We start from the raw sequence: 114919 nt of genomic DNA on the forward strand, positions 1-114919 counted from the left end.
ATATCATATTACCCCTGTACAAATCATTAGTAAGACCTCATCTGGAATATGCAGTTCAGTTTTGGGCATCAATTCACAAAAAGAACATTGGGGAACTGGAGAAAGTACAGAGAAGGGCAACCAAACTGATAAGAGGCATGGAGGAGATCAGCTATGAGGAAACATTAGAGGAACTGAATTTATTCTCTCTTGAGAAGAGGAGATTAAGGGGGGATATGATCAACATGTATAAATATATCAGTGGCTCATAAAGTGTATTCAGTGTAGAGTTATTCACCCCGAGGTCATCACAGAGGACAAGGGGGCACTCTTTACATCTGGAGGAAAAGAAATTGAATCTCCAAATACGGAAAGGTTTCTTCACAGTAAGAGCCGTGAAAATGTGGAATAGACTCCCTCAAGAGTCGGTTCTGGCCAGCTCAGTGAATTGCTTTAAAAAAGGCCTGGATTATTTCTTGGATACACAGAATATAACTGGATACTAACATTTATAGGTAAAGTTGATCCGGGAAATATCCGATTGCCTCTCGGAAGGAATTTTTCCCCTGTGGGAGCAAATTGGATCATGCTTTGCTGGGTTTTATTGCCATCCTCTAGATCAACTGTGGATGAAGGATTATAACTTTTTTTTTTTTTATGGTTGAACTTTTGTCTTTTTTTTTTCAGCCAGACTAACTATGTAGTTAATTTTAGGTGTATAAGGGTGGCCATACACTATACAATCTAATTGTACAAACTCAAGTTATCTGAGCGTTCATCTCCTGCACACTGCCAAATGAACAATCTATGCAATATGAAATTAAGATATAAAAAAAGAAAACAATGCCTGTGTATTTAGTGAGAACAGTGATCACTGATTAATTGCATTGGAAATCCGTGTACCTGTGGAAGTGGGTGGTAGTGATCTGCTGGAAGGCAGCCACAGCTGTGTGCTAATGAGGTCAGCTGATGAAATCCTTCCTGTGTCTTAGGCTGGCCATACACTATACAATTTTCTGTCCAATTTCCTTTAGATTTACCATCAACTGTGTAGTGCAAGGGCCTGCCTAACTGGATAAAATTGAAAGTGTTAGGTTTGACCTCATATTATATGTTTTTTGGTAAATCTAAAGCAAAAATCTCAAGAAAATTGTATAATGTATGGCCAGCCTTATTTACAATGTTCTTGAGAATTATGCTTTAGATTTACCAAAAATCATATAATAGGTCAAACCTAACAACACTTTCAGTTGTATCCAGTTAGGCAGGCCCTTGCACTACATAGTTGAAGGTAAATCTAAAAGGAAATTGGGCAGAAATTGAACAGAAAATTCTATAATGCATGACCAGCCTTACTGGCTTTTCTTTCCTAAATCTACATGCCAGCAAGCGAAGAAGCTTTCTAAGAAATACAGCAAGGGATAAGGCAAGTACAAAAATGGCCACTGCCCCAGTCTATAACTGGCCTTCAAAGCAAGGAGCACATAGAAGGGCGACACATGTCACGCAATAAAAGAGAAAAATTCCCAGTTCTAACTTGCCAGCCAGCTTGTAAACAAACCAAATTAGCCTGTCTAACAGTATGCGTAAAAAAACGGGGTTTAGTTAGCACTTTAGTAGTTTGCAAATACATGCATAAGCCACAGAGCCTCATCACGGCACCCAGCTCTACAATTTTAAGAGCCCCCATAGCAGAGGCACATTTAATGGATAGTCTGAGGGCAGGTCGACCTGAGGGAGCCCACCCCTCCTTAAAAGATATAGAAGCACACTGGGCACCCAGCATGTAGCACAATCGCAGCTAGGGTGTCCAGAGCGCCCCCTCACCAACAAGTCAACAGTACAAGAAATGGCCACTGCCCCAGTTCACTACCATGCCAGTTGTATGATGACGCTGTACTGCACTGGTGACAGTATGTAAAAAAAAAAAAAAAATAGTGAAAATAATTTTTTTCATTTTTTCATTTTCCGAAAAATTATGACAAAAAAAATACAACTTCAAAAAACTCGCCATGCCTCTTATGAAGTACGTCGGACTGTCTACTCTGCAAGAAGGGGTCATTTGGGGGATATCTGTACTATTCTGACATTCTTATACCTCAAGAAATTAGATTGGCTGTCAGTACTTCAGGATTGATCAATATTCAGATCTATACCATAGTTTGTGAACTCTATAACTTTCCTACAAACTAAATAATACATCCTAATTTGGGTTATTTTCACCAAAGACATGTAGCAGAATACATCTCGGCCTAAATTTATGAAGAACAATTATTTATTTGCAAACGTTTATAACAGAAACAAAGAAAAACGTGTTTATTTTTCAAAATTTTTGGTCTTTTTATGTTAATTTAGCAAAAAATAAAAACCCCAGCGGTGATTAAATACCACCAAAAGAAATCTCTAGTTGTGTGAAGAAAATGCTAACATTTTAGTTTGGGTACAATGTTGTATGACCGCGCAATTGTCATTCAAAGTGTGAGAGCGCTGAAACGCGAAAAATGGCCTGGGCAGGAAGGTGTAAAATTGCCCGGTATTGAAATGCTTAAAACCGAATATTAATGACACGGGTTCTGAGGCTAATTGCATTCAGATAAGACACTAAGTGAGTTTAATTACCGTAAAAAGGAAGAAATAAAACCAAAACGGGATCTCCTGCTACAAAAATCAAATTGGACATAAATAATATAATATGCCGACTCACCCAAACTCAAGGGCGATGTCCTCAGGACCAAGATACTCAGTAGAAGAAGGACCCTGTGAGTGGAGAACTCATTGGAAAAGAAGTTCTCAAGAGGAAAAATCTGAGGCTTGAAAACACTGTATTTATTGAGAATAATATACCGAATACAAAAACCAACAATTCTCTCCACCCTGCACAATAAAAATCATGACAACGTTGCCTTATAGTAAAACACCCGCCCGGGCACATAGGCAAACACTAAACACACGCAGGGCACACTCAGAAAACCATAGAATAAATGATTGAATGAAGGGCCATAAGGCCAATGATGACACCTGGATAGGATTGATGAGGAATGAGGACTGAAAGATAAATAGATAGTATGGACGTTGGAATCAATCAATGATGGTCAAGGGGCAGACAGAAGCAGGCCACTAAATGGTAGAAGCAATCCCAATCAGTCCTCATAGGGGTCACATGCATGTGTTATAGACACTTGTGATTGCATAGAGGGCAATACTCAAGTAAAGCGGCACACTGCTATCCCAGTCAACAAAAGGGCAGCCAGTAGATGAATATAAGTAGATGACCAGGACGGTACACTTATATAATGAGAGGAAGCAGCAATTGCGATTCACTATATTTACAAGAGAGTCCCTCAATCCTCAGTAAGGTCATGTACATTCATAGCAGACTCATATAGATACCATAGGGGATAGTCCACATAAATATCATGGGTGATTATAATGATATCAATATTGCAAGATTTAGATAACGGGTTGTGGTGACACAGTCGATAGTACGGTAGACGGTGGGTGAGCATGAATGTTGGTTTTTGTATTCGGTATATTCTGAATAAATACAGTGTTTTCAAACTGCAGATTTGTTCTTTTGAGGACTTCTTTTCTAATGAGTTCTCCACTCACAGGGTTCTTCTACTGAGTTTAATTACCACCTTAACCAGCCACAGTACCTTTGTAATTCATATGTGTTCGGTTTTAAAGGGGTGAGGTGTCAACCCTAAACGCATGTTTAAGGCATAAGTGTCTACATTGGCACTGGGAATTCCAGTCCCAGGTTGAACTAGGGTTGCCACCTCATCCCTTCAAAACTGAACACATATCAGTTACACAGGTTCTGGGGCTAATTTAATGCAGATAAGGCACGAAGTGGGTTTAATTACCACATTAATCAGCCACAGAACCTGTGCAATTCATATGTGTTTGTTTTAAAAGGGATGAGTTGGCAACCCTAAACACGTTCCATGTCTACAGTGTATGTATCTACATTGGCACTGGGGATTCCAGTCCCAGGTTGAGCTAGGGTTGCCACCTCATCCTTTCAAAACTGAACACATATCAATTACACAGGTTCTGGGGCTAATTTAATGCTGATAAGGCATGAAGTGCATTTAATGACCACCTTAATCAGTCGCAGAGCCTGTGCAATTATTATGTGTTCAATTTAAAAGGGATGAGGTGGCAACCCTAGGTTGAACACTGATTGCAGTTGCAACAACTTCAGCACACTTCATCCCCAGTTGGTGGCCAAGGCTGGTGGATCTCTGGCTGCCCTTCCATCATTTCTGGTTCCCCAGTCACCATTATGTCCTACACTTAAGGACATTTCTACTTTTTCAATAATTTGTAATTTATTTTTCAATGCTACACTATGGGGTTGTGCCGTTGGTTGTTTCTTTCGTTCTCTATAATAAATGGGCCCCTATGCCCCACAGGGACCCTGTGCACCCCCATAATGGTATGTACACCCCAGATTTAGTGTCCCAATATCACAAGAGAAAAATAAAATCAGTGGCCACCATGCACTGCCAGTCACCTGATGCTGAGTGTATTGCCAAGACTTTACTCTTTGCTGAGAACAGAAAGTCCTCCTGAATGACAGGTCCCATGAATCATCAGGTCAGGAGAGTGACGAGCTGTCATCACACCTGACCCTCCATCCCCGGAGCTGGGCGGTGGAGGGCTCTGAGTCAGGGCTGGGGAATGGAGTGGGAGGGAGAGGAGAGTGATGTCAGCCTGGGAGGAGGAGGAGAAGGAGAGCCGGAGGAGGAGATCGCTCCGAGTGAAGACAGAAGGAAAAAAAGGGGTCGGGCAGGGATCATGAGGACTCCTGTAAACACCCAGCCAGGACACAGCACACACCGCGACACCCGACACAGGATCGCCTCCCCGACTGCATCCCGACACAGGAGCGGCTCTGTCAGGTGAGGGCGACCTGCCATCTCTGCGGCCCCGGGCATGGCCAAACTTTCTACGGGGCTGATGTACTGTCCTAGGGGGTTTGCATCGGATGGGACTGCCGATGTGTGTGTGGCCACTGTGATTCGGATGGGACTGCCGATGTGTGTGGCCACTGTGATTCGGATGGGACTGCCGATGTGTCTTCTGAGTCCATCACAGGGCACTGCTGATGTGTGTGCCCACTGTGCATCGGATGGGACTGGCATTGTGTGTTCTAGGTACACCAGAGGGCATTGCCAATGTGTGTTAAAGTGCATAAGATGGCACTGCCAATATGTTAAGTGAATCAGATGACACTGAGAATGTGTCTCCTAAAGTGCATCAGATGTCAGTATTAATGAGTGTGCACTAAGTGCATCTGATGGAACTGCCAGTGTGTCTTCTAAGTACATCAGAGGGCATTGCCAATGTGTGTTCAAAGTGCATCAGATGGCAGTATTGCTGTGTGTGCACCAGGTGCATCAGCTGGCAGTATTGCTGTGTGTGCACCAAGTGCATCAGATGGCAGTATTGCTGTGTGTGCACCAGTTGCATCAGCTGGCAGTATTGCTGTGTGTGCACCAAGTGCATCAGATGGCAGTATTACTGTGTGTGCACCAGGTGCATCAGATGGCAGTACTGCTGTGTGTGCACTAAGTACATTAGATGGCACTGCCAATGTGTGTTCAAAGTGCATCAGATGGCAGTATTGCTTTGTATGCGCTAAGTGCATCAGATGGCAGTATTGCTGTGTGTGCACCAAGTGCATCAGATGGCCATATTACTGTGTGAGCACTAAGTACATTAGATGGCACTGCCAATGTGTCTTCTAAGTGCATCAGATGGCAGTATTACTGTGTGTGCACTAATTACATCAGATGACATTGCCAATGTGTCTTCTAAGTGCATCAGATGTCAGTATTAATGTGTGTGCACTAATTACATCAGATGACATTGCCAATGTGTCTTCTAAGTGCATTAGATGGCAGTATTAATGTAAGTTCCACAAGCAGAGCCCTCCTATTCCTTCTGTATTGAAATGCATTGTAATTGTACTGTCTCCCTTATATTGTAAAGTGCTCTGCAAACTGTTGGCGCTATATAAATCCTGTATAATAATAATAATTGCACTAAGTGCATTAGATGGCAGTAATACTATATGTGCACTAAGTGCATCAGATGGCAGTATTACTGTATGTGTACTAAGGGCATCAGATGGCACTGCCAATGTGTCTTATAAGTGCATCAGATGGCAGTATTACTGTGTGTGCACTGAGTGCATCAGATGGCAGTATTAATGTATGTGTACTAAGTGTATTAGATGGCAATGCCATTGTGTATTCTAAGTCCATCAGAGGGCATTGCCAATGTGTGTACCATGAGTACATCAGATGACACTGCCAACTTGTTTGTATCGAGTGCATTAGATTTCAATATCAATGCACGTGACCTGAGTGCATTAGATAGGAATACAAACGTGTGTGCCTTTAATTCATCAGAGGGCATTATAAATGTGTGTTCTCCGTGCATTCGATGGCAATGCCAATGTGTGTTCTCTAAGTGCATCAGAGGGCAGTAGTAATGTGTATGCTCTGAGCGCATTCGATGGCACTGCCAATGTGTGTTCTCTGAGTGCATCAGAGGGCAGTAGTAATGTGTGTGTGCTCTGAGGGCATTAGATGGCACTGCCAATGTGTGTCAATGCAATGCGTACCTTCAATGACTGGGTTAGCATAGTGGGCTCACAGTGTGCGCATGCTTTCCAGCTAGAAATACACACAAATGGCGTTACGTCTGTGGATTCTCCTCAGCCTGTTATGTACGCTGGGACTCCTCTACATGAAATGAATTACATTCTTATATTTTATGTGAGCTGTCAGATGAAAATTCCCATTGATACCTATCTGCCTATACTGTTCTTTGCTCAACTGCAACATTTCTTCTACACCAGGGGTCTCCAAACTTTCTGAACAAAGGGCCGGTTTACTGACCTTCAAACTTTAGGGGGGCCAGACTGTAACCAGTGGGAGAAGAAAATGTCCTGGCATCAGTGGAAGTAAACAATGCCCCATCATTGGTATTAGAGAATGGAATAATGCCCAATTATTGGTATTAGGGGGGTAATAGTGCCTCATTGTTAGCATCAATGGGAGGAAAAGTGCCCCATCATTGGTATTAATAGGAGAAATAGTGCCCCATCGTTCATATTAATGGGAGAAATAGTGCCGCATCATTGGTATCAACGGGACAAGTAGCGCCCCATCGTTAATATTAACGGGAGGAATAGTGCCTCCTCCTTAGGATCAATGATAGGAATATTGCCCCATCGTTGGTATCGATGGGGAAATAGTGCCCCAGCACTGGTTTCAATAGGACGAATAGTGCTCCATCATTGGTATCAATGGGAGAAATGGTACTCCATCATTGGTATCAATGGGGGAAATAGTGCCACATCATTGGTGTCAATTGGAGGAAAAGTGCCCCATCATTGGTATCAATGGGAGAAGTAGTGCCCCATCGTTAATATTAACGGGAGGAATAGTGCTTCCTCTTTAGTATCAATGATAGGAATATTGCCCCATCGTTGGTATCAATGGGGAAATAGTGCCCCATCCTTGGTATCAATGGGAGAAATGGTGCCCTATCCTTGGTATCAATGGGAGAAATGGTGCCCCAGCCTTGGTATCAATGGGAGAAATGGTGCCCCATCCTTGGTATCAATGGGAGAAATGGTGCCCCATCCTTGGTATCAATGGGAGAAATGGTGCCCCATCCTTGGTATCAATGGGAGAAATGGTGCCCCATCCTTGGTATCAATGGGAGAAATGGTGCCCCATCCTTGGTATCAATGGGAGAAATGGTGCCCCATCCTTGGTATCAATGGGAGAAATGGTGCCCCATCCTTGGTATCAATGGGAGAAATGGTGCCTCATCCTTGGTATCAATGGGAGAAATGGTGCCCCATCCTTGGTATAGATGGGAGAAATGATGCTCCATCATTGGTATCGATGGGAGAAATAGTACCCCATCGTTGGTATCAATGGGGGAATAGTGCCCCATCATTGATGTCCATGGGAGGCATAGTGCCCCATCACTGGTTTCAATAAGACTGAATAGTACCCCATCATTTATATTGTAAAGCGCTGAGCAAACTGTTGGCGCTATATAAATCCTGTGTAATAACAATAATAATCATTGGTATCAATGGGAGGAATAGTGCCCCATCCTTGGTATCAATGGGAGGAATAGTGCCCCATCCTTGGTATCAATGGGAGGAATAGTGCCCCATCCTTGGTATCAATGGGAGGAATAGTGCCCCATCCTTGGTATCAATGGGAGGAATAGTGCCCCATCCTTGGTATCAATGGGAGGAATAGTGCCCCATCCTTGGTATCAATGGGAGGAATAGTGCCCCATCCTTGGTATCAATGGGAGGAATAGTGCCCCATCCTTGGTATCAATGGGAGGAATAGTGCCCCATCCTTGGTATCAATGGGAGGAATAGTGCCCCATCCTTGGTATCAATGGGAGGAATAGTGCCCCATCCTTGGTATCAATGGGAGGAATAGTGCCCCATCCTTGGTATCAATGGGAGGAATAGTGCCCCATCCTTGGTATCAATGGGAGGAATAGTGCCCCATCCTTGGTATCAATGGGAGGAATAGTGCCCCATCCTTGGTATCAATGGGAGGAATAGTGCCCCATCCTTGGTATCAATGGGAGGAATAGTGCCCCATCCTTGGTATCAATGGGAGAATAGTGCCCCATCATTTTTGTCAATAGGAGGAATAGTGCCCCATCATTTTTGTCAATAGGAGGAATAGTGCCCCATCATTGTTGTCAATAGGAGGAATAGTGCCCCATTGTCGATGTCAGTGGGAAAAACCATGCCAGACAGTTGCTTGAAGTGGGAGGAATAATGCCTCGAGGGCCGGATAAAAGCAAGCAAAGGGCCGCAGTTTGGAGACCACTGTTCTGTTCTTGACTGAGGAGGGTGAGGTATGACCTGCAATCATTCCTGAACACAATCCAGAGAGGAGAAGTTAATACGTATCATAATATAGATAAGTAAATGGTAAACGTTTTCTATCGCTCTCTTGTAGATGTATACTTCCAGGTATGTTTGTTTCTAAGTATTTCTGGAGAACTATGTAGAATCATATCACATACTGTGACTTTGATGAGACTGGATGTCTCCAGCATGACTTGTAAACTGCAAACATGCTGCATGTTGTCTATAGCTAATGCCTGCAATACATTTATTGGAAAGCTGTCATTTGTCTTGGAGTGACAGCAGATACACAACTAATGCTAGTCTTTCTGTGCACCTTGTCACACCTGTTATACCTGAATTTCCCACACCTTGTCCCCTTCACTGCTCCACTGGCCTGCTATGGAGCACAATTCTGGATTGGAGTTTTAAACAATGGCAATCAAAATTTGGGTTTAGCTGAATTCCTGGATCAAACACTTTCCTTTACCCTAGGTTCACACCTAAGTGTTTTGCAGAAACACACTACAGTCCATTTAACATGATTTCCTATGGGACACATTCACATCTCCGCGTTTTCACCCCGTTCGTTTTTTGGAAAGGGTCAGGGACTTTTTTGAATGCAAAAAGTTGCATTTTCGGTTCTATAGACTTCAATGGAAATGCTGCAGAAAAGCATGTAGTGCGGGTTGCTGCATTTCTGATGCATTTTGCGTTTTAAAACTGCCTAGCAACAAGAAAAAGAAAATGCATCAAAAACGCTAAATGCACTGCAGAAACGGATCAAACGCAAACTGCATAGGTGTGAACCTACCCTCAAAGCAGTATTCAAACCAAAACTAAAAATATGATTTACTGCAGTTTACCAATCATTAGTTTTCTTTGTTTAGACTTTTTCCCCCCTCTGTTTTCATCTGGTGAACTGATGCGTTTTGGTGCGTTCTAGTGCATTTTTTCCCCTTCTCTTTTTCTTCAACTTAAATAAGGGCATGTGTATTATGGTGTTTTTGGTGTGTTCCTGTGAATTTTTGGTGCATTGTTTGTGTTTTACTTCATTCCAATACAGTTCTGTGCAGAAAAAATGCAGCATGTTCTGCTTTTTTTCTCTGCAACCAGAACACACTCCATAATGCAAGCACTGATGTGAACTATGACATTGACAACCATATAACCTACTTTCTGTGCATTTTGGATGCAGAAAAAAAGCACACTGAAATGCATGTAGTGTGAACTGGACCTAAGACAGTGGCAGAGAAATACATTAGATACAGCTTCAGGTGGGATTTGTAAATTTCATGTCGCACCTGAAGTCGCACAGGTGTGAACCAGGACTTAAGGTAAAAAATGTTTTACAGCTTGCTTTGCTGCCCTACCTCCCTAAAAACTTACCAGTGCCCTCAATGAATCCAGCACTGTGCGCTGCTACATCTCCTTTCCCGGCTTTCTCTATTTACAGGGACTGATGCAGCAGCAGGAGCCATTAGTTCCAGCTGCTGTCAATTAAATACTGTGAGGGGGGGGGTTGGGGCCGGACACACACAGTCAGGATTGAACCCACACGTCTGCCCCCATCGCAAGCAGCTTGTTATGGGGACAGATGGAGAAAAGGAGGAACAAAGAGCACCAGTGGGGGACCCCAGAGCAGGTAAGTTTAATATGTTTATTGTTTTAATTTGGGAAAGTTACTTTAGAAAAACTTTAAATATATTTTAAAAGCCACAAAGGATATCATTTTATTTTGTGTGCACCAAATGGCTTTGCAAACCAAGATATCACCTTGTAAAAGTAATGTTGATATCCCTGTACTGTAACTAGTCTGTGCAGAGAGCAGAGCTAGGGGCGTGGCCCATTAAGTCCACCAACTACAGGCTACCTGCAGAAAACTACAGGAAGGGGGTGGAGATAAGACCAGTCACCCTGCACAAGTACAGAGAGCAGCAGTGACCGGTCTTTATCACAGGAAGCTCCTGCACAGAGGTAAAGTTTCACACTGGATTACTGCACAGATCTGGAAGAAATCCACAAAGCACACCAAGATTCAACATTGAAAACACGTCTCTTTTATTTAGGCAATACATGTTTATCCTGGAGTTTAGCTTTACCTATTAGGAGGAACAATAAATCTTCATGTATATTTTCAATGTTGAACTGCTTATTGGAAAAAAAGGGTGCAAAGTACAGTTATACGCAGAAAACTACAGGAACCAACCAGATTTCACCTTTCATCAGTTAATTAAAGTCACGATAATAATAAGCGATTTCTGATTGGTTGCTGCACATTACTACTCTTTGCACATTACTCTCTTCCTTCATAAATATATCACTATAATTCCATAGTGAGACAGATAATTCCTGTGTCATGTTTTATTTAATGAATATATTTCAGGTACTTATATAGCGCCGTCAATTTACGCAGCGCTTTACATATATATTGTACATTCACATCAGTCCCTAACCCTCAAGGGGCGTACAATCTAAAGTCTCTAATTCACATTCATACATACACATATTAGGGCCAATTTAGACAGGAGCCAATTAACCTACCAGCATGTCTTTTGAATGTGGAAGGAAACCGGATTATCCGGAGGAAACCCACACAGGCAGAACATGCAAACTCCAGGCAGGTGGTGCCGTGGTTGGGATTCGAACCAATGACTCTGGTACTGCCAGGCAGAAGTGCAAACCATTTAACCACTGTGCTGCCCTGTTTTCATTAATTTTATTATTAGGTATGTAGCATTTTTTGCTGATACCTGCTTACAGTAATCACCTGAGGAATAAGTAGATTTGGCTGCACAAATGCTCAACCCCCCATTTCCAAGGCATACTAGACTGTTTCTTCTCTCCTATACATCTTACTTCCTGGCAGGGACATTTTGGCAGAGAAAATGCTTGACGTTTGTAAAAGTGTGTAACACGTTTAGGCGTGTTTAAACGTTTTTAGTGTTTGGGTGTTAATTAACCACTTCAAGTCCGGACACTTTTTCCCCCTTCCAGTCCAGGCCAATTTTCAGCTTTCAGTGCTATCACACTTTGAATGACAATTGAGCGGTCATGCAACACAGTACCCATATGATATTTTTTTTTTTTAGCATTTTTTTGAGACAGATAAAACTGTATTTTGGTGGTATCTATTCACCACTGGAATTTTTATTTTTTTGCTATATTATGAAAAAGTCCAAAAATTTTGAAATAAGTGTTTTTCCTATAAAATCTTGCAAATAAATAATCTTTCTTCATAAATCTTGGCCAAAATGTATTCATCTATCTTTTTAGTAGAAAAAAATAACCTAAATTAGTATACAACTAAAAATTATAACTTTTCAAAAAAAAAATTATATTATTTGTTTTTTTTTAACATGCTGTCACCCAAACAGCACTGTACTACTTGTGGGGGATGATGAGTTTTTTTTTTCCTTTTTTTTACACTGATTGCTTTTACACCCATAATAGTTCCTTTCTTTTCTATGCACATTGAGCCTGGGTTCACACTGATGCGGTGCAAAATTCATAGTGTTTTCTGTGCGAATTCCGCACCGCATCAGAATCGTACCCCATTCATGCGAACTGCTGCGGGAGTGTATGTTACCTTAACAACACCCCGAAATCTGTTCGCAAAACGAGGTGTAATGTGCAGAATTGGATCACATAGGTGTGAATACTCATGCGATCTGATTTTAGTGGGGACCAAAAAAAGGGTCCTGCATCTTTTTGGTGCGGATGCAGTGGGATTTGAGCCATACAAAATGTATGGCTGAAATCACACCGCACAGAATTCACATGTGATTTGCACAGGAATGCAGTGCGGTTCTGTGCAAATCACATGCGATATACTGCACCGCATATATGTGAACCCAGGCTTAAAGTATAACTAAAGGCAAACTTTTTTTTTTTGTTAATTTTGGGTAGCGTGGAGAGGGATTACAACACCTGTCAGTTTTTATTGCTGTCTGTGTCCCCTGTAGGGAGATTCTCCCTCTCTATTTGTCCTGTCTACCATTATCACTGAAAAGTGAAAGTAAAAGAAAATCCAAAATTTTGGGTTGTCCCCAGAACAGTAATAAGGGGAAAAATCTTGGGGGACACTAGTTCTAGTGACCTAGGGGTCCCCAAGGAATTCACTTATATTGCACTTCCTGTTTGACTATGGGACAGAAAGTGAAGGAAAGTCTCCCCAATGGGACACAGATGGAGAGAAAAAAATCTGACTCTATACAAAATTTAAAAAAAAACATTTTGCCTATAGTTCTACTTCAAGCTGGCCATACACTAGTAGATTTTCTAAAGAATGCTCATAGAAATATTTGCACAAAAATGTGTACGAATGTTCTCAGTACATTTTATGACTTGACGAATGTCAGTCAAAAGTACTTCCAAATTTTGTTTCCTTTTTAAAATTCAATTTTGAAATGAATGGGCTTTACAAAAAAAGAAAAACCTATTCACCGTTAGAACCTCATTCGTTCGAGAAAAAAGGTAACACCCTGCTCCTTTGAATTTTCCCACCACTGTGGTCAAAAACCAACCTCGATTTGACCCCACTAACTATTAGAAAATCAATAAACATTCCTAAAATAAAAATTGTCAAACAAAATTATACTAGTAAATACCAAACCTTAAAGCGATACAAAAGACTAAAACTGTTTTTTCTAAAAATAAGAAACATGTCTATACTTCCCTGCTCTCTCTAGTGGTTTTGCACAGAGCAGCTTAGATCCTCCTCTTCTTGGGTCCCCCCGCAGGCTCTTCTGGCCCCTCCCTCCTGTCGGGTGCCCCCACAGCAAGCAGTTTGCTATGGGGGCCACCGCTGCTCTGTGTGTCCATTGAGCCCTGCCCCCTCTTTCTTTTCTTTGGCTCACTGGCTGTGATTGACAGCAGCAGGAGCCAATGGCTCGCGCTGCTGTCTCAGCCAATGAGGAGAGGGACTCCCAGAATAGTCAAGACTCCAGGGCACATTGCTGGATCAAGAGGGGCTTAGGTGAGTATTGGGGGGGCTGCACAGAGAAGGTTTTTTACATGCATGCATAGAATTCAAGAAGGTAAAACACCTTGAGCCTTTACAACCACTTTAAAGAATATGTAAAGCCAACATTTCATATTCCTGATATGTGCCTGCTGTACCATGTACTTGTATAAAAAAGGATCCTATTTTCTTTGTATTGCTCCCTTTATATGAAACCCTTGGTGTTCCTGCTAAACCCTCTGCTTTCCTATTAAAAACTGACTACATACTGACATATAAAGCCAGGAGATGTCCCCACAACTTTGATAAGATCTGGGGCCCATGGGTTGGGTTGAACTTTTTCATACTTGTGAGATACCAGACACCTAAACATGCCACTAATTTGTGAGGGTCTATGGCATACCATACCTAATTACTTGATCCCTGTTTGTACACAGAGGCATATGCTTTCTATTGCGGAGATAGATTTATCTGCCCTTTTTTTTTAAATTTTTTTTGTAACTATGAGACATGCTTTTACTTTTTTTTTTTTTTGCATGGAAGAAGATAAGATTTTATTTTTGTCGGCAGAGCAACAGAAATGTACACAATGTCAAAATAATTATTCCTGGGAGCTCTTCAAAGATTTTCTTTCTTCTTTTTTTTTCCATTATATCTTTTCTTAAATTTTTCTTTTTAAGAAAAAAATACCTAACAAAACCATCATAAATCTTTTTACATCATACATATAAACTTTATCCCCATACCCACCCCAACACACCCCTGTGCAACCTCATCTTATCCTCTCTTTCCCCTCCTATTAATCTAGTCATACATATAGATCTCTTTACCATTTAAATTCTCTGGTACCACTATCTGGGGACCTTTCATTTTTAAGTATTTTTCTGAAGTTCTAAACTCATACCATTTAGCCCAAATCTTTCTAAACTTTTCCATTTCATCTTTCTCCATTTAACAAAGTTCCTCCATCCTACTTGTTATTTACCCAGATACTTGTTATTGCTTTACTTGTTATTTACCCAGTTAATGGAAATTGTTTTGTTTTGTTCCATTTTTATTTTGTTTTGGAATTGTACTGCAGCACACTATTCTTTTCTTAGCTATATAATACCATCTGATAACAAAGAAAGAAAAATGCATTGTGTGAAGTTTGTTGACAAAAAAACCCTGTTTTGCCGCGATTGCAGCGTGATTTATCGTGCAAAAATCATGGTAGAATCGCACCACGTTTTTAGGTGCCATTAAAATGATTGCCATCCGAGATTTGAGTTGTGCAATTTGTCATTTTAGCAGAGTGTTTAAAGTGTTACTAAACCCAGGACCCTGCATTCACTATATCTGGTCTCCCATAATACACAGAACATAGAAATGCAATAATTTTAGTAAATATAAACTGCTAAATACCTTTTCTCATCAGCAGTTGGAGCAGTGCTGTGACTTCTATCAGTGTCCAGCTGAGCACTGGTTAAAGCTTGTAGAAGTTTTCTTTGTGCTCTAGGAGGATGTGCAAGTCCTGACCCTCTGTCTGGACAGTGCTGATTGGCCCTGTGCTGATCACATGCACTCTCCCAAGAAAAGAAAAAAAAACCTCTAGCAATACACACTAAACTGAGCATGTGCATGTGACTACGGATTCAGTCTGTATCAGGTGGTCATTTCAGCAAGAGGAGGGGCAGAGAAGTCAGGATCAAACAGCCTTTATTACACAATGCAGAGGATTAACCCCTTCGGTTCCACAGTGAGTATAACAAGCATGCTGTACTGCATATACAGACTGATTTTACTGTTGTGAGTTTAGTAATACTTTCGTATAAAACTCCCAGATGTGAATGGAGCCTAATTCTTTTGTATATCTCACCTCCATGGTGGTGATGGATTGTCCATCTGATTACTGTTTGGAAGTATACTCTGCACTGCTGATATACTGTCTATCTGCATTTACTCTTTTCCCAAAAATGTTCAGTAAAATACAGCATACAAAAAACTGGCTACATGAAAGCACAGCATGGTACGTGTTCTACCTGTGCTCTCCCAAGAAAAAAAAAACTAGCAATACACACTAAACTGTGCATGTGACTACAGGTTCAGTCTGTATCAGGTGGTCATTTGAACAAGAGTAGGGGCAGAGAAGAAAGGATCAAACAGCCTTTTTACACAATGCAGAGGATTAACCCCTTAGGTTCCACAGTGAGTATAACAAGCATTATTTTCTGCATATACAGACTGATTTTACTGTTGTGGGTTTAGTAACACTTTAATACAAAATGCCCAGATGTGAGTGGAGCCTAATTCTTTTGTATATCTCACCTCCATGGTGGTGATGGATTGTCCATCTGATTACTGTTTGGAAGAATACTCTGCACTGCTGATATACTGTCTATCTGCATTTACTCTTTTGCCAAAAATGTTAAGTAAAATACAGTATAAAAAAAACTGGCTACATGAAAGCATAGCATGGTACGTGTTCTACCTGTGCTGAGAAATCCTGAAGGGCCCTCTGCACACTGGTATTTACCCTTTCCAGAAGACTTTGCAATAAAAAATAGGAACTTTTAGTTCACACATATTGCAATACATGTTTAATCTGGCCAACTGCGCCAAAGTAATCCCTCTCTGGCCAGTCCTACTCTGCTCTGCCTACGCAAATGCTACTATGGACACAATGCCAATATAGGGGAAAAGACAAAGTGGGGGAGAGCTACCAGGTCTAGGTCTGGCTACTGACCCACAATACAACAAAAAAGATATACCTGTGCTCAAATCCCAATAGCTTGTACATGCATTTATCCATCATCAGGTACTAAAGGGGTTCAACCACATATTAACACTAGAAATTCTGAAGGGCCCTCTGCACACTGGTATATACCCTTTCAAGCAGACTATGCAATAAATAGGGATATTTAGTTCACACATATTGCAATACATGCTTAAGCTGGCCAACTGCGTCAAAGTAATCCCTCTCTGGCCAGTCCTACTCTGCTCTGCCTATGCAAATGCTACTGTGGACACAATGCCAATATAGGGGAAAAGACAAAGTGGGGGAGAGCTACCAGGTCTAGGTCTGGCTACTGACCAACATTACAACAAACAAGATATACCTGTGCTCAAATCCCAACAGCTAGTACATGCATTTATCTATCAGGTGCTAAAGGGGTTCAACCACATATTAACACTAGAAATTCTGAAGGACCCTCTGCACACTGGTATATACCCTTTCACGCAGACTATGCAATAAATAGGGATATTTAGTTCACACATATTGCAATACATGTTTAATCTGGCCAACTGCGTCAAAGTAATCCCTCTCTGGCCAGTCCTACTCTGCTCTGCCTACGCAAATGCTACTGTGGACACAATGCCAATATAGGGGAAAAGACAAAATGGGGGGAGCTACTAGGTCTGGCTACTGACCCACAATACAACAAACAAGATCGCAGTAGCTAGTACATGCATTTATCTATCAGGTGCTAAAAGGGTGTAACCACATATTAACACTAGAAATTCTGCAGGACCCTCTACACACTGGTATATACCTGTGCTGAGAACCCAACTTGCTCTCCTCCAATGACCGGACTTGTGCTGACACCTCCGTCCCCCCCTGCACTACCATTCACTGGGAAGACCATTGTTCTGCTGTTTTTTTCCTCCCCTAGCTCTCTGAGCTCCTTATGCAGAGGTTATGTTATACCTTATAAAAAAAAGGGGTAAAAATGTGTTTTTAAAAAGTTTTAATATCTATACACAAATGTTTTGCATTTCATTACTATTTTAAACTGAAAGGTGTGTTTTACAAGGTAAGGGTTTACATTTTCTTTCAATACAGTGGATTCTTATCATTGGTGAGGCTGTCTGTGCAGATTCCTAATACAAACCTGTTACATAATGCTAAACACACCCTTCACCTCGTGTCTTTATAAGGTATGTATTTAAATGTGTAGATCAGTGTCACATAATAACCTGCTGTAGTGCAGGTTATTGAATCGATCGATTCATAGAGATGTTGTTTGTCATTGACCATTTGAACGTGATATGACAGATAAAAGAAGGTAACAATGTGCGAAGCTTTCACTAAGTTGGATACCCTAGCATGTTAAACAATGGTTATTGTGTAAGTGCAGGATCTCGCCTGCTGAGTAAACTATGCTGTGTGTATATCAGTTCTGGTATGTATCAGTGCTTTGCAGGGAGTGTCACTGTACAAGTCAAGATAGCACACTGCTGTGTAATATTTTCCTGTAAGGCCTTATGCATGGAGCATAGACTTTCTTCTTCAAAGCCCTCCATCAAAGGGGCGTAAATGAATAAATGGCATGTGTCACGTCCACGCAACAACATGTACTGTATTTAGACAAATTCCTTTAATAGCTTGGAACCACTGTGTGATTTTTCCTGTTTTATATGAATATTCATGAGCATTAATGGCAGGCGGAACAGACCTTATCACTAAATACAATATAGAGTTCAAGAGACATTAAACCTAAATTAAACATTGCTTTATATAAAAGAGCTGAAGGTAATAAATTGCTTTGCTCTTATGAAAATGTTTCAGATGTTTCTCAGGACTGGGCTTCAAAGTGGTTGGCCATTGCAATCAGAGTTGTCCATTCACTTTGCAATACTGCATATTGAATACAGTTCAGTTTTGGGTACCAATTCACAAAAAGAACATTGGGGAACTGGAGAAAGTACAGAGAAGGGCAACCAAACTGATAAGAGGCATGGAGGAGATCAGCTATGAGGAAAGATTAGAGGAACTGAATTTATTCTCTCTTGAGAAGAGGATATTAAGGGGGGATATGATCAACATGTATAAATACATCAGTGGTTCATATAGTGAACTCGGTGTAGAGTTATTCACCCTGAGGTCATCACAGAGGACAAGGGGGCACTCTTTACATCTGGAGGAAAAGAAATTTAATCTCCAAACACGGAAAGGTGTCTTCACAGTAAGAGCTGTGAAAATGTGGAATAGACTCCCTCAAGAGTTGGTTCTGGCCAGCTCAGTGGATTGCTTTAAAAAAGGCCTGGATTCTTTCTTAGATACACAGAATATAACTGGATATAACATTTTTTGGTAAAGTTGATCCAGGAAACATCCGATTGCTTCTCGGGGGATCAAGAAGGAATTTTTTCTCCTGTAGGAGCAAATTGGATCATGCTTTGCTGGGGGTTTTTTTGTCTTCCTCTGGATCAACTGTAGGTGTAGGATTATAACTTTTTTATTTAATGGTTGAACTGGATGGACTTTTGTCTTTTTTTTTTTCAGCCAGACTAACTTTGTAAAAGAGAGAAGCTAACTGGTTGCTGTTGGCATCACAAAGGCAGCCCATGTACAAGGGCAGTTTGACCCAAATGAGCCTTCAGATTTCACTCAGGTACTAAGACGGAGTGTCAGGTCTATAAACAGTCAAATGTTCCTGATCATGTAAATTGGGAGGAAAGAAGGAGGGGATTGCAGAACAGGAAGACCTGTCTGATCGATTTTCCCATAGACAGCCTACAGGTAGGACTTCCTAGACATGAGAGTCTAGTGGCAGTTATTTTTATGAATACCTTAAGGATACTTTCACACTGATCCGCCGCTCTTTTGCTGAGCATTTTGTAAAGGACGCCTGACTTAAAAACTGCACCAAAAATGCTTCTTGGAGGCATTTTCAAGGCACTTTCCATTGCTTTCAATGGGAAGAAGTGTTTGTGGGGCATTGTTTTTTTTTAACTGAACAAACAGGCTCCAAAGATGCTGCAAGCAGGAGTTTAGTGTTATAGGTTTGTGATAGCATTTCTATAACCTTTGATTTCTATTATAGATAAAAGAATTGTACAGAATCTTTGGTCCATTGGGACTTGTGACACCTTCACCATAAAACAAGGAACATCTCAGTTTATTGTGTTTATTGGCTATGCCCTATATACGGTTAGCTTTTCTCTATATATTAACTAGAATACCAGTTTTTAGGTCTTTTGAATAAGCTCTGTACCTAATTTGCACAATTTTTTCTATGACGATTATAGAGGGATATAGAGGGTGATTTGGTGTTCTCCTGTTGCTGCCAGCATTATGAAATGGACATTTGACCACCCTTGCCCTTCCGATGGTTCACACCATTAAATCTCAGACCATACAGCCTCATTTTGGATATCAGTATTTTATGATTGCTCTGATTAATATTGATTGCTCAATTCTCTTGTAAGTACCAAAATGGTAATTATATGAATGCTATTGATAAAAATCTTTATATGCAAATGACCACTTTATTTATAATATGTTTTAGAAATCCTCCTTGTATTTATGCCCCCTGAAGAAGATAAAAAAAAAGTGGAATGATCGAAACGCGTCAGATTAATTTTTTGGGTATTTTGTTGTAATGTGAAGGAAAATATCATTGCAATAGCTATCAGAGCCATTGTTTTTAAAGATAATGTATCTCTTACTAATACTTCTATGTAATAAAGTATATGATTTAAAAAGTTCCCTACATATATACATATGATATGTTTGCTGCATTAAAGTCCTATAGGGGGATTCTTTATTTATATTCATGTGGGGGCCGAGCAGCTTAATACTTGATTTCCTGTTATGGAAGCAGGAGTTTTTACACGGCAACGGAAGCTCTATGCCCCAGTGTGAAAACATACATAGACAAACATAGGGAAGCGGTTTTCTTGAGCTTTTCATGTGCTTTTTCTTTACTGCAAAAACTCTTCAGTGTGAAAGTAGCTTAAAGTAGAACTATGGGGAAAAAAATTTCAAAACTGTCATCACTAGTAGATACTGGTAGAACCAGTCTATGTTTTAAATCAGTTCTATTAGTATTCTGGTTATATTCATGGTTTCGTAGCATTTCTCAAAGAATGGTCTCCATGATGAGGACCCTGGGGTGAAGATTTGAGCCCATAAAGTTCTGATGATCTCCTTGATGTTTTCCTATTATTAGATCAGATGTTTGCCCACATCAAAACTCAGTCTATACCAATTTTGAGTAAAAATAATTTTTGATTCTATCATAGTCATTTACAGTTGTTTTATTTGTGCTTGGCTAAGGCAAGAAGAAAACTAATACTCGTACCTACATTTTGTAGAGCAACTCAACCACACTTGCACTTTTCAAATTGTTGCCTAATATAGACTTTATAGCCAACTCTTCTGATGGTAAGGATCAATAAAGAGACGTGTGTTTATTGAAAGGATTGTGCTTTTACTGTTCTGCAGCAGGATGATAGCAGGAGATAAAAAAAATCTCCTTAGAAAAGAAGTACATTCTGTGCTAGCCATACTCATCTGTGGTCAAGGAATATGCAATGTTTATCTAAGGACATGGCTTCTTGAAACTATGAAAATATATGGGGCAGAAGATGCCAATCACAAAAAAAATCAGTTCAGAATTCCATATAAATGTATTCTTAACAATGAAGTCACAACAAGCAGAGAAATTATATCCAATGCGTTTTAGGGAGCAAGAAATCTCCCTTCATCAGGTCTGAGGTTTTGGTGGCTAAGGATCATGCTATGGACTGTTGTGAAATCTCCCAAACAAATATCATAAACTGGAAAAGTGCAGAGCTCAATGTCGTGACATTACCAACAATGCTTGCTTGGCACTGATCTTGCACATATCTCTAACAGGTCACAACAATGTGGGAATAGGATGAAATGAGCTCTCTGCAAATAATGGAGCATCTTATATTTGAATTTTCTACATTTTTCAAAATAGAAATAGGAAAATTAATAAGTGACCCTGAAACAATGTAATATACATTAGATGAGAAATTGGAGGTCTCCTTGGGCTTTTTTCCTTTCATGCTTCTTAAAATGGAGCTAATGGATGTGTCCAGTGGCATTGGGGGGATTAACTACAAATTATTGGACCCCATGGCATAATTGTGGCAGTTTATCTTTGTGGCACCTGACAGTGTGAACAAGGACCTTACTGCAATTGACCTTACCCTCTTGTCGACCGTGTAACACAAATATTTGGCTGCAAGGATGGTAAGCCGAAGTGCCTACACACCGCACATATGTGTCCATGACAGCAGAGGTTTCTGTGCTGATAGCTCACTCACTGCACAGGTACACCGGCATCTACAGAAATATGGCCATGTACAGGCATTCACTTGCATGACCGGTTGTGTTTGCTAGCTCCCTAGGTGTAAGAAAGCACCTGGAATTTTTGCACTTAGTTATTTTGACCTCACTCTGACTATAAATATATATAGTATGGAGAGAGAGAGAGAGAGAGAGAGTAAATATAAAAGTATACACCAAGGTCGTCCTGGCTTGTGCAGATATGTCAAGGATCCTTCCTTCTCTTCTGTGCCCATGGCCAACCCTAACTGCTGCACTGAATGGCCCTCATGAGGACTGGTTCACACCAGAACATGGTGCAGGAAAGGTGCATCATACAGTTCTTGGTCCCCGAACTTCATTCAGAGCGTACTACCTTTGCAACCTGCTGCGGGTGCGTTCCTGTGCAATTTTGGTATGAACTGGCCCTGAGACCAGGCTGTTCTGATTACGCACTCTCAGAACATCCATGACAGCCTGGGCTCAGAGGAAGTGGGGTGAATGATGCTGGCCATTATTCATCCAGCAAAACTAGTGGCATCTGGTGGTGAAATGTAATTGCATGGAACAGCCCTGGATTGAAGTTGAATATTGCATCAAAATCTGCTATTTTTGTTTTTTTTTTTTAAAGGGTTATTCATTTTTTAGCAATAATTCTGAGTTCGGCAGACAATTGAACAATTGACAATCGACAGACAACCAGACAATTGCCATTTCCAAAAGGAGATAAGTAAGAGCAACCTCCATATTTTGCTTGGCACATTTTTACTTTACGGTTTTGGTTTTTGTGAGAAAATAACTTCAGTGCATTTAACTGCAAATATCAAAATCGACAGAATTAAACTGCATCCAATGACAAACAAAGCACATTTGTAAAGAGAAGTAGTTGAAAAAGAACATTTCTTTAAAGCGTGGTTTTGTTCAGTGTAAGCCTGTTGACCCTTTGTTGACCACATATCCTAGTTGTAGATACTTAGCGACACCATTAGCAGTATCCTTTTAAACTGTTGGTTAGTGTACTATTGGTTGTTTGTTTGCCCATTTATACAGTATATTTCAAACCAAAGAATGGAGGCTGTACTGTGCTGTGTATATTCATTTGTAGGGTTTTTTGATTCCTTGGCCATACAGATATAGCTTTAAAGCTAACAGATTCCTTTATCAAAATACCTTGTGCTTGCATCTGATTGGATGCAGGTGCTATTTAATTAACAATTTTAAGCTCGGCTCCTGTGATTTTTCAGAAAATGGATTTTGGGTGGGAGGTGGCCGACAGGGCCACTCACTGAAGAAATTTCAGCCAGTCCATCAGAAATTGGCCAAAATGTGCTCCCTGTATGGCCAACTCTAGTCTCATCATAACCTAGTGAGTTATACTGTGTCCTTTGGGTCCCAAGCCCTATGCTATAGAAGCCATGGTTTCCATACACTGCACTGATGATGGCCAAATAGCCTGAAACATCTGGCCAAAGTTTGAAATAAATGATTATAATATTAGGCTATATTTGCAGTATACACCAGCATCTGGATGTTTATTTGGCCAATGAGGTGTAAAGCAATGATTTGCCTGGCTCTGCTCACTGTCCCAAAATGAGGAATAATCCTCTTTCTTTGGAATATGTGTTAAAATAAGACATGAATACCGTCTGTTCTAAGAAGGCTTAACTGTGCTAAAACTAGAGAAGTAACACAAACATTCCCATTTGCAGATGGCCAACAAAGAATTATTTTTATTGAAGAAATAATATAGTCAATACAGCTGAAGAGTCTTCTAAAATTTAAGATTTTTAAACAAACTTCTAAACAGTATTTTAGTTTTATATGAGGAATGTTATTCATAGATCTCTATCACATTCCCTTGATGTTTCTACAAAGAAAATATTGGTCCCAAGATACTTAAAACCCCAAAGTGAGGTCACAGAGTGTCTTTTGAACAAAACCTGAACTATTTTTTGTTATTTATGAGAGTGAACCCAAACTGAAAGGACGTTTATTTTAAAGTGTGTGCCGATCCAAGTGAGGAAGGATTACAACTCATCAGTTTTTCACTGCTCTTCAAGCCTCCATTAGAGAGATTTTACCCTCACTGTCAACAGTTTCTTAAACTTCCTGTCTGGCGAAGCAGGGAGTGTAGTTGAGAAAAGATCTCCCTATTGGAACCCTGGATGGAAATAAAACTGAATGGGGAATTTTAAAGCCTTCAGTAAAAAAATAATACAACATCAGCACAAGGGACATTACTTACAATCAGTGTGATGTGTCCCTTGTGTTGCTGGCTGGTGCTTTAGTTGAAATCTTCCATCTTCTGATTCCTCCCTACCCCCACTGCACTGCTATAATATTCTGTTTCAGTGAGGGTTAATAGAGCCAAGGGACCTGTCATAAAAGTTCAGGCTATGCCAACCCTTTCTGCCTTCCTTCACCATTCATAGAAGCTGTACAAAAGCTTGCTTGAATAAAACACGATATATATAAATCCACACGATCTCCATTCAAAGATTGCCTGCCATTCAAGAAAGCTATAGTAGAGGGTCTATGAATGGTGGAGAGGGGTGGGCATAGTGGGGGACTTTTGACATGTGCATATGACACTCTTTTTTTTTTTAATAAAGTTTATATTAAGGTTTTAAAACATACAAATATACATGTCACCTAATAAAGGTCATATATAGCAAACAGCGGGAAGAAACAAGGAAACAGTGTACACATAATGAACCCAGTATAAATGAATTAGGGGGAGGGAAAAATTTGGATAGAGTGAAACAGTTCAGTAGCATTATATGCAATATTCCATAATAGAAGGTTTATATAGGTTCTGCTCTGGGGCTTTTTCTGGCACATATTCCAACTATTACCAATAGAGGCTCACCAGAATGATATAAACATATGCTCATGGATAACTGTTAAGCTGAGTCAGGCTGCCTATAATCGATGTTAAATATGACCAACAGCTCAGCCAATAGTCCCTATGAGCCTTAAAAAAAGGAGGTGGAGGTGTGAATTGGAAAGAGGATTGAGAAAGAAAAGGAAGAGGGAAGTTAAGTCCCATGCAGGGGTCTGATGCATGCTCATTCAAAAGATAACTCTACTTCAGTGCCTTGATCAAGCAACTCTAGTAAAGTTAGGGGCACTGATTGTCATTTCAAATTCCAGACTAAGACTGATCAAATCCCATTATCCTTCCTAATTAGGTACTCTTATATTTTATGTAGGTAGCATGATCTGTTGCCCATAGCAGCACTGCAAAACTTCCCCCTGCAGTCCAAAGCACAGGTCGGGTTCCAAAGTTCAAACAAGCTCATCCATGGTAGCTGAAACAGATCGGAAAACAGGGTGGATGGATCAAATCCTAATATCCTTCTTAATTAGGTACTCTTCTATTTTATGTAGGGTACACATTTCTGTTGTTTTATACTGAATCAAGCATGTCCATGGTTTAGTACATTTCCCCATTCTGTCCTGTGCAGTATGGCTTAGTTCTTCTATCTCTTCAATGCTATTCAGTTTTATTCAATTTTATTCCGCTGCATCGGAAGTTTATGGTGGCAGGGATGGGGCATCAGAGGATGGAAGATTCCAACTAAAGCACCTGCCAGATCGCATTGATTGTAAGGAATGTCCCTTATGCTGATTTTTTTTTTAGATTTTAACTAAATGTAGTCATTAATGCTTACTCACTTTGTCCAAAACTGTAGAAAATAGTTTCAGGTTGACATACAGTGTAATATGTTCCTTTCATAATGGCAGGCCAGAAGAGTTTCAGATTTGGCCTGTTACCAGTCACCAGAGGGATACTCAATTTTTCTTATTACAGTAAAAAAAAAATCAACTTTCAGTCCGCCATTGGCAGTTAATTCCAATATGGCGGGTAAATATTTTCATAAATGTCTTTTCACTTTTGAGTGCTGATCCTCTTTAACTTGCATAACACAAGTGGTTCTATGTAAGAAAGAGTCAGTAGAGAATGAGGCATCCAAGAAATCACCGATTATAAAGGGCTGTGCAGTAGCAGAAAACCCTTCTGGGGATTTGATATAAAGACCTTCCTGTTTCTATGCAGAAAAGATGGATTTGACATTGGGATATTTCTGGTTTGAAGTATATTAGTTCATGAACCATGAATACATTAGAATTTGACATGAGGCTAACAACCTGCAACCCAAGAAATGCGTAGTCTTTTCATTGATTTTCAGATATACAAGTAATTTAGATCAGCTTGGTGTAAATCTCAGTGTGTGTATTGTTGCTTTCATTTGATTCTATGTATAGTTCTTAGGAACTTATATATATAGGCTCTTCTTTTTACTTTTCAGGGCTACACAATGATAGCGTTTTACTGTTCCTTCTCCAAGGCAAGTCTATAGGGTTGATTTAAAAACTGTTCATTTTGCACCGGAATTTTCCCCAGGGCTTAGCGAATGTAGTGAAGTTTTTCTTTGTAAAGAATACCCAATCATGGGTAAGGAAAATAAAAAAAAAAAGGCATTTTTGCTTGCGCATGATTGCATGATGGAAGTCAGCAGAGCTATGAGGCATATTCCATTGCAAAGGGAACAGTCTATTTGCCTTTAGTAAATTAACCTGTATGGGTTTGCTGTCTCATGCACTCCCTGTGTTTCTGATACTTTATATAAACTAAAGCTGGTCATAGATGATTTTTTTTCTTTAAATCAGCCAAAATAAAAACCCAAAAGGAAAAAATAAAAAAGAAATCCCTCATCTACACATTTGAGGTGAATAAAGGAATCCCCCCTGCTTTGCTATTGTATTCTAACAGCGGGACTCCTGCGCTCTCAGAATACATTGATCAGCACTGCAGTCAACTGGCTTCAGCACTGGTTGAACACAAATTTTCCAACATTCCTGTTTAGGAGGAGTTGATAACTAAGTTGACTCTTCTCAAATGGAAATGACCATAGAACAGATGGATCGAAAATGCACATAGTTAAAGTAGGATTATAGGGCAAAACATTTTTTTCATTGTGGATTTGAGTTAGAGAGATTTATGTCCCCTGTCGGTTTATTTCTTGCCATCTGTGTCCCATTGGGGAGATCTCCCTTTACTTTCTCTCCCATAGTCCAAACAGGAAATGAGAGGAAATCCCTTCAAATTAAGAGAATCCCTTGGGGACCCCCAAGTCACCAGAACTAGTGTCCCTGTTGGAAGATCCCTAACAGGGGTACAAACAGCAATAAAACAACTAATGGGTGTTCTAGTCCATCTCCACACTATCCAAAACAAAAAAAGTTTTGATTTTAGCTGTACTTTAAAGCACTTATACGTTCATCCTGCCAGAAATCCAGCAAGCTCAAAAGTTTCTATGCACTCTTCAGTGTTATTTCAAGCAGTTTTATCAGCCTTGACCTGTTCACCGCTGTGAACTACAGAACATTTCTTCCTTTGTACGGTTGTTAGGTTTTAGATACATTATAAATTATTTTATTACAAATGGGCTAAAGGAATGAGATATAATTAGAGATAAATGAAATTATCAAAATTCAGAAGAAATCTCATCTTAGACATTCATCATTGGAAAAAGTGTCCCTATTTGAAGATTTACCTAAATTTGACAACCGTAAGCCGACGTTGTGCTCCAGTGACAACGGTTACCAGGACAAAAAGTGTAAATGTCCCGTCCCCAGAAGTGTGTCTGTGAAACTTCTCATTTATCCAGGTCATAATATATTTGGAAGTAGTTCACATTCAGCCAGACCTGTTCTGTAATTTTGAAGACTTTTCTTTACCACTTATCTAAGTAGGCTCCCAAGTTCTAAAAAGTGTCAGGAACACACCTCTGAATTTATAGCCACGCTGCTAAAGCTAGCTATACACTAGAACAGGGGTAGGCAACCTTAAAGCGGTGGAAATCTACCTGAACAACATGGGAGACGTCAAAGATCACCGAGCACACTGTCGGCCAGTGTCACCTACTCACACCTGATTTATACCTCTAATTGCCATACTACCATGCTACAATCACGTGCATTGCACAGCAATCGGGTTTAAATCAGGTGTCAAGGAGGAAACATATCGAAGACTCACCACCTGTCTGTTGGATTGGTTTTCAGAGGAGCAGCAGTGTCTGCTACACTTGTGAATGAGCCCTTAGTTGCATTTGGCAGCAACACTCTTAGGGCTCGTTCACATGTAAAGTTAGGGGGTGGTAAAACCCTGCGGTTGAGTCATGGTTTTACTACCCCCGTTAGCTGCCGAGGCAGCAGCCAAAGGTATACACATGCCACAGCAGGAATTACACCCCTGCTTTTGTTGGGTGCTACTGCCTGTCAGTCGAGACCCTTTCAAGTAAATGGGGCCACTCTGCAAGTGCCCCACAACTGCATGCTGCTTTGGGGTCTTGGGGGTAAAAGCAGGTGGAGAAAAAGCAACACAATGTTGCATGCTTTAACCCCTTGTTTGCTGTACTGCACAAGGTTGCAGAGCTCTTGCAGAGTGACCTTATTCACTTGAGTGGGTCATGCTTGGCAGGTGCTACACCCACCATCCTTGACAGGGCATAGCAGCCATCACTACAGAGGAGACATCAACTTATGCGTCTCTTGCTCCCTATTACAGCTCCAAGTAGTCCCTCTGCATTGCACTCTGTTTAATGCTCTGGGATGGTGTGTTAACAAGCCTTGGCCGTGATCTAGCAGTCACCTGGCCGAGATCTATTGGTTGATGACCCCTGCACTAGAAGATATTTGAGTGAATGTTAGTTTTTACAAACATTTGTCAAATATATGTTTAAAAATTCTCAATATGTTCTAGGACTTGTCAAAAAAATTACAAAATTATTATATACTAAAGCTGGTGTTCTCAGAATCTGGTGCACCTGTGCATGGTAGCCAATCAGCTTCTAACATCAGCTTGTTCAATTAAGCTTTAACACTTACCCCTGGTTCACATATCTGCAACCGTGCGGGCCGCGTTTTGCGTGGGCACAAGATCCCATTCATTTGAATGGACTCCCGTGCCCTGGGACACACAGGAAAGAAGTCCCTGCACTTTTTCGGAATACGCAGCCCGCACGCTAACCTCGGTTCTCAGTACGGTTGCGATTTCCAGTGCTGGTGACATGCATTCCCCTGTGCGGGTGCACATATTTTTGTGTGGATCCACAGCGGCACCACCCGCACAGATGTGAACCAAGCCTAAAACCTATAAGCTAATTGGTTTCTATGAAGAAGTGCACAAGATTCTGAGTAAACCAGCCCCACAGTGTTAGAAATTAGTCTGGGAAAAATCTTCCATCCCGCTCCTTTGACTGTTTGTCATCACTACAGTCAAAAAAGGACATAGGTTTAACCCTAGTAATAATTCGAAAATTGAGAAAACATTCTTAAAACGAAACATTTTTGAGCTTAAATCGGTTACCTTAATGGCTTAATCCAATCAGTTTACCCATCCTTAGATATGTGGCTGCATTATGTTTTCTAATTAGCAGCAGTACATGTTCTACTAAAACAGACCCACAAACAATTTTACAGAAACCAAATGCCAGTAAGACACAAACCTCTTCAGTTTGTGTATTAAGGGCCAGTTCACATCAGTGTGTTTTTTTTCTACATCAAAAATGATTTGATCGTAGGTTACATGGTTTCCAATGGCATAGTTCACACCAGTGCAGTCCATTCCTCTGCGTTCCAGTTGCAGAAAAAAAAGTAGAACATGCTGCATTTTTTCTGTACTGAATGGTACTGGAACGCAGTAAAACGCACCCAAAATGCACTGGAATGCACCCGAAATGCACTGGAATGCACCCGAAATGCACCAGTACGCACATGACCTTATTTAAATTGAAGAAAAAGAGAAGAGGAAAAAATGAACTGGAACGCATCAATAATGCACCAGAATCCGTCAAACTGCTGTTCTATGGTGTGAACTGGTACTTAAACTGATTTTTTTTTTATTTATATCTTTTTTTCAACTCATGTATTTCAGTATATATATTTCCCCCTGTTGGGTTAGAACCAGTGTGTGTTCCAGCTATATTATAGGGTTTTATACCAAATGACATGTTTTGGTGGCAGTTGTAGATCTCTTGAAGTTCATTACACTCTTGACGGAGCACACTTTGTTTTGTACATAAGTGATAAGTTGGTCAGGATATATACAGTACATGTATTTACCATTATAATTTGTACCTTACACCATCTGTCTTGTATTATAGACAACATCAGCAAACCTGTATTTTCCAAGGAGCCTGTAATTGTGGGTTGCTGTGAAGTGGCTATACACACTGAGCTACAGTCATGCCTCTGTGATCATTACAATGGTTGAATTTACCAATAAATGCCAGGAGACCATTTTTGTCTGTAATTTGTTCCCATGATAAATAGGGACACCAAATGTTTGTATAGGAAATGACAGTTGCTTATTTTTGGAGATCAAAGCTGGAATGGTCGGCCACACAGTGCAAGCTTGGCAAGTCTTGTGTGGGTTTGGCAGTAAGTCACCAGGGCTAACATTAGGTAAAATAGACATGTGGCTGTCAAGGGAGTCTGGGTTCTCCTGGGCTATGGAGATAGCAAAGGCTTTCTGAAGTCATTGTAACTACTGCCATTATGACCTCCCGCATTTTTGCAAATACTTTTTTTTCCAGGTGGAAAAATATTAGCAGAAATGTGTATGCTACTCCACCTAAATATTTCTTATCAGCAAGGATAAGAAACTACAGTAAATGTCTCAACATATGATCAACATATGTGCAATTTTTATTAGGTTTCAGAAGTACTAAAGGTTAGAAATCTGTTTCCTGCAGGTGTGTGCATATAAGTAGATTATGTAGTATGAGCAGGATATGTAGTAAGTGTTCTCTACTAAATCAAATTAGATTTGAACCAGATTAGATTAGAACCAGCTTAAAAAGAAGTGTAAAGAAATGATTTTTACAAGGTATAAGAATGAAGGTGCTTGAATTATTATTGTGTGTTTTACTGTTTGCTTATTAAAATTGTTATTGATTTATTTTTTGTATTCAGTTTTGTCTGGGTGTGTGTGTGCATGTATGCATACCGTGTTTCCCTGAAAATAAGACACTGGCTTATATTTTTTTTTTGGTTCAAAAAACCACACTAGGTCTTATTTTCGGGGTAGGTCTTATTTTTTTAATGTCCAGGTGTGGACAGGGGGTGCAGAGGTGAGCTGCAGGCAGTTGTGGATGAGGGCTACTATAGAGAGCCGGCTGCTGACAGTTGTGAGCTGCAGTCAGGTGGATTGACAGGTGAGTTTCAGACAGGGTACAGAGATGAGCCACAGACAGGGTGAAGGGGTGAGTCACAGATAGGGGATGCAGAGGTGAGCTGTGGCTGGGGGGTGCAGAGGTGAGCTGTGGCTGGGGGGTGCAGAGGTGAGCTGTGGCGGGGGGGTGCAGAGGTGAGCTGTGGCGGGGGGGTGCAGAGGCGAGCTGTGGCTGGGGGAGTGCAGAGCTGAGCTGTGGCTGGGGGAGTGCAGAGCTGAGCTGTGGCTGGGGGAGTGCAGAGCTGAGCTGTGGCTTGGGGGGGTACAGTGCTGAGCTGTGGCCGGAGGGTGCAGAGGTGGGTTGCAACTCGGCTCACCTCTGCACCCAACCCCCCCCAGCTGCAGCTCACCTATGCACACTCTCTAACTTTAGCTCACCTTTGCACATTCCCCCCCCCCCCCACTGTCCTCATATGGTTAGCTAGCTTTGCAAAACACAGCTGTCAGTGGCCGGCCCCTCTCTATAGTAACTCCCATTTCGGGTCCTATCTTCCCAGACAGTGCACCAGGCGCACTCACCGCTCCGCCTCTTCCCCACTGGCCAGCGATCACCCCTGGGGCATCAGCTTCCATGCATTAGGCTACAGGACAAGATGGCCCATACCTAAACACACTGCACACTGATCCCGCAGATATCTGTTCCTTCCCTGTCCCATAGTGAGTACAGAGGTAGGGAGGTTCTGTGGGTGCGGATGGTGATGTCACTTACAAGAGGAACTGTCACTTGCAAACACAAAAGCCACGCTTCTTTCTTTATAAGAGACAGTAAATATTGATGTGCACAAGGCCAGTGCTGGAGGTGGCGGAACACGTTCCTGCTGAAAAAAAGCCCTGATTACAACTAGGTCCTATTTTTGAGGTAGGTCTTATGCAGGCCATAGACTTGGGGAAAATCTGCCATTTTTTTTTTTTTTTTTGAATCGTAAATCGGTCGTTCAGACGGCTGACGTTGCCACTAATTAAAAAAAAAAAAGTCGGCGGGTTTTAGTCCCGTCTACAGCCATCAATTAATATAATAGTGGTGTCTCTGCATAGAGACCCGCTATTATATTTGACAGAAGAAATAGATTATGCAGAAGAAGACGAGAAACAACATTGTATCTATTTGTACTTGAATAGAAACATCTGTATCCGAAATGCATACAAATAGATACAATGTTGCAACTTTTTTTCTTCTCAGTCTTCTTCTGCAAAATCTATTTCATCTTCTCCTCTTTTCTTCTATTCTTCTTGATATTCTATTTCTTCTTCTCCTGCAAAATCTATTTCTGCTATTACTTCTTTTTCTTCATAGTCAATTTATTGTCAAATCTGCCAGAAGAACAGCCACAAGACCATAAATTACAGCAAAACTCGGCCAATCTAACAAATCATCCCAGGATTTTCCAGTTTGGCTGATTTTCAAAATCTCTTAAAATTAAGAAAAACGGCCAACATTTTTTCCCACTAACGGTACAAATATCGGCTGATTTTCTTATCGGCAAGAAAATTGGAAATCTATGGCCTGCATTATACTTTAGCAATTCCCAAAAATAGTACTCGGTCTTATTTTCAGGGTAGGTCTTATTTTCGGGGAAACAGGGTGTATGTGTGTACATGTGTCTATCTGTATGTATGATTGTAAAGCAATATTATTGGCAATTAGTATATTATATTTGAATTATTATTGTATAACTTTATAGTGATGGGACTTTGAATAATCTCTTATTAATTATGAAGAAGGGGTGGGATTAAAAAAGTTTGTACTTCTTTCTTCTCCTTTTCGGATATGTAAACTAAACAATGTGCTTTAGCCGTTCGTCTTCTCTTGTAACTAGTTGTTTTGTGACACTGTACACTGATTATTTCTTACATTTTTTTTTTATTTTTACATGTTTAAAATTAACTAAACTAAACATCAGATTGTATGCCATGGAAAGTTGGGTCGTACAGGTAGGCCTCTGTTTCTGCTGTAGATCCGAAACTTTGTTGTTTTTCACTTTATCCAAAGACAAATATCAGATACAGCTAAAAAACATATTCACAAAATATATTGTTGGTGAATTATGTGTCCTCTTTCAATTACCTAAACACATCTCCTTATTTTTAAGTGAATTAAACAATTGATTCTCTGGTATTTAGCGGTCATTGTTTCAAGAACTCTTGCCAAATATTGCCATGCATGAAACTATTTTACTCTAGACCTGTATAGCATCAGATTAGATTGCTATGTAAATAATTTTTACTTTTTTACTGCATAGTTTTTTGGAAATGGACTTTGAATTTTATTTTTTTTTTTAAGTAGGTTACATTTAAAATAATGCTTAAAACAGTCTCTTAGGCTACATTCACATGGAAGTTTGTATCTGACAGCAGCTAAACGCAAATGATTTGAAAAAGTTTAAATATTTCCTGCAGATAACTGCGGTTTGTACATAAATTTAGCTGTTTAGGTGCCTTAGTGTTTTCACACTTCTGTTTCTCAATACCCAGTTCCTGGATGTTATTCCCCAGGCACCTCCTCTTCCTCTTTGGGTTCATGTACACGGGGCATTTGGAAAGCTCTTCTGAATGATGGAAACTGCTGGAAAATGTAGGTTAAAAAACATCAGTTTAGCCATGTTTGCATACCGTGTTTATGCGCGTTTGCGTTTAGAAGCGTTTTTAAAAGATAACCTCAGGAGACCTTCCCAAATGCCCAGAATGCAGTGAAAAACAGTAAAAAATTAACTATTTCAGACATTTTAGGAGAAATTGAGAGAGCAGTATGTGTTGAGATGACCTGTCTTTTCTGGTTGTATCCACTATGGATCCCATCGTGAGCGGCACGTTCTACCATTTTTTCCTTCATGTGAAACCTTCAACTGACTGCGCTGGTGTACTGGGTCCATTTGAATACATGGAAAATGCTTTGCATGCATTTCTGAAGATGAAAAAAGGCGATGGACAGCATTTGGATATGGGACAGTTAAAAAAACGCTTTTAAACGCAAGCGCTTATAAACACGGTTAATCGCATTTACAAGCATTTGGCGTTTGAAAATCTACTTCTGAACGCAAGTTTGGTGCATTAAAAAAAAAACTGTAAACTAAACTGCCTGTAAACATCTGTGTGCATGGACATATAGGAAAACATTAGGGAGAGTTCAGGGGCTGCTGAAAAAACGCAGAAAAGCTCCTGTACATCAGGTGCAGTGTACATGAGCCCTTTGTGGGTAGTTTTCTGAGCTGCATTCAGGTGTGTTTAGGTGCATTAGCATTTTCAGGCATTTGTTTTCTTAGTGTCCCATTCTTGGGGGGATAATATACCCCAGGAACCTCCTGTTCTACATTGTTGGTAGTTTTCTGAGCAGGGAGATGGAGATTTGCAGTTGAAATGTAGTGCAGGGCAAAGCTGATGTTTACAATTGTGTTCCTACTCAAGATTGAGGGCCGGTTCACACACACAGGAACATGGCACATGCTCCTTCGACTTCCTGTGCTTTGACAGCCCATCCATGTGAATGTAGCCAGCTATATTCACACAGACGTCGCCATTTTACCCTAGGTTCACATATATGCGGTGTGGGATGCGGTATGATTTTGATGGCCGATGCGTTGTGATTTTGTTCAAGTGGTGCAGGTGAGATTCCAATTTTCAAAATGTGCATATTTGTGAACCAGGGCTCAGAGTTAAGCTGCATTTTAGAAGACTTTTCTAAAAGCAGCTGGACTCAGACAATACAAAGTAATCATGTTCATTGTTGCAGTTGCAGACAGTTTAGCTATGTTTAGGAAAAGAGGGAAGTACTGAGTCCAGGGTCAACTATCTGCAGCTATCACTGTGTTTACACCGTGTGTAAGGCTTACCGGCGCCACTCTGAAACCAGATTGAAAGAGAGGAATCGCCCCACCGGCAGAGGAGTTAAGGGAGCCGCGTCCTAGCTTTGTTCCATTATCTTCAGTGGGGAGAGGGGGAGCGGACACTGCTCAGAACCAATCCCTAGAGTCAAGCGTGTTGAGTATATTTGAAGTGGCCTCAGCACCATACTAAACACCCCCATCTGATGCGTTTCACCAGGGGGCTTGTTCACAGAGGCCATCAATGCATATCATTGCGTTTTAACTTCAATCTGAAGAATATATTTAAATAAAACACACTTCAACATACAGTGTGTGTGTATGTATGCGTGTGTGTGTATATGTATATATATATATATATATATATATATATATATACACAGTGGGGATCGAAAGTTTGGGCACCCCAGCTAAACATTTGTATTAATGTGCATAAAGAAGCCAAGGAAAGATGGAAAAATCTCATCAAATTACAGATTAGACATTCTTATAATATGTCAACAAAAGTTAGATTTTATTTCCATCATTTACACTTTCAAAATAACAGAAAACAAAAAAAATGGCGTCTGCAAAAGTTTGGGCACCCTGCAGAATTTATAGCATGCACTGCCCCCTTTTGCAAAGCTGAGACCTGCCAGTGTCATGGGTTGTTCTCAATCATCGTCTGGGAAGACCAGGTGATGTCAATCTCAAAGGTTTTAAATGCCCAGACTCATCTGACCTTGCCCCAACAATCAGCACCATGGGTTCTTCTAAGCAGTTGTCTAGAAAACTGAAACTGAAAATAGTTGACGCTCACAAAGCTGGAGAAGGCTATAAGAAGATAGCAAAGCGTTTTCAGATGTCAATATCCTCTGTTCGGAATGTAATTAAGAAATGGCAGTCATCAGGAACAATGGAAGTTAAAGCAAGATCTGGAAGACCAAGAAAAATATTGGACAAAACAGCTCGCAGGATTGTGAGAAAAACAATTCAAAACCCACGTTTGACTGCACGATCCCTCCAGAAAGATCTGGCAGACACTGGAGTTGTGGTATACTATTCCACTATAAAGAGATACTTGTACAAATATGGTCTTCATGGAAGAGTCATCAGAAGAAAACCTCTTCTATGTCCTCACTACAAAAATCATCGTTTGAACTTTGCAAATGAACATATAGACAAGCCTGATGCATTTTGGAAACAAGTTCTGTGGACCGATGAGGTTAAAATTGAACTTTTTGGCCGGAATGAGCAAAGGTACGTTTGGAGAAGAAGGGGTACAGAATTTAATGAAAAGAACCTCTGTCCAACTGTTAAGCATGGGGTTGGATCAATCATGCTTTGGGGTTGTGTTGCAGCCAGTGGCACAGGGAACATCTCACGAGTAGAAGGAAAAATGGATTCAATAAAATTTCAGCAAATTTTGGATGGTAACTTGATGCCATCTGTGAAAAAGCTGAAGTTAAAGAGAAGATGGCTTCTACAAATGGATAATGATCCTAAACACACCTCGAAATCCACGGGGGATTACATCAAGAGGCGTAAACTGAAGGTTTTGCCATGGCCTTCACAATCTCCTGACCTCAACATAATTGAAAATCTATGGATAGACCTTAAAAGAGCAGTGCGTGACAGACAGCCCAGAAATCTCAAAGAACTGGAAGACTTTTGTAAGGAAGAATGGGCAAAGATACCTCAAACAAGAATTGAAAGACTCTTGGCTGGCTACAAAAAGCGTTTACAAGCTGTGATAGTTGCCAAAGGGGGCAGTACAAGATATTAACCTCCCTGGCGGTATGATTCTTTCCGATTTTTGGTGCTGAAAGTGGTACCATTATTTTGCATGGAAATAAGTAGTTTTTTTATTGTAGGCTGTAATTTTTAGGAATAACTCACTGAAATCTGTCCGAACAAGAGTCTAGTAAACATCCCGGGTATGATAAAATTTGAAACACGAAATCATAAATTATAATTTAATAAATAATCATAAAAAATAATAATATAATAATAATACATTTAATTCAATAATATAATCAAACCGAAAACACTGAAATTTGAAATATAGTGCCAAGTTCGCACATTGCTGAGCAAAGTCGCAAAATCGTTTTCAGTGTCTGATGATGAATTTCCCCACAAATCACTTAATTCTGCAAGTGGTTCTAATTTACTATCGCTGTTCTCTAGCTGGTTTAAACCCGCTTTTGACCTAAAGGGACGCTTTTTGGACACCATGGACATTTCTCAGTTTCCAGGCAGAAAGACCAGACAAAACGCAGGCAGGGCACAGGACAAAGCACTAGGGACAATATGTATGTGAAATGGGTTGAAACAGCAATGTTTTACTATGGAAAAATGTGTTTTGAAAAAAATGACATTTTTTTAAATTTTCAAATTTCCCGCCGCTGGCGACGGCGGCGCCCGTAAGTCCCGACGTCACAGGGACCGGAACACAGAAGCCGGATGCTGGCATCGGCCAGAGGAGATGGCTGGGGATGCTGCAGGGGACACATCGCGGGAGCGAAGGACAAGGTAAGTGCTGCAGGGACTCCCTATGCAGCGCTGCATGGTAAGCCCGAGTGTAGCTCTGGGTTACTGCTTTTGGCACTGACATTTTACCCCGAGCTACACTCAGGAATACCGTTAGGGAAGTTAACTCTGCAGGGTGCCCAAACTTTTGCAGATGCCATTTTTTTGTTTTCTGTTATTTTGAAAGTGTAAATGATGGAAATAAAATCTAACTTTTGTTGACATATTATAAGAATGTCTAATCTGTAATTTGATGCCTTTTGGAGATTTTTCCATCTTTCCTTGGCTTCTTTATGCACATTAATACAAATTTTTAGCTGGGGTGCCAAAGCTTTCAATCCCCACTGTATATACATTTTTTTTTTTTTAATATATTGAATATGGCCAAATTTGTAGCATTTCAAATATATGTCAATATATTTGGGAAGAATATTTTTAAAATATATTTCAAATATATTTTTCTTCAATATGGGTAGGTTTTGATTTCCTCATACATTAGGACAAAATATCCCCATGTTAAAAGCTGGAATTTTAGAATTAGGCAATGTACCCATCTTCATTTCCTTTGTCTCTCTCTCTTCCTCTCTATCTACTTTAGGGCCGGTACACACCAAACCTCAGTGTGGGAAAGGCACGCTTCTTGCACTGCCATGCAGGTGCCAATCAATTGTTAACAGCACCCAAAATGCAGATCACAACGCAGTGTGTTTGCAGGCACTAAATTGCATGGTAAAACAGCAACATGCAGTTTTGTGCGGTATGTTTTTTAAAATTAGTGCCGTGCTTGTGAACCGGCCCGCAATCTTCTTCTCCTCTCAAGCAGGCACACAATGGTAAGCACCAGTTTTTCCCTGCAATCCATTTCAGTTACACAGCTCTATCTCCTTGCTGAGAAAATTACCAACAAAGTGAAACAGGAGGTGCTTGGGGTATACTATCCCCCCAAGATGGGACATTAAGAAAAAAAGTACCTAAAAATGCTGATGCACCTAAACGCAAATCCATCCTTTGAGTAGCTCCACAATAGACACAAATACACAAAAATCATGAGTCAAGGTCTGATGAGTCCAACACAAACCTTTTTATATAGGCCAGAAAAAGTGATCCTATGTATACTGTAAATGATCTAAGCTCGGACTGAGCTCACACCTACAGTGTACTGACCAAATATATAACAATTTGTATTCACTTTTAATGAGACTTTGAGCACAATGACGATTAAATAGTAAACACATTCCAAATCTGACAAAGTTTAACCAGTTTAATTGGCTAATTGTACTTTACTTATGAACTGTCAGTTGAATATGTGCATTATATTTTCCTGTTAATGTTCAAGGTAATCCATTACTATGTGAGAAACATCTCTTTTTATGTGTGTTGTTTAAAAGAGAAGTCAGCAAGACCATTAATAATGTTCCATAATGACCTAGGTAAAGGAAACCCATGGAAAGAATGAAGGCTGCAATTGCAGAACTTAGGCTGTCAGGCTGATCCGTTGGCTTCCTTACTTTCTAAGTCACTGAATTTAAATAATTATGCATATCAGGAGTTCTGATTTCACTTTGACTTTCCTAATCTCTAGGTCAGTGTCTCAAAATAGTAAAGCTAGAAACAGATAATTTAAATTTTTTTAGAAGGAAGTCATTATTGGTCTATTTTCTCTCAGTGCAGGTTTCTTTTAAAGAGAACTTTTGTCATATCCATGATCATCTCCTACAATTGCCTACACTTTCCTTCCCTTTTCCCCTGCACTGCTCTATTTGCCTGCAGAAGCATGGAGAAGAAATCAGTGTAAGCTCTAAATCAAGACTTGGAGCTTACATAGGGTTGAGGACTCTAACTGCCATTATGTGACAGCACTGATCACCAGTCACCAAGTACCAACTCTGTTGTGGGAGAAGGGAGAATGAATCATCCCATACTTGGAAGTACTTAGCATATCATCCACGATGAAAGATGTGATGGGGGAAAGGGAGGGTAAGTATAACCAGCTTCTGGGGCTGGCATTAAGTAAAAATGTTGCTTTACAATATGCAGTCATAAGGGGAAGAATGGGGATTGTGATGACACAGTGTGGCCTCCTGGGAACTCACCATGGACTGGTTAGGTATGAGGAAGGCCTTTAAGTGCAGAGTTCAATAGTAATGCAGAGTTCAGAGAAGCTAAGTAGTAAGTAACTGAGATTACAGGGGTTAGCAGTAATGCAGAGTTCAAGGATCAGTGGAAAATAATGCAGAGTACTGGGATCAGTTGTAACACATAGTGCAAGGGTCTGTAGTATATAATACAAAGTTCAGTGATCAGTAGTAACTAACGCAGAGTTCAGGGATTGGTAGCAAGTAACACAGAGTTCAAGGGTAAGGGCCATGTAACACAGAGTGCAGAGATCAGTAGTATTTAGCACAGAGTGCTTAGGTTAGTAGTAAGTAATGCAGAGTGCAGAGGTCATTATGTAGTAACATGGAGGTAAGTTGAAAGTAGGACAGAGTGCAGATGTCAGTAGTAATGCAGAGGTCAGTAAAAAGTAAGAAAGAAGGCAGAGGTCAATAGTAAAGCATAGTGCAGAAACCAGTACAAATTTAGAGGGCAGCAGTTTTGTAGTAAGGAAGGCAAAGTTCTGAGATCAGGAGAATTCAGAGTGCAGAGGTCAGCTGTAACACAGTGGTCAGTTGTAGGTAATGCAGTGGCAAAGGACAGGAGTATGTAACGCAGAGTGCAACGGTCAGTAGTAAGTAACACAGAGTAGTAAGTAATGCAGAGTGCAGGGGTCGTTATGTACTAACATGGAGGTCAGTTGTAAGTAGGGCAGAGTGTAGAAGTCAGTAGTAATGCACAGGCTAAAGGTCAGTAGAGAGTAAGAAAGATGGCAGAGGTCAGTAGTGAGTAAGGCAGAGTGCAGAAACCAGTAGCAAGTTAGAGGACAGAGGTACGTAGTTTAGTAAGACATAGTTCTGGGGTCAGGAGAATTCAGAGTGGCCAGCAGTACCACAGTAGTCAGCTGTAGGTAATGCAAAGGGCAGAGGACAGGAGTATGTAATGCAGAGTGCAAAGGTCAGTAAGTAATGCGGATGTCAGTAGTAAGTATTGCACAGTTCAGAGATTAGTAGTAAGAGTTCAGGGGTCTGTAGTAATAAGGCAGAGTTTAGAGTTCAGTAGTAGTAAGGCAGAGTTTAGGGGTCAGGAGTAACGTAGAGTGCAGAGGTCAGTACTAAATAATGCAGAGGGCAGAAGACAGGAGTATGTAATGCAGAGTGCAAGTATCAGTAGTGAGTAACACAAAGAGTAGAGCTCATTAGTATGGTAAGTAGTGCACAGTTCAGGGGTCTAGAGTAAGTAAGACACAGCTCAGCAATCAATAGTAAGTAATGCAAAGTTCATGAGTCAATAGTAAATAACGCAAAGGTCACTAGTAAGTAATTCTCAGTCCGTGGGTCAGTAATAAGTAACAAAGAGGGCAGAAGTCATTAGTAAATAAGACTGAGTTCAGAGATCAGTAGTAAGTAACTCAGAAGTCAGTATTAAGTAACACACAGTTCTGGGTAGAGTAGTAAGTAGTGCAGAGGACAGTAGTAAGTAATGTACAGATCAGGAGTCAGTAATACGTAGTGCACAGTTGATAGGTCAGTAGTAAGTAACAATGAGGGCAAAGATCATTAGTAAGGCTGAGTTTAGAAGTCAGCAGTACATAACACAGAGGTCATTATTAAGTAATATACAGTTCAGGGTAGAGTAGTAAGCAGTACAGAAGGCAGAGGTCATGTAATGCACAGTTCATGGGTCAGTAGTAAACAACAAAGAGGGCAGAGATCAGTAGTAAGCAAGACTGAGTTCAGAGGTCATTGGTAAATTATGCAGTGTAGTAAGTAAGGTAGAGGTCAGTAGTATGTAATGCAGAGAACAGAGGTCAGGAGTAAGTAAGGCAGAGATCACTGGGATGCACACAGACAGGCCCTGGGTGAAGCTCTTTTGTCTGTTCTGCACCCCCTCCCAACTCATCCTGTCCCTGCTTACTTGCCGGCCCACAGACCAGCAAGATGGAACAAGCCGGGAGACTGCACCTGCAGACCAATTATAAGTGGGCGCAGACCTCTTAAAGGTGGGGGGCAATGCACGTTCCCTTCCTTCCTTCTGGCAGCCAATATAAACAAAGTGGATTTCCAGACAGATTAATTTGCTGTGGATGGTATGAGTAAAGCGGGAATGCCAAACAAAGCAGGACTGAACCGAAGACACTTTGCAGGTGGGGCCAGTCTCCTTGAATTGGGGACTGTCCCCAGAAACGACTGTCTGGTCACTGTACTTTGCACTTTGTGCAATCAGTTTGGGAGTGTTTATTAGTAAAGATATCAACACATAACAGACTGTTACCTCTTAGCTTGGTGATTCATCCCCGTCGTTATTTAAAGCTTTTATCTATTGCAGCCCTTTCCCCTACATGCTGAGCATGCCTCAGGGATATTAAAAGCACTTATGAGTTGCTGCAGTATTAGCACACCTTAAAAAATCTTCCTGCTCATCAGTCTTAAAATAATATTACTTGGGGTTTCTGCTTTGCTGTGTCAGAATGAGTAATGAAGGTAGGGTTGTCTATTATTTCCCTAACATTAGAAAATCTCTTTAGCTGTGAAGAACTGCATGTCTTCAGCCACGTGTGAAGAATCATAGAAGCTGACATTGCTGGTCTCTCCTTTGAAAATGATATTTGCTTGGTGAGGGTGAACCTTTTTCTTTAATACTTTCAGTCACTGACCTATAACTTGTATGCGGTCTTTTCTGATCTACACATTTGTTTTGGGTCAGTGATTTAGATATTGAAGTCAAAGTATTAGTATAATGATCAGGAAACTAGCATTTTCAAAATGAGATAATCATTGGCAACCCTAGATCTTTTATATCAAGGCAGGATTACCTTACAGCAGATCTGCAGTTATTTTAAAAGAAAGCTATGGGATTTTGAAAAAAAAAAACTCATTGTACTCCCCTAGGTGGATACAGCATCTCTCTATGTCTGCACAGAGAACTGAGTGATCAAACACCGTGATCTCCCCTGCACTCCATAACTGTCAGTCTCTGGCTCTCTACTCTGTACCTCCAGCACTCAATGGAGCTGTAGAGGAGGCAGGAGGGGCTGGCTCAGGTTCTCAGTGGATTGCCGGGAGGCCGAGCCAGGTGGCGGTCCAGGGTTGAGAGCCTGGACCTGCCCTGTAACGGGAGCCATCAGCGGGCTTCAGTCCACTGAAAACGGGTCACAGGAGGGCAGAACGAACTGCACTCCTGTGATCCATAGGAGAAATATAGTCAAAAACGCTTTGGCTATACTTCTTTAAAATAGTCAAACTTAAAAACTGGAGACCTGCTTTAATAAAATGTGCATTGCTCTGTTGTTGTAAACGTTGGCTGTGAATCACAGATCATCTTTCTGTCTGTAATCTAATAGAGATCATCTGTAACTGATCACCTTGGGTTGGTGCCCAGCATTGCTCTTTGCTTCATGTTTTCATGTAATTTAAAACTTTTTTCCCATATCAGATGAATTCCAGGTAATGACAGGTTATAACTAGAGATGAGCGAAGAAATGAAAAATTCGATTCGACTGATTCGGCGAATTCGTGGACAATATTCGATTCGAGTCGAATAAATTCGCTGTGAATTTAACTTAAAAAAGGGTGTTTCTAGGCTTCAGAGAGACTTAATATTAGTGCAGAACACTGTACCTTTAATTTAAATGCCCTTGGAGTCTGCTGGGGAAGAGAAATAATACTGTCAGTCAGTATGACATGCAGATGAGTGCCGTCGATCTTAGAATCACCGCACACTTCACTCATTTGGGCAGTCACGGGGCCAAAACCAGAGTGTGGAGCCACAGTGTGGCGGTGGAGGCAGCAGCAATGGGAGGCCATACAGCACCCTATGACAAAAATGGAAACCACCAGCAGTGTGAGGAGACCTGAAAGTGGCACATGGCAGAGTGTGGCGATAGAGACAGCAGCAATGGGAGGCCGTACAGGGACCCATGACACACTCTGGACCTGGCAGCAGCATGAGGAGGCGGTACAGGGGCCCATGACAGATTACGGGCCTGGCAGCAGCATGAGGAGTCGGTACAGGGGCCCATGGCAGATTACGGGCCTGGCAGCAGCAATGGGAGGCCGTACAGGGACCCATGACACACTCTGGACCTGGCAGCAGCATGGGGAGGCGGTACAGGGGCCCATGACAGATTACGGGCCTGGCAGCAGCATGAGGAGTCGGTACGGGGGCCCATGACACACTCTGGACCTGGCAGCAGCATGAGGAGGCGGTACAGGGGCGCATGACAGATTACGAGCCTGGCAGCAGCAACTTGGACAGGAGGACGTTCAGCTTCTGCACCGTCGGGTGCGTGCTCGCAAACTGTTGTCTCTTGGAAACGGATTCCAAGAAAGACTGCTGACGGAATCCGTGAAGAGGAGTAGCAGGAGAAGGAGCATCTGAACGAGCGGAATATGCCAACAAGCGACAACAGTGGCCCATGACAGATTACGGGCCTGGCAGCAGCATGAGGAGTCGGTACGGGGGCCCATGGCAGATTACGGGCCTGGCAGCAGCTATGGGAGGCCCGTAATCTGCCAGCACCCTATGACAAAAAATGGAACCCACCAGCAGTGTGAGGAGACCTGAAAGTGGCACATGGCAGAGTGTGGCGATGGAGACAGCAGCAATGGGAGGCCGTACAGGGACCCATGAGAGACTCTGGACCTGGCAGCAGCATGAGGAGGCGGTATAGGGGCCCATGGCAGATTAGGGGCCTGGCAGCAGCTATGGGAGGCCCGTAATCTGCCAGCACCCTATGACAAAAAATGGAACACACCAGCAGTGTGAGGAGACCTGAAAGTGGCACATGGCAGAGTGTGGCGATGGAGGCAGCAGCAATGGGAGGCCGTACAGGGACCCATGAGAGACTCTGGACTTGGCAGCAGCATGAGGAGGCGGTATAGGGGCCCATGGCAGATTAGGGGCCTGGCAGCAGCTATGGGAGGCCCGTAATCTGCCAGCACCCTATGACAAAAAATGGAACACACCAGCAGTGTGAGGAGACCTGAAAGTGGCACATGTTTGGGGCATGATTCATGGCGGATTTAGTCAGTTGTGTCAGGAACTGGTGGTTTGAAATCCAGACTAATCCACGCCTGATTCATTTTCACAAACGTGAGTCTCTCCACACTTTGGGTGGACAGTCGTGTCCTCCGCGGAGTTGCAATACCTCCTGCCGCACTAAACACGCGCTCCGATGCCACGCTACTGGCCGGGCATGACAGCCTTTCAAGGGCAAATTCAGCTAGTTGGGGCCAAAGGTCAAGTTTCGTTGCCCAGTAGTCAAGGGGATTGTCTACCTCGGTTGGCAGGGTGCTGTCCAAGTAGGCCTAAGCCTGTTGTTTGAGGTCCTGCTCCAGGTCCACCTGATGCTGCTGCTGCTGCTGCGGCTGGTTAGTAGTTTCCTCACTGCGCTGGTGAAGAAAGCTACTCATCATCGACTGCAGACTGAGGCAGCCGCTGCTGGTGGAGCTGCCACTGCTCCTACCACCCCACCCCTCCCCTGCTGCCATGGCAGCGGAACACGAGCGCACAGGGCCCACAGTGTCTGAGGATGGACGTTGGCGCAGACAGGCAGAGACCAGCTGACTACATAGGTGTTTTTTATAGTACGTTATTTTGGCCTCCCTCTCAGCAGGTGTGAAAAAGGCCACCATTTTTGAACGGTAGCGAGGGTCCAACAAGGTGGACAGCCAAAAGTCATCCCTCTGTCTGATGGTTATTATTCGGCTGTCGCTACGCAAGCAACCGAGCATGCTATGGGCCATTTGTGCCAAGGAATGCGAGGGACTCCCTGCCTCCATCTCCACAGCATACTGCCACGGTGCGTCTAGGTCCTCTGTCTCCTCTTCCTCCTCCTCTACCAGATGCTCCTGCTCCTCCACTCCTGTCCGCTGAGTGGAAAAACCACCCATTTCACTCAATAATTCCTGAGCACCAATGTCCTCCTCTACCTCCTCCTCTTCTTCCAGTCCTGCCCCCACAGGGGCCATGTGGCGTTGAGATCTGTGCGCCACGTCTACCGCACCCTGACCAGCCATTGTTAACAGCATTTGTTCCAGGACGTGCAACAGAGGAATGACGTCGTTCATCCCATAGTCCTGCCGACTCACGAATAGCGTGGCCTCCTCAAAGGGCCTGAGCAAGCGCAGGTGTCACGCATGAGCTGCCAATGGCTGACATCTAAGTTACACAGGGAGTACCTTTATCTGCTTTTAACATCAGGAAATCTGTGATGGCCTTTTGCTGTTCGTAAAGGCGGTCTAACATATGTAGGGTTGAATTCCACCTTGTTGCAACGTCACAGCATGAGGAGTCGGTATAGGGGCCCATGGCAGATTAGGGGCCTGGCAGCAGTTATGGGAGGCCCATAATCTGCCAGCACCCTATGACAAAAAATGGAACACACCAGCAGTGTGAGGAGACCTGAAAGTGGCACATGGCAGAGTGTGGCGATGGAGACAGCAGCAATGGGAGGCCGTACAGGGACCCATGACAGACTCTGGACCTGGCAGCAGCATGAGGAGGCGGTATATAGGGGCCTACGGCAGATTAGGGGCCTGGCAGCAGCTATAGGAGGCCCGTAATCTGCCAGCACCCTATGTCAAAAAATTCAACACACCAGCAGTGTGTGAGGAGACCTGAAAGTGGCACATGGCAGAGTGTGGCGATGGAGACAGCAGCAATGGGAGGCCGTACAGGGACCCATGACAGACTCTGGACTTGGCAGCAGCATGAGGAGGCGGTATATAGGGGCTTATGGCAGATTAGGGGCCTGGCAGCAGCTATAGGAGGCCCGTAATCTGCCAGCACCCTATGTCAAAAAATTCAACACACCAGCAGTGTGAGGAGACCTGAAAGTGGCACATGGCAGAGTGTGGCGATGGAGACAGCAGCAATGGGAGGCCGTACAGGGACCCATGACAGACTCTGAACTTGGCAGCAGCATGAGGAGGCGGTATATAGGGGCCCATGGCAGATTAGGGGCCTGGCAGCAGCTATAGGAGGCCCGTAATCTGCCAGCACCCTATGTCAAAAAATTCAACACACCAGCAGTGTGAGGAGACCTGAAAGTGGCACATGGCAGAGTGTGGCGATGGAGACAGCAGCAATGGGAGGCCGTACAGGGACCCATGACAGACTCTGGACTTGGCAGCAGCATGAGGAGGCGGTATATAGGGGCTTATGGCAGATTAGGGGCCTGGCAGCAGCTATAGGAGGCCCGTAATCTGCCAGCACCCTATGTCAAAAAATTCAACACACCAGCAGTGTGAGGAGACCTGAAAGTGGCACATGGCAGAGTGTGGCGATGGAGACAGCAGCAATGGGAGGCCGTACAGGGACCCATGACAGACTCTGAACTTGGCAGCAGCATGAGGAGGCGGTATATAGGGGCCCATGGCAGATTAGGGGCCTGGCAGCAGCTATAGGAGGCCCGTAATCTGCCAGCACCCTATGTCAAAAAATTCAACACACCAGCAGTGTGAGGAGACCTGAAAGTGGCACATGGCAGAGTGTGGCGATGGAGACAGCAGCAATGGGAGGCCGTACAGGGACCCATGACAGACTCTGGACTTGGCAGCAGCATGAGGAGGCGGTATATAGGGGCCCATGGCAGATTAGGGGCCTGGCAGCAGCTATGGGAGGCCCGTAATCTGCCAGCACCCTATGTCAAAAAATTCTACACACCAGCAGTGTGTGAGGAGACCTGAAAGTGGCACATGGCAGAGTGTGGCGATGGAGACAGCAGCAATGGGAGGCCGTACAGGGACCCATGACAGACTCTGGACTTGGCAGCAGCATGAGGAGGCGGTATATAGGGGCCCATGGCAGATTAGGGGCCTGGCAGCAGCTATGGGAGGCCCGTAATCTGCCAGCACCCTATGTCAAAAAATTCAACACACCAGCAGTGTGTGAGGAGACCTGAAAGTGGCACATGGCAGAGTGTGGCGATGGAGAAAGCAGCAATGGGAGGCCGTACAGGGACCCATGAGAGACTCTGGACCTGGCAGCAGCATGAGGAGGCGGTATATAGGGGCCTATGGCAGATTAGGGGCCTGGCAGCAGCTATGTGAGGCCCGTAATCTGCCTGCACCCTATGTCAAAAAATTAAACACACCAGCAGTGTGAAGAGACCTGAAAGTGGCACATGGCAGAGTGTGGCGATGGAGACAGCAGCAATGGGAGGCCGTACAGGGACCATGACAGACTCTGGACTTGGCAGCAGCATGAGGAGGCGGTATATAGGGGCCCATGGCAGATTAGGGGCCTGGCAGCAGCTATGTGAGGCCCGTAATCTGCCTGCACCCTATGTCAAAAAATTTAACACACCAGCAGTGTGAAGAGACCTGAAAGTGGCACATGGCAGCAGAGTGTGGCGATGGAGACAGCAGCAATGGGAGGCCGTACAGGGACCATGACAGACTCTGGACTTGGCAGCAGCATGAGGAGGCGGTATATAGGGGCCCATGGCAGATTAGGGGCCTGGCAGCAGCTATGTGAGGCCCGTAATCTGCCTGCACCCTATGTCAAAAAATTAAACACACCAGCAGTGTGAAGAGACCTGAAAGTGGCACATGGCATGAGAGACTCTGGACCTGGCAGCAGCAGGAGGAGGCGGTATAGGGGCCCATGGCTGATTAGGGGCCTGGCAGCAGCTATGTGAGGCCCGTTATCTTGCAGCACCCTATGTCAAAAAATTTAACACACCAGCAGTGTGAAGAGACCTGAAAGTGGCACATGGCAGCAGAGTGTGGCGATGGAGACAGCAGCAATGGGAGGCCGTACAGGGACCCATGAGAGACTCTGGACCTGGCAGCAGCAGGAGGAGGTGGTATATAGGGGCCCATGGCAGATTAGGGGCCTGGCAGCAGCTATGTGAGGCCCGTAATCTGCCTGCACCCTATGTCAAAAAATTTAACACACCAGCAGTGTGAAGAGACCTGAAAGTGGCACATGGCAGCAGAGTGTGGCGATGGAGACAGCAGCAATGGGAGGCCGTACAGGGACCATGACAGACTCTGGACTTGGCAGCAGCATGAGGAGGCGGTATATAGGGGCCTATGGCAGATTAGGGGCCTGGCAGCAGCTATGTGAGGCCCGTAATCTGCCTGCACCCTATGTCAAAAAATTTAACACACCAGCAGTGTGAAGAGACCTGAAAGTGGCACATGGCAGCAGAGTGTGGCGATGGAGACAGCAGCAATGGGAGGCCGTACAGGGACCATGACAGACTCTGGACTTGGCAGCAGCATGAGGAGGCGGTATATAGGGGCCCATGGCAGATTAGGGGCCTGGCAGCAGCTATGTGAGGCCCGTAATCTGCCTGCACCCTATGTCAAAAAATTTAACACACCAGCAGTGTGAAGAGACCTGAAAGTGGCACATGGCAGCAGAGTGTGGCGATGGAGACAGCAGCAATGGGAGGCCGTACAGGGACCATGACAGACTCTGGACTTGGCAGCAGCATGAGGAGGCGGTATATAGGGGCCCATGGCAGATTAGGGGCCTGGCAGCAGCTATGTGAGGCCCGTAATCTGCCTGCACCCTATGTCAAAAAATTAAACACACCAGCAGTGTGAAGAGACCTGAAAGTGGCACATGGCATGAGAGACTCTGGACCTGGCAGCAGCAGGAGGAGGCGGTATAGGGGCCCATGGCTGATTAGGGGCCTGGCAGCAGCTATGTGAGGCCCGTTATCTTGCAGCACCCTATGTCAAAAAATTTAACACACCAGCAGTGTGAAGAGACCTGAAAGTGGCACATGGCAGCAGAGTGTGGCGATGGAGACAGCAGCAATGGGAGGCCGTACAGGGACCATGACAGACTCTGGACTTGGCAGCAGCATGAGGAGGCGGTATATAGGGGCCTATGGCAGATTAGGGGCCTGGCAGCAGCTATGTGAGGCCCGTAATCTGCCTGCACCCTATGTCAAAAAATTTAACACACCAGCAGTGTGAAGAGACCTGAAAGTGGCACATGGCAGCAGAGTGTGGCGATGGAGACAGCAGCAATGGGAGGCCGTACAGGGACCATGACAGACTCTGGACTTGGCAGCAGCATGAGGAGGCGGTATATAGGGGCCCATGGCAGATTAGGGGCCTGGCAGCAGCTATGTGAGGCCCGTAATCTGCCTGCACCCTATGTCAAAAAATTTAACACACCAGCAGTGTGAAGAGACCTGAAAGTGGCACATGGCAGCAGAGTGTGGCGATGGAGACAGCAGCAATGGGAGGCCGTACAGGGACCATGACAGACTCTGGACTTGGCAGCAGCATGAGGAGGCGGTATATAGGGGCCCATGGCAGATTAGGGGCCTGGCAGCAGCTATGTGAGGCCCGTAATCTGCCTGCACCCTATGTCAAAAAATTTAACACACCAGCAGTGTGAAGAGACCTGAAAGTGGCACATGGCAGCAGAGTGTGGCGATGGAGAAAGCAGCAATGGGAGGCCGTACAGGGACCCATGAGAGACTCTGGACCTGGCAGCAGCATGAGGAGGCGGTATATAGGGGCCTATGGCAGATTAGGGGCCTGGCAGCAGCTATGTGAGGCCCGTAATCTGCCTGCACCCTATGTCAAAAAATTTAACACACCAGCAGTGTGAAGAGACCTGAAAGTGGCACATGGCATGAGAGACTCTGGACCTGGCAGCAGCAGGAGGAGGCGGTATAGGGGCCCATGGCTGATTAGGGGCCTGGCAGCAGCTATGTGAGGCCCGTTATCTTGCAGCACCCTATGTCAAAAAATTTAACACACCAGCAGTGTGAAGAGACCTGAAAGTGGCACATGGCAGCAGAGTGTGGCGATGGAGACAGCAGCAATGGGAGGCCGTACAGGGACCCATGAGAGACTCTGGACCTGGCAGCAGCAGGAGGAGGTGGTATATAGGGGCCCATGGCAGATTAGGGGCCTGGCAGCAGCTATGTGAGGCCCGTAATCTGCCTGCACCCTATGTCAAAAAATTTAACACACCAGCAGTGTGAAGAGACCTGAAAGTGGCACATGGCAGCAGAGTGTGGCGATGGAGACAGCAGCAATGGGAGGCCGTACAGGGACCCATGAGAGACTCTGGACCTGGCAGCAGCAGGAGGAGGTGGTATATAGGGGCCTATGGCAGATTAGGGGCCTGGCAGCAGCTATAGGAGGCCCGTAATCTGCCAGCACCCTATGTCAAAAAATTCAACACACCAGCAGTGTGAGGAGACCTGAAAGTGGCACATGTTTGAGGCATGATTCATGGCGGATTTAGTCAGTTGTGTCAGGAACTGGTGGTTTGAAATCCAGACTAATCCACGCCTGATTCATTTTCACAAACGTGAGTCTCTCCACACTTTGGGTGGACAGTCGTGTCCTCCGCGGAGTTACAATACCTCCTGCCGCACTAAACACGCGCTCCGATGCCACGCTACTGGCCGGGCATGACAGCCTTTCAAGGGCAAATTCAGCTAGTTGGGGCCAAAGGTCAAGTTTCGTTGCCCAGTAGTCAAGGGGATTGTCTACCTCGGTTGGCAGGGTGCTGTCCAAGTAGGCCCAAGCCTGTTGTTTGAGCTCCTGCTCCAGGTCCACCTGATGCTGCTGCTGCTGCTGCGGCTGGTTAGTAGTTTCCTCACTGCGCTGGTGAAGAAAGCTACTCATCATCGACTGCAGACTGAGGCAGCCGCTGCTGGTGGAGCTGCCACTGCTCCTACCACCCCACCCCTCCCCTGCTGCCATGCCAGCGGAACGCGAGCGCACAGGGCCCACAGTGTCTGAGGATGGACGATGGCGCACAAAGGCAGAGACCAACTGACTACATAGGTGGTTTTTATAGTACGTAATTTTGGCCTCCCTCTCAGCAGGTGTGAAAAAGGCCACCATTTTGGACCGGTAGCGAGGGTCCAACAAGGTGGACAGCCAAAAGTCATCCCTCTGTCTGATGGTTATTATTCGGCTGTCGCTACGCAAGCAACCGAGCATGCTATGGGCCATTTGTGCCAAGGAATGCGAGGGACTCCCTGCCTCCATCTCCACAGCATACTGCCACGGTGCGTCTGGGTCCTCTGTCTCCTCCTCCTCCTCCTCTACCAGATGCTCCTGCTCCTCCACTCCTGTCCGCTGAGTGGAAAAACCACCCATTTCACTCAATAATTCCTGAGCACAAATGTCCTCCTCTACCTCCTCCTCTTCTTCCTGTCCTGCCCCCACAGGGGTCATGTGGCGTTGAGATCTGTGCGCCACGTCTACCGCACCCTGACCAGCCATTGTTAACAGCATTTGTTCCAGGACGTGCAACAGAGGAATGACGTCGTTCATCCCATAGTCCTGCCGACTCACGAATAGCGTGGCCTCCTCAAAGGGCCTGAGCAAGCGGCAGGTGTCACGCATGAGCTGCCAATGGCTGACATCTAAGTTACACAGGGGAGTACCTTTATCCGCTTGTAACATCAGGAAATCGGTGATGGCCTTTCGCTGCTCGTAAAGGCGGTCTAACATGTGTAGGGTTGAATTCCACCTTGTTGCAACGTCGCAGATCAGGCGATGCTGTGGAATTCCGTTCTGCCGCTGCAGCTCAATGAGGGTGTTCTTTGCGGTGTAGGAATGGCTGAAATGCATGCACAGTTTACGTGACATTTTAAGGATGTCTTGCAGTGGGATGGTGGATTTTAGGAACCGCTTGACAACCAGATTGAACACGTGAGCCATGCATGGCGCATGGCACAACCTTCCTTGACGCAGAGCAGACACCATGTTCTTTCCGTTGTCAGTCAACATGGTTCCGATTTTTAGTTTGCGCGGAGACAGCCATCTGTCGATTTCTCTGTTCATTACACTCAGCAGTTCCTCCCCTGTGTGACTACGTTCGCCAAGGCATACCAGGTGCAGCACAGCGTGACACCGTTGCGCCCTGCACATGTGATATGCCGGTCGGGTAATGGGACTTGGCACGGGGGTGGCGGCTGAGGACACGGCGGAAAAAGAGGTGGTAGAGGCGGACATGCTTGCTGGACCAAGGACGTGCAAACGTGGAGGCAAAAGCGTCGTGACCTGTCCAAGTTGCTGGTGCGGCTGTGCCGGCACCACGTTCACCCAGTGGGCCGTAAATGACATGTACTGTCCCTGACCGTAGTTACAGCTCCACACGTCGGCGCTGCCGTGCACTTTGGCAGAGACCGACATGCTCAAAGACTGGCCCACCATCTCTTCTACATGTGAATGCAGGGCTGGCACTGCCTTTTGGGCAAAGAAATGACGGCTTGGCACTCTCCACCGCGGCGCGGCACAAGCCATCATTTCTCGGAAAGGTGCTGAGTCCACCAGTTGGAAAGGGAGGGACTGCAGCACCAGCAACTTGGACAGGAGGACGTTCAGCTTTTGCACCGTCGGGTGCGTGCTCGCAAACTGTTGTCTCTTGGATACGGATTCCAAGAAAGACTGTTGACGGAATCCGAGAAGAGGAGTAGCAGGAGAAGGAGCATCTGAACGAGCGGAAGATGCCAATGAGCGACAACTCCCCTCAGCAGAGGTGTTGGAGCCTTGACTGGCTGATAGAGGGCGATTGACGACGTCGGGTGACGGAGCAAGTAACGGAGCGGGTGATGGAGCGGGGGCTGGGGCAGGCAGAACCGCCGTATGTTTATCACGGTTTTCCCAGGCCACCGAATGGTGACGCTGCATATGCTGACGCAACGCTGTAGTCCCAACATGGGCCCCCTGGCCACGCTTGCATTTCTGGCCACATAGTCGACATACGGCTACATTTACTTCCTCGGGCGGCTTGAGGAAAAATTGCCACACCACCGAGTAGGAAACTTTGCCCCCGCTACTCTTCACTGGCTGACTGCTACTTCCTCCGTGCGCACCGGCACCACTACTGGCCGTGGTGGTAGGCTGCAGTGGAGCTGGTGCTCTACTCCGTGGACGTTTGGCTCCACTGACACTGATGCGACCCTGCTGCTGTCTCCTGGGCAACCCACCGACTGTTTTGCTCGCTGCCAAGCTGCCACCCTCTTCTCCTGATGATGCGGAAGAAATTGCCTGATGACGACGAGGCTGCCAAGTGCGATCAACCTCCTCATCATCAAGTAGGGTCTCCGCCTCACTACTAGCCCCCTCGGCTGCGTCTGGGTCAGGAGACAGACCTGTCTCTAGACCGGCTACCGAGCCACTCTCCTCGCCAGTACTTGTTCGCTTGGCTGCTGAAAAGGCCGATGTCTCCCCCCGTTCCTGACCGCCCTCTGTTAGCTCTTCCTCACTGTACAGTGGGGCTGAGCCCACAGCATGCGATACTTCGCTTGGTGAGGGAACAGCAAAGGACAGGGGCAGGTAGAGGACACGTGATTTCAGTGGGCTTGGTCCCGGGCCATGCCAACTAACGGTTGTGTCTGACGTACCCACCGACCGTTGGCTGTAGGTGTCAGAGGTGACCTGGGAAGAGGAAGACGACCGAGCCAACCAATCAATGACGGCAGGGTTGTCGGTGGAGACACGACCGCTGGATGACACCGGGAGCACTGGCCTCTGGCTGCGAATACTGCTGCCTCGACCCCTTCCTCTGCTGCCACGTCTGCTCGCTCCTAAAACATTGCCTCCTCTGCCACTCCTCTGCATGTTGTCTGACATACTATTTAATTCAACGATTAGGTGTCCCTGAGTAACAATTCTCTGGCACTCAGTAACAATTCTGTCTGTCCCTGAGTATGAATTCTGTGGCCCTGAGTAACAATTCTGTGTCTGTGCGAGTAACAATTCTGTGTCTGTGCGAGTAACAATTCTGTGTCTGTGCAAGTAACAATTTTGTGTCTGTGCGAGTAACAATTCTCTGGCACTCAGTAACAATTCTGTCTGTCCCTGAGTAACAATTCTCTGGCACTCAGTAACAATTCTGTCTGTCCCTGAGTAACAATTCTCTGGCACTCAGTAACAATTCTGTCTGTCCCTGAGTAACAATTCTCTGGCACTCAGTAACAATTCTGTCTGTCCCTGAGTATGAATTCTGTGGCCCTGAGTAACAATTCTGTGTCTGCGCGAGTAACAATTCTGTGTCTGTGCAAGTAACAATTTTGTGTCTGTGCAAGTAACAATTTTGTGTCTGTGCGAGTAACAATTCTCTGGCACTCAGTAACAATTCTGTCTGTCCCTGAGTAACAATTCTCTGGCACTCAGTAACAATTCTGTCTGTCCCTGAGTAACAATTCTCTGGCACTCAGTAACAATTCTGTCTGTCCCTGAGTAACAATTCTCTGGCACTCAGTAACAATTGTGTGTCTGTGCAAGTAACAATTCTGTGTCTGTGCAAGTAACAATTTTGTGTCTGTGAGAGTAACAATTCTCTGGCACTCAGTAACAATTCTGTCTGTCCCTGAGTAACAATTCTCTGGCACTCAGTAACAATTCTGTCTGTCCCTGAGTATGAATTCTGTGGCCCTGAGTAACAATTCTGTCTCTGTGCGAGTAACAATTCTGTGTCTGTGCAAGTAACAATTTTGTGTCTGTGAGAGTAACAATTCTCTGGCACTCAGTAACAATTCTGTCTGTCCCTGAGTAACAATTCTCTGGCACTCAGTAACAATTCTGTCTTCCCTGAGTAACAATTCTCTGGCACTCAGTAACAATTCTGTCTGTCCCTGAGTATGAATTCTGTGGCCCTGAGTAACAATTCTGTCTCTGTGCGAGTAACAATTCTGTGTCTGTGCAAGTAACAATTTTGTGTCTGTGAGAGTAACAATTCTCTGGCACTCAGTAACAATTCTGTCTGTCCCTGAGTAACAATTCTCTGGCACTCAGTAACAATTCTGTCTGTCCCTGAGTATGAATTCTGTGGCCCTGAGTAACAATTGTGTGTCTGTGCAAGTAACAATTCTGTGTCTGTGCAAGTAACAATTTTGTGTCTGTGAGAGTAACAATTCTCTGGCACTCAGTAACAATTCTGTCTGTCCCTGAGTAACAATTCTCTGGCACTCAGTAACAATTCTGTCTGTCCCTGAGTAACAATTCTGTCTGTCCCTGAGTATGAATTCTGTGGCCCTGAGTAAGAATTCTCTGGCACTCAGTAACAATTCTGTCTGTCCCTGAGTATGAATTCTGTGGCCCTGAGTAACAATTGTGTGTCTGTGCAAGTAACAATTCTGTGTCTGTGCAAGTAACAATTTTGTGTCTGTGAGAGTAACAATTCTCTGGCACTCAGTAACAATTCTGTCTGTCCCTGAGTAACAATTCTCTGGCACTCAGTAACAATTCTGTCTGTCCCTGAGTATGAATTCTGTGGCCCTGAGTAACAATTCTGTCTCTGTGCGAGTAACAATTCTGTGTCTGTGCAAGTAACAATTTTGTGTCTGTGAGAGTAACAATTCTCTGGCACTCAGTAACAATTCTGTCTGTCCCTGAGTAAGAATTCTCTGGCACTCAGTAACAATTCTGTCTGTCCCTGAGTAACAATTCTCTGGCACTCAGTAACAATTCTGTCTGTCCCTGAGTAACAATTCTGTCTGTCCCTGAGTATGAATTCTGTGGCCCTGAGTAAGAATTCTCTGGCACTCAGTAACAATTCTGTCTGTCCCTGAGTATGAATTCTGTGGCCCTGAGTAACAATTGTGTGTCTGTGCAAGTAACAATTCTGTGTCTGTGCAAGTAACAATTTTGTGTCTGTGAGAGTAACAATTCTCTGGCACTCAGTAACAATTCTGTCTGTCCCTGAGTAACAATTCTCTGGCACTCAGTAACAATTCTGTCTGTCCCTGAGTAACAATTCTCTGGCACTCAGTAACAATTCTGTCTGTCCCTGAGTAACAATTCTCTGGCACTCAGTAACAATTCTGTCTGTCCCTGAGTAACAATTCTGTCTGTCCCTGAGAATGAATTCTGTGGCCCTGAGTAAGAATTCTCTGGCACTCAGTAACAATTCTGTCTGTCCCTGAGTAACAATTCTCTGGCACTCAGTAACAATTCTGTCTGTCCCTGAGTATGAATTCTGTGGCCCTGAGTAACAATTGTGTGTCTGTGCAAGTAACAATTCTGTGTCTGTGCAAGTAACAATTTTGTGTCTGTGAGAGTAACAATTCTCTGGCACTCAGTAACAATTCTGTCTGTCCCTGAGTAACAATTCTCTGGCACTCAGTAACAATTCTGTCTGTCCCTGAGTAACAATTCTGTCTGTCCCTGAGTATGAATTCTGTGGCCCTGAGTAAGAATTCTCTGGCACTCAGTAACAATTCTGTCTGTCCCTGAGTATGAATTCTGTGGCCCTGAGTAACAATTGTGTGTCTGTGCAAGTAACAATTCTGTGTCTGTGCAAGTAACAATTTTGTGTCTGTGAGAGTAACAATTCTCTGGCACTCAGTAACAATTCTGTCTGTCCCTGAGTAACAATTCTCTGGCACTCAGTAACAATTCTGTCTGTCCCTGAGTATGAATTCTGTGGCCCTGAGTAACAATTCTGTCTCTGTGCGAGTAACAATTCTGTGTCTGTGCAAGTAACAATTTTGTGTCTGTGAGAGTAACAATTCTCTGGCACTCAGTAACAATTCTGTCTGTCCCTGAGTAAGAATTCTCTGGCACTCAGTAACAATTCTGTCTGTCCCTGAGTAACAATTCTCTGGCACTCAGTAACAATTCTGTCTGTCCCTGAGTAACAATTCTGTCTGTCCCTGAGTATGAATTCTGTGGCCCTGAGTAAGAATTCTCTGGCACTCAGTAACAATTCTGTCTGTCCCTGAGTATGAATTCTGTGGCCCTGAGTAACAATTGTGTGTCTGTGCAAGTAACAATTCTGTGTCTGTGCAAGTAACAATTTTGTGTCTGTGAGAGTAACAATTCTCTGGCACTCAGTAACAATTCTGTCTGTCCCTGAGTAACAATTCTCTGGCACTCAGTAACAATTCTGTCTGTCCCTGAGTAACAATTCTCTGGCACTCAGTAACAATTCTGTCTGTCCCTGAGTAACAATTCTCTGGCACTCAGTAACAATTCTGTCTGTCCCTGAGTAACAATTCTGTCTGTCCCTGAGAATGAATTCTGTGGCCCTGAGTAAGAATTCTCTGGCACTCAGTAACAATTCTGTCTGTCCCTGAGTAACAATTCTCTGGCACTCAGTAACAATTCTGTCTGTCCCTGAGTAAAAATTCTGTGGCCCTAATAACGTTTCTGTGGCCCTAAGTAACAATTCTCTGGCACTGAGTAACAATTCTGTCTGTCCCTGAGTATGAATTCTGTGGCCCTAACTAGCGTTTCTTTGTCCCTAAATAACGATTCTGTGGCCCTCATTAACAAGTCTGTGTCCCTGAGTAATGGTTCTCTGTCCCTAAGTAACTTCTCTCTGTCCCCAATTCTCGTTTCTGTGGCCCTAACTCTGTCCCTGTCCCTAGTACAGAGCGGTCTGCCTCTGTTCAATGACTGCAGGCAAATGAAGATTTCCAAAATGGCCGCTATATATACCTCGACCATTACACAGTGCTGGCTGGCTGGCTGCTGATTGGCTGATGCGATCACATGTCGTTGAGGAATGCATTATGGGGCAGCGCGCCTTGTCTGCGCGCCTTCCCCGACATCCCCGCTCCGTCGCCGCACATGTCAGCCGCCATTTTCGGAAAAATTTCGATTCGCGCGTCCGAATTAGGCTGTTTTTCGGATTCGGCACGAATCGAAATTTTTCCGATATTCGACTCGAATTCCACTTCGGATACTTCGATTCGCTCATCTCTAGTTATAACCCTTCTTAGTTTATTTTTGCAATTTGTGAACCATTGGGAATATTTCTCTTCACTTCCTGTCCCATAGCCAAAACAGGAAGTAAGAAGAAATTCCTCCAAAGTGAGGGAAATTGCTGGTTGTCAACAGGGTCACCAGAACTAGTATCCCCATTGGAGGCTTTCCCCTCTATTACTGTTCTGAAGACAACTCAAAATTTGGAGTTTTCTTTCACTTCTACTCTTGGTGATCACGATCACCAGGCCAAATAGAGAGGGTGAATCTCTGTAGTGGGGAGACATTAAACAATAAAAAACAGAGAGTGCTTCTAATCCAGGGTTTTTCAACTAGGGTTCCTGTAGAGGTTGCTAGGGGATCCTTGAGCAATCAGTAATTTTTGCCTCTCAGGTAGGTTCCCACTGACACCATTGATCTTTTTAACAATGTGCAAGGGGGTAATTCTTCCCAATGACCACAAGTGTAAGAAGCTTTCTTACCTCTGACTATCACACTAATGTATCATGGGTTGTAGATGTAGTCCTTTTTAGCAGGGGTTCCCTGAGATCGGAAAGTTATGTCAAGGGTTCCTCTGCATTGCAAAGGTTGACAAAGTCTGTACTAATCTCTCTACATTCTATTTAAAATTTTAAAAAATGCCTTTAGTTATACTTTAAACGAAAGGTCTTACATCCAGAAAAAAGACCAATAATAAAATATTTTTTAAACCTAACCAATCCCCACTATATCTAAACCATAAAAAAAAAGTTTGTATGCTGTTCTACTTTAAGTACTCCAGAAAATGGCTTTACCTAAAGCAGACACATAATAAAAACCCATTTGTTATAAGTAGCCTCCTGATTCATTATCCTAGGATTTGCTGTATTGCATACTGTATTCTTGGCTCCAGATTCAGCCCTTTGAGTGGAAGTGTATCATATCAGCAGATCTGCTTGTGTATAGTGCAGGTTTTGATAATGGGGTTACCTAAGAGTCCAGCTAGGGAGCCAAGGTATTCTAGAATGATTTTATTACAGGACCCTACTGGTGAAAATGCAAATAGACACATGGCAAATCGATTGCAGCTAAGAGGTACTTTCTAAATGTTCAGTTACACATATGCCATTATGAGTAGAAAATGATTTCTGTTGTACACATGTTAATGTAATGCTATTCCATTACTCTTACAGCTTTGTACTAATTTCACAATGCTGGTTCATAGGTGAGGTGGTTTATGAAGTCTGAAGGTAGCAGAATTTAAACCAGTCTCTGAATTTTAGTGAACATAATTAAGGATCTAATTTGGTTACCATAATCTTTCTGTATGTGTTGACAACACCGGAACATTGGCTGACATTGAATGGTCTCTTTCATGTACTCGGATTAAATTAGTCACATCTCTAGCAATCAAAACTGCTGAACCTGAGTACTGATAAGGATCCAGGGAAGGTTTGCTCATATGTCCTATGCTTGAAGGAAGTGTAATATTTGCTTTGTGCGTGACTATTTGCACCAATAACCTAAGCAATCAGTAGCTATGAATGTGGTTTGACATATGTCGGAGTCTATTACCAATAACATACAGAATGTGGCCAGTTATTTTTGTTCTTGGCAGTTTAAAACATGTACCTGCTTGTATTTGTTCTACTCTGCACTGGCCAGAACTAGAAAAATATGACTTGTACCTTCAGCTTTTACATGAATATTCTAATGTACGTCTGAATTTTGCTTACATGTTATTAAAGTTGAGCTCCAGGCTCCCCCCAAACAATTAAAAGCAGCTACAAACACTGTAGCTGCTGACTTTTAATATAAGGATACTTACCTGTGCAGGGATCCAGCGATGTCCTTACCCGAGCCAATTCTTCACTCTGCTTTGGGCGCAGGTGCCTACATCTTCAGTTAGGGAAACCTTCACAGTCAGTTTCATACTTCACATGCGTGAAGCACGCTGCGCTTTGTGAATGGTCTCACAGTCTTCTGGGACCTGTGAAGCATCCCAGAAGACTGTGGAGAAAGGAGGGGGGCTGAACTTCTGGCTCAGATCATTACGGCGCATCTGACCAGAAGTGGGAACAGGTACCTGTCAAAACTCATCCCAAATGTGGCAGTGGAGAGGGAGAATGTAAACAAGAGAAACTTCCCCTTTTGTGTGATGTTCTGCTTTAAAATATTATTTAGAAAGACTTTACTAGAGCGTCCCTTCCTAGAAAGTAGTCTTCTGCTGTCATCCTGTATTCTTAATATATTTGTATAGAGAGGATGGTTCTCAGATGAAAATGCTGGCTTTCATTGCTTTCATTTATTTAATTTTTAGAGCAAATCCTTAAACTGTCATTACAGGTTCGGCTTCTTTTTTTAATTTTAAATAACAAACATTTTATACTTCCCTGCTCTGTGCAGTGGTTTTGCACAGAGAAGCTGCAATTCTTCTCTTCTCTGCCCCCCACCAGTGCTCCTCCCCCTTGACCAGTGCCCCCAAAAGCACTGGCACTGGTGTGTGCTAGCTCCTGGACCCGAGAATTCATGAAGGTAAAAAAACCTTCAGCCTTTACAACCACTTTAAAGCTGGATTCCAGGGATGATATCTTTTGTACTTTTTGTACTTACATTGGACCAGCTTGACACAATGTAAATATACACGTGATACATGATCGGCTTCTGTGGAAGGTGTAAATCTCTGTAGTAGCCCGATCTACTACAGCAGGGGTCTCCAAACTTTTTAAACAAAGGGCCAGTTTTTTGTCCTCAGACTTTAGGGGGGCCAAACTGTGGCCAGCGAGAGTAGAAATTTTCCTGACATCAGTGGGAACAAACATCAACACATTTGATATAAGGTGGAGGAATAGTGCCCCATCGTTGGTATCACTGGGAGAATAGTGCTCCATTGTTGGCATCACTGGGAAATTAGTGCCATATTGTTGGTATCTGTGGGTGGAATAGTGCCCCATCGTTGGTATCTTTGGGACAATAGTGCCCCATTGTTGGTATCTTTGGGATAATAGTGCCCCATCGTTGGTATCTTTGGGAGAATAGTGCCCCATTGTTGGTGTCAGTTGGCAGAATATCAGTGTCTTGTATCAGTGGGAAAAATAATGCCACAAGGGCTGGATAAAGGCAATCAAAGAGCCGCATCTGACCCCCCAGGTTGCAGTTTGGAGAGCACTGTACTACAGTGATGGCAGAAATCTCCTGGGTACTGTGCTGAGAAACTACCCTTCCGCATTGTAACCACAGGGGATTGCTCTCTCGGCATGGCCACCATGCAACAAACCTTTTAAATTTTTTTTCCTCAATGAATGTAAAGCATGTTTCTATAAATGAGATGGAGAGGAGGGTAAGTGACATCACGATCTCCACCTCTCCCAATCAGAGGATGTTTTGCATTTAAAAAAAAAAATGCAAAGCCATTCCCTGAATGGTGATTGTGCCACATGAGAGACTCCGTGGTTACTTTGCAGAAGGGCAATCACATGGGATGGCACCAGGAAAATCACAGCCATCACTGTAGTAGGTTGGGCAACTACAGTGATTTACCGCTTCTACAGAGGCTGATCAAGTATCACATACAGTATGTATACTTACATTGGGCCAAGCTCGCTTAATATAAATATGTAAAAAATCATCCCTGGAGTTCAGTGTGAAAGCATAAAATAATAATGCTGCACAAATATAATGCTGCAATAATCACCTTACATCCAGAGCTGTTTCCCACAGTATGCTTTTATGCTAGATGTCCTCACCTGATTACCAGCATTAGCCTCAAATTCAGGGTGGGGGAAATAGTATGAGCTCAGCTTTAGAAAGATTTAGAAAAGCATATGTAAGAACTCTTCTTGTGTGTATTGTTTTTATATAATATGTATGATCTTTTGAATAAAAAAAAAACAAACTAAAGTCTTAAAAACAATATACATCATATACTGCCTACTAATCTCCACCACCCCAGCTCTCTGTTTTCTTATGTCATTCTGTTACCTATCTACCTACCCACATCCACACTAGCTTCCAAGTATGGCAGACCACTTCAGGGATTCTTGCTGCGGCTCTGAGTGGCTAGGTGCAGCTGCTGGCCCTTTTCACTATGATAGGTAGGTGGTGGCTGCAGCTATTTGCAGCTCTCTGTGCAGCCAGCAATTACCTGCGGTGATCGCTGCTGGATGCACACAAAGCCTAAATCGCTGGAGTGATAGCAGCCCAGTAAAGTGGCTCATGTTCCCTAGAAGGAGTGATTAGAAGTCTGAAGATGCCTATCAACCTACCCCAGGGGCAGACTGACAAGTCATGGGGCCCCCGGGCAATAGGGGATCATGGGGCCCCTGTGTCCTTGCCCAAACTCAAAAAAGCCTACGAAAAAGGTACCAGAGGCATCTCATGGGGCCCCCTACTGACCCTGGCCCTCGGACAGTGCCCGAGTTTCCAAATGGTCAGTCCACCCCTGACCTACCCACATTCACACTAGCTTCCAAGTACGGCAGACCACTTCTGTGATTCTTGCTGCAGCTCTGAGCGGCTAGGTGCAGCTGCTGGCCCTATTCACTATAATGACAGGTCGGTGGTGGCTCCAGCTATTTGTAGCTTTCTTTGCAGCCAGCAATCACCTGCGGTGATCGCTGCTGGGTGCACGCAAAGCCTAATGCAGGCCATAGACGGCCATCCGTTTTTTCGAAGGATAAACGAAAAATCGATCATTCGTTAAACCGACGTAACCACCAACGATTACAAAAATCGGCTGACCAAGTTATAAAGTTCACCCCATATAACAGCCAAAACTTCTCTTCCTTCCAGATCACGGCTCACGCGCATATTTTTTTTCGTAAAAACGATCGTACGATTTGGCCATCATTGACACGAAAATCGGTTGTTTTCCACAAATTTTTCAACATGACCGATAATCCAAAAGTGGAAAAAACGTGAAAACCAGCCGACCAATTAACCCACCAACAGTGCGAAAATCGGCTGATTAATCTTTCGGACGAAAAATCGGCCGATTTTCAAACCGTCTATGGCCGGCATAACTCGCCGGAGTGATTGTAACCCAATAAAGTGGCTCATGTTCCCTGGAAGGAGTGATTAGAAATCTGAAGATAGAAGTAAAGCAACTAATATAAATAATTCTTATTAAATGGCAACATAAAGTATTATTACTACATTTTTTGAAAAAAAATTTTTTCGTAAGGCGACACAATATATTAGCCCTCTGCCAAACCCTAGTACTAGTAATCCCTGTAGGTAGATTATTAAAACATTGAAAAAAAACAACCATATAAGGGTAAAAAAACCTAAATAAGCCATAATGTAATAAATGATACAATATAAAAAGTGCAACAGGGCAGACTTTCCATCCTGCAGTTGTGCGCTATGTGAGGAAAGGGAAATAATGGCATTGTCATTCCTGGGAGACTGACCTCCGTTTTCAGTAAACATTGGGGATTTTCATTTTACTCTTGATTTAGTTGTTATGGTTATAAGAAAACCCTACCCAGTTAAACTAAAATGTATCTAATAGATTTGTGGAAAACAAATGTTTTGCTTTTAAAGGATTATACCCCTGAAAGCAGAAGTAACGTCAAGATTAAAATTTGTCCTCATCTTCAACCATAATATGCATACTATGCAGTGAAATGCTGTAGAGATGTTCCCTTCCTGAGATATAGTTGTTATTGTTTTTAATGACGTCACATGCGAGTGGTAAGTCGCTCTCACAGTCATGGCATCCTGGCCATGCCAAGATGTTCAGAGCGCCTTGCCATGATGACATCCCTATCGGTCTACGCAGTGGTGTATTTAGATTTCGTGCTGCCCTAGGCAACACAAAAATTGCCCCCCACAGACATTGACCAACAACACCCCAGCTTCCCCCCATCCGAAAGAGCCTTCCACTACCACCAGGCAACCCCCCACCCCAGCTAGAGAAAAGACACTCACCTTCACAGCTCTGGACATCTCCAGGAACAAGAGTCAGGCTCTGCATACACCATCAAGCAGCCTGCAACCTCTCTCAGATCCCACCTGGCCCCCGTGCTGCATGCGTCCCTTCTTCCATCCCTTCTTTCAGGGGACAGTGCTTCCCCCCTGAAAATTTCTGCTGCCCTCTGAAAAATGCCACCCTAGGCAAATGCCTTGTTTGTCTTGTGGTAAATACACCCCTGGGTCTACGGCATAAATTTATGCCAAAATGTATTCTGGTACATGTCTTTGCTAAAAAGAAAAACCCCAAATCATGTAAATTAATTGTAAGCTCCAAGGATCAGGCCCTCCTATCCCTCTTGTATTGAACTGTATTGTTACTGTATTGTCTCCCATTATATTGCAAAGCGCTGAGAAAACTGCTGGCGCTATAGAAATCCTGTATAATAATAATAATTAATTGATTTACGTGTAAGTTATAGCGTTTGCAAATGGTGGTATATATACTGGGATTATTTTTTTATTTTTACTAGTAATAGTGGCGATCAGTGACTTATAGTGGGACTGTGGGACTGCGGCGGGCATTCTGACACTGGGGGAACTGACTTGGTGTCACTGACATCCCCAGTGACATCAATACAGTGATCAGTGCTAAAAAAAAGCACTGACACTGTACTAATCGCACTGGAAAGGAAGGGGTTAACATGAGGGTGATCAAATGGTTAACTGTGTGCTGTCTTACTATAAGCTGTGTCCGTGTGCTTCACTGTAAGCACACTGGTTTGGATGGCTGTGCTGTGCACAGCCATTCAAAGCAGTGTGCACAAGCTGACAGGGAGGAGAACTGTTCTGTATACAAACAGTTCTGCTGCCTGTCAGAGATGCTCCGGTGAAAAATCACAAGCAACGCGCGCGCCCCCTACCCAAAAATGCAAAATCACGTATATATACCCAAAAATGCAAAATCACGTATATATTCGTGATTTTGCACACCCGTGCCACCCTGTAGCGGTATTTCTGCTATAGGGCGGTCGGGAACTGGTAAAACGAAACTAAACCCTCCTATCCTTTACAGCCAAGGAAGCTGCCATGGTAGCCTCTGTTTGATCTGCAGTGGCCATGGTGCTGCACATGTGATCACTTATGACACCAGCCATTTGATGGTTTGATAGTTCAGTTGAGAGCAGAAAGAACTATGACAGTTATTCACAGCATACCTCAAATGTAACTGTTTTGGTGGAAAGTGAGACATGGCCGCCTGTGGTCACGAATTCTTGATGACATCCTTGGAGGGCAGAAAAAGCGATAGATGAAGTAAATGCTAAGACGCAGAGGAGATGGTGCCGGCTTCTGTAAGAGTGGGGGGAGAGCGACCTACCACAGAACATTAAGTAAGGGCACAAATACAGGTCTTTAGAACGAACACAAAGCCTGATTTGTTTAAATTGGGTTCTGAGTTTTTGGGGCAATGGATGGCAGAGCATCTGCTTTAAATTGGTATTAAACTCAAAAAGGTAATATTCTACAGCGTCCCAATAATTGGATGTGGTGGCTGGATTAGTTTTCCTTTTTTTAGGCTTTTTCCCCTGTGTTTTCACTAGGTGATCTGGCCAGCAACATGCTTATTACAGTGCCTTCACTCTGGATGAATGAGCACAGAGGCACCTTTGGACATCAGCATAGTCAGTCTGGGGGGAGGGGAGTGTTAGATGTAGTAGCAGATTTAGATACACTAACAAACTGAAACCAAACTCCTACTTAACTGCAGTTGCACAAGCAGTTACAGCAAACAGTTTTTTCTTTTGAGATAAAGGTGTTACATGAATAAATAAAATCTGGTTATTGTAAGCACCCCTGTTAGTGTTAAATGGTTTGTCTAGGCCCTGCTACATCTGCAGGACAGCTGGTTCTGTTGCAAAACAACAGACTTACTGGCTTGATCACCAGATGAAAATAAAGGAAAGAAGGCCTAAAAATGAAAACGAATGCAGCCATCACATCTAAGAATTGGTAAGCTGCAATATAATAAATGTTTACTTTTGGGTTTAATACTGTTTTAATGCAGATACCCTCTGCGTGCAGCCCATCTGGTGTAATAGTCCTCTTCACCTTCAACCCAGCACCTTCAACCCAGCAATTTTCTCTGTGCAGCCCTAACAGGCACCACATGGAGAGAGGGGGGAGAGCGGCCTACCACAGAACACTAAGCAAGGCTTCCTTGCTTCCAAAAAATATTTTGCTGGTTGTGCGGAATGCCTGTAGCTTTCAGATGGCCATCCCCAAATTCTTGCAATGTTGTAGCTGTTATATGAACAGAGAGATATAGACTGCTGTACTCTGTGCAATGTATATTATATTTGTAAAATAAATACACTAACTAAAAGGAAACCTTTTACAAAAGAAAATGAGAGGCTGCCATTGCTCCTCTTTAATATGATGGGTGTCTGGTTGCCATGCTGACCCCCAAGCTTCTCAATCTAGAAGAAGCGTGCAGATAAGGAGAATTTACCTTTCTTTGATTTTCCTGAACTGAGCATTTATTGCAAGTCAGTGCCTTGGAAAGTAAATGAGCCATCAGGTTAGCAAAACAGTGAGGCAGCTATTATTTTCTAAAGAAAGCCACCAATGGTAGCCCCCAATGTTCTCTAATGAAAGTTTGACCTTAAACACAGTTAGGCCCCTTTCAGATGGTGCAGACTCTGTCCTGGAAACCAATCACAGACCCCCCCCCCCGCTAATCAGAGCGGGCGAATGACACATCCGTGTCCACTCAGTTTATGCAGATCGGTAACGGACAGAGCCCGCCCTGCTTTATGGACGGCCAGATGTAAACACAACCTGTTTATACCCAACTTCCCTCCAATCCAATCCACCTAAACAGAAGAAGATCCCCATCCATTTTCTTTTAGGGGACAGGATTGGATCTGGAGGTAGGTGGGAGTAAACGAATGCTAGTTCATTTACACCCACCTGTCCATAGTGGTGAATGATCTGATCAGGTCTGAATGAAAAAGTGATATGTGGAACTGACTGGCCCTGTCGTGTGAAAGGGGCCTTAGAATTCCTCCATCCACAAAAGTCTTTAACCTGCCTAGCGGTAATCCCGAGCGTAGCTTGGGGTTAACTTTCAGTACTAGAAGCGGTAACCCCAAGCTACACTCGGGATTACACTGCAGCGCTTCTCCAGCGATCCCTCGAGCACTTACCTTGTCCTGCAGTCCCGCGATGTCCCCCCTGCAGCATCCCTGGCCATGTCCAACGGCCGATGCCGGCACCTGTCTTCCGGGTTCCGTTCCCTGTGAGCGTCGGTACGTACGGTGGGCGGAACCAGCAGGAATTTTAAAATTTAAAAAATTTGACATTCACTCAATATACTAAAATCTCATAATATAACATTACTGTATCAAACCATTTCACATACATTATGTCCCTAGTGCTTTGTCCTGTGCCCTGCCTGCATTTTTACTGTTCTTTCTGCCTTGAAACTGAGAAATGTCCATGGTGTCCAAAAAGAATCCCTTTAGGTCAAAAGCGGTTTGAGAACAGCTAGAGAACAGCGATAGTAAATCAGAACCACTTGCAGAATTGAGTGATAATGATTTGTGGGGAAATTCATCATCAGACACTGAAAATGATTTTGCGACTTTGCTCAGTGATGTGCGAACTTGGCGCTATATTTCAAATTTCAGTGTTTTTGGTTTGATTACATTATTGAATTAAATTTATTATTATTATTATATTATTATTTTTTATGATTATTTACTATATTATAATTTATGATTTCGTGTGTCAAATTTTATCATACCCAGGATGTTTACTAGACTCTTGTTTGGGCAGATTTCAGTGAGTTATTCCTAAAAATTACAGGCCTACAATAAAAAAACAACATATTTCCATTGAAAACAATGTACCGCTGTGAGCACAGACATACTGACATAATCAGACTGCTAGGGAGGTTAAAGGCTAAGTTCACCTTTTCCAGAAAACAGCCTATGCAATCAAGGGTCATAGTAGATATAAAAAGCTGTGCAGCTTTATAAAATGTTCTTTTATTTTCATTTTATATCTGTAGGACCTTTGCGGCCCCCAGAAGCCTGGCTTAAAAACTTCCAGTTAGCAACCCCCAAGCCCTGGCTTGTTGCTAGGACAACTGTTGGTCTTTGCTTCTGTTATGCTGGGAGTGAACATCCAACAGTTTCCCCATCCTAGCAACACTAAGGCACATTGGGTTGCTAACTGCGAGTATGTCTGGGGAAGCCCAAATGGCCTACAGGTATGGCAATTATTGAACTTGAACCTTTTACCTACTGGGGCCACTTGACTGCATGGGCTGTTTTTTTTAAAAGGGTGAAGTTAATCGTTAAGGTGTTAAAACATCATCTTGGTAACTTGGCTCTATGTTTCCTATTGACACTGCAATGTCATCTGCTAAACACAATGCAGAAAGTCTCAGATGGCCCACACGCTATAACAGAGTTGAATTACATAATGACATTTACCAAACCGTATTAGAAAACAATATAACACATCTATATTTGACCACAAAGCACTGATTCCTTTCACTGCATTAGTCAGCAGGAGAGGACTCTCACAGAGTGATTCATTTATCAAATGTTTTATCATCAAAGAGGGTTTAATTTCCTCTTTAGTGCTGAGACTCAGTAAGGAGATATTAAAACATTTTATTGTATCTCTGCTCTCACATATATTGGCAGCTGAGGATGATCCTGGATATTTAACTTTTTCAGAGGGTTGGGATATGTAGATGGAAGGAACAGATGACTAGTCTTTGTTTTTGTACCTTTAAAAGCTACATAAAACATTAAATAAAGCCTTAGATATTTGCATCAGCAGTTGGAGCAGTTTTATTGACTTACTTTTATCTTGACCAGTGAATTATATTTTATTTTTAGGCCCATTATAAAAAAATATTTTTCATAGTTTTCGATACGAAAGTCAAACCGGGACTTTTGAGTTTATATAATAAAAGAACAGATTTCAAGGATTGGAAAATGCATTTATTTTTCAACATACTCTCCTGATATATTTATACACTTATCCCAACGTTTAACCACTTCAAGTCCGGACACTTTCACCCCTTTCCTGTCCAGGCCAATTTTCAACTTTCATTGCAATCACACTTTGAATGACAATTGCGCAGTCATGTAACACTGTATCCATATGAATTTTTTAGCATTTTTTTTGAGACAGATAAAACTTTATTTTGGTGGTATTTATTCACCACTGGGATTTTAATTTTTTTGCTATATAAATGAAAAAGTCCAAAAAATTTTTTTAAGTTTTTTTCTTATAACATTTTGCAAATAATCTTTCTTCATAAATCTTGGCCAAAATGTATTCATCTATCTTTTTAGTAAAACTAACCCAAATTAGTTTATAACCAAAATTATAATTTTTCAAAAACATTTTTTTAAACTTTTTTTTATATTATTATTTATGGGTTTTTTTTTAACATACTATCACCCAAGCAGTACAGTGTCACCATAGTGACACTGTACTACTTGTGGGAGGTGATGAAGATTTTTTTTCTTTTTTTACACTGATTGCTTTTACACCCATAAAGGCTGTAAAATCAATCATGTCTCCTTCTCTCTGGCTGCATTCCTACAGTCATTGAGAAATACTGTGCGAGTTGTGATTGGTCACAGCTTGTCACATGGTACAAGGCTTTTGTGAATAGCCTTGTACCATGTGACCTCTGTGATCATTCACAGATTTCACAAGTAGTAAGCAATGATATCAGGAAGTGACATTTTGTTTACTACTGTTCATGTGATCACTGATTGGCCAATCAGTGATCACATGAATCGGGATCTCACACAGAGGTCCTGTACAGTGAACTGTGTTCCGATCACGGTGCGGCGCGCTCCCTGTGAGCGCGCACAGGCAATGGATGTGGAGGGACTTTTAGAAATGTCCACCCGCATCAACGTTTATTGATATGGGCCAGACAGGAAGAGGTTAACTAATGCCTGGAAAGCTTTGGCAAAGAAAGATTTGTCAGTACATCTGAACCATCCTAGGACATTTGTGAATGATTGTGTTCACTGTTCCCACAGATAGATTTTTCTCTTGTGCAATTCCATGATGGGTTATCCCTTGATTATCCAGGATCAGGCATTCTACACGCTAAATGTTCACAGGAATGACTGCTAAGGGTTGGGAACCACCACAGCTGGGATCATCACTGACAGACGTACGGCCATCTTTGAAATGTTTACACCATTCAAATGTCTTACTGCGGCTGGGCGTCTCATCACTGTACTGTGCTTGATGTCTTCTGTAGATATCTGTGGGTTTTGCACCTTCGTTCTCAAGAAACTTCATCACCACACACTGTTCCATGCACGCACTAACACTGTTGTCTGCCATCTTGATTAACGGTTCCTGGACTGGCTCGCGACATGTGTGCTGCCTATCAGTAATAGGACACATTTGCCACTTACTACTGGTGTGTAGTGCCGCCACATTAGCATTATTTTTTATACCTGCAAAATTAAAAGTCTCAGTTTTACTTGAACGCCCCTCGTATTTGGGTCAGCAATTGAAGCAGTTGTTGATTTTGTCTTGGTCAGTGAAATATAATGTATTTTAGGCCCAAATGTTACACTTCTTATTTTCCTTATAAGCCTGTGTGTTTAAGGGCAACATCCCAGGTCCGTGTACAAAAAAAGGGGGTGTTCACAAAGATTGTGCATGGACCTGGAATGCTGATCATAGATGCATAATCTACTTGAACGGAATATTTGTTTACTACATAGTTGACCTATCATTTTGTTCATCTTTGATGCATTTGGCAGTCGTATGTGTGGTTAGGTAATTTTAAATGGTTTTAAACTTGTGGGTGTATATATATATATATATATATATATATATATATATATATATATATACACAGTGGGGATCGAAAGTTTGGGCACCCCAGCTAAAAATTTGTATTAATGTGCATAAAGAAGCCAAGGAAAGATGGAAAAATTTCCAAAAGGCATCAAATTACAGATTAGACATTCTTATAATATGTCAACAAAAGTTAGATTTTATTTCCATCATTTACACTTTCAAAATACCAGAAAACAAAAAAATGGCGTCTGCAAAAGTTTGGGCACCCTGCAGAGTTAATATCTTGTACTGCCCCCTTTGGAAAGTATCACAGCTTGTAAATGCTTTTTGTAGCCAGCCAAGAGTCTTTCAATTCTTGTTTGAGGTATCTTTGCCCATTCTTCCTTACAAAAGTCTTCCAGTTCTTTGAGATTTCTGGGCTGTCTGTCACGCACTGCTCTTTTAAGGTCTATCCATAGATTTTCAATTATGTTGAGGTCAGGAGATTGTGAAGGCCATGGCAAAACCTTCAGTTTACGCCTCTTGATGTAATCCCCCGTGGATTTCGAGGTGTGTTTAGGATCATTATCCATTTGTAGAAGCCATCCTCTCTTTAACTTCAGCTTTTTCACAGATAGCATCAAGTTACCATCCAAAATTTGCTGAAATTTTATTGAATTCATTTTTCCTTCTACTCGTGAGATGTTCCCTGTGCCACTGGCTGCAACACAACCCCAAAGCATGATTGATCCAACCCCATGCTTAACAGTTGGACAGAGGTTCTTTTCATTAAATTCTGTGCCCCTTCTTCTCCAAACGTACCTTTGCTCATTCCGGCCAAAAAGTTCAATTTTAACCTCATCGGTCCACAGAACTTGTTTCCAAAATGCATCAGGCTTGTCTATATGTTCATTTGCAAAGTTCAAACGATGATTTTTGTGGTGAGGACGTAGAAGAGGTTTTCTTCTGATGACTCTTCCATGAAGACCATATTTGTACAAGTATCTCTTTATAGTGGAATAGTGTACCACAACTCCAGTGTCTGCCAGATCTTTCTGGAGGGATCGTGCAGTCAAACGTGGGTTTTGAATTGTTTTTCTTCCAATCCTGCGAGCTGTTCTGTCTGATATTTTTCTTGGTCTTCCAGATCTTGCTTTAACTTCCACTGTTCCTGATGACTGCCATTTCTTAATTACATTCCGAACAGAGGATATTGACATCTGAAAAAGCTTTGCTATCTTCTTATAGCCTTATCCAGCTTTGTGAGCGTCAACTATTTTCAGTTTCAGTTTTCTAGACAACTGCTTAGAAGAACCCATGGTGCTGATTGTTGGGACAAGGTCAGATGAGTCTGGGCATTTAAAACCTTTGAGATTGACATCACCTGGTCTTCCCAGACGATGATTGAGAACAATCCATGACACTGGCAGGTCTCCGCTTGGCAAAGGGGGCAGTGCATGCTATAAATTCTGCAGGGTGCCCAAACTTTTGCAGATGCCATTTTTTTGTTTTCTGTTATTTTGAAAGTGTAAATGATGGAAATAAAATCTAACTTTTGTTGACATATTATAAGAATGTCTAATCTGTAATTTGATGCTTTTTGGAGATTTTTCCATCTTTCCTTGGCTTCTTTATGCACATTAATACAAATTTTTAGCTGGGGTGCCCAAACTTTCGATCCCCACTGTATACTTTACACTTTTTTTATTTGTTTCTACATAAAGTCTCAATCAACATATTTGTGATCCTTATACAGCTAGCATTAGTAGATAGATACAAAGGTATATTATATTTACTTGTTTTAAAGTTTTTTTTTTTGTTTTATGTTTCTACTGTTACTTCCTGGTTTTTAGGCCTAGGCAAATGAAGTCATACATCCCATGAGTCCTCAGCAAGGGAGGAATGGGGATTTCTCAGCTAAGCACACCCTCCTGTTTGCATGCCTGAGCTAAGAGTAGATGGATTCCAGGAAGTAAATGTTAAGGAATTATCTGTCCTTACTCAAGATGGCCACGACCAGAAAGGCTAGGTGCTTTTCTAAGAGTTTTATCAGCAAAGGAAAGCTTGAAGACATGGATGCATGGGGGCTTTGCTTTGAATATTTAAGATAAATGAAATAGCATTTTTAGTTTTTGATGCTCAGATGCAGTGTAGTTCTGCTTTAATAACATTTGTTTGTATTTTTCTTTTTTGAATTTTGAGCGTATTTATTTTTGCTTTTTTTGGATTGTATACTGTTTCTATAAACTTTTATACTGGTGTTTCCATATTCAGTATTATATATTGTATATAGTGAAAAGTCCATATACACAAAAGTTAGCTATTTGCTAGCTATGCACTGTTTTGGATGAACAGTGAATGGTTACTCCCATTTTTTTTGGTCTTTCTGTAACTGGAAATGCCTGAACTTGCACAGAAGGTATTACTTCAATGAAAACTGTAAATTTAAAAATATAAAAAATGACGTTAGAAATAAAAATGAACATGTAAATCTTATAGGAGATTTTAGTGATTGGGTAAACATGTACTTTACAAATCATTTCAAAATAGGTATGCGAAAATTGTGGAATTCTTCAAAATGGGTGCGATCACATGCCTTTCATAGTTTTATGTACATGACTGCATATAAGCAGGAATTTAGTGTTCATTCTCCAACCTGCCCTGGATTAATTACAAATGTTGAAAAACTGGCTTACTTTCCAGCAGTATTTTCTGCTCGGTATATTCATTTGTATTCATATATAAGTAAAATTGACGCAACATTAAGAAATAAGATACATCACTACAATGTTTCAAACGTTTCCTTTATTTGAAGATGAAAGTGTGGTGGTTAATTGCTGGGAAGCTGAAAAAACCCCACGATTTTATTTCTGAACATTGCACTAGAGTAATGTTCCATTAGCATCATTTGCTGTTTACGTTAAAACTCTGGTGGGAAAAGATGGAGCCAGACAAACAATTTGGCCTTAGCTCGTGTGAAGAAGAGAACGATCAGGGCAGTAGTGTCCTTTTTTTCATTGTAATTTATCTATTACCCTTCAGTGAACACCAGAGAGTTTGTTCTTAGGGCGGGATCCTGTGTACTGATATACCAGTGGCGGTTTTATTCATTATCTAGGCTTTTATTGCAGCAATTTGTATACCTGGTTAACAAGTGAAGTGCTGTATAGTCTCTTTGAAAGTAAGGCGCTGAAAGTGTTTTTTTTTTTCTGCAATAAATAGCACAATAATGGGAATTTTATAGGGGTTTTTTGTTTGTTTTATTACTATGGGGACTAAAATGGAGTAAGTATGGACTTGTACACATGAATTTTTATATTGATTTTAATCCAGGCAGTGGGTGGAGCTCAAAGCTTCTTTTAATGTGTTTACCAGGATAACCTTAACTGCTTGCCTGAAAATTGCTTGTTGTGGACAGTGGAAAAGTATCAATATGCACACAGCTGAGTGACTCATAACCCATGCCTCCCGCCTGCTTGTTTTGTTATGTATATGGATTCAGTAAAGACATAACATCAGGCCTTTTTTTTCTCTGACAATAGGTGACGGTACCCCCCCCCCCCCCTAAGTCACCCCTTGTCTCCGCCCCCTAGCCACCTCCGATCTCCATCCCTTGGTTCTGCCCCCCTACCCACCTCCCAATATTTTCACTTTTAGAGAATACGGAACCATTCATTATGTGGTGCTAAGTAGTTTGTAAGGGTTTTGTTAAAAGAAAAATAGATCCCCCGCAGCCAGCAACAATAGACCCTCCCCAGTAGCAATAGATCCACCCAAAAACAATATTCCCCTGCCAGCAACAATAGATACCTCACAGCCAGCAACAATAGTGCCAGTGCCCTGATTATCAGTGTAGATGTCCCCTGTGTGGATTGCCGCTTACGTTGAGTGAGGAGAAGACTGGCAAATCCTATTTACAATGTAATCAGCTGTGACTGGACACAGGAGACCACATGGTGCCGCTATGATTGTCCTTTTTACCTCGATCACAGAGCGTGCCACAAGGGTGCGCAGGAGGGCGGGGTTCTGGGAAGACGTCAGTAGAGCCCTCCCAGAACTGGATGATCGCGGCGTAGCCATCATTCAGCTATAGCATGGTCGGCAAGAGGTTAAATACTTAGTACACTCCCTGCTTGTTCCACAAGTATAGTATCTTTTATTCGACCAGCAATCCCTCTTGTGCTCAAATGGACATACATTTGCTAGTAAATTGAAATGTGAATTGCATATCTGTTCCTGCAGGCCTAGACTGATGTAGCAGAGGTATGACTCATCTAAATGCACTAATGTTTCCAATCAGCTAGTACATACAGCTGCTTTATTACCCTCATCTAACTCTCTAAGAATAACGTTTAAGACCTTGTTTACATTTGCGTTTGAAGCTGTAAGAACACATGGCTGAGCCACGTTTTTACCCCCTCAAACTGCCCTCCACCCACTCCTTAAACTGCAAAGTCAGTGGAAAGGAGTATACACATGCTGTACCCTCAATGTTCTCCTTACTGACGAACACATCCCATAAAGCGGAACTTCCCCTTTTGTGTGTTCAGGTCTTCTGCACAAGCTTTGCCCCGCAACCAGCAGATACACAGGCTCACTCACATGTTTCTTCAGTGACCAGTCAAGGGGCGTTGTTTTTATTTTTGGACTTGGATAGGGTTGAGGGAATTAGGTGAGATACTCCAAAAACAAGAACGATGTACAACTTGATGGCTTAGGTATTCTTCAAGACAAGCTATATTAAAGTATTTGCTTGTAGCAAACAGTAGACAGCTTTAAGGTGGCGGCGGCGGTGGTGGCGGCGGCAGCAGCAGCAGCAGCAGCAGCAGCATTTTGTAAATTATTCTTAGAGCCACAACAGCAAAGTTCCTTTAAGTGGAAGATTAGATGGACAAACCTCTTCAGGACACCAGCCGGAGTCCCTGTTAACTAGACCCATAGCTGACTCCCTAGCACCAGAGGGGTGGCAAAGCACAAAGGTCCCCAAAATCTCTTAGAAGTGCCTGTATTCACACCATGTGCAAGGACAGCTGGTTACCTCCTTTCAACTTCCAAGCGTCCAGATACCAGACCAGAGCTTTAGCAGACAACCCCCCTCCGTCAGCTCTTTTTAGTTCCACAATCTCAGAATCCAAGTCCTCAGGTCTCCCACCTGAGGTCTCATGACAGCAGACATAGCAGCACTGCCTGGAAGGGCAGTATGCCCCCTCCAGGTTGGACTAATCATCTCCAGGAAAAGACCCCAAGCTTAGTGTGCTAAGTGAATATATAAAGTCTCCTAGCATCTTATCAGAGCCTGCCTTTATGGGATAGTCCAGGGCTGTATCTATATTCATGCTACCACCTGCATAGCTCCATGTCTATCATCCAGAAACTTCTCAAGCTCCCTGGATGTGGAGGGAGCTATCCGATTGGCAGTAACTGACCACACTAAGCAGACCTTGCTAGCAGAATTCAGTTTAACTGAATACAGTGAACAAACTTTGCCTTTACCTAACAATCACAGCCACACTGACTACAGTGTGGCAACTAAATTTTCCACATATACTAAATCTATATCTAGCACCTAACTAGGAGGGTGCTACATGGAAAAGTGGATTTGTGTGTATTATAACTCTGTGCTACTTTTTTCCTTCGTCCCAGGAGTGGTTCTCCTGTGCTTTCCTTGCACTGCTATAAGATTCCAGCATGCATGACAGAAGCCTGGATAGCTCACCTGTACTTTAGAGTACCACACATTCTTCCCATACCAGCTGCTAATTTGGATAATGACAAGAGTTGGAAGGAAAGGAAATATGTACTATTTTATAGAGGATATTTTAGAATTTTAAACTGTTAATTCATTAGTAGATAATCTGACATTGCTTGTTTATATTACTAAGTACTAGAATAAGTGACAGTGAGTGGACATCAGTTGTGGTCAACTTTCTTCATATAGGGAGCCTCAAATGTGGCCTCTGATATTATCAAAGTACTGCATGTAATATTCATTGAATGTAATGCCGAAGAAACTAGGTACCTACTCTAATCCCTGTGAGCCAGCCCTTAGAGGTGAAATGTGTTTAGGGAGTGAGGTATGTTGGCTGGAGACAGAATGTATGCATTCACTTTGGCTTCCATGAAATAAAACAATATGAAAACTTTAAGACGGAGTGTGACTCAACTTTTTCTATGCTTCTTTGGAAGCAGAGATGGGCTACAGGAGTCAGCACCCTAACAGAACTTGATGATGAGTGTAGGTGGTTTGGAACATTGTTGCAGATGAAGGGATGAGTGTTGTTTCAAACATGACTATGTCTTGTAAATCAAGTCTTCAAGTACCCTCATCGGGTTTGACATTGTAACAATAGCTGAGATTGGTGGCACTGATTAGGCAATCTGTGTAAGAGTAATGAAGGTTCTGAAACATGCCAAAATTGGGGTACTTGAGAAGTGCAACACCTGGTAAGTGAACCCTATGCATCCTTTTACTTCTACATTGTAACATTTTCCCTGGGAAGGTTTGATGCATTTTTCCATTTTTATTGTTTCAATTCTTTATTTGTATTGTAGCCAAGAGTAGTTATTCATCAAGCTGTGAAGGTCTGTATGGGTTCAGGTCAAAGAACAATAACAAAGGAAAGGGATTAGTAAACTAGCATTTTCTAAATCAGGTTAAAGGAGACCCGTTGTGCTGCTCTAGAAAGACGAATCTGTGATTAATACTTTAATGTGGCCAAAATGCTGATCTGCAATATATAGTTAATGTAAATTCTTTAACTATCCTGATCAACAATATCCCCAGGAATGAAAGTAAAGGTAAATCCAACATTTTGAGATGCCACGAGAGCAGGTAAAGAGGGGGAATCTTAATAGTGGGGTAGTTGCTCCTGCCTAAGACTAGGTCCACACCTATGCAGTTTGCATTTGATCTGTTTCTGCATTGCGTTTTTGCACCTGCATATTTTGCTGCATTTTTTATGTGCTTTGCGTTCTTTTGGTTTTTTTTTCTTGTTGCTAGGCAGATTCAAAATGCAACAAAAATGCCACAAAACCACTGTACATGCTTTTCTGCAGTATGGGGTATGTACTAGAGACAACTGTGGGAATAACACTATAAAGAATTTAAATGCTAAACAAAGTGTTTCTATTTCTTTTACAGATGATGCCATACAAAGCCTGAAATCTAAGAGCATCTCTAAATCCTTGTGCTGTTTATCTACCTTAAACTGCTACAAATTTGTTCTTGGATATTTTATATCACTAAAAAGGAAACTCTTGTCACATATTACTGTTGCCCCGATGGATGCTATTGAGACTACAAACATTGAAGTACACACAGAAGTTCCGCACAGTGAAACACAAAATGGATTTCCAAGATCCGTTTCTTCAAACAGTGAAGATGACAAAACGGTTAGGACAAAAGCCAAAGGCCTTCCCAACGGTTTGAGGAAGGGAACAAAGAAATATCCAGACTATATTCAAATAGCAATACCAGCAGACTCTAAAAACAAATTTCCTCTAGAATGGTGGAAAACAGGAATTGCCTTTGTCTATGCTCTTTTTAATATGGTTCTAACCACAGTCATGATAACAGTAGTTCATGAAAGAGTCCCGCCTAAGGAGGTAAACCCACCATTGCCAGACAAGTTCTTTGACTATATTGATCGAGTGACATGGGCCTTTACTGTATCAGAGATAAGTGGGATGATTCTGGTTGGAATCTGGCTACTTCAATGGCTTTTCCTCAGATACAAGTAGGTACCCAAGTGCAAAATATTTCCTGAAATGTTCTGAAAAATTAAAATTTTTGTAGAATTAACAAACTAGTGGTGTAATTTGACTGAGCTATAATGCTGACAGTGGCTACAACAGATGTCAAAATAGAGTTCTCAGTAGCAGTGAGTACAACAACTCCCAACCTGTACACTACAGTATATGACCAAATGTATATGGACACCCAACCGTCACACCTTTATGAGCTTTTTGGAGATCCCATTCAAAAATAATTTGGAATTACTAAAAGGTTGCTTTAACAGTCTCCATTCCTTCTGGGTAGGCTTTCCACATGATTTCTGAGTGTGTCTGTGTGATTTTACACCCATTCAGCCAAAGGAACATTTGTAAAGTTAGGTCCTGATGTTGGACAGGAAGACCTAGCTCACAATGTGTTAATTCCTAATAGGTGTTTGGTAGGGTTTGTGACAGGGCTCCTTGCAGACCACTCAAGTTCCTTCACACCAAGTTAATCAAATCATTTCTTTATAAACATGGTTTCATGCATTTGAACTCAGACAAGGCCCTGACAGAGTGGGGGACATCTGGGACCAGGGACAAAGATGCCCTGACTGTGCCTCAGGTGATGGAGGGAACACATCCTGTGGTGCAAGATGAGGAGCCCAGCTGCAGGGAGGAGTGGAAGGAAGAGGAAATCCTCCTTGATTGTACAAATCCCTGATCTACCATCCCCGATCACTGGCCGGACATAGAGTACATGGAGATGAAGGGTCCAGGGTTCTGTCCGTCCTGCCCGGTGATTGCTGTTAGACCCAGCCCTCACACACCTGTCACATCTGTATAGTGATCACTCTACTAGATCTGGATGTCTCAGTGATGATAGGAGATTGCACTGCATGATGAGAAATCTAAACTATCTTTGCTGTGGTAACTAGGTGACTTCACATTGGTTTGATAATTATAACAAATGTCCTGGCAGCTGGGAGTGTGCCTAAAAAGCTTTTGATACCAGCTACTAATTATAAATGATGCTAGTAGACAAATGGTTAAAGAAGACATTGGAGATTTGCAAATACCTGACAAGGGGTAGGGTCAAAGAATGTATGGTACTTACCTACACAAAACAGCAAAAGGTATGTGGATACCCACACAAAACAGCAAAAGGTATGTGGATACCCTGCAAATTATTAAGGCTAATTTACTAAAGGAGTTGAGATTCTTTATTTGATAAAGTATAGCTCTGTTTACTTTGAATACACAATCATGCACAGATGAAATAAATAGGTGTTTGCTTTTCACATGACTGTATAATTGAAGTGAATCTTCACTTAATTTATTAGGTGAAGAGTCTCAATTGTAGATCCCCAGCCACCCCAGTTTACCTACTTGATGTTGTAGAGCTGGGTGAGCATGCCGACCCCCTCGGTCATTGAGGATGGTGAGTTTGTTGGCCAGCTTCTCTTGACTGGGTTGCAGCACAGAGCGCAACATTCTGCCTGTCCTCCTCTACAGGAGCTGGCAGCAACCTCACCCGAAGGAGAATAGAGCTGAGGAGATCGGCAGAGACAGCCCGGGGAAGGGGGAAGGGGTTTACTGTTATAGGAGGATGATCTCTAATACAGCTCCCATGCTCCACAGTTGAACACGATCACACACAGGCCAAGCACCGCCAGCCAGCCTTTCCCTTCTGCTGAAATGCGGGATCGATCACCGCCACTCTACCTTTTCCCAGGGTCTGGAGATTTGGATTTTACTGCTCCGTCCCCATCCTGGCACCCTAATACAACTGGCTAAGCAGCCTACATGCTGGCACCGACCCTGATTAGAATTCTGATACCTCCTTAAAGAGAACCAGACATTTCTATTGTGCTATCACATGGTGGTTATTACATCCTGTGTAATAGCAATATTTTGTGTACGTGTAAAAAAAAATTAAAGCAACATATAATAAAAGAGATTTTAAAGCTATCTGCCCCCCTGTACATGCATACAAACATAATGGTGCACCTACGTGTGAAAGCGATGACTGTGCCACACATGGGTATCACTGCAAATGTCAGAGTGAGAACAATAATTAACTCCAAACCGATAACCTGTAAAGTCTTTTATACATCACCAATGGATCATTTTGCTGCTGTTTCATGGTCTTGAACAATTTTAGGGTTTAACATGTTTGGTATCTATTTACCTCCTCTATTTTACCAACATTTGGATAATATGTTGTGTTTGTTTGCACTAAGCTTAACTTTATTTTTTACTGAAATATGGGTTTGATAAGTGTACACAGTTATCATGTCACTTTAAAAAAAATTGCAACTACCACCATTTTAGGCCTTGTGCACACAGACACCATTAGGGATAAAATATGCCTAGCCTAAAAAAAAAACGCATTACGTCTTTTCCCATTGCTGGAGAGCCACAGGTGGGGCATATAGCCAGCCATAAACAGGAATGCATGTACCTGCGTAAGCACTATGATGTTATTCCTGAACGCACCACCTCCAAGTTCGGTAAACTATGCCATGTGCATTCGCAGGTAAATGTTGATGCAGAGCAGCATTGGTGTTCTCACCAGAACAGGGTCATACGGTAATTCACTTCTGTGGTCGACTACACAGCTATTGATCCAAATATGCCTAGTTTTTTACACTAGACATATTTTATGCCTAAATATATCCATGTGAATTTAGACTTATTCTCCAGGGTTTCTGCTTCCCGAAAATATGTTATTCTTAGGGTTTTAAAACCATATCAGGCCTAAAATGTGCATTTCATCATGTGTGCAGAAAATTAAAAAATCAGATCTGGCAGACAAAATTCTAAAGATTTGCATAGATAGGAGTTTCCAAAGACTATAGAAAAACAGAGTGACACATTTATATATCTAATTGTAATCTCTGCTTTTTAGCTTTCCAATTTTGACAGTGCAGTGCAAAATATTTTAAAGTGGAGAGTTTAACGTCTTCTATTACATGAACATACATAGTTTACATTTGGCAAAAAAAGCAGGGATTAAATTCCAAAGCACTTTACTTAGGAGCTGGCATCAGTAGTATTGAGCCCTCCAGATAGCCACACACTTTTTCCTACTACTGCTTATTGTAGTCAAGCTCGATTGGACATAAGCTGGCACTTAACGTTTTTAAAGAAATAGGTGTTCTGTGGAATGCCTTATTAGTACATAAACATATTGCTGGAGCTTGCCAGAAACACTGAGTATCATTTTTCAAACTAAAGCTTTGATCCAAGCACAAAAAAATCCACAAGCTTAACTGGTTCATTTAATCATCAGTATGCCATAATAAAATTAAATGTCTCAATAACAGGTCCTATGATTTTTTTTATTTTTGCTTATACCTACATTTTGTGAAGGTTTTGAGTAGAAGAATAAGTACCGTAAATGTGTCTGCTGGCTCCTAACTCAGGCTGGCTGGCTCCTGAATTTCTTTGCTCATATTAGGACTTTGGTATTTTAGTAGTTCGTAGATTACAAGCAGTCTTTTTAACAGAGAAGGGATAAAGAGATGTTCTCAAATTTTAAACCCCACCTTTTCAGGAGATACAAAATAATGCTATGCGTTTTGGTGAGGTAGGCCAAAAGTAAACTGAAAAGCCCTCCACTTCACCAGTAGCAAAGCATGGTAGAATCTTCTTGGAAAATAACATGTCTCATTCCATTGCATATTCTGCATTTTTGGATAGTGGTATGCTGAATGCTTCTTGGCCAGCTGTGCATCCAGACTCACTGATTAATATAATCCTAAAATAGTATGGTATAAAATAACCCCTTTATTTTTGGGATTAGCGATGGAATAGGATATTAAGACAACGATTATGCTAAGAAGGCCCTGCTGTTTTGCACTGGTTCACTGGAGGTTCTTTGTGGCCCACCCAACTTCACAGAAGCTATTGTTTCCATGCTCTGTGCTAATAGTGGTCAACATAGCTGAAACAGCTGTATGCAGTTTGTAATAAATGGCTCTATAATACAGGTGTACCTCGGTTTCCGAATTTAATGCGTTCTGCGGGACTTTGCGTAATGCGGAAAATTCGGAAACACGGTTTCCCATAGGAATGCATTGAAAACCAATTAATCTGTTCCGGAGGTCAGAAAAAAAGTAAAAAAAAAAGTATTTTTTATCTGTACAAAACTCTTCATAAAGTGCACTTTAAAGGCATAAAGGGACATGATTAAAAAAAAATTCATAAATGCATTGAAAGGCAATTAAATCCATTCCGGAGGTCAGAAAAAAGTAAAAAAAAAGTCTTATCTGTTCAAAACTGTTTATAAAGTGCACTTTAAAGGCATAATACTGTACAGGGACATGATTGAAAAAACAAAACGTAAATGCATTGAAAACCAATTAATCCATTCGTATTGCGAAAAAAAATTTGTAAACCAAGGCATTATTTTCAATGGATTTTTATTCGTAAACCAAAAATTACGTTAACCGAGGCCTTTGTAATCCGAGGTATGCCTGTATTAGGTTTCATACCTCCCAGCCTTTTTAAAATGGGAACACCTATTAGTAAAAGTATGTACATACCCCCTGCCATGCCCCCTTAAAGGAGAATTATACAAAAAAAAAAATAATTTAAACCCACAAGTGCTTTTTTTTATACCATTACTATTCCTTTATACTGGCTTTTTAAATTTACAGATGCAAATTTAGAATTTGGATGAAAGGTTTAGCGTTGTGAAACAATTTAGATAAATAGATCATTTTATATACAACTATATAGATCAGACCAAAATAAGGTGCAGATGAGCAGGAAAGAGCAACAGAGGGACTTTGTTCCAAATCAGGGACAGTCCTTCGAGATCGGGGACAGTTGGGAGCAATGGGTTTTATCTGTGCGATAAACCAGAGGTACTGGATGTCCAGTAGCTCATGGGGAATCGAGGAATGATTTTTGTTTTATCCTAAAGTGAGTAACAACACCATTATATTGAGGATATGTGATGGAATGAGACCTGTAAATACCTACTGTTCTAAGGTGGCTCTACAGTGCTTTAACAGCACATTATCAGTGCAAAAATGTAAACTACCATAGAGTTATAATATTGTGTTTATTTTGAATGGGCTGTACATTCCCCTAAACATAAGGAAAATGCCCACTATTTTTGTCAACAAAGTGCACTGTAATGCACGGAGGAGCATTGCTTTATGTGCATTGTTCCCCTTTAAAAGCAGGAATGTTTTGAATTACTATATAAATTGGGATTTTTATTGGCAGTATATCAGATGTTCTGGGTGCAGATCCACCCATGCATTGCCAAAATGCATATACTGCATGTGCATGCAGCTTTAAGCCTGAAGGAGAAAACCTCCACATGTTTGGTCCAAATGTTTTAGTGGGTTTCAGAACCTGGGCTGCATCTTTCAGCAAAAAAGCACCTCTAAGTGGTGCAGGCTGTGGAAATGCTCAGTCATTAAGAGTTGAAAGAATTTATTGGTTGAGGCACGAGTAGCAGGTCACCTCGATGGCTCTGTACTTCCACCTGATTACCCTCACTTTGATATCCAGAGTAGTACAGGGAAAAGGGAAGACATTTTAGTTGAGAACTCCGAGATCAGCAAAGTTCTAAATGCTTGTTTTTCTTCTGTTTCTATTTACAGATCAATCGTGGGGAGAAGGTATTTTTTCATCATCGGGACTTTGTACCTATATAGATGTATAACAATGTATGTCACAACCCTACCTGTGCCTGGTTTGCACTTTCAATGTGCTCCAAAAGTAAGTTTTTTTTTGTCCGATTTTTAAAAGGAAAAGCTACACATTACATTTTGTATATATAATATTAGAATGCTTCTGACTGGTAAAATAGAAATGTCGGCTCTCATACCTTCAGTGAGTCAAGATATAGTTCAAATGAACAACAAATGAAGACACGGGTCTCTAATCCAATCCAAGCTAAAAAGCATTTAAGGTGTTACTAAACCCAGGACCCTGCATTCCCTATATCTGCTCTCCCACAGTACACAGAACATGGAAGCGCAATTATTTTTGGAAATATAAACTGCTAAATACCTTTTCTCATCAGCAGTTAGAGCAGTCTTATGCCTTCTATCCGTGTCCAGCCGAGCACTGATTAAAGCTTGTAGGAGGAGTTGAAATGTTGCTCTAGGAGGTTGCAGAACCCCTGACCGCTGTCTGAACAGTGCTGATTGGCCCTGTGCCGATCACATGCACTCTCCCAAGAAAAGAAAAAAACCTCTCTAGCAATACACACCAAACCGAGCATGTGCAGAGTGACTCCACACGATATGTCTTATCAGGAGCAAAGAGGGAGACACCAGAAGAAGGGAAGGATCAGAGAAGTCAGGATCAAATGGCGTTTTTACACAATGCAGAAGATTAACCCCTTAGGTTCAACAGAGAGTGTAACAAGCATGCTTTACTGCATATACAGACTGATTTTACAGTTGTAGGTTTAGTAACACTTTAATCATACAGTAAATGATTTTTAGTATGAAATGTGTTAGTCCCTTTTGCTGGCTATATGTTGCCTATTAAATGAGTTTGCATCAAAAGCTACATTGTTCAGCCATCCATTGTTGGATTGACATACAATACTCAGTGGTGAGCTGGACCTGCACCTAGTTGTGGATTGCAGGTAAGGGTAGATCAACCTGGAGCAGTATTACTGTTTTGAGATTGATAAAATAGTTGTTTGAACACTCACCTGCCCCTCCCTGTGCTTTTCAACAGAACTTAGCAGACTGGTTTAACTGTGTCTTCTTTTTCCATAAGACTCATATTGGGCATTAAATAATTGCAAAAACAACAAATGCTTATTGTAAGTATATAAGCATTATGACTTTTATGGAGCCTGTATAAAATGTAAATATACCTAAACAAAGCAGAAATCAAGGTCAATGTTCAAATTACCTGCACCAACCACCATTGTGGAGGCAATCAGACCCAGCAAAAAACCTATGCAGACCATGGTGATAAGCAATCTCTCTGGAGGATCTGCTAATAATTTAGTGGCTTCAGACAGTCAACCTATAATTTTGTTCTATTGTTAGTGGCTATGGTTGTCCAGTCCTTGCTACTGCTGTAGTCTCAAAGTTTAAGATTCTAGCATACTGTATTGATCATTAGAACCAATTGTATGAAAAAAGTTCCACCAGGAAATAGTAGAACAGTCAATAGCTGTTGCAAAATATATATTCTGCCAAAAGCTTTAAAACTAGAGGCTCTTTCTGCCTTTCGGTGGGCTACTTATGCAGGTAGTTCGAGGTAAATGTGTCTTGAAGCTTAGTTAACAGTAGTCAGATGAAATGACTAAGGATATACCCGTTCACATTATAGCTAAAGGAAGCTGTGAAAATAGCTGTTTAAAAATTCAGCTTAGTAAGAACTGCTATTTTTTGTCAGATTTCAGCTTTTGCTATCAATTTGCATTCCTTTTTTTAGGTACAAAGATTGGAAAGCATGTTCAACTTCAACTAACAGCAAATCAGTTTATCCACAGAGATATAAAAGATAGCAGGGCAGGTTCTACATGCTGCTACTGCCTTGACAAACCTGTTTGCTGCCAACATTCCAAACTAGAGAATTCCAAATACATATCAGGTGTCTGGATGTAAAGCGTGTTGCCCGCAGGATTCAGTCAGATTTCACTTGACATTTTTTCAGGGCAGTTTAAAAGATAAAAAAGTACTATTTCTATAGGATATACAGACAAATTGATTATTGGGGCTTACAGTATGTGTATATCAATGTTTATACTGTATACAACAGAAGAGTCTGTACACTGACTGTTTAGTCTGACCTTTCTAAAACTTTTGTACCCCAGAGAGACCCTTGATATAATTTCCAGGTCTCAGGGAACCCCTGTAATAACCAATTCATTGGTGACCCATGAGAAAATGCCCCTTGTATTGATAGTGATAAAAATATCTCCCTTACAGCAGTGGTCCCAATGCCACCTTCCCAGACAGCTAAAAAGATCTCTGGGGTCATGCACCTAGCTCTGCCAAGTGGAATTGACCCCTGGACACTGAAGGCACCATCAAATTGGAGGTTAGCAAGTCACAGCAAAAAGAATCCTTAGCAACCTCTGGTGGAACCCTGGTTGAAGCCCAAGGCTTCAAAAATTTCATACAGCATCAACCAAGTCTTGGTGGTCCTGGTTGTATATTGTTGGTTTTGTGATAGACTATTGTCCAAGAATGGTCTAGCATTTTGCAGAATTTAGGTGGACTATGGGTTAATAAAGTCTTCTTGTTAAACAGTCCATGCAACTAGACCTTGCCTTATTGGCAAATAATTGTGATGCTGTGGGCTATGTTGCATAAAATACACCTAAATGGCCATAGCTTGTATACGGAAGTTTAAAAAAAAATATTAAATCAAGTTTATTCATTTTAAAATATTAGGGTTCAGATTTTGTCTTTTTTTACATATGCCTAATCTGATATAGTGATTAATTTATACTTTTAATATCTTTCAGCTCAATGGAGATTCTTACGGTAAAGCACAAAGAATCCTGCGACTGTTAACTGGGGGTGGCCTGACTATCACTGGATCTCATATCTTATGTGGAGACTTTCTTTACAGCGGACACACAGTCATGCTGACCCTCACCTATTTATTTATCAAAGAATGTAAGTTTATATATTGTATTTGTTGTCAAGTGTAACATTTTAATGTGGTTTATGTTTACTTCTTTTTTTAAAGTGTATATATTGCTGAAACCTTTTTTATTTTTATTGTCACTGTTTGTTTTGAGGACTATTTCCTCCACTTGTACCAGAGACACAATAGAAGTGAAAGGATCTCTACAAAGTAAAGAGAATACCCGTTAGATAGCTGTCACCACAACAGGTATCCCCACTTAAAGATCTAGCATTAGCTCTTGTTCTGATAGCAGCTGAGAAAATTTGGATTTCCATCACTATCTTCCTTGGGGACAATGGACTCCAAGGACAGATTATTATTATTATTATACAGTATTTATATAGCGCCAAAAGGTTTGCTCAGCGCTGTACATTATAGTGGGGGACAGTACATGAGACAATACAGTAACAAAACAATACACGAGGGGTTTGAGGGCCCTACTCTTTCGAGCTTACAATCTGGGAGATAGAGGATAGATCTTCCCAGCAGGGCACAGACCGCAATAAAAACTTAACAGGGGTTCTAATTTTTCCCTACTCCATCAAAAACAATAAAGAGAAGCTTTTAGTACATAAACACATTAGGATCTATAAATGGCTGTCAATAGATGTTTTTATCTGCACTTGCTCAAGAAAGCCATTTTGGGATACTTTGTTGACCCCTTCCTAAAATGGGGTATGTAGGATATTCCTGCTAGAGGGATCTCTTAATCCGTCTTCACCATACCCATGGTTATTTGACCTTTTTTTTGGTTTTGAACAGTGCATTAATAAAGGGAAACTTTAGTCTTTTTACAGTGTTTTTAGATATGTATGTGTTGGGGATTGGTTTAATATCAATAACTATTATTATTATTATTATTATTATTACTACGAGTTTATATAGCGCCAAAGGGTTTGCTCAGCGCTGTACAATAGGGGGGGACAATACATGGCACAGTACAACAAAGACAGACAGCGTACGAGGGGTAAGAGGGCCCTACTCTTACGAGCTTACAATCTAGGAACTATCATTGGCTAATATGTTTAAAAAAAGAACAATGATTCTGAATATAATTTATAGTATAGATTATATAGACTGTGGTTGCAGTCAAATTTACTGATCACATATGCAGGCTTTTTTTCTGTTCATTAGTTTTTATTGAAGGTTTTTATCTCATCAGAGTTGTTCCATGGTACAAGTACAAAATTTGGTTAGAAAATAAACAGTATACCAGGATAGTACTTTATATCTTTGAGTCACCCGGCAGTGACATACAGACTTTTTAAGTTTATACTCAGGGGTTGATTTACTAAAACTTAAGAGTGCAATATCTGGTGCAGCTCTGCATAGAAACCAATCAGCTTCTAGTTTTTATTGTTAAAGCTTAACTGAACAAGCTGAAGTTAGAAGCTGATTGGCAACCATGCACAGCTGCACCAGATTTTGTTCTCTCCAGTTTTAGTAAATCTACCCCTAAGTGTGCTTCACTGGTCTTCTCTTACTGCAAGTCTAAGAACCGGGTCTAACGTGACTGTAACCTGCACTAAAAGGCAATCAAATTGCTACATTAACCGGGTCAGTTCTTTGGACGTCCAAAGAGTGAACCTTTAATCAAAAGCTGATGGCTATTGATCACTGTCACAGAGCCCCCTCTGCCGGCAGACCCCCCTCCTCCCGTGGTTCCCAGGCTATCCCACTGTTACTGGAGCCCAGGAACACTACCGCCGGCTAGGGGAGGGAGAGTATTGTGAGACCAGGGCAAATTCATGCCTCAATCTCAAATGCAAAAATGAAACCGGAAATTATGTCACTTCCAGTTTCAGATGTACCATTTCCATGGCCAGTACAGCCAGGGAACACATTTGTGCAGGGGAGACATTGGGGTCTATTAGACACCTAATGTCTCCATAAAGAGCACTTGTCACCTGCCCAGTGCTATCACACAGACGTTTATTAACCCCTTGTGATAGCAATCAAGTAAAAATAAAGAAAAAAATACATTTATAATAAAATATATTAAAATTTAAAAAAATAACATTGCTATAACCCCCGTTGCCCTGCACACCTGAGCAAACACAATCCCAGACTGTGCTCATGTATGTAATCTGTAGTCGCACCACACGTGTGACAAATCGCCCTGAATGTCAGAGTGAGAATAATAATTCTAGCACAAAAGCTCCTTGTTAACGCTAGACTGATGAGCTGCACAGGCTTTTAAAGCGTTACCTATGGTAATATTTGGGCACTATAGTTTTTGGCAATATCACGGGCATGCACAGTTTCAAGACATGGAATGTTTGGTATCTATTTACTCAATACAACCTCAACTTTTATATTTAAAAAAAAAAATGGGTATTCTATTGTGTGTTTTTGCACTAAAATTAATTTTTTTTAGATTTTTTGATGAAACTTTTCATTTAATAAACAACTGTACAAACATCATGTGACACGAAAATTTGCAGCTATCACCTTTTTATTCTACAGGGCCTCTGTGTTCAGAAAATATATAATGTTCTACATTAAATATTAAAAATACTGGGAGATTGATTTAATGTACACAAAGAAAGGCACAGATAATGCTAATCATATATGGCTTTCCATATATGGATAGATAGATAGATAGATAGATAGATAGATAGATAGATAGATAGATAGATAGATAGATAGATAGATAGACAGACCGATAACTGCAATGTTCATATGACCGTTTTACATCAGACTCCTTCAATTTTTTAAACAAAATACATCAAGCCAGGCAGTGCCAACAGGGCCATCCACGACTCGAATTTCTACTGATTATGCAGAAATCATAAAAAAATTTGAGCTGTGTATGGTCAACTTAAGTAGCATTAAAACCCTCAGCGTGTCTTGGGCTACAGGGTTATGTACTTCTATTCATGCACACAGTGTAGGGAGGCACAATTTTACACAGGGAGGCAGCACAGGTTAACCCTTCACACAGAAGCAATGCAGTATACTGTATACAATGAGAGGGACTAATTTTGGCTTTCATCATATGTATACAAACAGGAGCAGCTGCATTGTACAGTGCTGTATATTCAGATATCAGATGATGCCAGGACATCCCAGCTATGGACTGCAAATTGCCCCACTAGTGTCTTTGATGTATTATTTATGCTGTCTAGAGTGTTTCTCCTGCTTGTGAAGTTCGGTTACTTGTAGACTGCTGGCAAGTATGTGCTAGCGTTGCTTCTCTTTCATTATCTACACACCCAACCACAGCACCTACTCCTACCTAGAGCCAGCCTGGAACTGTGTATAGGCAGAAGGACTTTTTATATGTAGTACTGCAGGGTGGACTATGTCACTTTGGAAATAGGGTGCCCAGCAGATGCCTCCTCCTGACTGTCCCTTTTGCACAGATTTTTTTGGATCCCTGTGATGAAGTCAAAGAGTTGAAGAAGATTATCTCTTTGAACACAACATGTAAGTTAAAGAATAAGTTCACCTTTTGGTAAAAAATAATAAATGCACATTTTTGTGCAGGTAAAAAATAATAAATGCACATTTTTGTGCAGGTAAAAAATGTGCATTTATTATTTTTTGCTGCGGGAGCCTGTAAAGCATTGCACCAGCAATCAGTAGATTGCTGGTGCCATGCAGGTCTCCTGCAGATCTGTCAATATATGTTCTTGTCTCTACGGGATGCACGGGCAAGCAGTTATACTGACAGATTCAATGAACTACCACAGCACCGTGGTGATTCATTAAGAACTACAAGCCTACAGCCGCTAAGGATGTAGGGACTTATAGATTCTCATCACAGATGAGTGATCAGTTGGGAGCCCAAAATGGACATATTTTTACGTTTGACAGCTAGCAAGGGGGGGATCCCCCGCTTTCAAGACCGGTGCTTTCAACACATGTTACATGTTACACCCTGAATATGGGTGTAACATGTTATGAAAGGTGAACTTAACCTTTAAAAATTACTGCTGTGCCATTCATTTCACAATCAACAGCTCTTGTGCCATTATGAGTTACTAGACTTTATCAAGCTTTAACACAGGTCCCCTAGTGCATTCCATTATGATTCTGATAAAGTGTTAAAATCAGTCTGTACATGCAATAAACCAAGCTTGTTATACTCACTGTGGAACCTAAGGGGTTAATCCTCTGCATTGTGTAAAAAGGCTGTGTGATCCTTTCTTCTCTGTTCCTCCCCTTTTGCAAGCGACCACCTCTTATCTCCTGATAAGACAGACTGATTCGTAGGCATTTGCACATGCTCAATTAGTTGTGCATCGATAGAGTGTTTTTTTCTTTCTTAGGAGAGTGCATGTGATCAGCACAGGGCCAATCAGCATTAGTCAGACAGAGATCAGGGGTTCTGCATCCTCCTAGAGCAGAAAGAAAACTCCTCCTACAAGCTTTAGCTAGTGCTGGACTCGACACTGATAGAAGTCACAAGACTGCTCTAATGTCTGATGAGAAAAGGCATTTAGCAGTTTATATTTACTAAAATAATTGCATTTCCATGTTTTTGTACTGTAGGAGAGCAGATATAGTGAATGCAGGCTCCTGGGTTTAGCTTAATATTGACTGCTCAAGAGTAGTTTTTTCCCCAAAACATGTTGGGAGTATTTGGTACGCTTAACCATCAAATATTTAAAAAGACCTTTAAGTGAATTGAACATTTGTGGCAGACCTTCCCCAGTACACATTCAAAAATTGATTTGAGCAATATTTAGAATGTACGGTAACTGGAGTTCAGCTTTAGAGATGTAAAAAAACCCTATTAAATAAATTAGAAAATTTACAGAGGACCCCAAATTTTACACAAAGACACTCCAGTACAGGAAGATTTTATATTCTCAGGTTTCCCAGAATCTCCCCAGAAAGACTGTGACATCACCCTCGCCTAAGTGCTGTGGAAAGCCTAGAGTGTATTAATATATTTTCTTACTGGTGTTTTTTCTTACAACTTTGATGTGGCGATTTGTAAAGGGTAGAGAGGAAGGACCTTGCATTATATTGTAAGATCTGCTTTGAAGTAGTGCATTCATTGTAAACACACATAACAATATCTTCTGTGATCTAGTACAAATCTGTGTTGTAACATTTCCAGCTTTAAATGTTTTTTTTTTTATTAACTAAATAGCAAATAGTATATACCATTGAAAAAAATAATTTGAGCATTGACCCGATTTCTTCCAAAACGTTGCTTCTAAAAACCAAAACACCATTAACTCTGTATCCTGTACCATTACAAGAATATTACTTTGTGGGTCAAGCCACTTATCTCTGCTGTAAGGCGGAAGATATAAAATGATGTAATGATTTCTTTTTATAGATTCATTTTTTCTAGAACAAAGAGCTGTGTCTGTGAAGTAATCATTTTCACAACACTTTTAGAAGATATCAAGAAGGCTTTTTTTATCTATCCACTGGAATTAGTTGAGCATGCTGAAAATTCCATTTGGCCTCATACATTTTCATTTTAGCATGTCCTCCTTTCTTCTGTTCTATAACTTGTTTTCGTTATTCTGTGTCTTGAGGTGTTTATACTGCTCCTCCTGCTGTGTCCATGACATGAAAAATTAAAGTTAATAAATATCCGATGGGAAGAGTTGGACTCATTGTAGCTATTGCTTTGGCAGGTGTGTAGGCTGCTTGGGAACTCAAGTACAGGGATCTAACCACTGGAGTCTTTGAAATAGATGTTTGTAGCAAAAGCTTTCATAGGAAATGTGGGCTTTCCAGTGATTGTGAGATTAATTTGCATGTGGAACTTTTCATGTTTTCTCTTGCAGATTCCCCTCGTCACTTTTGGTGGTATCACTTATTCTGCTGGCTGCTGAGTGCTGCGGGGGTCATTTGTATTTTAGTAGCTCACGAACACTATACCGTGGATGTTATTATAGCTTACTACATCACTACTAGACTCTTCTGGTGGTATCATGCAATGGCTAATGAAAAGGTAGGTAAAATTTGAGTTCATCTTCAAGCACTTTTACTTATGTTCCTTTGCAGACCATTTAAAAAAATAAATAGAATGCATGTCAAACTAGAAGAACTCATCTTGAATACAATTTGAGTCCTGGAAAATGTTTGACTTCTTAACAGCCAGTCCTGTTTGACAAAGTATTCTATGAAACTGGTGGGATCATAATTAATTGATTATTAACCCCCTGAATGATAGCTATGGTCTGCTTCTATTACTTGTAAATTGTCTTCTCTACAAAGAGGTCTAAATGCTAGCAGAATATATACTTAATATACCCCTTTCTGCTCACTACACTCACCGGCCACTTTATTAGGTACACCTGTTCAATTGCTTGGTAACACAAATTGCTAATCAGCCAATCACATAGCAACAACTCAATGCAATTAGGGATCTAGAACATGACTTGCTGAATTTCAAACCGAGCATCAGAATGGGGAAGAAAGGGGATGTACGTGACTTTGAACATGGCATTGTTGTTGGTGCCAGAGGGGCTGGTCTGAATATTTAAAAAACTGCTGATCTATTGGGATATTCATTCAAAACTATCTCTAGGGTTTACGGAGAATGATTTGAAGAAAAGAAAATATTCAGTGAACGGCAGTTGTGTGGACAAAAATAGCTTGTTGAGGTCAGAGGAGAATGGGCAGACCTGTTCAGCTGCAACATTCAGATGGTAGTGTCAGAATTTGGCATAAACAACATGAAAGCATAGATCTATCCTGCCTTGTATCAATGGTTCAGGCTGGTGCTGGTGTAATAAATCCATCCTGCCTTGTATCAATGGTTCAGGCTGCTGCTGGTGGTGTAATGGAGCCATCCTGCCTTGTATCAGGGGTTCAGGCTAGTGGTGGTGTAATGGATCTATCCTGCCTTGTATCAATGGTTCAGGCTGGTGCTGGTGTAATGGATCCATCCTGCCTTGTATCAATGGTTCAGGCTGGTGCTGGTGTAATGGATCCATCCTGCTTTGTATCAATGGTTCAGGCTGGTGCTGATGTAATGGATCCATCCTGCCTTGTATCAACGGTTCAGGCTGCTGCTGGTGGTGTAATGGATCCATCCTGCCTTGTATCAATGGTTCAGGCTGGTGCTGGTGTAATGGATCCATCCTGCCTTGTATCAACGGTTCAGACTGCTGCTGGTGGTGTAATGGTGTGGGGGATATTTTCTTGGCACTAGCCAGGTGTACCTAATAAAGTGGCCAGTGAGTGTATACTTAATGTACCCTCTTTCCAATGGAGTTGGCTGTTCACTATTTTATCTCATAATCATAATGACCACCTAAGGGCTGTATAAGCTCTGGATCTGCTCTGTAGCTCTCTGCGTGCATGGGGACTGTTTAAAGGTATGTTCCGTTATCAGAAACAAATTCTAGGGGTTTCATGGTATATAAACATCACTGGAATCTATCAGGTCTCAGAGCAGATGGGTCTCGACTTAAGCTGGTCTTGACTTTTCCAACAATTTAAGTAGCTGAGAGCTGTATGAAGCACTGAATTACCATTCTACAAGGGGTTATTTAATGAATTATAACACTTTTTAAGAAATGAAACCCTGTCTATGATGTGCTTACTTCATTGCACCTTTAATTATTGAACAGTCATTGGACATTTGATGGGTGCAGATGATTGCCATGATAGCTTATGTTCCAATCATGTGAGAGTACTTTTTTCTTGGCTAAATGAAAGATTGCTTAGAGTACTTCCTAATGAGCTCTGTTAAGCTATATCTTTGTTAAGTCCATGTGGTGTACCCTGCAAAGATATGAATATTATCTGTCATATCCAACCATCCTTTATTATTAGATTAGACATGCAGTCTGTCAAATCAGGGTCAGCATATTTAAAGATTCTGCTGTATTTTGAAAGATGAAACAATGTATGTCATAAATCTTGATGTATTGACTAGATTTCAAAGTTCCCTGTAAAATGTAATAAAATTGGCTTAACCTTTGTTTTAGGCATTGAAGACTTCATCTCCAACTAATTTCCTTTCCCGGTCCTGGTGGTTTCCTGTGTTTTTCTTTTTTGAGAAGAATGTCCAGGCTTCTATTCCATGCTCCTTCTCCTGGCCCATCTCATGGCCTCCCAGCTGCTTTAAGTCTTCATGTAAAACATATGCAAGGGTTCAGAAGACTGGAGAAGACAATGAGAAATGCACATGAATCATCAAGGAGATAAATTATGACTCTTCAAAAGAGACTAACCAAAGGAATATTATTTTTATGAAAGAAGATGCACCTGTATATAAAGAAGTGGACCAAATTTTCAGATGTTGATTGCAACAATTGTTATAAACAGGATACGTCTGTATCCATGCACATAGTACTAACAACATATTCTTTTTTATGGGTGTGTTTGTTAAATCTTAATTGGATCACAAAAGCTGTTCCCTCTGGAACATGTGTTTTGTGCCTTCTTTGGGGTAGCTTATGTAATGTATTGTTCATTAACTCCCTTATACAGCATATTGGTAATATCCCACATATGTCCCTTACTTGTGTTATTTGCCTTTGGTTCAGGAACCATTGTAGATAACAGCATACATAACTGTAAGAAGATAATCTGGTAAATCACAACTTTTCACCACTGCTTTTCAGGTTTATTAAAACATTTTCCTTGGGTTCAAACTCTGGATTTCACCGATCCATCTAGGTAAAGGTCAAACTTTGAAGATGTATACTGTCACTGCAGCCAGCAATAATCAGATGCTGTACTGTGCTTATTACCAAAGACAAGAAGTGCTTCAAATACAAATGCAGAGAACCAATATGTCATCGCAGTTGCAGACTGTGCAGACATCAATGATGGCTGACCTGATCTGCAAGTGAGATACAGAGAGCTCAGCCCTCTAATGAAGATGAAAAGAGTGGTTTAGTTTATTTATTATAGCAAAGCAAAATGTGCAGCATTTTTGTTTTATTTTGAGTTCTGTATATTATGGAGTAGAGCCTACAAACATACATTTTATCTACTAGTGGCTACTGTGCACATAGATGTTATTTGTTATTCTGTTGGCAATCAAAAGGGCTGCAGCTGCACAGAAAAGGTTGGATCTGTAAATGGGCAACCCTACAATTGTAACAATTTGTAGTCTCACGTTAATCCATTTAGAAGGTTTACATTTTTGGTATTATTAAAAAAAAACATTGATGACAATCTATTACTGTATTATTTAAAGTACACCTATTAGCTATACATACATTCTAAACTGGTTATAAGTACCACCTATCTTCAATTGTCTTCTTGGACACAACACAAGAAGCCTCAAATACTAGGAAGCACTAATATTCAAACTTCACTTGTTCCCTGCAGTGAGTATTGTTGGCTCCCATTGCACCCCAACCCCAATGGTAAAGAGCTTTTTCCATTATAATTATTTGTCAGTACCAAAGTGCAGGATCGTGTAGACCAGCAAATAGCATTTTAGGGACTTTTCATAATTTGTTTAACAGCGTATGCTAGGATTTAGGGTGTTTGAAAAAAGATATGAAGGTCTCTGAAGGCACTGCTAGCCAGTTTAGAAATTTGAATAACTGACAAGTGTACATTTTTGTAGACTGACCAAAAACATAGAACAGCTAATTGCTATCTGGCTGTTTTTTAGCTGTAAATACATTTTGCCATATTTTGTAGTCAAAATGAAAAGTGCAATACGATGTAAAGGTCTCCTGTCAATTATTGAGAAATTCAAGAGTCTTCTTGTTATACAAGAAGATAGATAGGAAATTGTGTACGTAAGAAAACCTTTATGTCAACTTACTATTTATGTAACTGTATGATGTCATTTTATTTGGCATTTTGCCAAATTGGATTTATATGCTTAATACTACAATATTACACAAAAATGCTTTGTTTTCTTAGTAAAAACATCAGAACATGGCTATTATACTCAGAGATGCATACCCATGGCTCAGGGAATCTGGGAACAAATACAGTCAGTGTTAAAAATAGATATTTTTCTTTCTTGCCTTCTGTGTCACTAGTTGATTTGGCAGCCAATGCTAGTGCTAATCTGCCCCAAATGGTAAGGTTTTCACCTTCTGAAATTAAAAATCCCATCCATGGGAGTCATGTCAAATGTCTCTTTGATTATGGCTTTACCCCTACGAATGGTGGGGTCATTTGTCCTATCTCGTGGACAAATGACATTTGTGTGATTTGAATCCTTTGATTGCGTTATGTGTGGCTTTTCCCTCCGAGTTTTAGCTTAAATGTTGTCCTCATAAACTGCACATAATCTAGGCTGACAGATTACTATGGTATCCCTTGTGTGCAACACTTACCATTGTTAGACATGTGCCGAGTCCATTGAGATCCTAGCAACTTCTCTAATGTATACATTGTTTCCTAGGTTTGTGCATTTCCCTCAAAGGAGGTTATCTCTTTAAGGTACACCTATCAACCCATGTGTGATGGCAAAGGATGCAGGTTAAAACTAGTTTGATGGCTTGCCCCTTCATATCTAACACCGCTCATAGACAGATTTGTTATGCAGTTAAATTGTAAACAGCTCTAAGATGAGCGTATAGCTGTTGCTGCAAGTCTTCAGTAAACTGAAGGTGGGGCACAATTTTAAATTAACGTGTAAAAACATTTTAACCTTTTTTTCAGCAGTTAGACATTTTTTAAGCAATAATTTAAACTTTTTAGGCACACATCCTCTATAGCTTGAAATATTTTACCATACCTAATTGTGCTGTTCTAAGTCTTGTGTTATGTTATGTTGCACCTACAAAATAATTAATGTGAGATGTTGTTTCTAGTTTCTGAAATGTTCTAAATAATCATTGTGTATAACTGAGTTCAGACACAAACATTTGGGTTTTATGTTAATTCATGGTCTTTGTTTCTTGATACCAAAAAGTGACTTAAAGAAGAATATATATTGAAAAAAAAAACAAATAACTAATTCAAAAACCTATTTTTGTAAGCAAAGATCTGAAGTTTTTTTTCCCAAGAATGTATACACAGAAACATATTTTGATAAAATTAATATTGCAGAATAAACCAAAATGGTGCTGTTGTATATTTGCCATGGTGTATTCAATGTTTATCTCTTTCGTAAAAAAAAAAGTGTAATTAAACGCTCAGCAAAACCATTACAACAACATTTTACCACTAAATAGATAATAAATATACAAACATACAAAACTAGCAATAAATTCATTAGTGCAAAATATATGTGAAGATGAATCTGTAATAAAAATCCCCAAAAATAAACTTCATACAAAGTTCCCAAAGGTGTACAACTCTCTCTCTGTGTAGCAATTTAAAGTAGAATTCTATGTTTAATGTCACTTTAAATAGTCACCCGTGCTGCTCCTGGAACACATCACAACTTACTGTATATAGCTAATGCTACCACAGTCTAGTCTGTTACAGCACACCCATAAGCCATATTGCTTCTTACCTACATACAGTAAGTCATACCATCTCAGTGGGACAGTTGTACAAACAGTACAAATTGCAAACAATGAAAAAAGTAAATGGCATAACAGCAAGTTAAAAAAACCATAACAGAATATTATAGGGGAGGGGGGAGTCCTCCAGGCATGAAGGTCTTTATGAATCCCAATGGAAACTCTCTCCCCCAGTGTGATAGCAAAATGAGCCAAGATTTTCCATCCTGCCAAACGTATTGACACTCTCCTCCAACTTCAGAGCTTTTTCCTTGTAATTACATCTCATTAGGCCAGTGGAAATGAAATGAAACATACAGTACAAATCGCAAATAGTGAATATAATAACTGGCATAACAGCAATCTTAAAGAAAAAAAATATCAACATATTATGGAGGTACCTCCAGGCATAAAGTTCTATTTGGATCCCACCAAGAACTCTCTCTCCCCCCAGCATGACGGCAAGCTGGGTCTAGATCTGCCATCCTGCCAACATATTGGCACGCTCCTCCAACATCAGAGCTGCTCGACAAACCTAGTAATACTAAGGATTCTTCTAAAGGCTCACCTAATTGCAACCTCAATCCTCCCTCCCCAGGCCCCTTCCAATCGATCCCTCCCCACACACCGTACCGCTACCCTACACCCCTCCAACATGAAGGTTTGCACAACACCGCCATCCTTAGAAGCCCCCAAACTACAGAGACCCCCCAGTTCACAGGACTCCAGTATGGGAGTAGAGCTATCTTCTTGTAGGGAACAGCTACTGGATTAACACTGGGCTATTATGCCCTTGAGCCAAATTATTAAATACTGTATACCTCTATGATCCAAACTACAGATTAGTATATACCCTAGGACTTGAACTTGCTTTCTAAAAAAGTTTACTATTCTGAAACACATTCGCCTAAAATACATATTGGTGTTGATTTACGAAGGTAAAATAGGCTGTTCACTTTATAAGGGAAGTTGCGCTTTGCAAAGGAATTTTCCCCAGAGCCTAGTGAAAGTAGTGAAATTTTACTTTGCAAAGAATAACCAATCACATGCAAGGACAATTATTGTTTGTGCATGATTGGATGATAGAAGTCAGCAGAGCTGCACCTCATTTACTAAGATGTAGGGAAAGTTCCCTTGCAAAGCGCAACTTTCTTTTCAATGTTAACAGCCTTTCAATGTTAACAGCCATACGACGCCCTCCCAGAACTGGCCGGCCGCAGTGAAGCCATCATTCGACTATCTGCGGTCAGCAAGTGGTTAAATACCAGGACTGAGTACGACAAGGACATCAAGATCAATACCTGTTGCTACACACTTGCCCTAAAACTGAGCAGAGGCTACGTCCCTATGACACCTGGTAAAAGTGATCGCTAATGCAGGCCATAGACTGTTCGTTTATCGTCTGAATTTTCGGCCGAAAAACGAAGAATCGGTCGTTCTGCTGCTACCAATGATTACGAAAATCGGCTGTTTTTCGTAAATTTTCCATGACTGATAAAAGAAATGAGGAGGAACTGCGCAAATCGGACGATGACATTGCCCCACTAACGGTGCGAATATCGGCCGATTATTCTTTCGGATGAAAATTCGGCCTATAAACGAACCGTCTATGGCCTGCATAAGTTTGAGTGGACTGAATGCAGTAATGACATGTTCACCCATAGTGGGGAGAAATTTTCTCACCCTTGAACCATCTGGCTCCCATTTTAATGATGATGGTGCTTTATAACTGTCCTCTAATCCATAGCAGGGAAATGAAGTGGCATTTTTAGCATCTCAAGGTGGTCACAGTTGCCATCTGGAACCATTATGTCAAAAAGAATGCTCAAACTTGGGAGCATTGTTTTTGAGTATTGACCCAATTATGGTCACCCGAATTATTTGTAGTAAAAAAGTATAACTTGTTAAAGAGGCCAAATCAAGTGCATTAACTGAATTCTAGACAGTATGGACACCTAATTATGCATGTAGAAAGAAAAATTTACCATAATGGTACATGAATAGAAACCGCTTACAATGAATATAATATTTTCCTACCAAGGGTTTTTGCTTGAACGGGTGAAGCCAAAGGCCTTTCCCTCCCTGACCTAGATGAATTAGATTGTCTGATTAAATGTCTACTTGCAAAGAAACAATAACCAGATTGTAATATGCACTGCAGTCTTAGAACGGAACAGACTTACAGAACACAGGCTGGTGATAATCACCATCCAAAGGGTAAAAACTAAATTAAGGAAAATAAACAGTATAAAAATAGCAATGTATTTTATTGCTGTTGTCTAAAAATACTTCAGGGCTAACATCCGTTTCAATATCCCTGACAAGCATAGTTCATCATTTATCGCTAAACAGTTGAGGCCTCTAGGACATAAAGGTTTATCTGCTCACCATCCTTCAGTCTTAAGTAACATAGAATCTGCATGCATTTAACAGTGAAGCAATTACTAGGAAATGACAAGCAGAATTTTCCTTTCATGGCCACTGCTGTTAATGCAATTTAATATTCCATTTAGCCATGCAGTGAATTCATATTTTACATTACGGCTTGATGTCCAGAGTCAACAATATGCTGTTAAATGCACATCACTTACCATGATATAGCCGTAACGCAGCTCTTATTTACGGGGATAGAAATATTGAATGCTGAATGAGCTGTAAGTCTGCATACAAAGGCACTACACCTTAAAAGAATTAAATATGCAGTGGCTCAGATTGTTAAAAAAATAAAAATAAAAAACAGCTCCAGCTGCAATACTCACCACCACGCTGTCACTGGTCCCTGAAGATTCGCCACCCTCTCACTCAGCATTTCTCCTCTTCTGGACTGAATGACGCCCAACGTATACCAACTCCCTTCCTTTAAACTCAGACTGTCATATGCATGCACAACCTCATGCTGGCATGGGTCTACAGCACCTTGGACAATGCAGCCCTCACCCTTAATTAAATGCTGCACTGTCTAGGAGAGGGGTGTCAAACTGGCGGCCCTCCAGCTGTTGCGAAACTACAAGTCCCATCATGTCTCTGCCTTTGGGAGTCATGCTTGTAACTGTCAGTCTTACAATGCCTCATGGGACAGCTGGAGGGCCGCTAGTTTGACACTTGTGGTCTAGGAGATAGGACTGCCTGCCTTCACCAACAGACAAAAGGAATAACCTGTGAAATCAGAATATGTGAAGAAGACTGTAGGTATTGTATATAAGTGTAGCACTACCCCCTTAGGAGATGCTGAAGAGTTGGGTCCTCCTATGGTCTTGTGCAGCCAGGTAACCCGTATTTTCCATTGAGTTGCATTCTGGAGACAGTAAACCGCCCTTGAGCTTGTTTTTTTTATGATTTTATTAAGGCTTTTGAACTTGGATGGGGTAAGGGGTGTACGATATTCCTAAGGAACAGTAAACAGGAAAACTTCTTGGCAACTATATACAAGTCCAAGATAGAGAATTTTCTTCTGGGAGAGCTCTCCAGCTTCTCCTGGTGTACCACCCCAGACCGCAGAAAAATCCTCTTTTTTTTTTACCCAGCTGTCTGGAGGAATCCCTGGGCAAGGGGATGCAGTATCTGCCACCAGTGGCATCACTAGGGGGGTGCGGGCCGCACCGGGTGACACCATCACAGGGGGTGACACCAAAATGAAAAGAAGAACATTCGTTAGAGCAGACATAGCTTTCTCTCTCAAGTCTGTTTCCTGTGCAGGAGCATGATGCCAGCAGAGCTTATGGGTGATGACAAGCTCTGACACCAGCTCGGTCCCAGCACACAGGTGGAGCAGCCCACAGGGAGCATAGCTCAGTGCCACCAGTAGAGGGCTTCGCTCCGGGTCTTGTTCCCAGCCCCACTGTTCCGCCCCGGCCGCCGGCTTAGAAATAGAAAATTCAATAATAAAGCCAAGGATTAAGCAAGTTTCATGGTGCATGCACGGAGCGCCGTCCGAAACACATTTTTCTTGACTTGGAAAGTCACCCAAAGCCACACAAGTGCAGGTAAGAGACGTCCCGCCGCCCCTGGGGGAGCACACAGGGGCCACTGTCCGGGCACACTGGCAGCCGGGCATACAGGTGCGGAGCAGACACCATGTATACTGTAGGGGACATCATGTATACTGAGGGGCAGTGGCGTCACTAGGGGAATGCATCCCTTACCATGTGACACCACCTCAAAGGGTTACAAAATACAGAAGAGAACAAAGCTTTGTTTGCAGTGGAATATAACATGCTTAAAGACTTTTGAATTACCCTGGATTAAAGCAAATTTTATTATATGAAAAAACTCTGGAGGGGTGACACCACGTGTTACCGCACTGGGTGACACCAACCCTAGTGTCGCCTCTGCCTGCCACAGTAAGTTAAATAGTCCCGGGTAAGGAGCTAGTCAGGTTCCCAACCAGAATGCTCTCTCTCCCCTTAACTGGGGTGCGGAATTACAGTTGGGTTTGTGGCTGCATTCAAGCCATCACTCTACAGCCAGCCCCCCTTGTTTTTTTTTTCTCTATGAATGAAGAAAAGAGATACATTGTATCTCTCTCCCTCCCTCTCTCTCTCTCTCTCTCTCTCTCTCTCTCTCTCTCTCTCTCTCTCTCCTTGCATAGAGGAAAAAAAACTGTTAAAAAATAAATAATAAAATATAAAGAAAAAATACCTAGATCAAGTATTGATCTAGTTCAGTGCCAGGGTAAGTGTTTGGGTCAAGGTCAGGGTCAAAAAAAAATATATATTTTTTTTAATTGGTATTAGTGTCAGTTTGTGTTAGTGTCAGCGTTTTAGGTAAAAAAAATACAAAAACCAAATTGCGCACTATTGTTTCTGGGCTGTACTGTGGGTACAAATAACATATATGGTATTGCTGCGATCATCAAGAGCTGGAACATTTATTTTGGGTTGTTCTTTGGCAGTAGGTTTTGGTTGTAACAAGAAACACAGCTAAATTAAAAAAATGATTTTTTTTTTACTTATTTGGGCCAGTTTTCCTTTGATAATAAAAAAAAATCAGGAGATATCCATTACCATTTACCACCACATCAAAGCCCAATTTGTCCTAAAAAAAACCAAGGCATAATTCACTTGGATGTACGAAGTAGTTGTGATGATATGTACGGTTTTACTAACACATGTCAATGTTGCAAGATTGTGCTGAGGCTTTAAGATTTGTTTTACCTTTAGGCATGAAGGGGTTAAGGGCTGCCCTGACCCCATAACAAGCCTCCTGCCTGGAGATTGATCAGGATCCCATTAGTCCCTCCTCACCCCACCCACTGCTTCTAGAATCTTCTCCAAGTTTCTAGAGCAGGGGGAGGTATCAGGAAACTGACCTGTAGACCTCTCAGCCCTGACCTAAAACTGACCCTCTGACTCAGCCTTTCTAGCTAAAAAAAATTGTAACTAGCTTCCCCTGGCTATCTAGAAGGGCACTACATAAATAAACGGTATGTAAAATATAATGGGATTAATGGGGTTTTGTGCGTGTGTGGGGGAGGCAAATGGTGAGTGGAAAATCAATCTCCTGTAAAGCAGAGCTCAGGCTGTGAAAGGGTGGTGCAGGACTTAGAGCCAATCTGTTGTGCTGCATTCAGATTTGATAAGAAAGAATGTGCTGATAGCAGGGGAGAGCTTATCATTAGCTACAAATACTGTACTTACCAGGCCAAGAAGACCAGGGCTGTCTTCCATGAACCCAAAGTCTTTACAGCTCGCTAGGATCCTGTGCTGCAGTCTTGGATTTGGGTTAGGATAATGCTTCGTCTAAAATCTGACAAGGGAAGAGTGAAGGACTGCTTTAAAGGATAAGTTCACCTTTGGGAACATGTTACATGTCCCATGCATTTTTAGGGTGGAAACATGTTCCCACTGCTGCAACCGCTCCCGAACCCTCCACATCTAGTGACAGCGAACCAGGGACCTTCTCCACAAACTCGCTGTCACAATTTAAAGAAAATGTGGCCGAGCAGAGCTCTGTCCACCTGGCTGCATCATTCATTAACAGAGATTTGCGCATGGGAGAACTACAAGTACCAACAGCCTTTGCGTCTGTCAGCTTGTAGTTCTCAATGAACTAGAAGAGCAGTGCTGAGCACTCCAGCCAGTTCATTGTTTCTTCCTGTCATTGTATAACTGCTTGTCTGTACAAGGTACTGGCAGACAACTTACACAGTCTACAGGAGTTCTGCATTGCACCTATGATCTGCTGATCATAAGTGCAATGCTCTGCAGGCTCCTAGTAAAAAAAATAAATAAATAAATGTACATTATTATACCTGCAAAAAGATGTGCATTTATGTATTTTTTTTTACAAAGGTGAATTTATCCTTTAATAGAGTAAAGAGATGACCTGATCATCAGCTGCCACTGTCCAGACAGATGGCTGGAGGTAGAATGAGGACACTACTGTATTCTTTAAGGTGACATTGTCATCGGGTTTCACTTTTAAAGTGTGAAGCCTTTATAAATACTGTAAAAATAGTTAAAACTAAGAATATTTTCATTTGCTCGTGCAGTTAATACTGAGGAGTACTTCAAAGCTGATGGAAATGTGACATTTACCGAAAAAGCTGGATCCTACTAACTGTATCCCCTCTTGCTACTTTGTCACAGCTGTACTGTTGTGTGTCCCTTTTAGGCAGACCTGATCAGAACCTCCATTCTCCTCTATGGAGTGGCAGGTACTGTATAAATAGACATGTTCGTTTACACCTGCCTATATCCACTCCGATCTAATCAAAACAGACAGATGGGGATCCTTTCTCCTTCCATTAAGTGAATTGGATGGCAGTCAGGTGTAAACGAACAAGCAGGCCATTTACATATGACCGCCCATAGAGGAGAGGCATGTGTCTGTGTCCACTCTGCATAAACGGGGATCAGTGGACAGATCCTCCGATGAGCAGAGTCTGTCCTGTGTCAAAGGGGCCTAACTGCTTCAGACAGTCTTTCTAGAGCTCTCAGGGAAACATATAAAGCTTTAGAGATGGTCGCAAAAATGATAATGTAATTTCAAGTGTCACTAAAATCTGTTTAAATCTGTAGATTCATTAACCACTTGCAGACTGGACCGTTATAATATCCAGTGTACCCCCCTTTTGTTCTTCCAGTGTCATCAATGTTCAGTCATACCCAGTGTCCCGGTCACCAACCAGTGCCAGTACCAGAGTCATCAGATACCTTCGTCAGCCAGAACCAATACCAGCTTTCTAGGGTCAGTGTCAGTCAACACCAGTGTCATGATTGCAAGCTAGCATCAGTACCAATTTTCTAGTACCAAGCACCAGTGTCCTGATCACCAGCCACACCACTAACAGTGTTCTAGAACCAGTGTCAGCACCAGTACCAGTACAATGTACTAATACCAGTGTCAGAACCAGTGCCTTGATCACCAGTCAGCACTAGTACAAATGTTCTAGTACAGGCAGCAACTGTCCTGATTGCCAGCCAACACCAGTACCAGTTACCAGTACCAGTTTTCCAGTGCCAGTATCCGCCAGCACCAGTGTCTAGATCACCATCTACACCACTACAAGTGCTCTAAAACCAGTGTCAGCCAGCTACTGTATCCTGATCACCAGCCACACTGGTATCAGCATAATCAGGTACCAATGTTGGCCACAGCCAGCTTCCTGATCGCCAGCCACACCAGTACCAGTGTCATCAGGTACCAGTGTCAGCTGCAACCAGCGTCCTAACCCCAGCCACACCAGGACCACTGTCATTAGGTGCTGGTGCCAGCCACAACCAGTAACCTGATCACAAGCCAGCACCAGTACAGTGTTTTAACACCAGTGTAAGCCAGAATGTCCTCATTGCTAACCAGCCCCAGTACCAGTGTTCTAGCACCAGTTTCAGCCAGCAAAAGTATCCTGATCACCAGCCATCACTAGTACCAATGGTTTAGTACTAGTGTCAGCCAGCAACAATGTCCTGATCACCAGTCATCACTAGTACAAATGGTTCAGTACTAGTGTCAGCCAGCAACAATGTCCTGATCACCAGCCATCACTAGTACCAATGGTTCAGTACTAGTGTCAGCCAGCAACAATGTCCTGATCACCAGCCATCACTAGTACCAATGGTTCAGTACTAGTGTCAGCCAGCAACAATGTCCTGATCACCAGCCATCACTAGTACAAATGGTATAGTACTAGTGTCAGCCAGCAACAATGTCCTGATCACCAGCCATCACTAGTACCAATGGTTTAGTACTAGTTTCAGCCAGCAACAATGTCCTGATCACCAGCCATCACTAGTACCAATGGTTTAGTACTAGTGTCAGCCAGCAACAATGTCCTGATCACCAGCCATCACTAGTACCAATGGTTTAGAACTAGTGTCAGCCAGCAACAATGTCCTGATCACCAGCCATCACTACTACCAATGGTTTAGTACTAGTGTCAGCCAGCAACACTGTCCTGATCACCAGCCATCACTACTACAAATGGTTTAGTACTAGTGTCAGCCAGCAACACTGTCCTGATCACCAGCCATCACTAGTACAAATGGTTTAGTACTAGTGTCAGCCAGCAACAATGTCCTGATCACCAGCCATCACTAGTACAAATGGTTTAGTACTAGTGTCAGCCAGCAACAATGTCCTGATCACCAGCCATCACTAGTACAAATGGTTCAGTACTAGTGTCAGCCAGCAACAATGTCCTGATCACCAGCCATCACTAGTACCAATGGTTCAGTACTAGTCTCAGCCAGCAACAATGTCCTGATCACCAGCCATCACTAGTACCAATGGTTCAGTACTAGTGTCAGCCAGCAACAATGTCCTGATCACCAGCCATCACTAGTACCAATGGTTCAGTACTAGTGTCAGCCAGCAACACTGTCCTGATCACCAGCCATCACTACTACAAATGGTTCAGTACTAGTGTCAGCCAGCAACAATGTCCTGATCACCAGACATCACTACTACAAATGGTATAGTACTAGTGTCAGCCAGCAACAATGTCCTGATCACCAGCCATCACTACTACAAATGGTTTAGTACTAGTGTCAGCCAGCAACAATGTCCTGATCACCAGCCATCACTAGTACCAATGGTTTAGTACTAGTGTCAGCCAGCAACAATGTCCTGATCACCAGCCATCACTAGTACCAATGGTTTAGAACTAGTGTCAGCCAGCAACAATGTCCTGATCACCAGCCATCACTAGTACCAATGGTTTAGTACTAGTGTCAGCCAGCAACACTGTCCTGATCACCAGCCATCACTACTACAAATGGTTTAGCACTAGTGTCAGCCAGCAACAATGTCCTGATCACCAGACATCACTAGTACCAATGGTTTAGCACTAGTGTCAGCCAGCAACAATGTCCTGATCAGCAGCCATCACTAGTACCAATGGTTTAGAACTAGTGTCAGCCAGCAACAATGTCCTGATCACCAGCCATCACTAGTACCAATGGTTTAGTACTAGTGTCAGCCAGCAACACTGTCCTGATCACCAGCCATCACTACTACCAATGGTTTAGTACTAGTGTCAGCCAGCAACAATGTCCTGATCATCAGCCATCACTACTACAAATGGTTTAGTACTAGTGTCAGCCAGCAACAATGTCCTGATCACCAGCCATCACTAGTACAAATGGTTCAGTACTAGTGTCAGCCAGCAACAATGTCCTGATCACCAGCCATCACTAATACAAATGGTTCAGTACTAGTGTCAGCCAGCAACAATGTCCTGATCACCAGCCATCACTAGTACCAATGGTTCAGTACTAGTGTCAGCCAGCAACAATGTCCTGATCACCAGCCATCACTAGTACCAATGGTTCAGTACTAGTGTCAGCCAGCAACAATGTCCTGATCACCAGCCATCACTACTACAAATGGTTCAGTACTAGTGTCAGCCAGCAACAATGTCCTGATCACCAGACATCACTACTACAAATGGTTTAGCACTAGTGTCAGCCAGCAACAATGTCCTGATCACCAGCCATCACTACTACCAATGGTTTAGCACTAGTGTCAGCCAGCAACACTGTCCTGATCACCAGCCATCACTACTACAAATGGTTTAGCACTAGTGTCAGCCAGCAACAATGTCCTGATCACCAGCCATCACTAATACAAATGGTTTAGCACTAGTGTCAGCCAGCAACAATGTCCTGATCACCAGCCATCACTACTACAAATGGTTCAGTACTAGTGTCAGCCAGCAACAATGTCCTGATCACCAGCCATCACTACTACAAATGGTTCAGTACTAGTGTCAGCCAGCAACACTGTCCTGATCACCAGCCATCACTACTACAAATGGTTTAGCACTAGTGTCAGCCAGCAACAATGTCCTGATCACCAGCCATCACTAATACAAATGGTTTAGCACTAGTGTCAGCCATCAACAATGTCCTGATCACCAGCCATCACTAATACAAATGGTTTAGCACTAGTGTCAGCCAGCAACAATGTCCTGATCACCAGCCATCACTACTACAAATGGTTCAGTACTAGTGTCAGCCAGCAACAATGTCCTGATCACCAGCCATCACTAATACAAATGGTTTAGCACTAGTGTCAGCCAGCAACAATGTCCTGATTGCCATCCACACCAGTAGCAGTGTTCTAGCACCAGTGTCAGGTAGCACCATTTTCCGCAATGTCATCTGGTACAAATGTCAGGCACAACCAGTGTCCTGTTTGCCAGCCACACTAGTACAGTGTGCTAGTACCAGCTTCAGCCAGCACCAGTGTCCTGATCGCCAGTTAGCACAAGTACCAGTGTCATCAGGAACCATCCACTGCCTTTGTGACTACTGTATGATTCAGTAGTGACTGCCCCCCCCCCCCCCATTTACTGCCCAACCAGGTATTCAGGTGGAAACTGAAAATTTTACACCCATTCAATTTAAATTTTTTTTCACAGGGGAGCTTTTCAATGTAGTTATAGAACATAGTAACCTTTACATACAGCAATTCATTGCCAGCCATCCAAATTAATTTCATTGCCCATTAAAGTGACTGGCCTCAGGTGATACATGGATATTTAACAAATCCTTAAATGTGAGTTGTACCTGTTTATCTGTAGTATTCTCTTCTCTACATCCATTCAAAATGCAGAATTGGAAATTGAGAGAGCTGCAATTAGACACTGCAGAACTCAGTAAGGGGAACTCTGAAAGCTAATTGGAAGAAAGGGAAACACTCCCCTTCACACAGTACACAGGAACAGAGCTGATGCTGTAAATCACAGGCTGTGTTCTGGGGATCCCTCCCATCACCTTTCCCTGGTGTCAGGAAAACTTGTCAGAAGTGATTCATGCTGATAACAGAAGCACAAAGCAGCAGACATGCTTCATTCATATTTCATGTCTGAGGTTTACAACCACTTTAAGTGAAAGTATTTCATGGTTTCAGAATGTAAAGCTTTGCTCAGCCCAACTCTGAAAATGGGAATCATAAAAAAAAAAACTGAAATTACAGTATATTGGTCCACACACCTAATTCACCATGTGCCCTTAAATTCTGCTGTCATATCCAGGACACACAATATGAAATGGTTATGAATTTTTTGCAATTTCATCTGATCTCCCGTGTATTGGATATTTTTGCCAGTTTTTCACCTTCATGCATAGAATACTTGAAGGTAAAAACCTTGAACCTTTATAACCACTTTAATATTTTTTTTTCAAACAAATTTTAGTGTCAATTTAATATCATCCAGTTAGGATTTAAAATTGAAAGGCAGAATGCAAGGTCCACATATTAGATCAGGGTCCCCTCCCCCTGTAATAATTGTCGTATTACAAGGAGGAAAATGTGGAAAACAAACAGACCACTCCAGGTGAGTGCTGGAAGTATATAGCCCCTCCACATACATGTTGGTGCCAGCCCGATTTGTTATCGCAGGAACAATTCCAAAAAACAAGGTTTGGCCGCACGATGTAGCAGAATAAAATCCTGTATTGGAATCTTCACAAACAGTGTAATAAGAACATGAGGGCTCCAAGACTGGACAGAGGAACAGTAAACGCGTTTCACATGAACACATGCTTAGCCGTTACTTGGCAGTAGTAGTAGTCAGTAATGACTAAGCACATGTTCGTGTGAAACGCGTTTACTGTTCCTCTGTCCAGTCTGGGAGCTGTCATGTTCTTATTACTCTTCTTTGTGAAGATTCCAATAAAGGATTTTATTCTGCTACATCGTTGCTAGTGCGGCCAACCCTTGTTTTTGTGGCCAGGAGGAAAATGTACCTGTTGGGTAATAAGTTACATTTTTGCATTTGTGATATATGGTGACTTTTACAGGGGATAGGACTCCTGATCTAACAAATGGGCCTTTTTCACCTCATATTTTTCAAACCTAAGTGGATGACATATATTTTGCTAAAGCACTTAAAATTTTACTGCTTTAGCCTGGGCTCACACTTGTGCGGTGCGGCTTATCACATGTGATTCGCGAAGGAACCGCACCGCATTCCTGTGCAAATCACATGCGATCTGTGTGCAGTGCGATTTGAGCCATACATTTTGTATGGCTCAAATTGCACCGCATCCACACCAAAAAGGTGCAGGACCCTTTTTGTGGTCCGCACTAGAATTGGATCGCATGGGATTCTGCACATCTCACCGCATTTTGCAGACTGATTTCTGGGTGTTGTTAACTTAACATACACACCCACAGTGGTTCGCATGAACGGGGTATGATTCTGATGCGGTGCAGAATTCACACAGAAACCGCTACGAATTCCGCACCGCATCATTGTGAACCCAGGCTGAAAGCAGAACTTTATTCATAAAAATTTGATGAAAAATAATGTTCTTGAGTGTGTGCTGTAAATTGCCTCCAACACTGCTCCTGTTTCTCATTGCTGGAGGCTGCCATTTTGCTGAAGCCCAGAGCCCCTGAACAGAAATACATCTTAAAGCAGAACTAACCCCATTGATTGAACGGTTAAAAAGACAGTTACATTCTTGGAATGCTGGGATTGCTAACTGTCACATTTGCTTGGGTCCCCAAACTGTCAAACCCAGGGGCGGACTGACAACTCATGGGGCCCCCGGGCAATAGGAGAACATGGGGCCCCTGTGTCCTTGCCCAAACTCAAAAAAGCCTATGAAAAAGGTACCAAGGGCATCTCATGGGGCCCCCTACTGACCCCGGGCCCTCGGGCGATGCCCGAGTTTCCAAATGGTCAGTCCGCCCCTGGTCAAATTATCAAATGGCTGGAGTCATAACTGATCACATGTGCAGCACCATGGCAATTGCAGATCAAACAGGCAGATTCCATGGCTGTAAAGGAAAGCAGGGTTTAAGTCTGCTTTAAGAGCTCATGCACACAGGACGTTTGGAAAACTCTTCTGAATGATGGAAACTGACTGCTAGAAAATGTAGGTTAAAAAACATCAGTTTTCCTATTTTTCTGTATACTACTTTCTACAGTTTTTCAATAAAAGTATTGAAATATAAAGCGTTACCAAACTCACAACAGTAAAATCAAAAATCAGTCTGTAAAAAACAACAGTTTAGTGGTGATTGCATATGCACGTTTATGTGCGTATATGTGCGTTTGCGTTTAGAAGCGTTTTTAAAAGATAACCTCAGGAGACCCTCCTAAATGCCCAGAATGCACTGAAAAATAGTAAATAATTAACTATTTCAGATATTTTGAGAGAAGCAGGGAGAGCAGTATGTGTTGAGATTACCTGTCTTTTCTGGTTGTATTCACTATGGATCCCATCATGAGCATAATGCAGCACGTTCTACCATTTTTTCCTTCACGCGAAACCTGGAACTGACTGCGCTGGTGTGCTAGGTCCATTTGAATACATGGAAAATGCTTTGCATGCATTTCTGATGATGAAAATAGGCTCTGGACAGCATCTGGACATGGAACAGTTAAAAAACATTTCTAAATGCAAACGCTTATAAACGCGGTTAACCACATTTAGAAGCATTTGGCATTTGAAAAGCCGGTAAAATCTACTCCTGAACGCAAGTTTGGTGTGTTCAAAAAAACGACTGTAAACTCAACTGCCTGTAAACGACTATGTGTACATGGACACATAGGAAAACATTATGGAGAGTTCAGGGACTACTGAAAAAAAAACGCAGAACAGCTCCTGAACGTGCGTTTATCAGCTGCAGTGTACATGGAGCCTTAGGCTGTCAGCAGATCGGCCCTACAGATTAAGCAATGCCTCAAAATGCCTAAAAACGGAGAGCAACTGAGCATGTGCAGAGCAGGGTGAGACAGTGTATTACTGGATTTTAAACAGTATAGACACTTATTGTTAATGTTTTACATAGCTATACTTGCAGAAGGGCCCAGCCTGAAGTGATCTGGCAGGACTTCATTTTCTGACTAAAGTTCCACTCTTTTTCCATGAATGTATGTTTTAATAGTTTGGAGCTAGTACAACCAAGCCAGCATGAAAACATACATAAGGAATGAATTATAATTAAAACATGGATTATATTGGTAGCACTTTGTGGTTTCGCTTACATTCATTCTGTATAAAATGTCATTTTGCTGATGAATGCTTAGAGGTGCTGGGTCAGGCTTACTAAAGAGTAAAATCGATTTCATATTCAGGCTAAGCCCTCTAGTGGTACAACTCACAAATCACACTGTTTAGGCTCCTTGCAATGAAATTACAGGAAACCTACGCTGGTAAATGTAGGGCTGGGACTATTGACCTCTACCTGAAAATACCAATTTGCATTGCTAATGCTGGCCTCCTGGCCGATGCACTGCCTGGACTGTTGTACAAACATCTGATGGACTCTATATCTGATCATTTATACAACATTCATATGCCACTTTTTCACAAGTACATGACTGATGTCATTTAGTTGTATCTCTGTGGCCGTGTTACCAGTAGTGTCACTGCAGGACTGATTGTATCTCTGTGGCCAAGTAAATTATAGTATCACTGCAGGACCGATTGTATCTCTGTGGACGTTTTACCGGTAGTGTCACTGCAGGACCGATTGCATCTCTGTGGCCAAGTAAATGGTAGTAATCACTGCAGGACTGATTGTGTCTCTGTGGACGTGCTACCAGTAGCATCACTGCAGGACCGATTGTGTCTCTGTGGATGTGCTACCAGTAGCATCACTGCAGGACCGATTGTGTCTCTGTGGATGTGCTACCAGTAGTGTCACTGCAGTACCGATTGCATCTATGTGGACATGTTACCAGTAGTGTCACGCAGGACCGATTGCATCTCTGTGGACATGTTACCAGTAGTGTCACTGCAGGACCGCTTGTATCTCTGTGGACGTGTTACCAGTAGTGTCACTGCAGGACCGATTATATCTCTGTGGCCATGTTACCAGTAGTGTCACTGCAGGACTGATTGTATCTCTGTGGCCCAGTAAATGGTGGTATTACTGCAGGACTGATTGTATCTCTGTGGCCAAGTAAATGGTGGTATCACTGCAGGACTGATTGTATCTCTGTGGACATGTTTTTGGTGGTAGAAATTCTGAAGGACCCTCTGCACACTGGTATATACCCTTTCAAGCAAACTATGCAATAAATAGGGATATTTAGTTCCCCTATGCTAGCATTGTGTCCACAGTAGCATTTACATAGTCAGAGCAGAGTAGGACTGGCCAGAGAGGGATTACTTTGATGAAGTCGGCCAGCTTAAGCATGTATTGCAATATGTGTGAACTAAATATCCCTATTTATTGCATAGTCTGCTTGAAAGGGTATATACCAGTGTGCAGAGGGTCCTTCAGAATTTCTAGTGTTAATATGTGGTTGCACCCCTTTAGCACCTGATAGATAAATGCATGTACTAGCTGTTGGGATTTGAGCACAGGGATCTCTTGTTTGTTGTATTGTTGGGTCAGTAGCCAGACCTAGACCTGGTAGCTCTCCCCCACTTTGTCTTTTCCCCTATATTGGCATTGTGTCCACAGTAGCATATGCGTAGGCAGAGCAGAGTAGGACTGGCCAGAGAGGGATTACTTTGACGCAGTCGGCCAGTTGGGATTTGAGCACAGGGATCTCTTGTTTGATGTTTTTGGTGGTGTCACTGCAGGACTGATTCTATCTCTGTGGCCAAGTAAACAGTAGTAATTACTGCACACTGGAAGAGTCAAAGTGATACTAAAGGTTCAGATTGTTTTCTGAGTCAAGATATAGTTCAAATGAACAAGAAATGAAGACACAGATCTCTAATCCAATCCAAGCTAAAAAGCATTTAAAGTGTTGCTAAACCCAGGACCCTGCATTCCCTATATCTGCTCTCCTACAGTACACATAACATGGAAATGCAATTATTTTAGTAAATATAAACTGCT

At 42.1% G+C, this 114919-nt stretch overlaps 1 protein-coding gene across 1 annotated transcript; it reads left to right on the forward strand.

Moving 5' to 3' along the window:
* Positions 1–4713: 4713 nt before the first annotated feature.
* On the forward strand, positions 4714–98292 carry SGMS2 (sphingomyelin synthase 2). Its single transcript, XM_089660790.1, has 6 exons — positions 4714–4886; positions 78109–78703; positions 84305–84422; positions 87148–87301; positions 93071–93237; positions 95225–98292. The coding sequence occupies exons 2-6, from the start codon at positions 78249–78251 to the stop codon at positions 95426–95428; spliced, it is 1098 nt and encodes a 365-aa protein (XP_089516916.1). The 5' UTR covers positions 4714–4886; positions 78109–78248; the 3' UTR covers positions 95429–98292.
* The last annotated feature ends 16627 nt before the right edge of the window (positions 98293–114919 follow it).

The sequence above is a fragment of the Staurois parvus genome, unplaced genomic scaffold (assembly GCF_062004578.1).
Source record: "Staurois parvus isolate SC_StPar_1 unplaced genomic scaffold, SC_StPar_1.0 ptg000032l, whole genome shotgun sequence".
Lineage (NCBI taxonomy): Eukaryota > Metazoa > Chordata > Amphibia > Anura > Ranidae > Staurois > Staurois parvus.

Bases quoted from the DNA above. Each gene is read 5' to 3' on its own strand.
- SGMS2 (XM_089660790.1), top strand. From the start codon at position 78,249: ATGGATGCTATTGAGACTACAAACATTGAAGTACACACAGAAGTTCCG. The intron at 78,704-84,304 runs GTAGGTACCCAA...TTCTATTTACAG, and splicing joins TGGCTTTTCCTCAGATACAA to ATCAATCGTGGGGAGAAGGT. The intron at 87,302-93,070 runs GTAAGTTTATAT...TTTCTCTTGCAG, and splicing joins CTATTTATTTATCAAAGAAT to ATTCCCCTCGTCACTTTTGG.